Raw genomic sequence first — 103,030 nt, 5'->3', positions numbered from 1 at the left:
CGGTTCTGGGCTCACAGTTTGATGTCACAGAAGGTGACCCGACCTCACCATGCCCCTCTGAAGCCCCGCCCCCTCAAGCGGCCCCGCCCACTCCAGCCCCACCGAGCCCCGCCCCCAGCCGCCCGCCTCAGCGTGGAGGCTCCGGCGCGTCCCCGCCCCGCTGCCCGGCCACGCCCCTCCGCCCCGGCCACGCCCCCCGGATGCCATGACAACGAGTCTGCGCCCCGCGCACCGCTGCTTCTCGGGCGGGACCCAGGCTGGACCGCGGGCCCCGGCCTGGGGGCCACAGCTGCCACCGCCGCCTTCGTCTCCTCCCCGTCCCCGTCCCGCCCGGCGTCTCCTCGCCTCATTCGGGCCCGCGGCCGGGGTCCCTCCCCGCCGCCCCTCCCGCGCGGATGCCGAAGGTGAAGGCGCTGCAATGCGCCCTGGCGCTGGAGATCCGCTCCGTGAGTACCGGTGACCCCCTGAGCCCTCACCGCCTGGGTGCCAGTGAGCCGAGTCACCTCAAACCTCCTTCACTCTCCGAGCCATCCTTAGGTAGCCTAGACCCCTGGCCACCTCCGTCTTCCCACCTCCAACCTGAGCGCCCTCCCACTCCTGTCACGTAGCGGCCTGGCCCCCCTCAGCGCTCCTCTCTTCATCCCAACTTCCACTTGCAGTTTCTTCCAATCATTTCAATTATGTTTCCCCCACTCCTCCCTCCGCCAGCTCAGCTTTCCAGTGAGTTATTTGGGGGCCAGGCTTCTCTCTTTCTGCTCCTGTTCTAGAGAGTGTTATTGGCCCGGCTTGCTTCCCTCCTTTCTGGGAGTTGTGAGGGACGTAGGGGGGTAAGATGGACTTTTTCCAATTTCCAACTTCTGATTAGGGGCCTTTTATTCTCAGTATTTAAAGTCGAACTCTTACACCCAACAACTGAAGTATGCCATCCTTTTACAAAGCACCTTGCCACAGCATCCTCTCTCCTCCCGGAGCCAAGCCCCTCAGAGATCATTGCAGGCCCCTTCAATCCCCAGACCTTCCGGGCATTCAGAGGCAGCCTTTACTCCTTCCCGTTACTCCAAGAAAGACCTGTAGAGAGAAAACTACCTTTCTCTGAACGCCCTCCGGAGGACCTGCAAGTCCACGCAGTTCCTCCAGCTTTGCCAAAAAGGGACTCCATCCCCCCAACCTGCTGTGCAAATCCAGCCCGGTCCTCCCTCTAGTGCGGGGCTTGGACCTCTCCGTGCCATGAGAAAACTCCCTTCCCCGTTCTCTTTAGAGAACCCCCTCATTCTCTTCAGATGAGAGCTGCCCCTCTCCAAAGAGCTTTTCCATGCCCCAGTTTGAGACCTCCAAGCAGTTTGGAACCAAACATGCCTCCTTCGGTTTCTTTTCTCTCCTCCCACCTCTTTCAGTCTTCTTGTCTCTCCAATCACTCTTTTGATCTCATCAAAACTGGAGTGGGTGAGGAGGGCATTTCAATGTGCAACATCCTTCCCTGGGGTGCTGCACCGCGCAGCCCTCTCTCTTCCTGCACACCCTGCATGCAAGGTTTCTCTTTCCACTTAATCCAACCCCGGCAGCACCCCCCTGTCCTGACAGTCCCGCCCGAGGCTGCTGCAGCCTAGTCCCAGAAGCCTCCTGGGAAGTCTCGGGACTGTTTTGGGTCTTTTGTTAGGTCTTAAAGAAGGGAGGCTGGGTGGGGCAGCCTGTGAGGCAGGGGTGGAGGAGATCGGTTTCTGGCGCTCTCCGTTTGCCTTGAAGCCAGCAGGGATTTTTCCCTCTGCTGCGTTGGGAAACTCCATAGCCCTCGCCTCACATGCTTTCGTTCCCAGAGCTGCCAACATTTGGCAAATGTTTTGTAAAGTGAGATTAGTTCAGCAAAAAAATACACAAAGTTCCCTAAACCACTCTTTCAGGGCAGTTAGCAAAACTCTACAGGCTTTGTGACTGGCTGCTGCTTCTGCTTGCTAGCCAATGGAGTTTTGCAGCCTGATGAGAGCCGGGGCCTGACTGGCTGGCTGGCTCTGCTTCCCTGCCTTGGCTGATACAGACTTTCTAAAAGGAAGTGCTTGGTTGTGCTCAGACTCCTGGAGGAGTCTGAGAAACAAATGTTATTTCACTCTTCTTCCTCCTCAGTATTGGTTGCACTACACAAAGTGAGTGACTGTAAAATGGAACTTTGTTGTTCATGGAGGCTTAAGAAATTATGCAGGTGGAAACATTCCTGTTAAATTTTTTTCCCCCACCAAACTTTTGAGTCACAGGATTTTACATTTTTAAGAAATCTTAGCTATCATTGGATTTATTTCTTTTTACAGGTGAGAAAATCATTGAGGCATAGCAAGATTATTTTTCTAGAGTTGCACAGCTTTTAAGGGGCACATCTGCAACAATGTGTTAAGTTTTCTGACCTGTACAAGCCCTGTTGTTAAATGGCTCTGATGCTCAGAAGGAGCAAAAAAAGGGCCATTAATAACCATACAAATGTAACACTTTTGATTAACTTGGCTTTGGTTGAATAGAGGAATTATTGCATCTTTTCTATTTAGATGTTTCTTTTCAATTTAATTTAATTTTTGCATTTATATATAAGGCATAAAATGATATTCTTAGAGAAGTCCTGATGCCAGCCCTATTCAAACCTATTTCCCATCTTTACTAATCTGCTATTGATAACCATTTTTATTTGTTTTTCATTTATTATTCTAGTATTCCTTTTTGTAATAGAGTCAAGTAGATATACATACCTGTACAATAACCCAACCCATGTTCTTTTTAGTTTCATTTTTTGAACAATAGGTAATATGATACATACGCTATTCTGCACTTCTTTTTTTTACTTATTAAATCCTGAGGATCACTCTACAACTATAAAAGATGGCATTTTTTCTTTTTATTGACATTTTTAATAAACATACAGAATAGTTGGAAGAATAGTGAATAGCTATATCCCATGAGATATGCCCATTAATTTATTTGCACATACTGTAATGTGTATATATAATAAATATATTTTGCTGAAAAATTTCAAGTAAATTATTGATACCATGACATTTCACTTCTAAATACTTCAGTATACATCTTCTAAAAATAAGGAAAGTTTTCTACATAACCACAAGACCATTATCACACACCTAAGAACTTAGTGATGATTTTTTTAATATCTAGGCCATGCTCAAGTTTCCAGGTTGTCTCAAAAATGAATTGTGTAGTTAATTTTTTCATACCAGGGTGCAATCAAAGTTTACATGTTGCATTTCCTTATTAAATATTTTTAATCCATTTTAACATAAAGCAGTCCTACTTTTTCATTACCTAGACATTTCCTTTCTCCCCTCTCCAGACTCCCTCCCCAATGAATTTTGATAAATTCATATGCATGTAACCATTACTCACATCAAGATTTAAAACACCTCGATCACCCCAGAAAGTTCCCTAATACCCCTTTAAACCCCATGCAGAGGGAACTAATATTCTGATTTGTCTCTATAGTTTATTAGTACTTGAACTTCATATTCAATGGGGCCACTGTAGTGAGTCATATTTTGTAGCTTCTTTTGGTCAGCATATTCTTAAGATTCATCCATGTTTGTTGCTGTGTTTATCAGTGGTTTGTTCCTTTAGATTGTGGAGTAGTATTCTGTTGTATGCACATATCATAATATGCTTATCTGTTCTCTGTATTGATGATTATTTGGATTGTTAACAGATTGTGGTTGCCCGGGGTAAAGGTCCTATAAATAATCATTCTTGTAAAAATCTTTTTGTGTACATTACCTTTTGAAGAGATGGGGTTCAGATATAGAATAGTCTATGTTGTGTTATTATTTAAATTTTTTGTAGTGACATTTAATTTGCTCCCCAGTTCCTATAAACTAGATATTAGATGTTTTATCTCTCCTTGCCTGTTGAATGTATGGCACTCCATTCTTCTCTCCCCTTATCTGCTCCATGTTTATTTTTGCTGCAGTTTTATATTAGTGGTAATCTTGACGTTTTGCATTGCTCAACAGAGCCATCTAACTTGAGAGAAAATATATTGCTAGGAATCAAGTGTGGCTTTTCTCAATGAGTCTGGAGAATGATATGATATTCCAAGTAACTTTTTTTTTTAATTTAATTTATTTATAGGTAATTCTCATGATTCAAAAGTTTTTTATTTATTTATTTATTTATTTAAATAAATTTTTATTGTTCATATTATTACAAATGTTCCTCCACCCGCCCCCATTGCTCTCCTCCACCAGGTTCCCACCCCACCCTCTGCCCTTTCCCCACCCCCCATTGTCCTCATCCATAGGTGCACAGTTTATGTTCAGTCTCTTCCCACATCCCCCTCTCCCCTTTTCCCCAAGAATCATCAATTCACTCCGCTTCCATACCTCTGATTCTATTATATTCAACAGTTAATATTGTTCATCAGATTTTTTTTTTAATTTCCTTTGTTTTTAGGTTCACTTGTTGATAGTTACGTATTTGTTGTTCATAATTTTTATTTTTATTTACTTTCTCTTTTGAAAGAACCCCCTTCAGCAATTCATATAATTCTGGTTTGGTGATGATGAACTCCTTTAGCTTTTTTTTTTTATTAGTGAAACTCTTTATCTGACCTTCGATTCTGAGTGATAGCTTTGCTGGATAGATTATCTTTGGCTGTAGGTTCTTACTATTCATCACCTTGAATATTTCTTGCCATTCCCGTCTGGCCTGCATGGTTTCTGTTGAGAAATCAGCTGACAATCATATAGGTGCTCCTTTATAGGTAACTACCTGCTTTGCTCTTGCTGCTTTTAATATTTTCTCTTTGTCTTTTGCTCTTGGAATTTTAATTATGATTTGTCTTGGTGTGGTCCTCTTTGGATTCCTTTTGTTTGGAGTTCTGTGCGCTTCCTGGACTTGAAAGTCTAATTCTTTCACCAGGTGGGGGAAGTTTTCTGTCACTATTTCTTTCAGTATGTGTTCGATATCTTGCTCTCTCTCATCTTCTGGAATCCCCATAATTCTGATGTTGGTTCGCTTGAAGTTGTCCCAGAGGTTTCTTACATTATCTTCAATTTTCTGGATTCTCTTGCCTTCTTGCTTCTGTGGAGGAGTGTCTTCTGGCTCTTTATGTTCCAAATCTTTGACTTGATTCTTGTGATCTTCCATTCTGTTTTTAGGACTCTGTATAATATTTTTTATTTCAGACAATGTATTCTTTATTTCTTGTTGATCCCTTATCATTTCTTGTTGATTCCTTATTAATTCTAGTTGATCCCTTTTCATATCCTCATAGGCCTATGGACCTTTTTTAGGAAATTCTTGAAAAATCTTATAAGCGTAGATTTGAACTCTATATCCAGTTGCTTTTTGTCCTCCATTTCTTTCGTTTGTGATCTATTTCGTCTTGGCATTTTCGCAGCTTCCCTGATGGGGCGGGGTTTCAGGGTGGAGCCTACAGCTTTGGCTTCCGTCAGCCCCACCCTATGCGGCTCCTGAGTCTCAGGGTCCTTCAGTACTTGCTGCAAGCGCCTCTGAGAGAAAGGTGCCCTTGATTTTCGCCTGCTACCAAACAGTCTAGGCTCTCCCCCAATGAGCCCAGTATTGGGGTTCAGTTCAGTTGGAAGTGGAGTTGGAGGTGGCGTTCAGAGCAGTCTGGAGCCCCTGTCTCCTTCCTGCCAGGGCAATCCCGCGGCACAGCCAACCGTCTCTGTGCGCAATGTGCGCGCCTCTGGGACCTCCTTTCGCCACTCCCCCGGGATTCCGCCTTACAGCCCAGCTCCTTATGGATGAGCCTGGGTCCTCGGGGTCTGTCCTAGAACTGGGGTTCAGAGCAGTCGGAACTGGGGCCCAGCACAGTCAGAGCTTTTATCTCCTTCCTGCTAGGGAATGCCAGCCAGGCACTCAGCCTCCCTCCTCTCCGGCTCTGTCCTCTCCGCGCACGCCTTGTGTCTCTGTACCTTAGGCTTTTACAGCTCCTCCGCTCTTCCTTCTGGTTTTCTCCTTGCTTCTCGTTGTAGAATTTCCAGTCAGTCTACTTTCCTGTAGTTCTGGGTAATGTCCATTTTATATTTTAGTTGTATTTTATTGAAATTGTGTGCGGCTGCGGCTAGGTGTTTACCTGTGCAGCCATCTTGGATTCTCCTTCTCAAAAAGTTTTTTTTTTTTTCAAGTAACTTGTTTTTAAAGAGTAGCAAAATAATATTTCCCATCACACTTTTAATATTTGAAACATCTGTACCATGAAAAATACTTTTTCTTGGCATAGATGTTTTATTATTTGTTTTCTTGGTACAGATGTTTTATTATTCACCAGCTCAGTTTTCATGACATTATTTGGGAAAATGGAAAAAAAATTGGAGATATAAGTGTAAAGCCCAATGCCTGGGCAATGAAACAGACTAATTTGCTTTTCCTGAATAGTGCTAGTTTAGGGTTAGTTTATCTGTATAATTCCAACTTTTCCTTCTCAATACTCACTTTACCCCATTACCTCACTCAAATTATTGATAGCACTGGGGCAAACAGATCTGGGTCCTTTTCAGTCACTACTCAGCTGAATGTGGCCCTTGTCCACGTTTCTGTGGTGTGGTATCTCAGTTTCCCTGCAGTTGGTGGTAAATTTACCTGCAATATATAGACTTTAAAAAATGCTTTGTAAAATATTTCAAATTTACAGGGGAAAAAACATGGATAATGTGATCCCCCCCCCCCAGCCCTGCCCTGCTTCCCCTGCCCCCACCCCCCCCACCAATTTAACAAGTAGTAGTATGATTTACATGTTTGATACAGATCTTTGTTTTAAAGGCATACAATGTTACAGATCTATTTAAGGCCTCTTTGCACCTCTTCCAGATCTTGTTTTGCTAGATTTAAGGTAATCAGTATCCTGAAGTAGGAGTATGTTCTTTTCATTCAGGTTTTTGTATTTTTACTACATATTTATGTATGTCTAAGTATTACCTACACTATTGATTTGTTTTAAATTTTACACAAATGGTATCCTACCGTATGTATCCTCCTACAAACCTGTTTTTGCACTTCACTGTTTTTGAAATTTGTGTGTTGTTTCTTGCAGCCCATTTCCTTAATTGCTGTGTAATGCTGTTTGTTTATATGAGTGATTTAATTTTTATGCCCCTGTTGATGAACTTTTAAATGTCAGAATTTTCGGAATTTTTAATATTACAGTGCTGTAGTGAGTATATTTGTACATGTCTCCTGGTGTCCATGTGAAACAGCTCAATGGTATTATAGCTCAAAATGAAACAGCACAACGGTGGAACTGCATGGCTGTGGGGTGGTCTAGGGCGAGGCGAACTCAGGTATGGCCCCTCTCCTGCTAGACAGCTTCACCCTGCTTGGCTCTTTCCGCTCTGCTCTGGAAGCATGGGAGAAATGAAGACTTCCATCTTTGGAGGAAAGGGAAAGTGTCCTTTCTAAGCCAGAGGTAAGGTGACTTATATAGAGAAGTCCCCACCCCAGTCCCCGAGTGGTCAGTCCTCATGCATATAAGGACTGCAAATCCTCACGTTTTGATTGCTTCAAAATGTGCTGTCCCGATTGGTCAGAATGGAGCTGCTCTGATTGATGGATAAAGATGCTCTGATTGGATGGGGGAAATCTCAGTCCTGTTGGTTGAAATACAACTCCAGGAACTCCTTTGTAAGGGCTGGCTCAGACTGTAGGAACACATTGCAGGCGGCAGTTCAATGCAAGCTTCTCTCCAAAGTGCCACTTGTGGGAGAGGCCTCTTCTTAGAAATGGCTAGTGGGTTCTGTTCTTTATTTGATTTTATTTCGTTTTCAATTGGAAACAGTTAGCTCATTCATGGTAGGTACTTCCGCGCTCTTCCCCCTTCCCCGCAGGGTCCACAGCTGCAATATCATATCTTTGAGCCAGATCATTTACATGTAGAGAAATATGTTTCATTATAAATTATTTTTGTACTTTTTTAAGTTTGTATACTGCTGTGTACAAAGGGCATGAAGTCTTCGTTATTTATTAAATGCAGTAGTCTACTAATATTGCAGGTAATGGTTGTCAGTCTAATAATGGTAGTTATTACTGAATAAATGCCGTCAGGTACTATGCTAAGAACTTTGAATGTATTGTGTTGATTCCTTTACTGTGTGATTTTAAGTAATTCACCTGTTCTTTCTTAGGGCTTTTTTTGTTTTCATATATGTAAGAAATAAAGCGAGCCCCCAAACTCAAGGGTCCTGGTAGAAAACAAAACATACTCGGGAGCCAAGCAGCAAGGCAAATATCTTTACTGTGCAGAAGGGTGCATATGCACATGGTCTGGGAGCACGCGCACACTGAACAGGCTTCCTGCTGGGCTTTTTCATCTTGACCCATGTGACCTGTCTCTTACTCTTGATTGGAGCTCAGGTGCACAGTTTTTTACGATTGGCTAATTCAAAGGAGAGGTTGGCCTTTGCCATTTCAAGATGGCGGCCCCCAGAGGATCTGCCAAGTCACACAGTCCAAAATGGCCACTGTCTAAACTGTTCTTTGACAGAAAAGATGACTTTTTCATTCTCACAATATATAAAATATCAAAAGCCAAACAATCTTTGAGCTTCTTCTTAATAATGAAAGTTGGTGTTTTTAGGCACATTGATGAGCAAAATAAAATTTCTGTCTTCAGGGGATGTATAGTCAAATAAAAGAAGTGAGATGTACCTATTAAATTAAAATACCTGGTGACAATAATTAGGACCTTATGAGCACTACAAAATGCTAAATCTAAAACATTTACTTGCATATAGTAAATTAATAATCAATATCAGAATTAGATTGAATGAATAATGTTAACTTGTGAATCAAGAGAAGTTTCTCTTTTTGTAAGAAATGATAGTTGGTGCAAGCCTTGGAGTAAATTAGGAGATGGGATGAAGTAGTAAGGAATAATAATCCAGATAATGGAAGAAGGTGAGGCAAGAAAACAATGTGTGTGTTTAGAGAATAAATACACACATTGATCCTATTATGAGGGGGTGTTGATGACAGTACTATGTGGGTAGGTTAGATTCAAATTTTAGAGAGATTTTAGGATCCTCAGAGCATGTGTGATCACTGACACTGCCATAGGGTAGGGACTGCAGAGATCACACTGGATTTGTTAGAAACCCCACATTTTGTGCCTATACTTTCTGTCAACCACAAGGATAATTGAGTGCAATTTTATATTTAAAAACATTTTATTGGACTATAAATGAACAATTCCCTTGCTTTGATACTTGGTCATATTGCTTTTGATGAGGGTGTATATCAGCTGCTATTTAGGGTAAGACAAGTCAACTTCGTGCTTTTTAATGGTGTTTTGTGTGTGTGTTTTCAATAGGATAGAGCTTTATTTCTGCTGATTCTTAATCCTTGTGATTAAATGATGCTGAATAAGTTTATGTCAGCAGTCAGCATAGAGTGAGCTCCTAAGGCTGACTGTTTAGAATTATTAGTGTCTGTCCTAAGAATTACTGCATAAAACTTCAAATATGGCACAGATAACCAAATGGAAAATCATAGATTTCTCAGAGGGATGGAAATTATAAAGGCATTTCCTTTAACTCTGTCAATACTTAGAATCTCCATCTTTTTATTTGTGCATTTTTATTAGCTTAGCAGGCTAGTGTTTTTTTTGTTGTTGTTTTGTTTTGTTTTGTTTTGTTTTTTAAATATATTTTATTGATTTCTTTACAGAGAGGAAGGGAGAGAGATAGAGAGCTAGAAACGTCGATGAGAGAGAAACATCGACCAGCTGCCTCTTGCACACCCCCCACTGGGGACGTGCCCGCAACCAACGTACATGCCCCTGACCGGAATCGAACCCGGACCTTTCAGTCTGCAGACCGACGCTCTACCACTGAGCCAAACCGGTTTCGGCTAGGCTAGTGTTTTTATGTAATGTTTTGTAAGTCATTTAGGTAGGGCAGATCAGAAAATTTATAAAGCAGTTACATGCATCTACCTAATTTCTTTCAGGTAACTTGTCCAGGAGTAGTGCTGAAAGACAAGGAGGATATCTATCTTAGCATCTGTGTGTTTGGCCAATATAAAAAGACACAATGTGTCCCAGCCACTTTTCCATTGGTCTTCAATGCCAGAATGGTGTTTGAAAAGGTGAGTTCAAATCTCAGATCAAAATGAATGAACAAAAAGTGAAAGTAGTTCCACACTTTGAATAAAATCCCAGAACCCAAACTATTGTTGCTACCATGTACTTTGATTTAATTCAAAGGAAGATTTGTCACATGAATTTGGAGGCTTGAAAATAAATATGTATTATATTATACATGGAATCAATTACCTCTTTTTTCTAATGGATCAGTTCATTTCTAAAATTATCATAGTGATAAATATAGCATTCAAAATAATCATTTTAAAATAATCATTTTTATAAAAAAGAGAAAGGAAATGGTAAGAACAGATCATATTTTATTATGGCCGTCTTGTGATACTTCCTTCTAAAAGTCTCATTTCTTCCTTCTCCCCAAACTGCTGCTTTTGGTTATTATCAATCATATTTCTCATTTTAAAAATTTATTTATTTCTCTATTTCTCTCTTTCTGTTCTTCCTTCCCTTCCACCCTCTCTTCCCCTCCTTTCCCCTCCCCTCCCCTCTCTTTTCTTCCATTCCCTTCCCTTTTTTCCTTTTTCCTTTTCTTCACAATAATTACCCAGTACCTGCTCTGTTGCATGCACTTTTTAAAGCGCTGGGTAGACAACATCTTCCCCCTCTCGGAGTTTTAGCTTAATAGGAGAAATAGACAAAATTAAGTAAACACATAAATAATGTAATTTTAGATAGTGATAAGTGTCATGAAAAGAATAAAGACTAAGGGATTAAGGGGATTATCTACTTTAAACTGGTCACAGAAGGAATTACATTTAAGCTGAGCCTCAGTTATGGGACAGTGTCAGTTATTTGAAGGTCTAGGCAAGGGAAAACATTCTAGGCAGAGGAATCCTATATAATAAAAGCCTAATATGCAAATCGACCAAACAGCAGAATGATGAGTAAAACAACTGGTTGATTCACACTGACCACCAGGGGGCAGATACTCAAGGCAGGAGCTGCCCTAGCCCATAGGCCCCAGGCAAACGAAGGCAGGTGCGAGTGGGGGACCCCTTTATCACATAGCTGGTCGCCCTTCAGAGGGAGGTGACCAGTGGCAGCAGCAGCAGCGGGAGGTCGGGGATGGTGAGCAAGCAGCACCAGGCTGGCAAAGGTGGGTGCCAGCAGGTCCTCCGATTACCCCACCAGTTGCCCCACAGATTGGCCCTGATTGCCAGCAAGCCTAGGGACCCTACCTGTGCACAAATCTTGTGCATTGGGCCTCTAGTAGCAAATATAAAGGCTTCCTGTTGGAAATTAGCTTGATAAGTTGGAGGAACACCAAGAAGGCCAATATGATCACGGTAACAAAAGAAAGAGAAGAATGCTAGCAGATGAAGTGTGAGAGGTTGGCAGAGGCAGCGGTAATGTTTGTGAAATCTCCCACAGTGATCATGGAAGCAGAAAGGAAGTGATAGTTCTCTGTAATGTCAAAAGTTTTTTTTGTTTGTTTGTTTGCTTTTTTGGTTGGGAAAGGAATGTTGGGCATGGGAGGGAATAAGTAATAGATATGTGTCTTCATGTCCTTTTTTCCTCCCTGTTTCCTCTCCATTCTCTATTCTAGGTGTTCCCTGAAGCAGTAGACCCTGGAGATGTGGTTGCACAACTTGAATGTAAGTTTAATTTTTTAAATCTTGGTTCTAAGACATTTTAGAATCATGCTCTTTAATCCTGAATTGGATAAAAGTTAAAAAGGGTTTAATAAGAATTTTTTAAATTTTGAGCATTTTTTTTTTAATTTCAGAATATACCTGGAAATAATGGTTTAAAAAAAATACATGTACTACAGAGAGGCTGGGATTCCCCCCCCCCCCAACACTGCCCCCCTGTGTTTGATCTGTAGAAAACAAAAACAGTGGGTAGGAAGAGATCAACCAAAGAACTTATATGCACATATGCATAACCCTTGAACACAGACAGTAGGGTGGTGAAGGCCTCAGTGGAGTGGTGGGGGCAGGCTAGAAGAAGTCAATTAGAGAATAAAAGGAAAATATGTAATATTTTCAACAATAAAGATTAAAAAGAACACTTCTTGAGAACTATTTATTAAGATAATGCAGATTATGTAAGAACAGAGATTCATTTTAGGTAGAGCTTTTCCCTGAAGACAAAAATATATCTTTACTCTCAGTGTATTGCAAATCAAAAGAGTAAATAATAGAAAATTGATGTAATGATAGTTTAAAATACATATGATTTGCCCTAGCTGGTTTGGCTCAGTGGACAGAGCATCAGCCTTCGGACTGAAGGGTCTCAGGTTCAGTTCCAGCCAAGGGCACATGCCTGGGTTGTGGGCCCGATCCCCAATGGGGACATGCAGGAGGCAGCCAATCCATGATTCTCTCTCATCATTGATGTTTCTATCTCTCTCCCTCTCCTTCCTCTCTGAAATCAATAATAAAAAATAAAATACATATGTTTTACATTTTGAATTACATTTAAAGTTAATAAATTATTTGAAAGAGACATTTTCAAGGCTGTTGATAACAGTAAATTCTTCAAAGTACCAGGAATCAACTGTAAAATGGTATAGCTATTTGTGAGAGCAGCAATGCAAAGGTATACTCATGGGGATAAGTTATTTGAGCTCTGGGTATGAAATGAAAAGCTCTGATGTTTATTCCTATAGTTAGAAATGGATTAGAGATCACCAGATGGGTCTAATATGGAACTGTGGTCTAGTATGGAACTGTGGTATAGTATGGAACTGTGGTCTAATATGGACCGGTGGATAAAAAGGTAAAAAATATTGGGTATCATTAGTGTCAGTCATCTCCTCCACACCTTCTCCCATCCATACCCCACTGGGACTTTGACAATGTAGAAACATGGAACCTAGAACCATGCTAGAATCTGGGCGTATACAGAGGGATCAGGGGAGCTCATTGCCCTACATTCAGGGAATTTCTAATTTAGTGACTCTTCTCCAGAGAATTCACAACCTGAATCTTATTTTTTTTTAATAGCTGTTCTATCACTAGGTATTTTGTTTTTCACTGTGACAGACTAGCTAGGTGGAAATTTAGTGCCAGTGGGTATATGACTTTTAATATATCCTGAACATTTTACTCAGTATCTGGGAAATTGTGTATCTTAGAAAGTAAGGAGATAATTATTTTGTTATCCTGAAATTTTTCTGTTATAAAAATATTTATCAAAAATTGAATCTAAAAACTAAAACAAGCAAACAGAATAGAAACAGAATTTCCACTTATTCTCTACAGGAATTGTGAGTCACATATATCATTTCCCATTATGTAACATACAAAACTAATGTGTGCTGTTTGTCTGAAATTCAAAACCATTAATTATGTTATTAAATATGTTACCTGAAAGCAAGTTGAGTGTGGTCTAAAATGCTCAAGGAGATTCCAGTGTCCTCTTAATTGGACAGTTTGGTAAATAGTCTTTATCTGAGGTCTCAGATAAAGCACTTACAACAGTTCTTGGCATACAGTAAACACTTAAAAATGTACCTTATTATCAGAGGTATGTTATTATCATTATCGTCATTATTAGAGTATTTACCATTTCCATTTAACACCTATAAGGAAAATCCAGAGGCCCAGAATCACCTAACATACTGGGGAAGTATATGTTTATGATATAGAAAATGATATTAAGAGCTAATACTATTAAATACATAATAGGGACATTTTACATTCTTAGAGAGGCATTCTCCTTAAGGAGATGGTTTTAATCCTGTAATTTATCAGAATAAAATTAGTTATAGCTAAAACTATACACTGGAAACCATTTTTTTTCTTTTTTTTGTTTTGTTATTTTTTATGGGAACCATTTTTAGGCAAGAAAGAGAATGAGCCCTAACTGGTTTGGCTCAGTGGATAGAGCATCGGCCTGCGGACTCAAGGGTCCCGGGCTCGATTCCGGTCAAGGGCATGTACCTTGGTTGCGGGCACATCCCCGGTGGTAGGTGTGCAGGAGGTGGCTGATCGATGATTCTCTCTCATCGATGTTTCTAACTCTCTATCCCTCTCCCTTTCTCTCTGTAAAAAGTCAATAAAATATAAATAAATAAAAATAAATAAAAAAAAGAAAGAAAGAGAATGAAAAGTTTCTACATATTTGTTGAAACTGGATTTTCATCCTTTCTCACTGAAGGTTTAGATTCTGTTCTACACACACATACACACACACACACACACACACACACACACACACGGTATACTTCTACAAATACACTCCCTAAAAAAGCTGTTCATATGATAAACATAATGCTTGCTCCCTCACTTCTTTCCAGTCCCTGCTCTAATTTATTATCATAAAAGAAGGCCTTTTCTCACCAGTGTATCTAAAATAGCATCACCTTTTTGTCAATATCTCAGTCTCCATCTCATTCATTATCTTTAGGGTGTTCCTATTTTCTACACCAGGATATTTTGCAAGTAAAATAGCATGCTTTTATTTTTTATTTTATTTTTAATATATATTTTATTGACTTTTTACAGAGAGGAAGGGAGAGGGATAGAGAGTTAGAAACGTCAATGAGAGAGAATCATCGACCAGCTACCTCCTGCACACACACCCCCACCCCACTGGGGATGTGCCCTCAACCAATGTACATGCCCTTGACCAGAATCGAACCTGGGACCTTTCAGTCTGCAGGCCGACGCTCTATCCACTGAGCCAAACTGGTTTTGGCAAAATAGCATGCTTTTAAAATTTCCACCAAAACAATAAGAATAAAAGGGTACTGCTCAGGGCAAATAGTGAAGAGTGTTCCTCCTGAATTTCTTCTTACTGCTATGTTCTTTATTTTTTATTTTCTCTTTCTTTATAATGACAGTTTTATAAGACCAGAAAAATTTCCTGTTTTGTTTGCTATATTTCTAGTGTGTATGGCAGTGCATGGTATATGCTAGGTATTTGATATCCAGGGAGTTAAATAAAATTCATAATTAACTGCCTCTCACTATTATTTTTATGAGTGTTTGAACTATCCTATTGAGAGATACCATTTGTAGTGTCATAATTCTTTGGTTAGGAAATATATTTTGTATTTCAAAATTTATAATATAATAGCTGCTCTGGCTTCATTTCCTTCAACATTTGGATATAAAGGAGATATGATCTTTTTTTATATTGCAGTAGATTACTAGGTGTCCCTAGTAGTTTTTCTTCCCTGTAGGGAAAAATGTTGGTTTCATTAGAGCCCCTGCTTTTCAGCTTCTGGGAATGGGTACTTACCTGGTGTTTGGAATATTTAAAATGCTCTCAGGTGGAGAATAAATGCTTGCCTGGATCCTCAAGAGAACTTGTAGGACTTTGTATACATATTTTAAATTTACAATGGCAAGTGCACCCCAACCAATTCATCTTCACCTCTGTAGTTAGGGCAGGTAAATCGGTGTTTAGAAAAAATAATTATTGGTCTTGCTGACACTGAGGGTTAACAGCCTTCTGGTATTCTCTCAAGGTATTTCCTATAGCTTTTGGTTCACTCCATGTGACTAGGATTTCTGGATTATTGCAGTGAATTTACTTTTAACTCATACTGAAAGTACATGAAAATGAAAGTTCTACAGAGGAAGGAGAAAAATTGTCATTTCTTAGTTACAAGATGAAGGGCAACTATGAGGTTAATTACATTACATGTTCCAGTAGATGTAATTTACATTAATTTAGGGTTGGTTTTCAGCAGCATTATTTTTTTCTATAAAGCTTTTCCTTCAATAATTTAAGGTCTTTCTTCCTAAAGTATTTTTGCCAAAATATAGTTTTTAAATCAAAGGAATAAAATGTTTTTTTATAGAAACCAGGAAATAGTTTTTCTCAGAAGTTAATCTGTGTTCTTATGATAAAATGTAAACTGAACAAACTCAATTACTTTTCGGGCCTTTTCTTTACAGCCGAGATGTTTCAGTAACAATATAACCTACACTATTTATTCCATTAATTCACTTGTTTGGCAGTTAATCATTGTGTCCCTGGTAGATTCAGAAGGTATAGAGTATTTTTGTTGCCAGTGGAAATGGGGTCCTTGTGATGTTGGGAGAAAAGCATTTTGGAGACCGTGCATGAGAGGATGTAGGGTACTAGCAAGGTTTATTAAAGCTGGAGCAAACACAAAGCACTGCCCCAGGTTCAGCTCCGTCCTGCTGTAACGAAGTCTAGCCCTGTCTTCATTGAGCCCATAGGAAAGGTCAGGGTCCAGAAATTCTGTGCCATTGGTTCAGTTCAGTTCACTGCAGTCTCTGCCCTTATCCAGCTAGCTTAGCCTCTGCTCCTGGCTGTTCTTCCATGGTGCCATGTTACCATATCCAGTACTCCGGCTTGCACTTGGAGCCTGATTATAGTTCAAAATGGCTGTGAGGCCCTCATGGCTGCTACATAGAGAGGGGAGAAATAATGTGCAAAAAGATATATAGGTAGGTAGCTAGATAGATACGGATTTGTTGTTCCATTTATTTATGAATTCATTAGTTGATTCTGGTGTGTGCCTAGGATTAAACCTTCATCCTTGGCATCTCAGGACAATGCTCTAACTAGTAGAGATACCCAACTAGGACTGAAGAATGATCTTTCTAATTACTCTCTAATTTGTCTTTTGGTCATAGAGCATCCTGATTTTTATTTATTTTAACAGTGTATTTGTTTCATCTCTTTTAAAAAAGGATATTTTTCTAAATATTGGGATTATTGTCTTCCAGACTTCAGAAAATACCATTCCATTGTCTTTTTGTTTCCTTAGTTTCTATTGTGAAATCATCTATCAATGTTATTATTTCTTTCTCACAGGTATTCTGTCATTTTTCCAATGGTTCCTTTTAATAGCTCATGTCTTTCTTTTCCTATAGCTTTATTTTGATGTGTCCAACTGTATGTGTGTGTGTGTGTGTGTGTGTGTGTGCATTTTAAAATATATTCTGCTTTGTGTTTGTATCTTGATATCTTTCTTTGCATACATTTTTAGACATTACCTTTTTTAGTATTCCCTTGCCCCTTTCTCTGCTCTCCTTTGTAAATCCAATGATAGTGTTAGGCCCTCTTACTCTATCTCTTTTCTTCTCCTCTTTCTGTTCTTTAACTTTTGGCTTTCGGTGCTTCTCTCAAAAAAAATTTTTTTTTTGGTCTCCCAATTCTAAAAATCTCTCTTGGGTCATTTGTAATTTGTTGATAAAACCCATTCACTGTGTTTAATTTTGGGTTATTTTATTTTTGTTAAAATGTTTTCATTCTGTTTATAGTGGTCTCCAGTTAGCTGTTAAAAATTCTCAATCTTGTATTTTATTTTATTGAGCATATTAAGCATATTTTAAGTCTCAGTCTGATAAACTTTTTTTTCTGAATCTCCTGTTTATATGCTTTTATTTTCTGTGATCTCTTTGTTTTTTTATCTAAATGCTCATTTTTTCTACTGACTTAGTCAGTTTTCATTGAATGTCAGACTTTGAATATAAAAATTATGGAAATAATTTGAAACGGAGAATATTTTCCTTCCTGACCTTTACTTGTGGTAAAGACTTGTGATTGTTTTAGCAGATTACTAGGGGGCACAAGCATTTCTGGATTACCTTAATTCAGACAGGATTTTGTATGATTCAGATTTATGTCTCAGTTACTGTCTTAGTATGTTTGGCCTGCTACAACAAATACCTATCATAGACTGGTAGGCTTATTAAACAATAGAAATGCATTTCTCCCAGTTCTGAAGCTTGGAAAGTCCCAGATCAAGGCATCAGTAGTTTCCATGTCTAGTGAGGGTCCATTTTCTATTCATTGATGGCCATCTTCTCTCTGTGTTCTCATGTGGTGGAAGGAGCAGGAAAGCTCTCTAGGGTCTCTGTTATAAGGACACTAATTCCATTTATGACTTTACTCTAATTATCTCCCAATGGTCCGAACTCCAAATATTACATTGGGGTTTAGGATTTCAGTATATGAATTTTAGGGGCTACAAATATTCCGTGTATATCTATTTTTAGTTTATTATTTACTCTTGTGGTTTATATTTCCAAGATCCAGTTCTATAGTCTAGCTCAGTGGTCGGCAAACTCATTAGTCAAAATATCAACAGTACGACCATTGAAATTTCTTTTGAGAGCCAAATTTTTTAAACTTAAACTATGTAAGTAGATACATTGTTATTAACTTAATTAGGGTACTCCTAAGCTGGCCTTTGCTAAAAACTCAAAGGGCCAAAGAGCCTCATGTGGCTTGCGAACTGCAGTTTACTGACCACTAGTCTAGCTAGTTAATCAGGCCATTATCTCTGCTCTGTCTTCCCAAGGCCACGGTACTCCAATTTGTGTTCCTCTACTTCATGAGAATATTAAAAGCTAAGAGAGAACAGAGGATTTTTAAGGCAATGAAAATACTATGAATATTATTTATAATGATGGAAATATGTCATTATACATTTGTCCAAACCCACAAGGAGTAAACAATATGGCAAACTGTGGACTTTGGGCAATTATGATATGGCAGTGTAGGTTCATCCTTGGTAAAAAACAAAATGTAACATTCCCGTGAGTGATGTTGATAATGGGGAGGCTGTGCATGTGTGGGGGCTGGGAATACATGGGAAATCTCTGTAACTCCCTCTCAATTGTGTTGTAAAAGTAAGACTACACTAAAAAAAATAATAATAAAGTCTTAAAAAAATCAGAAAGAAAACCCCACCGAGGGTGGAGGGTTAATCTATATTATAGATTCGTAAAGTCACAAGAAACATATCAACAATATACATATCAACAAGTAGGTCCTCGGGTTATGTCAGAGATCCGTTCCTATGGTGCTATGTAATGTGATTTTCGCTCTAAGTCTGAACCCACCTACTTAAGCATCTACCTCACTCACATGGAGCACATACACAGCAGTAATGAAGTGACACAGTTAAAAAATTTAAAAGAAAGATAACAATTCCTGACCTTTACTTGCGGTAAATAAATAATAAAAAACATAAAGGACATATGTACATATGCCAAAATGACGGAACTTTTTTTTATAAATAAATGGGAGATGGTGACATAACCACAAAATGACATATGTTGAATATCATGTAATTCGAGGACTATCTGTATATGTGTACACACACACACACACACACACACACACACACGTAGTCTACCCAACAATTACTTTGACTTTTAGATACTTCTATAGTAAAGTAACTAACTTTTGTTTGTTTATTAATTTGTTAAACTTTCAGATGATACAGCATTGTTTGAGTTGATTCAACTAGTTCCACCAGGTACTGTATTATATTTGATAAGGTAATTGACATGTGAACCCATTTCAATGAAATGCTTTTTAAATATCTCATATTTTCCTCTTCTTCCCAAATTAAGAACAATGTTGAATTTCTAGTATTCTTCCACTATGTGTAAAATATCAATAGACCAAAATAATACATATAGAAAGATCAACATAAGTGGCATTTGAACATACTTTTCTAAAATTGAATCAGTAGTAATGATTGAAAGCAATATATATATTATTCTAATGTATTTTGTGACTTTCATAAAAATTGACAGGTTTTTGTGATTTTTCTAAAACTATATGCTTTTTTGATAGTTATCTGTTTTTGTTTATTGACTGCTATTGGGAATTGAGGGAAATAAAATCTTACCTATTTAGCAAACATTACAAATCCCTAGAATAGGTAGAGTTACAATATGGAGGATAGTTTTGTTTCTATTATTGATATCTTTGGTTATAGAAGAAATCTGTCTTAATCAAGTACTTATTTATGTGAAAAATAGAAAACTTCATTTATTGAAAACTAGTTATTTTTAAAAAAATTGAATATTAAATATATATCTAATTCAGATAATCACAAATTCCAGAAAATGTCTATATATTTTTTAAATATATAATCTAATAACTTATAGTGACAGGTAGAAAAGAATGGGAGATAGAAAAATTTATAGAGATTGTAATTAAATTTCAAATCTGTGAATGTCATAGCAACTTGATACATTTACAGAGCTTCTTTTTCTAAGGAACTCACAGGTACTCATTAAATTTAGATGAATATTCTCCCTTCTACAAAAGGAGGTAGGGATAATCAGTAATATGTGCTACATGTCTGAATAAGGAAATGTGTTAATCTATTGAACATAACTTTAATTTTCTTTTCATAGAAAAAAAAAAAAACTATGACCCTGAAGCAGGTATTATTTCAGTAAGGCATCAGGCATTTATATATTGTATCTGATAATTTGGTTTCTAAATAGAATATTTTGTTAAAATTTGAATCACAGGGTATCTTTCTTGTAGTGGGTGAAACACTGTCTACATATGATGAAAATACACGAGATTTTATGTTCCCGGGTCCAAACCAACTTTCTGGACACCATGATTCAAACCGCCAGGTTACCATGAGGAGGATTTCTGGCCTTCGAGTAAGTGCTTACTATTTTCTGAGTTAATTTGTGATGTAGGATCAATGTTAAAAACCACCACAGAGCCCTCAATACCTTTACCACTCCTCCCACCATTCCTGTCTGTCTCTCTGTCTCTCTTCTCTCTTTTGTCCCCTTAAAAGAAAGACCAATAAACATTTGGAAAGATGCTCAATTTCATTAATATTTAAGGAAATCTTAATTAAAATAACTATGTGACTTTATTTGTATAGCCATAAAATGGTAAATTTTAATAAATCTCACATCAAAAGTGTGAAAAAAGGAAACTCTAATGCTGCTATGCCACATAAATGGGAACAATCAATCACAATTCAGAATTATCTAGTAAAGACAAAGATTCTCATAGCCTATGATGTTCTAAATATATGTATTAGAGATATATTTTCACTGGTATACTAAGAGTCTTCTTAGAAATGTTCTTTAATCCACTGTTTATAATAGTGAAAAACTTAAGTGCTCATTAAGGAATTTAGATAGATTAATTACTACTATGTTCATGTAATGGAAATATCTACTCTAATAAAAGAGAAACATGCAAATTACCATCGCTCTGCTATGCTACCAGCCAATCAAAGTGAGTATGCAAATTAACCTGAAAATATGGTGGCAGCCCTCCCCCTGTCTGCTGCTCCAGGCCTGTGGGGGTCCAAGAAGTCAGGTGCCAGCGCCTGAGGCTGGCTACAGCCTGGGGGATGAAGAGGCCACCTGCCCCCTGATCCCAGGACGCAGACAGCAGCGGAAGCTTCACATCCACCTGCCCCACGTCCTGGGGGGAGACAGAGAAACCAGCCCCAGTGCCTAAGGCTGGCTGCAGCCTGGGAGATGAGAAGCCACCTGCCTGGTGAGCCAGCTGGAGAAGTCACCCACACTGCATCCCAGGGAAGATGGAGAAGCTGCCTGCCTGTGGTCCAGGCGCCAGCACCTGCACTGGCTATGGCCTGGTAGACAGAAAATTCGCCCACTCTGTGGCTGGCTGTGACCTGGGAGATGGAGAAGCCACCCACCCTGCATCCCGTGTGGCTGCAGCTGGCCGCGGGCTGACCAGAGGAAGGGAAGTCCAGATCCCAGGTGCCTGTGGTTGGCTGGAGGATGGAATCCTATGTCCCAAATGTGGGGCCCAGGCAAAGGTGGTTAGGGGCAATCAAGCCATCAGGGGAGCAGTTAAGAATATCAGGGTGGCAGGCAGAAGAAGTTAGGGACAATCAGGCAGGCAGGCCAGTGGTTAGGAGCCAGCAGTTCTGGATTGTGAGAGGGATGTCTGACTACCAGTTATCCCCTGAGGGGTCCCAGATTGGAGAGGGTACAGGCCGGGCTAAAGGACACTCTTCCCACTCTCCCCCACCCCCCATTCATGAATTTTGTGCACCGGCCACTAGTATATTTATATTTATAAGCTGCATTACGACAACAGACTCCCTATCCTTCTTCCAACTTCTTTCAGCTTTCATTGGATGATTTCAAAATATTTTCATCCCTGAAAATGTCTTTCTTTTAGAGAAAATGAGAAGAGCCCCTGCTGTTTCAAAGAAGAAAAAAGCAAAAGTTAGCTAGCTTGAAATAATTTGGATTTTTTTTTTTTTTACTAACTTTAAATATATACTAGAGTAATCTGAGAAAGGAGAGAGAGGTAATATATGAGTCAATATGTTGAATTAAGTAATTTCTCTTATAGGGGTGAGTTTATGATAGCTCTATCCTAGTAAATAACAATTTCAGCTTGCTGAAAGTATAAACATTGACTAACTAGCAAATCTATGGAAATATACCTCCTTTGGGATATTTTCAGAATCCATTAGACCTTCTTTACTAGGAAAATCTTCAAGAGTGTTTCAGGAACTGTCAAGAAACTTGCAATGAAAAAAGTACCTGATTTTAAATTATGATCTTTTAAAAATAATTTAAAGCGCTGTATTACACCGAACTGGCAATATAAACATAAGAGTGTGGACCATTAACAGTTATCTTTCTTAATTTAATTTGAATTATTTTTACATATATTCAGAAGATAATGCATTACTAAGGCAATATATAATATGAGCCTTCTGGTTAATGGTAGTATGAAGAGAAAGGTTGGCCAATTCCTCTCTCCACACAAAATAAATATAAAACTGGACAAAATTGTCACAAACAGCAGTTTAAGGATCCTGGAAGCTGACTGGCAAGGTAATTAAGACAAAATAGATCAAGAGTGTTTATGCTTGGTGTGGTGATGATGGTGATGGTGACGGGGGGTAGGGGGGTGGGAAGGGGGAATGGGCAGGGATTGCAGAGAGAGAAGAGGGCATAGAGGGGATAAAGGGTGATGGGGAAAAATAAAATAAGAGTGTTTATGCTTGAATAACTGCTAAAGTTTTGGGTTAAAATGGCGGGAGTATGTGGCTTTCTTGCCTGGGACTGCTCCCTCCCCCTATGTGGCCAGAGAGAATTGTGGCTTTACCAAACCTGGGTCTGGGCAGGAAAATCAGCTTTTTTCTTGCAGGAGTCAGAATTAATTTGGGGCAGAGAGACTGTGATATTGTGATTTATAGTAAATAAATATTTAATGTTCATCCCCTTTCTGCTACAGAGCTCCTAAAACCCTTAGAATTTCTAAGTCATTAGATCATTGTTAATTAGGTGATATTTTTTTATTAGAGGAAGGGAGAGGAATAGAGAGAGAAAGAAACTTCAATGTTGATGAGAGAATCATTGGTTAGCTGTCTCCTGCACACCCCTACTGGGGATTGGAGCCCACAACCCTGGGTATGTGCCCTGACAGGGATTGAACCCGAGACCTTCTGCTTCATAGGTCAACACAACCACTGAGCCACATTGGCTGGACTTAGGTGATTTCTAGAAAGCCCTAGGTAACTTAAGGAAGAGGGTTGGAACTTTCAGCTCCACCCTAGACTTCTAGGGTGGTTAGAGGGGCTGGAGATTGAGTTCAGTTACCAAAGGCCAATGATTTAGTCAATTGTGTCTATGTAATGAGGCTCCATAAATACCCAAAAGGCCTGGGTTCAGAGATCTTCCAGGTTGGTGAACATGTGGAGAGGAGCAGGAAGAGTGATGTGCCCAGTGAAGGCATGGGAGATCTGTATCCCCACATATTTTGCCCTGCAACTATCCACCTAGGTCAGTGGTCAGCAAACTCTTTAGTAAACAGAGCCAAATATCAACAGTACAACAATTGAAATTTCCTTTGAGAGCCAAAGTTTTAAACTTAAACTATATAGGTAGGTACATTGTTTTAACTTAATTAGGATACTCCTAAGCTGGCCTTTGCTAAAAACTTAAGGAGCCAAAGAGACCCATGTGGCTCACGAGCCACAGTTTGCTGACCACTGATCTAGGTGTTCATCTGTATACTCTATATGGTAACAGCAAACTGTTATTCTGAGTTCTGTGAGCAACTTCTAGCACAATACCTTGCCTGAAGTAGGTACATAAATGCCTCTTGATTGAATTGAATGAATGAATTGTATCTGATTTGTAGACTTCATAGAGTGACATTTGAGACGGTGTGATAACTTTATATATCAACTTGATTAGGTTATGGCACCCTGTTGTTTGATCAAACATTAGACTAAGTATTACTGTGAGGATATTTGTAGGTGTTATTAATATTTCCAATCAGTTTATATTAAAACTTTGTGACTGGATCACAAGAATTTGCCAACTTTGTTTGGTTCCACCTCATATTACACAGTGTCACAAAGTATCATATTTAAAAAAGATATTAGCTTGTAAGAACATGTAATAAATGACTTCAAAATGCCATGGGTACTTAATTTTAAAGCGTGCTTTTAGCATTTATGTAAAACGTTTTTTGTACTCATTCAATAGAAACTTATCTGGCCACTGGGTAAAGCTAGTAATAAAACTACTGGTCCACAATGTGTTAATTACAGGAGATTGCTCTTGATAATGTTGTTGAACTCATCCAAATAATTGAATGCCTGAAGAGCAAAAACAGAGGTTTTCTGGAGAATATGGAGTCTTGCCTCAAGTATAGAAACACTGCATGAGTGCCCAGCCTGCTGATTGGCTTGTGGTATCAACTTTAGCCTGAGTTTACAACGTGCCAGCCTGCCCTATGGATTTGGGACTTGTTTCTCTCTCTCTCTCTCTCTCTCTCTCTCTCTCTCTCTCTCTCTCTCTCTCTCTCTCTCTCTCTCTCTCTCTCTCTGGGTTTAGCTTACACATTAGAGGAATGCAAGTACTTTGTGGTAAGATGGTAGACTATAGTGATTTTAAAACATGTCCACATATTTTGGGTACTCCTCTATTGAAAGGTTAGCCTAACCCCTTTTATTTGTGCACTGTACTTAGTGAATCTAACAAATAGAATATGGCAGAAGCATGAGTGTTATACTTCTGAGACCACATCACAGAAGGATCGTGACTTCCTCCTTGCTTTGCTCTTGGATCACACTGTCTGCCATGTCATGAGGACACTCAGGCAGCCACATGGAGAGGTTAATTTGATGTGGAGCTGAGTCCTTGCTGAAAGTTAGGGAAGAACTGAGGCCTGCAGCTGTGAATGAGCCTTCTCTAGATGCAAACACTTCAGTCCCAGTAAAGCCTTCAGGTGACTGCAGCCCAAGAGACATCTTGATTGCAATCTTGAGAGATTTTGAGCCAGAATCACTCAGTTCAGCATCCTACAGCTTCCTGCCCCATAGAAACTGTGAAGTAATAAGTGCTTACTGATGTTTTAAAGTGCTAAGCAATACCTTATCAGTAATAGATAACAAAGAAACATAATGGATATTATTAATAGTAGATATGTTTGCAGAAAAACAATCGCTTAATTTTTAGGCAAGTCAGATTTGTTTTTCTGTAGCATGTGTGATGTTTGAAACTTTAAACTTAGTAGGTCAAAGGCTAGGTTTGTAGGGGACAAATGTAGGCACCTTTGGTCAATTTCTGCCTTCTATCTGTATTAGAGAGAAGCCTCACTGAGAACAGAAAATATCTTTAAATGTTTTGGTGAAGGCATAACTTGTGTGCTTCCAAGTATTTTCTCAGGTGCTTTGTGACTGTTCCTTTGAATTTCACCATTTGTCTTCACTTATCTCAAAAAAGTGAATAGATCTGAATGTAAGCTATATCATGGGAAAAAATGTTGGAGGAATCAGTACAGATTCCTCTTCTTATTTTTGACAACTGCATATCCAGGAGCTATGATTTTTTTTTTAACATGAAGAGACTATCCAAAGTATTTCTTGATTATGTAGTTAGATATGTTTTTAGTTGTAAAAGCAAAAAGAGCTAAAATCCATGAAGTATTTTCATGTATTTATGACTTTAATATTGCATCATAGTTTAAAAATCTTTAAAGAAATTTGACAGGGAAATACTTAAAAATTAAAAAGTGTATCATTTATTTGATAAAAGTAATATAATCAAATTGTAAGTGAATCACAAACAGTGAAACTGTTTCCAGCTAATATTTAGCATCATTATATTGTCTTTATCTTCAATATAGACTGTTTGGCTGTGGATAGAGGATCAGCCTGGACTGAAGGGTCTCAGATTCTATTCCAGTCAAGGGCACTTACCTAGGTTGCAGGTTCGATCCCTGGCTCTGGTCAGGGGATGTACAGGAGGCAACCAATCGATGTGTCTCTCTGACATCAATGTTTCTTTCTCTCTGTCTGCCTCCCTCCCTCCCATTCTCTCCAAAAATCAATGGAAAAATATTCTCAGGCCAGGATTCACAACAACGAAACAGTGAAATGTCTAAAAATGCCTCTTTCTCCCCTCAGGGAATTGCTCCAAAGCTGGAATTTTCTACAACCTCAGTGATTACTGAATGTCTGATAAGTTCAAGGAAGTGCCGCACTCAGGTTAGTCATTTAAAGTATTGAATGGTTTAATTTATCTGTTCATATTTATGGGCATTTGGCAAGCAGTATTATTATTAATTTACTGTAGCTGTTTTCACTTTTTTTTTTTTTTTTGGTCCATCTTTAGTTTAGGGATAATAATTATCATAGGTTTTAGCAGTTTGGTTATATATTTTTTTAAAACATTTTAAAACTTTATTTTTTGTTGTTGACATTATTATAGATGTCCCCATTCCTCTTCCCCCACTTGGCCCAACTCCACCCAGCCCCTGCCTCCCCTTCCCTCTTGCCATCACCACACTGTCATCTGTGTCCATGGGTTATGCATATATGTTACATATGTTCTTTGGCTAAATCTTAATAAATGTGAGAGTGAAAGGTCTGCTACACATGATAGATGGTGCCGGATGTTATTTTTTTAAAAACTGTATGGGCCTTTCTTTAATGCCAAGAAATGAGGCTGTCAGAAAGATGTTGAGATCAAGACATCCCCGAGAACTAGATTGGAAGCTTCTATAAATCTTACAGAGGCTACAGGTTACTGCAGAAAGTTCTAAGGATACCTTTTTAGCAAATATGACTGAGGTCTCAGGCTGGGATATTGGTTTAGTGAGTTATGTTTTCTTGAATGTGTCTAATTCCTTAAGGGACTATTCCTCAGTTTGGCGAGGTTACTGTTACTATCAGATCAAGTGAACCTCAGACACTCCAGCCTAAGTACCTTCTATATTTTTGAAAACTGCCTTTAGTGAACTGAGATATCTGGCTCTAATATTCCATTCTGGTCTCACTCCTTGAATCATCAGGGTCGTCTTGCTACCTTGTCCAGAGGTTATCTCTTAATGCTTAGGCATCACTCCTATGTGGATGCATAATGACCAGGTAACAATGACCAGCCTGTGACGAAGAGCCAGGGATATATAAAGCCCTGAGGGCCCAAGCAGGGCAGGACGGGGCCTACGATGGAAAGAGTGGAGTCTTAATTTACTGCTTTATCGGTTTTAGAGTAAATTTGCTGGAGATGATAACTCTGACTTAAACTAAGAAAGGTAAAACATAGTTATAAAATTATCAAAGGGATAGTATCTTATTGAGCAAGATATTTAATACATCAGAATTTGGCTATGGTTATTTGTCTTTTTTAAATGCAAGCTGAAACACAGCTGTTAGAGTTCTAGCAGTTTATACTTACTGAATGTCGAGATATGTTTTTGACTTGTTTTTGATATACACACTGCACACTTGTTAGAAGTTGTAAATTGTTAGAAATGTCTTACATGGACTCAGACAACATTTTTCTCTCCACATTAAGATGACATGCCAATTTAGAGCGTGGTTAAAGAAGTCTTTTTCTGTCTGGAGTATAGCATATACACAGAAAAGCACACATGTTCTAATAGTACAGCTTGGTGGAAGAGTCCTTTCGAAATGTAAAACTATCTCCAGAGTCTCCCCATTAGTACTTCATTTTCCTCATAAACATTTGGGAAGTCTTGTTTTAACATGCTATTTCATTTAAAAAATATATATTTTTTTATTGATTTTTTACAGAGAGGAAGAGAGAGGGATAGAGAGTTAGAAACATCGATGAGAGAGAGACATCGACCAGCTGCCTCTTGCACATCCCTTACTGGGGATGTGCCTGCAGCCAAGGTACATGCCGTTGACTGGAATCAAACCTGGGACCTTTCAATCTGAAGGCCGACGCTCTATCCACTGAGCCAAACCAGTTTCGGCTAACATGCTATTTCAATATTTATCATTTGTTCTTTATTAAACAGAGATGGAAGAGAATAGGTTTTGGTGTCAGACAGATCTGGGTTCAGGTTTTTCATAGGCTATTTTAAAGATTAAATTGGAGACTTTGCCTGGCACATGATATTTAATGAATTAATTTTGTGGCTGTTACCAGGTTATTTTAAAGATAATTGGGAGAGATCAGAAGATAATAATTGAAATATAAAATGGAAAACATTGTGTGATAGGCCCAAAGAGTATATACATTTACATTAAAATTATGAATGTTAACAGCCAGAATTATAATCTTATTTGAACTTATTTGAAAATGTAATAAATCTACTTTTTTAAAAAGTGAATATTACATTTAAAATGTTAACAGCTTTAAAGCATTTTCAGATTCAAATATAAGAATAAGACAAACCACTTTTATTGTTAGGAGAGGTGTCCATAAAATCATAAAAATTATTGAGATTATTGAGGTTTACAATGCTTATAATCTTTATTTCTTTTGGCACATTTCAAATTGAATGTTTTGTCACCAATTAGATTTACTGGAAAAAAAAGTAAGCATATTATTGTGATTTCCTGGAATAAACCTAGTTTTCAACTTTTTTTTTTTTAACCTACTGCAAAGTAGAATTCATTATTAGTTAAATATCAATATATGCTTTACTAATATGTTTGTTAGTCTGCCGTGTCACGTAGCTTTCGCTGTGTAAAAAGCCATACTGACTTAGTGGCTTAAAACAAAATGTTTCTCACGGTTCTGTGGATTGGCTGGTGATTCTTTTGGTCTGGACCGATTAGGCTAGGGCTAAATCATCTGGAATGGCTTCATTCACATCTTTCTCAGTTGGCTGCCTTTTTGGTCCAGGAAGGGACTTCACATTTCTGGCAATTGGCTTTATTTCAGCTGAGGCAATGGCCACAGACACTCATCATGTTGTAGGCTAACTCCACTCAGTTTGGCTCTACCACATAGTGGCAGGAAGGTTCTTAGGCGTAAAAGACAGCAAGTATTTTTCAAGTCTCTCTGAGTCTCATGTGCTATTATGCTGTTGGCCAAAGGAGCAAGCCATTATGTCAGCAGTATAAACAGCACTTGCTTTGCATTTTATTGGCATTAATAGGGTGCATTAAGGAGTGAGGAGAGTTAAGACAGCAGGTTTCTATTGTAGATATATTACTATTTGTAACTTCTAGTAGAACTTAACATTTAAAAAATGAAAAGAGAAGGTGGGGTTTATTACTTCAGCTTTGGTATAATCAGAGGTGGATAAGTAGGAACTTTACAGCTTTTCTAAAGTGGATGATCACGGGCTCATCTGGGTCTGGAGGTAAGAGATACTGAAATGTAGGAAGGTCTGGGGAATGAGGTCTAGGGACTAAAGGGCTGAGAGGGCCAGTAACAGATTCAGGGAGAATAAACGAAGTAGGTTAAGGAAAACGTTTTGGTGAGCAAGGGATTTCAGAGTTTGGGATGCCATGGGTCTGTATAATGATGAAATCTAAGAAAAGTACTAGAAGATAGTTAAAGTTGAGAAATAGAAAGCCTCAGTCCAAGGCCTTAGAGAAATTCATTGCTTGAACATTTTGTTAAACCTTAAAGTTCCTTTTATGTGCTGCCATCCCTGCCTTTGTGAATCAGTGTGATGTCATAGAGGCAGATGAAATGGGCTAAGGTAGGAAAATTCTGAATTACTTGTTGAAGTCACCGAACAAGGTGGGAGAAGGGCCAAGAGCCAAAAAAGATGAAGAAATATGTTGCTGATGGTTTGTATGAAACTCATGGACTTATTTTTCCAATTAGGAAAATATTTTTTTCCTTTTTATCTACTTTTAAAGAATATTTTATTTTTCTCCCTTTTATTTCACATTTTTATTTTCTTAGAATAGATGCCTTTAGCAAATAGGGAAGGGGATTAAGAAAGTAGAAAGTGGGGTAGGATTGATGGTTTTCTAAAGTGATTAAAGTTAGGAGGACATTGAAGATTCTAAACTGCCCTAATATTCTCATTTTTTTCTAATATTGGAAAGCTCATAATTCTAGAAAGTGAGTGAAGAGGTCTTATTTACTTACTAGAGGCCCAGTTCATGAAATTCATGCACTGGTAGGGTCCCTAACAGCTGCCGGCTGCCAGCTGGGTACTCCCTCCCTTCCCCCCATAGGCACAGCCAGATGACCTCTTGGTAGAGGGGACAATTTGCATACTATGCTTTTATTATATAGGATAACACATCTTTTAATGCATTTATAAGGCAGAGACTAAATAAAATGTTATCTTAATAATGCAAAAAATTTAGAATCACATTTAAAAAAATTCAGACTGATAACTTTTTTCTAGAAGATAGAATGCTAATCATTCCAGTTTATTACATGTCTTTTATACATTTTTACTTTTATAACAAATGTGGAACCAGAATTAAATTGGTATGGTTATCATCCTCCTCCTATATAATAAAAGGGTAATGTGCAAATTGACCAAACAGCAGAACGACCTGTCGCTATGACACGCACTGACCACCAGGGGGAAGACACTTAGCACAGGAGCTGGCCCCTGGTGGTCAGTGTGCTCTCACAGGGAGAGGGCCACTCAACCACAAGCCAGGCTGACAGCTAGGGAGCACAGCAGCGCTGTGCTAAGGATGTCCCACTGCTAAACGGCACAGGCCAGGCTGAGGGCCCCCCTCCCATCCTGGGACCCCCTCCCATTTCTCCCCGCGGACTCCCCGCCCCCCTCCCGTGCATGAATGTTATGCACCAGGCCTCTAGTAGAATTATAAATTTATAGTTTGGTGGAGATCTTAAAATCCTAATCACCTTTTATAATTCAAGTAATATATTTCATGAAAACATGTTCTTCAGATTTTCACATTTATACTTCTATATATTTATAATCATAGCATATGAATAAAACTTATTTTAATAGTTTTCTCAATGAAGATGTCATATCAATTAGACATGTGTATTTGTAATATTAATATAAATCCTCTTAAATTATATAATTACTTGAATACTTAATTATAAACAATAAATCAAGGTTAGCATTAACTTTTTTTAGTATACTGAAAAGTAACTTTTCTGACTTTGTTTCCTAGATTTTTCAAATGATTAAATATTGGGTTTTCTTTTTCATAAAGTATTTGTTAAACTTCGAAGGAAGGTTCACATAGTATTCTTAATTGACTTATAGACAGAGTTTTCTAGGAGAATTTGAGTTTGACTTCCCTTAGGATATGCACAAATAGGAAAGACTAATCTAATTGGCTTTGATAGATTACACTGCTATAAATTTATTTTAAAAATATATATCTATTTACATTTATCTATCTTTCTTCCACCCAAGTTCATTTTATTTTCTGTGTTTAGGATAAATATATTTACCATACGGCTCCAGTTGAAAAACCACACGGCAGACTGCAATTCAGAACATCAAGATCTCAAAAGAAAAAATCCAAGTCACCTGAGAGAAGTAAATATTGCGTAAATGCAAAAAGCTACGAACAGCCTACGATTTCTTCAAAATCACACTCTCCATCTCCCTACACAAAAAGACGCATGTGTGAGCTATCTGAAGACACCAGGCGGCGGCTGGCCCACTTAAATCTGGGACCCTATGAATTCAAAAAAGAAACAGATAAACCTCCATTTGTGATTAGACATGTACGTGTTCTCTTAAACATTTCCATTTAAAACTAAACTAATCTGCTCTTTCACAAAAATATTATTCTAAGACTTCTTTCAACTTCTAGCCTATGTTAATAATTTTCTTTCCTGAATTGTTAGCCTATCAATCTAAAATGGGAAGTTAACTGGGAATAAAAGAACATTCTTTTGTCAGTTTTTAAGCCTGACAAAGATACAGCTCCACTATGAATGTCATATTAAATTCTCTAAGTACCCATTTCCTTTTTTCTTATACTGTGTACAGCATAATAATTGTACTGATTGAACTTAGATGTAATTGATGTTAGTACAAAAATGGCAGAACAGAGTTTTAAAAGGGGTCTTAGTTATCTTTATGAAAAGGAAGACCCTCCCCCTAATTTTTCTCCAGCCTTTTAAAAAATTATAATGGAAAGTAAGTTTTCTTTAAAATTACATTTCCTGTGTAAACTTTAAATAATGAGTGGATCTTTGAAGCAGATTGTTATTTTGACAGTGATGGGAAGGCCTTTGAAAATGAAGAGCATTAACTTAAGGGTAGCATAGTTCTAATCTTTCTATGCAGAAACCTGCTTTTCATATGGTTTACGTATATATTACTGTGATTACTTTAGACTTATTTCTATAGAATTTATAAGTTCTGATAATATTATTTTTTGTGGTGGTTTGTATCAACAATATCCAGATAATTTGTACTTGCTTGTTTGATGGCAGTTTAGCATTCTTTTAATTTTATATTTGCCCTTAATTGTAAATTAAATTGAAAAGAAAGGACATACTAGGTGGCTATGCACAAAGACAACTGGGAATATTTTGGGGGTTAGCCACATAGAAGTTGTTTAGGAAAATAACTGTTCTTAACATGTTTATTATATTGTTGCTTTTCACATCAGTGTTCAAAATAGAATAATTCTAATATGGCTTGTATAAACCTTGACATTTTTATTAAAGTGATTTTCCTCAGCTTTCTAATGAAAAGAAATGCATACAGTTAGAAAATTGCTTGCCTTATTGTATAGGAAATTAGATTTTTCTAGTTGTATTTATAAATATAGGCATGTCTCTCCCCACCTCCCCTATAGTCATTAATGATTTTAAAAGCATTTAACAAATTGAAAACCAAACCAAATCTTAATTTGTTACATCCATATGCAAAATGTTAACACTTCTAGGAAAGACATTATAGTTTTACATATATTGTATGAAATATAGCCTAAAGAATATGGAGCAGTTTCAAGAAATCATTAGTATGCCCCCAAATAGACTGGCACACCATTCTAAAAAAGTTAAACAGCATTTTTTTCTTTTTCATTTATCAAGAATAGAATTTTATTTATGCAGAGTAAATTTGTTTTCCTATTGTGGTAAAACACATGCAGATTTACCATTTCAGTCCTTTTAAAGCATATAATTTAGTGGCAGTAAGTACATTCATATTGTTCTGCAGCTGTCACAACTGTCTATTTCCAGAGCTTCATTATCCTAAACCAAAACCCTGCACTCATTAAACATTCACTTCCCACTCCTCTTTCCCTCCAGTCCCTTGCCACCACTAATCTGACTTTTATCTGTCTGGCTTTTCCTATCCTGCCATTTCATATAAGTAGAAACATACAATATTGCCATTTTGTGCCTGGTTTTTTAATTTAGAACAATGTTACTGAATTTTCACCCTTGTTTTAGCATGTGTCAGTATTTGATTCTTTTTTGTATGAATACATAACAAATTTTCTTTATCATCTGTTGATTGGTATTTGGGTGGTGGTTTTTTGGGGTTGTTTTTGTTTTGTTTTTTGCCTTTTGGCTGTGTGAACGGTGATTTTTATGAACATTTGTACAGATGTTTTTGTTTGAATGCCTTTCTTAATTCCTAGTGGCTTTAATACCCAGGAGTGAAATTTCTGGGCCATTAGGTAATTCTACGTTTAACTTGTTGAAGAATTATCAAACTGTTTCCTGCAGTGGTTTTATATTTTCACCAGCAATCTATGAGAGTTCCAATTTAGCCACATTCTTAACAATACTTTTTATTTTCCATTTTGTTTTCTTTTTATTAGAACTATCCTAGGGGTTTGGTATGTCATTATGGTTTAGATCTTCATTTTCCTAAAGACTAATGATGTTAAGCATCTTCTCATGTGCTTGTTAGCCAATTGTGTATTTTCTTTGGAGAACTTTCCATTCAGATTTTTTGCCCATTTTCAAGTAGTAGGTTGTTTGTCTTTTTGTTGTTCAGTTGTAAGTTTTCTTTATATATTTAGGATTCTAGAACCTTATCAGATATGATTTGTAATTTTTTTTCTCATTCTGTGGCTTGTCTTTTTATCCTCATTTAAGTTTTAAAAAATTATGCTAAAATATAAACAATAAATAATGTACTATTTTAACCTTTTAAAATACATTTTTTATCGATTTCAGAGAGGAAGGGAGAGGAAGAGAGAGATAGTAACATCAATTATGAGAGAGAGAGATTCATTGATTGGCTGCTTCCTGCACACTCCACACTAGGGATCAAGCCCACAACCCAGGCATATTCCCTGACCAGGAATAGAACCGTGACCTCCGGTTCATAGGTCGACTTTCAACCACTGAGCCATGCTGGCAAGGATATTTTAACCATTTTTAAGTGTACAGTGTATGGCATTAACTACATTTATAATATTAGATAACCATCACCACCATCTGTCTCCAGAATTTTTTTCATCTTGCTACATTGAAACTCTGTACCCATTAAACAATGACTCCCCACTCCCCTTTCCATTTAGCCTCTGGCAATTACCATTTCTGCTTTCAGTCTTTTATGAATTTTTTTACTTTGGGTGTCTCATATAAGCGGCTATTGTGAATAATATTGCTGTGTACATAGTGTCAAGATATCTGTTCAATCCCATGGTTTCATATCTTTTGGATAGATACTCAGAAGTGGAATTGCTGGATCATATTACAGTTTTATTTTGAAAATTTTGAAATATCTCCATACTATTATATTTTCTATAGTAGCTACACCAATTTATATTCTCACCAAATATGCAAATGGGTTTTAATTTTCTCTCATTATTATAAACCCTTACTATTGTCTGTGGGTTGTTTTTTTTGTTTTGTTTTGTTTTTGCTTTATTTTTGTGTGTGTGTATGTTTGTTTGTTTTCTAATGGTAACCCTAATGGGTATGAAGTACTATCTCATAGTGGTTTGAATTTGCGATCCCCTAACAATTAGTGCTGTTGAACATTTTTTTCATATGCTTATTGTTCATTTTTATATTTTTTGGAAAAATGTCTAAGTCCTTTGCCCACTTTTTTCCCCCCAATATATTTTTTTATTCTCTCCTCCCCATCCCCATGCTTGTCTCCAAGACCTGAAACTGACAGCCACCATCAGTGAGGCAGTCAGGGTCTGGCTGTCACACGGGAATGGAACCCGTCAGCCACAGCAACCTTTGCCCACTTTTAATTGAGTTTTTAAATTAAGTTGTAGAAGTTTACATATTCTGCATATTAATGCCTACATTTTAATATATCACATAATTTGCAAATATTTTCTCCTACGGGTTGTCTTCTTACACTCTTGTTATTGTTCTTTGAAAACTTTAATTCAAAGTTTTTAATATTCTTGAGTAAAGCTGTCTTTTTATACACAGATTTATATCACTGACTTTTTATTTTTGGTTAGAAAATTTGATTGACTGTTACTATTTCTAAGCTATAAAGCACTCAGCATGCTGGGCTCTGAACACAGCCAACTAAAGACTGAATTCAAAATCTATATGCTAAGGAGATAAGTAGCAAATGACTAAACTTGCTTTATAAATGTGGCAAAGTAGATTCCTGTTTTTTAAACTTGGTAATGGAAAGCAAATTAAGCAATGGAGTAATGAATGTATTTCAAATGCATATCTTCATTTCTAAATAGGCTCAAATATATAATATAATTAAAAATTTCTGGAACTTAATATCAGTTTTGTTTACAAATGAACAACAAAATACCCATCTATGCTCTGACTTTGAAACATGCCGACACTGCCACATTAACCTGAAGATATGTGGTCTGTGTACTTTAGTTGATTTTCTGGTGTTATAGATTGAAAGAAGATTCAAGCTGATGTGGTTTTGTTTTTTTATTTTACATTGAATTCCTTCTTCTAGGTCGATCCCCCAAGTCCCAGGGCTGATACTTTATTTGGGTCTTCTAGCAGAGACTGTGAAAGGGATGGATGGTCCAGGATGCACAATGGTAAGCTACAGGTTCTCTCTCTTCATTGCTTTATTGCCTTGACTACAGTCAAGCCTTTCACTTGGCATCAGTTAACAAAAAAAAAACACACACAACAACAACAACAACAAAAAATATTTGCTGTATTGTTGGATGATATGGCATAGTGTTATTTTTTTATAACTATGGGACACTCATATTGGTACTCTCTAAAATTAATAGAATTTCTGTCTTGCTATAAACCATTCTCCCTCTTTAAGATACAAAATATGTATTAACATTAAAGACTGATCCTTCTAGTAAAAAACAATAACTTGATTTTGTTTTGCTCAACAATTTCTAAATTTATTTAACTATGGAACTCTTCTCACCTTAACATGTATTACTAACCTTGGGGAATACCATAGTAAAGAGTTCATTATAAGTTTTAGACAGACATTTACACATATATTTGAATATTTGTTCTATCACTTATTTACAAAATGGAAGTTCTTTAATACATTCTTAACTACTTTGATAATCAGTTTAGTTATTAAAGAATGAAGATAACATGGTAAATGTTGCCATGTAAACTGCCTTAACACACTGGAATTAAAAGATCAGCTCTTATATAACCTAATAATAGACAAACCTGACTGAACCTCCGCTATGCTCACAGCCAATCAGGAGTGATATGCAATTAACTCAACAAAGAGGATGGTTAATTTGCATACATAGGCGTGCTGAGTGAGGGGGGCTGGCGTTCCATCCCACCCCTGATCTCTCAGGACCTTTGGGCAGCCTGGGAAGGAGGGGCAGGAGCAGAAAGAGGCAGTTTTTGGGGCAGAAAGGAAGCTCTGGGATGGAGCAAAAGGGGCTGGGTCAGAGTAGAAAGGCGATGCTTGCAGCCAGGGAAAGGAAAGCACGTTCTAGCACAAATCTTCCTGCATCTGGCTTCTAGTTATAATATATAAATAATACTTATTATTTATGTTTCTGAAAAGATAACATTCTTTAGGTTTAGTCTATAAGAATATATCCTTAATCTTTAGCCCTAGTCCAAATGGTTAGATAAGTATTTTCTTAAGTTTAGTATGAAGATGATTTTTATGAAGGTTAAATAGTATTGAATAATTAGGGATATTTAAGTGTTAATATCTATAGACATTGTCTAGTCAGCTCAACAAGTATTCATCAGCAGCCCTTAAGTTAATTTACTACATATCAACAAAGGCATAGAGAAAGAAAAATGAGAGAGTGAATAAAATATAATCATGACATGCAGTGAGCTCTATCTCTTTCTCTTTCTAAACTGTAGTGTATAATCTTTTTATTAAGTGGGAAAATGAAACATTCTTCTCTAAGAACATTCAGAGTTTTTGCTCATTTACTTTGCTTTATTTTTTTAGCACTAACGGAGATATATGTGGTAATAAGTCTTTTATACCTATAATGTCAGATTATATGAATTTGGGAACAGATGTTATTATAATATGTTTCTCCTCTTAGAAGAATTTTATGGGCATGGAAAAATAAGCTTTAAGAACAAGAAAATAAAAAGTAATTTCAATATAGATGTTTATTTGGAAGATGTTTTTGGAAAGCACTTAAATGTCTAATTTTTTTTTTTTACAGTCATATATTTGCCAAATTTCAGACTTAAAGAAAAGTTGAAGGAGTACAAAGACTTCTAATATACCTTTCAGAATCCACACACATTAATATTTGATTTTCTCTCTTCCTCTCTTTATATCTCTTTCTTCCTGCCTTCGTGTGTGCGAGTGTCTGTACGCGCGCGCGTGCGCATGCGTGCACGCCTATGTATAAAATTTTGACAAGGACATCACTATGGAATAAATTGTGTCCCTTCAGAATTTATATGTTGAAGCTCTAACCCCATTGTCATGGTATTTGGACACGGAGCCTTTGGGAGGTAATGAGGTTTAGATGAGGTTATGAGGATGGGGCCCTCTTGTTAGCATTAGTGCCCTATAACAAGAGGCACCAAAGATCTTGATCTTCATCTCCGCCATGTGAAGACACCGCTATAAGGCAGCCATCTTTGAGGCAGAACAAGAACACTTACAGAACCTGGCTGTGCTGACACCTGGATCTCAGACCTGCAGCCTCCAGAACTATGAGAAAGAAATATCTGTTGTGTAAGCCACCCAGTCTGTGATGTTTTGTTATGGAAGCCTGAAGAGACCAAAACAGATATTCAGTTCTGTGGTGTAATTCTCAGAGCAGGAAATTAACAGTGATATAAGAAAAGCAACTAACCTATGAACCTAAATCAGATTTTGCTACTAGTCTCAATATCCTTATAGCCATAGAAATGCCTCATCCTATATAGTTCTCAGGTGCCATGTCTCTTTAGTTTTCTTTACATAGATCAGTTCCTGAGACTTTCTTTGTATTTGACATTGATAATTTTGATAGGAACAATGAACTGTTACAGAGTTTCTGAGTTTTAGATTAAAGCTCTAAGTCCTTCCTGCTAAAAGCCAGGATTGGTCCTTTAGGACTGAGTCACATCTACACCTGTTGGGTGAAGGTCAACTATGGAGAATGGATGGATGCAGAGGTTCTCACTTATCGGACTGCTCCCAGTGTGAACAATAACTTTATACAAAGTGGGTTTTCATTTCTATTTTAGATAGTTGTTAAGGAAATGTTTTGATGACTGCCACATGTTTATTTTAACCTGCACTGTTAGTCACTACTTGATATTTGATTAAATTGATTATATATTACATCCATTTGGTTAAGGAATTCACATCTGGTGTATTTTTGACACGAAGTCACTTCTATTCTATGTGTTCTTCTTTTATAATATAGAAATCTAATATTCTTCTATTTGTGCAAGTAGCAACTGGACTAATCCAAGACCTCAGTCCCATTACTTTCAGCTACACAGGCAGTCAGCCTCCTGAAATGTAGAGTAGAAATAATAGTTCTGTACTGTATTAGTCTGCTTAAACTGCCCTAACAAAATACCGTGGACAGGGGCTTAACTAATAGAAATTTATTTTGTCACAGTTCTGGAGGCTGGAAAGTCTTAATTTCAAAGTGCTGGCAAGATAGGTTTCATTCCAAGATCTCTTCTCTAGGCTTGTGGGAAGCTGCTATCTCACTGTATGCTCACGTGACCACTCTTCCTGTGTGCATGGAGGAAGAAATGGAGAGAAAGATCACACAGAACATGTGCGAGAGCCAGCTCTCTGATGTCTTGTTTATAAGGCCATTCTTTCTATCCTACAATGCCTTTCTGCCTCATAATCATAGAAACAGAGGGATAGATAGTAGCAGAAAGCCAAGATGACACCAACTTTTCTTATTTTTGATATGAAATATTTATAATTTTAATTTGTACATCTTTTTTCAGATCATTTTCATCACGGCGGCTACCGACCCAAGGATTATAAGGTATGTGGTATAACTTACAGGATGATGATAATTACTCTTGTTTTCAGGTAAAGCATATAAGTTGAAAATTATCTTAGTAAAAAAAATGCACTAACAATAATTGTCATATCATGAATGGCATACTGTAAGATACTTCACTAAACAAACTATGGGAAAATCAATATATTAGCTATTATTAACCCTTCTTTACAAATTAGGAAATAGCCAAAACCAGTTTGGCTCAGTGGTAGAGCGTCGGTCTGCGGACTGAAGGGTCCCGGGTTCGATTCCAGTCAAGGGCATGTACGTTGGCTGCGAGCACATCCCCAGTGGGGGATGTGCAGGAGGCGGCTGGTCGATGTTTCTCTCTCATCGACGTTTCTGGCTCTCTGTCTCTCTCTTCCTCTCTGTAAAAAATCAATAAAATATACTAAAAAAAAAAAAAAGAATTTTTAAAAAATTAAAAAAAATGCAAATGAGGAAATGCATTTGTGATAGATTAGGTAACTTTCTTAAAGGTCAAACTGGTCTTCTTAAAGGTCAAACAAATATTTAGTAAATAATACTGCTAGAATATAAGCTGCTGTAATAGTCCTAACACTTAGTGCAATGACTAGAAGTTAACTGTTAATAAATGTAATTCCTCCTCTCATTCAATTTTGAACTCAACTCCAGATTATCACTTACCTCACTTCTTCAAAGCTATGCTTGTTAATATTACTGATGACCTTCCTATTGCTAAAATCCGAAGGTTCATTCCCAGTCTTTTCTAATTTGGCATATCAGCAATATTTGACCCAGTTACTTCCCTTCCTTGAAATATATTCTTTAATTGACTTCCAGAATGACACATCCTCCTATTTCCCCCGCTTCTTTTCTGGTCACTCTTTTGTCTGTTTCCTTTCTGTCTTCCCAGCCTCTCAGTAATGGAGTATTCCCAAAGCGCGGTCTTCAGATGTTTTCTTCTATTACTCTCACTTCCTTGGTGATATCACCTAGTGTCATATCTTTAAATACTATTTATAACTTTATCCTGGACTCTTCTGCTGAACGCCACTTTAATATGTTAGCTGGTTAATAGGTTAATAGATATGTGAAAGTAAACAAAACCAGTCTCTTAATATTTCACTCTTCTACCCTTCCTGTTGGAATATTATAACTAATTCATACAAACTCAACTCTTCTAGTTGATTAGGCCAAAACCTTTGGTGCTATATTTGACATCCAGTCCATTAGCAAATCCTGTTGGCTCTCTCTTCTAATGCTCTCTACATCTGATTACTTTCCACCTCCATTGTTATCACTTTGGTCCAAGTCAGCATCCTTTCCTTTATTTAGTTGTGATAGTTTTCTAGCTGAATTCCCTGTCATTGCCTTTGGTCCCTCTATTTACTGTTCTTAACACAGTGGCCAAGGGGATCTTATTAAATTTAACAAAAGAAAAAGGGGCATTTTTCCTGCTCAGAATAGAAGCCTAAATCCTTAAAAATCTACATTTCTGAACTCATCTCATACTGTTTTGTCCAGCCCTGCCGTCTTTCTTGCTGTTTCTACTATATCAGGCATGCCCCCTTGCACTTATTTTTCTCTTTTTTGAGTGTTCTTCCCAAGGACATCTTGTGGTCTTCACTAATGTCTTCAGGCTTTACTCCCTAGGTCTTTACTAAGACGTTCTCTCTATGCAGTCCCCATTTTCTCTCCTACTTGAAATTAACAGCTCCTTCCCTACCTACCCCTCCCATAGCAATAATCAGGAGTTCTTATCTCCTTTCCTGCTTTATTTTCTTGCCATGCTATTTGTCATCCTATGACAATACTGTATGTTTTTATCTATTTGTTTTGATGTGTGTGTTTTTTAATCTATTTCTCTTTATTCAAATGTAAATTTTACTACTTGGGCAAGAATTTATGAATTTGTTTATCCTGGTTCATTCATTTGTCTCCCAGAACAAATGAAGCAATGAATGAGTATTAGGGTTAGAATTCTGTTCTGTTTGACCTCATAGCTTAAACTAGGTTACTATTTATGTATATTTATCTTTTGTTATATATATATACCCTATCTAACAAAGAGGGAATATGCAAATGGACCATCACACCATCACAAAATATGGTGGCATCCAGTCCCCTCAGCCTCCCCAGAGTTCCACAGTCCTTTCAGCCCAACCAGGGGGGTGGCAGGCACATGGTGTGGCCAGACCTGCCTTCAACCCCTCAGCTGCCCAGCTGCCCAGGGCTGGCCCAAGATGCAGGAAAGCCTCAGATGGTGGCTGCTCATCCACCCAGGGCCACCTGAGGCTCAGGTAACTAGGGCCAGGCAAGGCTTGTGCTAACGGCAGTGGTAGCAGCAGAAGTGTGATGGGGGTGCCACCTTCCCCTGATTGCTGGGTCATTTCCTGTCCCTAAGGGCTCCCAGACAGTGAGAAGGGGCAGGCTGGGCTGAGGCACTCCCCTTACAGTGCATGAATTTTCATGTCCCAGGCCAGGCCTCTAATATATATATATATATATATATATATATATATATATATATATATATATACACATATACACATACACATACACACACACATATATATATGTGTGTGTATGTATATGTATATATGTGTGTATGTATATGTATATATGTATGTGTATGTATATGTATATATGTATGTGTATGTATATGTATATATGTGTGTATATGTATATATGTATATGTGTGTATGTATTTTGTGTGTATATATATATATATACATACATACATACATATATATATATATGGATATATTTATATATATCCCTACCTGTACCTCACCCTTCCTCAAAAGCCCTTATAGTAATAACATTTTATAAATTTTAGACATGTGGAATGAACAATCCAGATGCAGTTAATGTTGGTTCTTATAATAAGAATGATTGCTATATTCTGAAATTTACCTTTTAAATATAGCAGTGGCATTTTAATTTTTACAAAGGATGTGTGTGTGTGTGCGTGTGTGTGTGTGTGTGTGTGTTTGTATAATGTTACTATATATATTCTGTATACATATTTATATGCAGGTGATCAGGACACCCCATGGCATGGACTTCGATGACTCTTTGGAAAGGTGTGATGAGTATTTGAGCCCAAGATCATGTAGCAAGTCCCGGCATTCAGCAAGGACCTTACTCGTCCATTCAGCACCCTCGACGACGATGCAGCATCCTCCAAGCCCTGTGTTAAACCGAGCTTCCCTCAGGGAAAGGTAATGCTTAGTCTCTATTTCTGGACTACTTTTTTGAATAATCATTACTAGAAGAGAAGGTAGCAATAATATATGTGAAGTGATTATTTGTAAAAGTATAATTTGATTTTCAGAGCCTTGAATTGTTTTTATTTAGAACATATTGTATATTGTAATAGTGTGAGATACTCCTCCCCAACCCAGTGCTCTTGAAGTGAGTTTATTATTAGTGAGTTTAGTAATTAGGATGACTTTAATCCTAATTAAATACTATCCTATATAATAAAAGAGGAATATGTTAATTATGCCCTGAGGCCTGACGATCAACCTAGTAAGGATTAGATCATGGATCTGCAGGAGGGTGGGGCAGAAAACTACAATCGGGTGGTGAAATGCTGTAGGATGGGGCTGGGCAGCAAGCAAGTGGGAGGTGGAGAGTTACAGGAGTGGGTAGGGCAGCGAATTCTGATGGGGAGGTGGGGGGAGCTACAGGAGGGCGGCAGTGACCTAGTGGGGCACAGATTCATGAGCAGGGCTACTAGTAGTTCATAAAAGTGAAAAATAGAGTGTGTGATAGTTTGCTTTTAGTAGATTCATATGTATATAAATATGTATAAAAATAGCATACATTATATTTTTCTTTGGTGATAATAATGATGTATATATTGCTGGTATATGGTAACTAATTTCCTCAAATAACCTCCCTCCAACTCCCCAAGAGAATCTTAATCATGTAAAAATTCTAGCACTTCCTCTAAAAAAAAACAAAAACCTTTGCAACCAAAGTTAGCTGCTAGTTATAATTTTAATGTGAAAGAAATAATTTCTCCTCATCTGTTTTTTGTTATTATTGTTGTTGAATCCAAGTTGGGAATTGCTTGCCTCTCTCACCAATAGTAACATAGAAAACAATAGCTGTCACATTAAAAAACAACAACCCAACCCTTAGTTTAGTGGAACTTCATTCTCAAACTTAATTAGTTTCAGAAGGCTGTTGGAGAAGCTATTTGCTCAAAAATCAAATCGGTTTTCCCATTAGAAATAATGTAAATTGAATTAATCCATTCCAGACCCACAAATGATTCCCTCCTTTGACTTTTCTTAGACACAATGCATTCCTTCCTAATGCACTGTTTAATCTACAAATAAATACCCCTTTTCTTAAATTTATCAAACCACCTCCTACTAGCCTTAAACATTTCAGCACTTGTTCCAGGGGTGTCTTTCAGGTCAGCATGCAGCATCTTTGCTTGTTCACATATCACTGCTTCTGAAATTCTGTCACTGTATGCTGGATAGAGGTTCTAGAAGGAAATGAGTGAGTCTAATATTAAACATTACTTAACTATGACTTGAGGAAGGTTGAGGTTAGTTTTGAATTTATCTAAAACAGTAAAAAATTTTTGGGGATTGACTTTCACTGAGGTTATACACCTGTGCTTTGAGTGTATTTTCTAAAAAATATATAGATTTAGTCTTTTATTCTTTAGTGCACTCAGTACCACATCTTTAAATATGAGACATTTCTGATCTGGCTTTTCAGGTCATTCAGCAGGATATTTATGGATGTTTATACAATCCATTGGAATTTAAACTGCTATAAATGTAGGTTATATATATCCCAGAGAAAAAATTGGGAGTATGACAAAACATACAGCTATAGGAATTTGGGTAAACAGCCATTAAAATTAATTAAGTTTTCTCTAACATTGCTGTAAAATGCTGACTCCTTAATCATGTATATGAATAAACAGATGTTTAAAACGGTTATCAGTGACTCTAAGCAAATTAATTTTTTATTTATTGTGAAAGGTTTTTTGTTTTGTTTGTGTTTTGTTTTTGTTTTTTTGTTTTTTGCCTTAAGCACATTTTAAAAACACCTCCAATAGAGTTTCACACCATAAAATGGTTTTAATTTGATGTGTTACAGTTCAGAAGCAGCCTTTGTATTAGGATGTAGAATTATTACTAAAATCAGATGGAAATACTAGCAAATCTAATTTAAGAGGAACTGATTTTCTTTTACATCATGCTTGCAGTTTTGATTTTTGTAAGTGGAACAAAATATTGTTAGACAATCATTCCTTGTACCACAGCACAGACTAGTGGATCCTCTCATGGTATCTTTGGAGGTACCATGGGGTCCTGTTGGAGCTACATATGGATCTCAGATTTTCAAAATGCATACATATGTAGCAAGTAAGGTCTGCCAGGATATTTGTAGAGATGCAGTAATACTTCCTTTTTAATGTGCAGGAGGTTAAAATTTAGATGTAGTTGATCATCCATTGTAGATTACATTCTTTACAACAGTTTATGAAAATCATTTATCTTGCATAATAGTCTATACTCTGAGTAAATATATAAAATTGTAACTTTAAGAACAAACTGGGAGATTAAAAAGCAAAATTTCAAGCAACCAATTAACATTTTAGTATTCATTCCTTTATAAAGGATTTACCAATGGCATTTTATGCACATGTACTATAATCAGATCGAGAAATTTTTATTGTTACTTATACAGCTTAAATATTAATGCCAGTTTTGAGTTTGGTCAGGGATATAAGAAAGAGGAATGGTTGCTTTATTTCTTCAACATTTTCAATTTCAACATTCAGACTCTAATAAAAGATACTTTTGTCTTCCTTATTTTTCAATATTTACTTTTTCAAAAATACGTTTACATCATAGTGGAGACTAGACACATGATACCATCTGTATTGGGATGGGATCATTCAATTTTTATGTTCCCCTGTATTTTTTATTTATTTGTTTATTGCAGCATAACTGACACACAACATTATATTGCTTTCAGATGTATAACATGATGATTCAATATTTGAAATGTTCCCCTGTGGTCTGAAGGAGTAAGAACATGATCGGATTATAAACAACATTTTTAATCTATTGTAAATATTTTGTTTCATTTCATAAGATGTTTTATTCTGTATGCAGAAAGGAATTTCTTCCAAATAGTTTGAGTATGATTCAATTACTAGAAAATAAGAACCAATTTTAAATGCACTCTACATTGAATTATTGTTCTAACATGAAAATTTATATTCTTTATGTAGAGACAAAGCTTTAAAGAATTAAGTATGTAAATTATTAGAATGGTCAGATATATGGGTATGTTACTACAAGGCGAGTCAAAGTTTATTATTAAGTCTATTGAATATATTGTGAGTGCTTAATACTATAGCTGAGAATTAACCTGAGTTTATATCTGCCTCTTATGCTTGGTTGAAAGAAAAAAAAATGTTACTTAATCTTTATATAATATATTATCACATAGGGATAAGAAAAAAATGACTTCCTCTGTCTGTCATTTGGAAAGATTTTTTTTCTCATCTTCTGACTACAAGTCACCTTTGTTTTTTATGCCTACAGATTCCATTCTGATTGGTGTTCACCTTCAAACTGCGATGAGATCCATGACCGGGTAAAAAATGTCTTGAAATCACATCAGGCTCATCAAAGACATTTTTATGTTAGTTTCTAAAATATTCCCTTGAAGGCTTTTTATAACTGGGCATATAAACCACAACAGAAAGCTAAAGTTTGCAATATTTCATCGTTGGGAAGGAAAATATACAACCTCCATAACTAACTTCCTGCCTGACCTGAGTCATGCAAAGTGTTTGACACAAATCATCTGCACTACAAACAAAAATCAGGGATTATTATCTCATAAAGAGTCAGTAAATAGTGACTTTATGATAATTTTTTTCACATCCTTCAAAATACAGAAACTCTTCTTTTTTGGGCTAGTTCAAAACAATTCCATGTCCTACCAATAGATTTGATTCTATATGGTAAATTAAGGAGAGGGTAAGAAAAAACATAATTTGAAGAAGCCACCCATCTAATTTTTATGCTAATTAAACGTTTAAAAGAGGAAAAGAGCAGAGCAGATCTACCAAGTTTGATATTAGGGAACATCAAATGAGAATATTTTTTGAGATAAGGCAAAAATGTATACATGAATGACAGTATTGAAATAATTACTATATATTCTTTTTGTGTTTGATTCCTTTTCCATTTATTAGTTTTAAAAACAATCATCATGAGTGTTATGTAGGGCATTAAACTCAGTCCTGGAGATATAACTGGATTATGTGATATTTTACATATTTGGAGGCTATGTCATTGGTTGGATATAGATTTTAGACTGTGATGAGAGCATTTTGTTGTGCAATGTCCCTCTTTATCTCTAGAATTATTTTAATGTGTTTTATCTGATGTTAGTGTGTTTTATCTGATGTTAGTCTAGTTATAGCGACATTAATTTTTGGCTAATGTATGCAAAGTCCATATTTTTCCATCCTTTGCTTTTTATCATTAAAGTACATATCTTATAAAAGCACATAAAATCTTTCCCAAGAATGAAAATCCAGAATTTTTATGTCAATTGATGGGGCTTTCATTTGGATTAACAAGTGTTTTTTGCCATTCTTTTTTTTTTTTTTTTTTTTTTTATCAACTTGTTATTTATTTTTTTACTATTCTGTCATTGGTTGCCCTAAAGATTTCAACATGCATACTGACAAATTATTTTGTTGTTGACTTCCCCAATCATAGTAGGGCCTAAAAATATTAACTCTTTTTAATCCATCTCCTTTTTGTATGTTTATTACTATGTTTTTTAAATTCTACATATATGAAAGAGACAAATTTTGTTTATTCATTTAAGCTTATATTTACCATTTCTATTATTCTTCATTCTTGTCAGTAATTTCATGTTCCCATCTAGATTCTAGAATCATTTCCCTTTTGCTTGAAGAATTCCCTATATGACTCTTATGTTTATGTCATTTTCCTGGCTAAGTTCTGTTTTCGTTTGTTTGAAAACATCTTGGTTTTTATTTTATGTAATATAGTTTAATTGGATATAAAAATCTAAATTAGTAGTTTTCTTTGGTTTGTTAAAGAAGCCATCCCATTATCTTCTGGCTTCTTCTGTCTCTGTTGAAAACTCAGTTGTTATTGAAATAATGTGATGTTTTCCCACCCTCTGCTGCATTTAAGATTTGGCCTTCAACTTTGTGTTTAGTAAGCTTACCATTATATACCTAGGTGTGGTTTTGTTGGATTAATTCTGTGTTAAGTTTTTAGAGCTTCTCAAACTTGCAGGTTACCTTTCATCAGTTTAAGGTGCAAGAACAAAATTAGCACAAATCTCTTTATTCTTCTTCACAATTTCACAGACGGAAGATGGTTCTTACTATAGATCTTAACAATCTCAGCATATGATTTTTCTTCTTTCCTTATTAAGTCAAGAGTTACACCTTTTCACTTAAAGGAAGCACTTGACAGCTTCTCTATGGTATATCCACATTGCCAGCATCACAGGGTTACTTGAACACAAGCACTGTGATACTGCACTGCCATCTGATAACCTAGACAGCTACTAGGCTACTAGCAGGCTAGTAGCATAGACAGTTTAGGTGCACTGGACAAAGGAGTGATTCACATTCTGAATGGAATGGAGTAGATGGCATGAGATTTCAACATGCTACTCAGAATGATATGTAATTTAAAACTCATGAATTGTTTTTTTCTGGAATTTTCCATTCTGCAGTCTTGTACTGCTATTATCCAAGGATAATTAAAACTATGGAAATTCTGGACTATACTCTTCTAGCATACCTTCATAAAAAATTTAACTAGATATCAGCTTGAAAGAATTTGGGTCTAATTTTCATATAGGACAGTGATCAGCAAACTCATTAGTCAACAGAGTCAAATATTAACAGTACGACAAATGAAATTTCTTTTGAGAGCCAAATTTTTAAAACTTAAACTTCTTCTAATACCACTTCTTAAAAATAGACTTGCCCAGGCTATGGTATTTTGTGGAAGAGCCACACTCAAGGGGCCAAAGAGCTGCATGTGGCTCCCGAGCTGCAGTTTGCTGACCACATATATAGGAGAATGATCTAATGGCCTGGGATAGAGGTTTTGATTTCATAGTCAAGTTTATTTGCATTCTAGGAGGCAGTATAATGTGAATCAAGTTAGATCTGGATTTAAGTTTCAGTTCTGCCTCTTAGTTTGTGTCTTTGGCAATTTTTAAAGTTTTTTTTTTTTTTTAGTTTCAATATATTTGATGTGGTTACTGACGGTTTAAATGACATCCATATAAAAAGTACCTCAGTCCTAGATGCAACAAATATTGCTGCTGTCCATCTTTTTCTGTATTTGCATGTTGGTAAGTGGGAATGTGGATGAGGAATAAGGGGTGAATCACTTCTCTATGTCCTGGGAATGTATTTTCTGACACTGACAAGAATGATACATCTCTTTAAATGTTTGCTTGATCCATAGTCAGTAAGCTATAATAAGATGTGATGTTTTGGCCTCTTTATTTTTATATAACCTGACCTTTTAACAAACAGACTATACAAGGACTCTTATAAGAGATGTGTATGTGCTGAATATATATATCTCCTATCTAATAAAGAAGGAATATGCTAATTGACCCTCATGCTGTCACAAAAGATGGCAGTGCCCACAGCCAATAAGGAGTAAATATGCTAATTGACTGTTCCACCCTCAAAGATGGTGGCACCCACAGCCAATAAGGAGGGAATATGCTAATTGATTGCCCCACCCTCAAAGTTGGAAGCACCCACAGCCACAAGATGGTGGTGCACAGTCCCCTCAGTCCTCCAGCTTCCCAGGGCTGGCCAGAGGCACAGGCAAGCCTTGGATGGTGGATGCCCAGCTACCCAGGGCCACCCAAGGCTCAGGTAATCAGGGCCAGCCAAAACTTGTGATGCTGGCAATGGCAGCAGCCAAGGTGTGATGGGGCATCTCCTTCCCCTGATCACCAGGTTGCCTTCTACTCTGAGGGCTCCCAGACTATGAGGGGTGTAGGTAAGGCTGAGGGACCCCCATCCAGTGCATGAATTTTCATGCATTGGGCCTCTAGTGTGTGTGTGTGTGTGTGTGTGTGTGTGTGTGTGTGTGTGTGTGTGTTTATATGTATATGTATAAATACACACACACACATACACATACATATACAATGTCACAAAATTGAATCTTAAACTCAGATGGGAATAACTATGAAGATCATCTAGTCTTTTTTGTTTCTCAGGGCAGAATTCCCCTCCATGAAATCCTTGATCTAAATGGGTATCAGTGCTATGCAGTAATTTTACTTCCTCTTAAGATAGTCATTCTATTCTTAGAATGCTTCATTAATTAGAAAGTTTTCCCTTATTTTCTTTATTTTGTCTTTTATTATGTCTCCTAATAATTCTTTGGTCCTTTCTATCCATAGAGTTTCATGGAATAGCAGTGTTGTTCCACACGTATGCAGGAATCCTGTCTTAGTTATCTTTCTGTCCTCAGAGTCTAGACTAGTAACTACCCAGCTAAAAATATGGGTCTTATTTAATAAATAATCAGATTTTTTAAAAGGTACTTTTTGTATGTTTTTTTTTCATATATAAACATTTAAAATTTAGTCAATGTTTTTATTACAATGTTGTCAAAAATTAATTTTTCAACTAGTATTTATAAAATTAAAGAGTATTGTCATTCATTAGAATTTTTAAATTAATATTTAATTACTTAGTTCTTGCAACATATTTCTTGAGATTGAAAACATTACTTTTTTTTAATTTCGTTCACTCTTTTGTAGTGTCTTTTGTATTCATGATAGCCAATTACATTTCCTGTGATAATAGAGTGAATGCCTCACTTTGTTGATTTATCAAACTGGGCAAAAATAAGTAACATCTAGTAGATATATGCTATCTAAGAAAAAAGATCTAAAAACTAGTAATAAGGAAAGGTTGAAAATAAAAGGACAAATATATACCATCCAAGCACTAACTAAAAGAAAGACATTGTAGCTATATGAATAATAAACAAAAAATAAGGAGGGGGGCATTAATAGAATTAAATGAGTTAATTGAAAGGATAAAAGGTTTTAATTCACCTAGAAGCTTTAATAACTCTAAATATATTCACATTTTCTGCTATTCTTTTTTATTTTTTAAATATATTTTATTGATTTTTTACAGAGAGGAAAGGGGAGGGATAGAGAGTTAGAAACATCAGATGAGAGATGTTTAGCTGCCTCCTGCATACCCCCCACTGGAGATGTGCCCGCAACCAAGGCACATGTTCCTGACGCGAATCGGACCCAGGACCCTTCAGTCCAGAGGCTGACACTAACCACTAAGCCAAACCAGTTAGGGTTTCTGTTATTCTTTTTATTTGTTGTTTACATTTTTACCAGAATGCTTTCTTCACAATTTCATATTCTCAGCAAAATTTAAAAATTATTTTCTTCATAATCTATTTTCAGTTGATTTCTTACATAAAGTGAATTCCTTATTAACACTAATTTTTATAGCAATCTATTTATGCTTACAAGTTCCTTTTGTTATCAGTTTTCTCTATTTTTTTCTAGTTTGAGTAGGTAATAGGGTATTGGCCAGTCAGTGAGAAAGATATTTGATACTAAATTATGTAAATGCCATACATTAAGATAATAATTACTATAAAGGATATACTTTACAAAGCTATCTCTCTATGATCCTACTAGAAGCCTGCTACACAGATTTGTGCACCAGTGGGGTCCCCCTGCCTGGCCTGTGCCCTCTCACAATCCAGGACCCCTCAAAGGATGTTGAACTGCCAGTTTTGGCCCCATCCCTTCAGGCCAGGCTGAGGGACCCCACCATGCACAAATCCATGCATTGGACCTCTAGTATGCATATATCTTTGGTTAATCTCATCCCATCCTCCTTATCCCCCCTTCCTCCTGAGATTCATCAATTTGTTCCATGTTTCCATGCCTGTGTGTTGAGCATCTGCCCCGGGTGGTCAGTGTGCACCATAGCTACTAGTCGAACAGTAGAACAGTTGCTTAGGCTTTTATATGTGTATATATATATATATATATATATATATATATATATATATATATATATTTCTTGTGCTCTTGAATGTGTCTGAACAAGCTACTTATACAAGGAGGAGTTGCCATGTATCTTGATTCCACATAACAATGTGTAAGATATTACTACACATCTTAGTTCATATCTTCATACACAGTATCCTTTCACTTGTTGATTCAAGAAACATCTACTAGGTGTCCAGTCTTTGATAAATAGTATTAGCAAAAATATAATAAAATTATGTTAGTCTTACAGAACAGAAAATAAATTCTGACTTACCCTTTTATTTCTTTCCTAAGATGTCCAAACATTTAATTCAATTTCTTAGAATGGGAGAGGAGGAGAGCATTTCCCAAAGAGATGTGTGTCATTTTAGTTATAAAATGAATTAATGAAAATCTTTATACTTTTCAGGATGAGAGAGAACTAGAGAAGGAAGACGAACTGGAAATGAAAAGAGGTCTTTACTACAGAGACTATGCCTATGACAGTGATCCCGAGTACAGGTATGAACTTGGTTACTTCTCTATAGAGAGTTCTTTCTCATAATTGGTACAAAAATAGCCTGCTTCTTAATCTTCTAGATTTGTGGGAAATTTAGACTCAAATTAGCAATTATTAATTAATTATTTTTATATATTTAAAATATTTAACTATGAAAAATCCCATTGAAATATTTTAATGTTTGCATTAAGGAAACTTTTCAATGAAAACAAATACAGTCAATGAATGGTGATGCTCTCATCCTACTTAAAGTTTTAGTTTATTTGGCTTCTCTGCAAATCCGCATATCCAGGGTTTATTTTAGGCTTTATTATATATCCATGCTTAACTGTATGTCTTCCATCACCTTTGAGTATGAAATTAATTAGGAAGAAATCTTTTACTTCCAATATTATGGGATTTGGGGGTTAGTATGGGGGAAAATCTACTCCCCATGTAGACTTCCTTCTCAATTTCATATCTCCTCTCTTTTACAAAGTTTTAGATAGCTGTGGTAGCCTTACCCATTTCCATGGCCCTGGGATCTCTTTCCTCCTTTTAGCACCTCCTATGTCTGTCTCAGTTCTCTTCAGAGCTTCTGGCAGCATCATCCTGTTTGAGCATAGTCCTAATTAAAGACCAGACATAAGGTGATGCTTCAAATAGATGGGAGATGGCCATAAAAAGAGAGAAGGATAAAAGCAATTTGAACTTCATGTTTAGAATAAAATTTGGCCTTTTATACCTGTCAATTAAAATTGTAGCTATGTTGTTCTTTTAAGAAATTAGCTATTGATATAAACTGTTTTCTGTTTGCTTATGCATCTTTTTCCATTTACTAACAGTAGGAATATGCTCAATATAAATGCTTTAAGTATGAAATTATTTATAACAGAATTTCAATCTGAGTAATTTAAATTTTACAAATATGTTTTTAGGTATCACAGGGTTGAGTATAGTTTTTATTTTTTCTCCATTGGTCACTATCTGATTAATAAGATGTGACAAATAGTCAAAAAGCTACCTTCAGTATTAACAAATGGAAGAAAAAAAATCTAATACATAGACTTAAAATGTCCTGCATAACTAAGAATAAAGATAAAGAATGCTATTATGAACATTTCGTACATGGTCCACTTGTGCAAGAATTTGGCTGGGGAATCTAGCAGTTGAATTACTGGGTTGAAGTTGCATATTTAAGCTTACTGGATCATGCCAAACTGTTTTCCAAAGAGAGTGTGTACATGTTTTCACTGCATCATCACTGACACTACCAAGCTCTGAAATGGTAATACAGCCACTTCATGCCCCTTTTCATGGTCCTTTATACAGTGTTCAGGTGGGAAGATTGACTTCAGGCAAAATAGCAAATACATCTTTAGACAACTCCAAGAGTTCCTATTTCACAGTTGACAATGGAGGTAACATCATGGAACTGATAAGTTAGGGAAGAAATTGTTTGTGTGAAATGTGATTGTAGATACATATATGAAGAAAATATTTATAGAATTTAATAGTCAGGACATATCGTTTTATATGGTACAAACTTCATGATCTCTAGCATGCCTAAGAGGTCTTACCTATAACAAGTACTTAATCTATTGAAGTAGGTCAGTGCCAAAAAACTTAGTCTTTGAAAAAGCCAGCATTTTATTTCTAGCAGATACTGTGGTGATCCCAAAACTTAATTTTTCTGATATTAAAATTATAACTTAGGTATGTTTTTTAAAAAATACTTTTGAGACTTCAGAAAAACTTGCCTTTTCCCTACAACTATTTTATAGCTTTCTATCTGTTATTTTTTTTTTCCTTCAAAACTCTTAAATTGACAGTAAGTCCTATCACTTCAAATACTCCCTCTTCTGTTTCCAAAAGTGGTTCATGTTGAGTCTAATTTTCTGCTCCCCACTGAGGACAGCAGCAGCCTGGCACAGTAAAAAGGGCTCAGAGCCACTGACATACCACCCCTTCCATTCCACCACCTGCTAGCTGAGTGGTCATAGGAAGTCACTGCATTTCACTGAGTCTCAGTTTCTAGTTACTAACTTCAGAGGATGTCAGTTAATATGTAAATACATATAAAATACTTAGTAGTCCCATGCCTCATAATTAATAACTTCTGTGTGTCAGTTAAAAACTACGCTATGCACCTTACATACACTCTCTTTCGTTTTTAAAGCAGTAACTGCAAAAATAGTGTCAAGGAAGATGAGACTCTGGATGATTAAATAAGTGGTCCAAGGTCCCCAGCCTCTAATGCACATGTGTCAAACACAAGGCCCGCGGGCCAAATCCAGCCCGCCAGGCCTTGCAATGTGGCCCGCACCGCGCTGTCATCACTGCACTCCGCTGTCAGTTTATGACATTGTCAGTTTATGACTGTTCAGTAAACCATTCGGCCCACGATTTAGGCTGGATTTTAGATTTTGGCCCCTTCTCTGATTGAGTTCGACACCCCTACTCTAATGGATTAAATGTGAGTCAGCGACAGGTCTGTCTGACTCTCGTAACTGGCCCTTGCGCACCCTCTGCGCTCTGCTTCACCACACCTCACTTACCTCTCTTCTCTGAATTCCTTTCAAACCCTGTCTCTCCGACACTATTTTCATTTTAGTGTTCAGTAATTTGTTTTCAAGCAAACAGTGTCACTCTTTAAAGGCACAGGCCTTATTGTCTTTAATTTTCTAGCCCAGAGTATACACACCTGTGAAGTACTTCATCAACATTTGATTTAGACAGTTGTGCCTCTGGTCTAGTCTCACTATTATAATCCCATGTATTCTTTTTTATAGCTCATGTCAGCGGCCACGTGGCACTCTCCAAATGGATGATGGTGAATACTGGTCCAACAGGGCAGCCTCTTACAAAGGAAAGTCCCACCGACCCATCTTTGAGAACAGCATGGACAAGATATACAGGAACTTATACAAAAAGGCCTGTGGTTCTGTTTCTCATACACAGGAAAGCTTCTGAGATCATCCACGATGAACTGTATGAGTGTCCATGTCAACTTCAATGAAAGCGTTTGATGTGATCAATATCTGTATTCCTTTCTTTTTTACACAGGTGGCTCTCATTGAGTGCAGTAGTTAGACTCGAATACGTCCATTTCTTCAAACGGTACATTCTCATAGGCAAGCCTTTTTTTAATCACAGAAATGAGTGCTGTGTTCCAGAAGCCAGAGCTCTGCAACACAATCACAAAGCCCAGTGTGACTGGAGGAGGACAGTCACATGTCATCTCAGTGACAATCTGAAAACCCAAGACTGCATTCGCTCTAAAAATGTTTTGCCTTAATCACCTTGTAATTTTCATGTACTTAACTGGTTATCTTGTCTGAGCAAGATTTAATTAATATTAACTCCCTTTTCTTACTAATGAGCAAAAAGATATCCTGTGTAGAAATGAATTTCCCAGGAGTTTTAACCAGCATTTTCTACTTTTTCTCCTTCGAAAAGTTTATTTATATTTCTTAACTCACAAGAAATCACTTTCTTTTAAAAGATTTTATAATCACTCTCTTCTCTAAAAGAAGTTTCTAAGTTGCCTAAAATGCAGAACAGTTACCTAGGAAGCAGAGCCCATGTGTGACCCACAATCTGAATAACTTATTTTTAAAGATATAATTCTTTGTCTGATTTTCTCCTAGAGCCATGTCTTTGGTACAAACTGAATCAGAAAATAGCCTCTGTTAGCAAACATGTAGAGACTCATGGATTATATTGTAAACTAATTTATTTAAAGTTTTCATAGGTATCAAATGACCCAAGAAAGTAGTAGTATCCATATTTTAAAGGCCACTTGGAACCAAAATGAAAGTAAAATATTACAGCAGAACTCTTTGTAGTAGGCACTGGAAAGTCTGTTGGTTGATAAAATTAGCTCCTTCTCCAACCCCCAAACACACACTTGTGAGGCCAGCGACTCTCTGAGGATAGGAAGAACTCAGTTACCTCTCCTTCACAAGAGTGAATGGAACAGAGTTTTAGGGGATTGAAGCTGTAACCTAGTTATGTGCCCTGACCAAGAGAAAGATGGACTTGTCTTACAAGCTTGCAATTGACTCCAAGGTAGTGTTTTCTCATTGACTCTGACTCTTGTTAATTCTACAGCTATGATTTAAAAAGAGAAAAATTGACTTAAGCTTCATTTAAATTTAAATTAACTTGTAAAAGTGGGTGACTTATTTTTGTATTAAGATAAAATATAATGTTGGCAATCTAATAATAGGACTTTTTAATTTCATGTTAAGAATTTTTTAGTATGACTAGAACTTCATGCTAAGAATGTTAATATCATGTTAAGAATGTTTTACTAGTAGTACAGCAGTGTGATATGTCAGAAAATGCATCAGAGATAGGAGCCAGGAGTCCTCGGCTCTCGTCCTTTCTGCAATTTTCTAGTGGAATCTCTTTAATTCCCTGGTCCTTAGTTTCCATCAGCTATCAAGTGAAGAGAATGCAATAGATAAGCATTTTCTGAGCCAGGTCCTGTGGACCACAGTTTTAGGAAATGGTTGTAGAAATGTAAATACCAGTATTGCGTTCGTCATATTAGTTTAGGAAATTTTGTGCACTGTATTTATCCTCCCCCAAACATACAGAGTCACGGGTAGGATGACAGGAGTGGAAGCGGAGGCAGTTAATGCTGAATCAGCCATTGCAGGCTGGGGCTGTCCTGCTAAAACTTGGACATGTGTTCATCATAGTCATAGGAAACACTAGTGTATTAGAGGTGCTAAGAAATGCTGGCATAAACCTCTTTTGCTCTAACATCAAGTTACTTATTGGTGTTCACTAACTATTTATTGCAGTAATCCAGAATTTTCTCAACAAAGTTAGGCATGTAATAGTATCTGTTGTCATGGCCATTTCCCCCCTCGTATTCTGTCTTCCTTAACCTCTCCCACACCCTCTCAATGTCACCCACAGGTGCATGTGGACACTAGCGGAGGAAATGCTGGACTAGGTACCCCTGGTATCAGGTTATATAATGACATTTTGTACAATAACATTTTTATAGTCAACATTGAATAATGCTTTTAAAAAATTATATCCTCAGTGAAATTTAGGTCTGTTTTTTTCTTTTTTGTGTGTGTGTGTGGAAACAAATGAAAAACTTGCCCATTTAAAAGTTGCTGCTTGTTAAAAAGAACAAATAAGAACTTCAAAGAAAATGTTTGCTACCATAGAATCTCTCTCAAGTGAATAAGTACTACAGAAATTACTTATTGTACCTGTAGCTGCCATCGACTTTGACAAAGGCCACAAAACGTGGTCTTGGGGGAGCTTCGGGAAGTGATGTTCTGAAAGCCACATCCTCTCATATTTAGATATGTGGCATCTGTGCTAAGTGTCTGATTACTTCTGTCAATTTAACTAAAAAAAATGAATGGTAGTAAAGTGAGTCTTCCACTTTACTGGTTCCACTAGTTTTTATATAACTTCGTTAAATCATTTATCCTTCTTAGACCTCAGTTTCCTTAACTATAAGTTGCTGAAGGAGTTACTTAGAGTGATCTTTAAATGTTCCAACATTTCTATAATTGTATAATCGATTACTGTGAAAGATAAGGAAGTGCTAGGAAACAGTAGTGTTAAATATTTGTGTGCAAGTTTTGGGGAGGAGACAGATATTCAAAAAGTGAATTTTGCTGTATTTCTATGGATCACCTCCGCAAAGGTACTGAACGTGAGTTAGTGTGACAAGTCAGGGTTCTTGGACTCTAAGAGCTTACCTTGACTACTCACAGAGGTCAGGCAAATAAACAATTGTGGTATAATATCTTGGATTTCCTCATTTTTACTGTATCATATTCTTTGTAGGTTCTTATAGACAAATATTTTTTCATTTTGTATCATTTTGTAGCCCTAGCACCACAATCTGGACATATCTTTATTATAACAACTGATAAACAAAAACTGAATTATCAATGACTTTCTCATGTGTCCTTTCTTATTGTTCTAGGTTTGCCTCTGCATTTGTGTCACATAGTAGGTATACAGTGTTTGCTGAGTAACTGCATGAAAAAAATACAGGAAGGCCCACTAAAAACAATACAAAGCCTAACTCTATCTGGATATGAAAAATAAGATGTCCCACCCTGGCCAGGTGGCTCGGTTGGTTGCAGCAGCATCCCATACACCAAAAGGTTGCAGGGTCAATTCTTGGTCAGGGCACATAACTAGGTTACAGTTTCAATCCCCAATCAGGGTGCACATGAGAGGCAACCCACTGATGTTTCTATCTCACATTGACATTCATCTATGTCTGTCTGTCTGTCTCTCTCTGTTCCTCTTTCTCTCATTAATTAAAAACATATCCTCGGTGAGGAAGGAAGGAAGGAAGGAAGGAAGGAAGGAAGGAAGGAAGGAAGGAAGGAAGGAAGGAAGGAAGGAAGCCATGACAATACCGTTGCTAGCAACTAGTTTATACTTGTAGCCAAGGAGATAAAAATGCTAAAGATAAGACAAAATCTTAGTTGTGCCTTGGTCATCAAGTTCCTCAGGTAAGAGAGTTTGTGTTTCTGTGTGAAATCTATTTTTTAGAAGAGTACTCTTAAGATAAAAAGAAGTCGATATATCAACCTGCCTTTTTGTTTATGTTACTTGGCTAACCCACTAAGGTATAAGGCATCCAGGTGACCAGGGCCAGCTCTTAAACTGCTGCTCAGAGGGTGATAAGTACAGGGTTAGGCAATAGACCAAGAAAGCAATTGCTTGTAATTGTTCCTAGAACCTTATGTTCCAATGGAGTCTAAATCCCTTCTATGAAATGCAAATGTCTTGGTTCCCAAATGAGCCTTAAACATTTTTTTCCCAGTGTCTTATCTTCTGTCACTCACAAAGCCATACATCTTTGACTGAGCAAATGAATCCTCTATCTTCCAGCATTCAGATGTAAACAACTTACTTAATCTAGAAACTGTTGCTCTCGATTAATTAAGAATTAGTAGGATAAATAAGGTATTTATATGAATATGTAAGCAAAACTGTCTCGATGAAATGCAGGGTTTTTTTTTTTTCTCCACTTTTACAAATATCTTAATTTTAATCTCAGTAGGTTGCATTCAAGCTCTGAAAAATGACATAAATGAGCCTGGTGTGAGAGAATGTATCCTGCTCTAATTTGTATCGAATATGAATGTATGCAGCATTTTTGAAGCCATGACAATACCGTTGCTAGCAACTAGTTTATACTTGTAACCAAGGAGAGTAACTGCATGACATTTTTTAAAGGGCATTTTTTTCACTTCCTATCCCCACCTTCATGTCATCTTTAATTTTTAAAACAAGAGAATTAAAAGTAACATTTATTAAAGATCACCATTTGTGCTTGGTGATTTACATACATTATCTTATTGATCTTCACAACCACTCTGAGTAATCTCAGTGTTATAGACTCAGTAACGAAGGATCAAACTGGTGTGGTTGGCCAGTCAATGGTAAACTTGGATTTGAATCTCACCCCAACTTGCCTCTCAACCAGATAAGTGGTTAAAAATACTCAGCTTGTGATAGTTCATAGGTTTGTAAATGATGAAGCTAGCTAGTATCTCTTCAGAGAGAACCTCAGACTACAATGCAAACTGAAATCACATTAATGCTGTAAAACCTGGGGCAGATTTCCAACATTCTAACACTAAAAATAAATAAAGAGATCATTTTGTGAACTAGGTTGGAAATTGGTGGAAGGGTATGAAAGGAATATCACTGAAAATGTGTCTGACTCATGATTTCATGGTTACCAGAGTGGATGTATGGGGTAGTGGCAGGTGAAGGATTCATGATGCCCTTTCTGTGGAGCCCTAGTTATTCTCTTTGAGTAACTGCACATTCCTATAGAACAAATTTTTAAAAAATATATACATTTTTAATCCTCACCTGAGGATATGCCTTCACTGATGACAGAGAGAGATGTGACAGAGAAGCATCAATAGGTTGCCTCCAAAACTCACCCCCACAGGGTATCTACAGGAAATGAAGCCTGAAACCTAGGTGTGTCCTGATCAGGAATCAAACCCATAACTTATTGATGTACGGAATGATGCTCCAACCAATAGCCACGTGGTTGGGGCAGCACTACATTTTTTAACAGCTTTATTGGGAGTATAATTGATATACAAATAATTGTATAAACTTAATATGTACATTTTGATGAATTTGGACACTTGCAAACTCCTGTGATACCATCATCACAATCAAGGTAATTGAGTGCCTCCCAGAGTTTCCTTGTGTTCCATTTTTGTTTGTGAATTATAAGCACCATGCTGTAAAGTATTCCATAGGATTTACTCAACTTACGTAACTGAAACTGTGCTATTATTAACACACTAGAGGCCCGGTGCATGAAATTCATGCACTCAGGGAGAGGGGTTCCTGGCCTGCCCCTTCTCGCAGTCTGAGAACCCTCGGGGGATGTCCAAATGATGGCTTAGGCTGGTGGGGAGTGGGCCTAAGCTGTCAGTCGGACATCCTTAGCACTGCTGTGGAGACAGGAGAGGCTCCTGCCACTGCACTCCACTCACCAGCCATGAGCCTGACTTCTGGCTGAGCAGTGCTCCCCCTGTGGGAGTGCACTGACCACCAGGGGGCAGCTCCTGCATTCTGTGTCGGTGGTCAGTGTGCATCATAGTGACTGGTCGTTCCACTGTTTGGTCGATTTGCATATTAGCTTTTTATTATGTGCATGAGCTTTTTAATTTAATATGATTCCCCTTATCTATCTTTGCTTTTGTTGCTTGTGCTTTTGGTGTCATACCCAATAAATCATTGCCTAGTGTCAAGAAACCTTTCCCTAAGTTTTCTTTCAGGAGTTTTATAGTTTCAGGTCTTACATTAATCTTCAATTTCTTAGAGTTGATTTTTGTGTATGGTGTAAGTAAAGGTCCAATTTCTTTTCTTTTCTTCTTCTTCTTTTTTTTTTAATGTGGCTATCCAGTTTTACTTATACCATTTATTTATTTATTTATTTATTTATTTATTTATTTATTTATTTTAATTTACTGATTTTATACAGAGAGGAAGGGAGAGAGATAGAGAGCTAGAAACATCGATGAGAGAGAGTCATCGATCAGCTGCCTCTTGCACTTCCCCTACTGGGGATATGCCTGCAACCAAGGTACATGCCCTTGACCGGAATCGAACTCGGGACCCTTCAGTCCCCAAACCGACGCTCTATCCATTGAGCCAAACCGGTCCCGGCTATACCATTTTTTTTTTGAAGAGATTATCCTTTCTTAGCATCCTTGTCAAAGATCATTTGATTGTATATATATGCTGCTTTTTTCCTGGGTTTTCTATTCTGTTTCATTGCTCTATGTCAATCTTTTTGTTTTATTACTATGGCTTTGTAATTTAGTTTGAAAATAGGAGTAATACCTCCAATAGTGTTCCTCTTTCTTAAGATCACTTTGGCTATTCTGGATTTTTTTTAGCTATACATGAACTTTATGATTTTTTTCTATTTCTATAAAAATTGTCATTAGGATTGTGATAGGCATAGCAATGAAGTGATGGGGATAGTGATCTATAGATCACTTTGAGTATTATGTACATTTTAACAAGCCACATGGTAGCTACAAAAGAAAACATATAGAAGATATAAAAAAGAAAATGAATCAATGAATATCACTACAAAAGAAAAAAATCTACCAAACGCAAAGTAAAGAGAGCAATAGAAGATTTACAGGAACGAAGAATTAAAAAACAGAAAAACAAAATGGCTAAAGTAAGCCCTCTTCTATCAATAATTACCTTAAGTGTGAATGATTTAAACTCCAAAAGACATAGAATGGCTGAAGGGATAATAACCAAGACCCAACTATATACTATCTATAAGACTAACTTTATATATCCTGTTTCCCTGAAAATAAGACAGTGTCTTATATTAATTTTTTCTCCCAAAGTTGTGGTAGGTCTTATTTTCAGCGGATGTCTTATCTTTCCATGCACTAGGTCTTATTTTCGGAGCATGTCTTATTTTCGGGGAAACACGGTATAAGGACACATAGAAGCTCAAAGTGAATAAATGGCAAAATGGTATTCCATGCAAATAGTAAATGTTATGGGGTCGAACCCTGGGTTCAAAATAAGACCACCGGAGGCTAATAATTTATTTTAAAAAAGCAAACAAGAATTTATTGAACTGGCCAGGGCAGCCACAAGAGTACCACACGCAGGCGGACCCTACACGACTGCGCCGCTTTAGGGGCAGGTAGTTATTTTTAAAGGTTCTGAGAAGGAAAACCCCCATTCTGTAACAAACTGTTGTTTGGAATTTTCTGCTGTTCTTCCCAGACAAAATGTTGCTTTCTAGTTTGCTTTAGCCCGTTTGAAGAATGATGAAGATAAACTTAGCTGTCTGACCTTGTAGGCCAGAGATCAGATATGCCCACAATCTCAATACCATGCCAGGTGCATTTTTTTTTTAATTGGATAGAACAGCATTGTTTTCAAGGCCAGCATCGAGACTTGAAGTAAAAAACTGCCTCAACATCACTATATTTCTGTTGCAGTAAAAGTTTAAAGTTTAGCTTTCTGATTTTATGATCTAGTTCAGAAATAAGATGCAAGAAAACCTTTAATGTCTTTTGAACATACATAATAGAATTGAGAATAAGCATATTCTATTAGAAGCTTCCTTTTATCAATAAAACTCATTCTTCACCTGAGCTTTTGTTTGTGTAATTGATTTTTAATAAAATTAGTGATATATGCAAACAAAATAGTGAGAAAGTGTGCCATGCTAGCACAGCCATGGGTTCAGCAAGCCTAAGGGAGGGCCAGCGAAGGATGAAGGAAAGATAGACAAAGAGAATAAGCTGGTTCTAGGTCCATGGTCCACAAACTTCAGCTCGGGAGCCACATGCGGCTCTTTGGCCCCTTGAGTGTGGCTCTTCCACAAAACACCATAGCCTGGGAAAGTCTATTTGGAAGAAGTGGCATTAGAAGAAGTTTAAGTTTAAAAAATTTGGCTCTTAAAAGAAATTTCAATCATTGTACTGTTGATATTGGCTCTGTTGACTAATGAGTTTGCTGACCACTGGTCTAGGCGGATTTTCTGTGCCTGGCTGAGATCACAGAACAGATCCAAACTGCAAACTAATTCTTTATTTTATAGTCAGAGGTAAACAAGATAGTGGTCACCATAGTTACAATGTTCTTGTAAGTTTCACTTGTTTGGCAGCACTTGCTGCACCTCCCACAACCCATTAGGTACCCAGGAAGGATCTAGGGAGTGTCATAAGGTCAAACTTAATTATGCTAAGAGGGTTGTGCTATCTTAAGTTGGGACTAGTTTTCGGCTCTGCCAGCAGGTCAGTCTGAGGCTTAACCCTATAACCTCTCCCTAAGAATTTTTATATATGTGTTTTCAGAAATTCTATTTCTCACAACATTGTGCAGTAGAAAAAGCACCTCTTCACAACTTTTCTGAACCTCATTTTTTACTACCTGTGAAATAGGGTGTTAATAAACATTGCCCTCCACTCCTCAGAGAAGTATTAGAATTGAGTAGGAAAATAAATTTGTGGACACTCTTTGACATACATTAGTTACTATTGTAATTGCTTTTTGGAACTGATCTGGGAAAATGAATTTGCAATGTGAAAGGTATTCCATCTGGTTCTAGAGTTGACCAGACCTTAGATTTATTTCCTTATATTTGTTATCTCTGTGTTACTTAACCTTTCTGATCTTATTTTTTCACTTGAAAAATGAAAATTATTTTCATAGTGTTGTGATCATTTAGAGTCAATGCATGTGGAGCACCTTGTACAATGCATGGCATTCAATAAAGAGTAACTAAAATTAACATTCTAAGTCAATATAGAGGGAATATTCTGAAAGACCAGAGGATCTTATTGAGGGAAAATGGAAGATGAGCTGTGAATAAATGTAAAAATATTCAAAATTATTTTAAAACATGAGACCAAGTTAGTTAGATTTTTGGTATAGCTTTTAAATTTACTAGTTATTTAATGTATGTAGGTTGTATAGAATTATGGGGATATATCTGTGTTTGAATTCTGTACTGTGGTGGTATCTGAAGGTATGAAATTTTAATTTTATCATTCATGAAATGGGAATGATACCTACCTAGGATTGTTACTATAAAACATATAATAGGTAAATGAACCAAGTGACTAGCATTGTACCTGACAAGAAGTATATGCTTAAAGATGATTTAGTACCCTTCCCCTGTCATTGTTTTGTGCCTAAACCTACCCAGGCAGAGACACTGCTCAGCCCCTACCCTGTATCTCTCTGGAAGTGGTTTCTGTAGAGTTTACAACTGACATTAAGTCATGATTTCAGTCTCTGAGAATGTTATCCTTTTAAATCTTGCATGTGATGTCTCTCACTTGTGAAGGTATTATATTAAAAATAAAACTGAATTTAATTTGAGGGTATATCCTGTCAAATCAGTTTTGACATAGAAAGTTTATTTTGAACTCTTTATCATATTTTACAACACATATTCTTTTGATTTGGGGGATGTGAGAGACGGAAGTTAGTAGATCATTCTATGTCAATGGAGGTAATCTTAGAATATGTTGGCCAGAGGAACAGCCCTGTAGCTCCTAAGAATTTGGCATGACTGTGACTGAGCAATCACCACCTTTTTCAGAAGAGTATACTGTTTGACACCAGTCACAGAGATCTGCGTACAGCTGTGCTGCTAAAATGGGGATATGTTTTGAGGAATTCATCTTTAGGCACTTTCATTCTTATGTGACTGTAGAGTGCATTTACACAAACCTAGATGGTGCAGCCCAAGGCACACCTAGGTTATTTGATATAAGCCTGAATAGCATGTGAAGAACAACATGAGATTAAGTCAAGCACAGGCTAAAATTATGCCATTGAGAGGTGAAACATGGAATGTGTGAGGCTGCTGCTGGTGTAACATGGCATACTGTTTTATAGCCAACTTTTTATTGTGAGTAGAAAGAGTCCAGTCTAAAATAACGATAAATAGTATTATAGTAAATACATTTACCAATAACATAGTCATTCCTGTAATCACCTAGTATTAGTTACTGTGCATCATTGCATGTGCTGTACTTTTTTTAAAGTAGACCCATCTCATGTTTACTAGGTGATTCTTTAGAAGTTTTAGATGAAAGATTTTTAAATTACATAATTTTTCTCTAGAGATCTCAACCTAAGATATAAAGTAAAAATACATAAATAAAATGAAATTTAAAATACATTTATATACTTTCTGGAAACTGGTAGCTAATCCTATATAATAAAAGCCTAACATACTATGTGTCTGGTCATCCAGTTGGCCATTCAATCAATCAAAGTGTAATATGCTAATGATATGCTAAGGCTGCTCAACTGATTGCTATGATGTGCACTGACCACCAAGGGCAGTCAGTCAACTGGTCAACCAGTGGCTATAATGTGCACTGACCACCAGGGGAAAGACACTCTGACTGGTAAGTTAGCTTGTTGCTGGGTTCTGGCCAATCAAGACTGAGCTAGATGGGCCATACATCCCCTGGAGCCCTCCCATGGTCTCTTGTCCTTCCCTGGCCCCAGTAGTGTACTAGTGGGGTCCCTTGGTCTTGTCTGTGCCCTCACATAATCCGGGACCCTATGCGGGATGTCAGATAGCCTGTTTTGGCTTGACAGCAGAATGACTGGTCGCTGTGACACGCACTGACCACCAGGAGATAGACGCTCAATGCAGGAGCTAGAAGCTAGGCTCAGCCAGAAGCTAGGCTCATGGCTGGCGAGTGCAGCGGCTTCCGCCTCTGCAACAGTGCTAAGGATGTCTGACTGCTGGCTTAGGTCCATTGCCCACAGGCCTAAGCTATCAGTTGGGCTCCCAGACTGCGAGATGGTGTGGGCTGGGCTGAGGGGACCCATCCCTGAGTGCAGGAATTTCATGCACCAGGCATCTAGTAAGTATTATATTTTATCTATTGCATCTTACTGTACATAAATTATTCATTGCCCAGAAAATAGCCTACTGATTAAATACATGGCTTCTGAAACCACATGCCAGATTCAAATCCCACTTTAACCACTTAGCAACTGTGTGACCTTTTCTCACCTATAAAATTGAAATAATGGTGCCAATCCTATGGGATCAATATGAAGTTTAAATTACTTATCAAACGCAAAATACTTAAAACAATGCTCAGCACATGGTAAGGGCTCCATGAATGATAATATTTACAATGACGATGATGATGATGTATCTGGCATGTTATCTATTGGACTCATCTGAAATGTATGTTTTCTGAAACAATTGTACATCCCTTTGTATCCCATTTTTAATAATATTCTATTGTTAATAATATGCTGTTTTAATATTCTGTTATACTGAAGAAGAATCTACCACTCTACTCAGCAAGAACATGTTAAAAACATTTTGCATTTTCCTAAAGGATAGAAACAATATGCTCTCCTGCTTCTCCTTTGTGGCCCAGCAGTTGTTCGCATATGATATTTCTGCAACTGTGCTGCATAAAGAATGTGTTTTGGCATAGAAGCTGCATAATTTGGAGAGCTTTTTGTTGATAATCTTAAACAAAAACAGTCAAACTCATTTCGGTTCCACTGGAAACCCAAGGAGGGGAATTGTTTTTGCCAAATGAGAGAAAAGGTGCCAGTTTTTGAATTAGGAAGTGTTTTCAAGTGTTTATGTTGAGAAAATGGAAAGAAAAGAACATTTGACTTTAGTGATTTTTTGTCTAGTAAACATTAAAGCCTTGGAGACAATTCCTTTTAATTTTTATGATAAATAGTATTTTGTATTTCGCATAGGCCTTAACATTTCCAAGCATTTTTACATAAGTTATTGTCTTTCTCCTTAGCATGTTTGTGAATTATTTATTGCAGGAAAATGTAATCTGATTTTTTACAAATGAGAAAATTAAAGTTTTGAGTGTCTCTTGCAGGTGACATGGTGGACGTGTAAGTGGCTGAACTAGGACTTAAACCTAAATATTAGTATTTTTTTATTACACTCTAGAACTTCTTCCTACTTTTGTTTGATTTTCTTTAGGTATTAGATTTTAAGAGGTGATACTTGATTCTCAGTGATAAAGTCACTTCTGTTTTTGGAGGCAGCTTGTTTTCTATAATTCACAATTTTCATATGTTTGTGAATACCTCCAACCATTTGCTTTTCTGCTCCCGGCTCTGTCCTACCTGTTGACCAGTTTGCCTACTTATTAACACTTCCCTGCTCCACTGATACTCACCATCCTGTGACTTGTCTGCAGCTCTCCCAGCAAGGCTTAATCATGAACTTCCATGGGATTGAAAGAACTCAGGGATCTGGTTACCACAAATGATTGGACTCAGGTGCGAAGCTTTGGTTGTGCTCCAGGTCAGTGGTTCCGAATCCTGACTGGTCAGAGTCACTCACGTGAAAAATGGCTTCCTCACTCAACCTGCAAAGATCCTGCCTGAGGAAGACCATTTACCTATGTTTTAAGTCTCTCTTCAGGTGATTGTGATGTTGGTCCATGTTGGGGAACCCAGAGTCTGCTCCTATATGGCTTCCTCTGTAGTAAGGGAACATAAAGAGCGTGTAGGGTTTTTTGTGTTTTCCTGATTTAAATTTCTCCTTTTAAAATATTTTTACCTCCTTAACTTCTTCATCTTATTTTTTTAGATTATATTTTAGGTGCAAAATATCTTGATCTCCAAGGAGGATGATGACTGGTTCTTGATTTCCATATGAATTATATATCTTCTTGGTGGTTCATGGTTAACCTTTAAATGCCAGGGTTTTATCTTTCTCTTTTCTTCTCAACAGTTTTCAGGTCATTTATGAATGCATTCATTAAACAAGCCTACTATGAACCAAACATGGCTAGTGGCATTGGGCAAATATAAAATAAGACAAAACCTGGACCTCACACTTTATAATACAGTGTGTTGTAAAGCGGGAAGTGTATTGTGGATGTATACAACAAAGTAAGTATACAGAGATGTTTGGGTGAGCGCAGAGAGAGCATGAAAGAGGAAGCAATCACCTAGTGACGGAAGGAAGACTTCACAAAGGAATCAGCCTTTCATCTTAAGGGATGATTTTGCCAGGAGAAGAGAGCCGGGCATCAGAGTTTGTTTGTGCAAGCAGCACGGTGAACTCAAGGAACCGCGGGAAGTCTGGGATATTTCCAGTAGGAAGGTGAGCGGTGAAGTTGGCCTAAAATGAGGGTGGAATGTATGTTGAAATCACATTTCAACAGAAGGTCCTCCTTCAGACTCCTTAATTATAGGATTGAATTGTATCATCATGTCTAAAGAACTACATTATCAATAGTGCCACTTCATTCGCATAGTATAGCTGATGTTCCGAAGGTCGTATTAAGACAAAGGATAAGGGTTTTGTATTCTGTTTCTCATATTTGAGCATATTTCTTTGAGCACTTGTGTGTCCAACACTGTAGATGACATTAAAAAAAATGACTCTTAAATGTTCTCACTGACTTTTCAGTTCAGTTTAGCAAGTGACATAAGTACTTGAAAAGACCACAGAAGAGATACAACATAGGCATTCATTCCTAAGTGCTGGAGTCCATGAGTAATAAGAATTCAAAAGTTGGGGAGAACCAAAGCCATTTATAAGAAAAGATTTCCTGTATACAGAGGAGGGATGAGGTCAATCTGAAGAATGGGTTGGATTGGAATAGGTGGGTAAGGAGAAAAGTACTTTAATTGAGGGAAATTGAGCAATGGCCTACAGGTGTGAAATGACAGGCTGACATGTGCTTGAGGGCACCACTGCCTGGAGCCAGAGTCTCCTGAAGGCGAGAATATAAGTGAGTACTGGCCATAAATATAGCTTCTAAATGAAATGAAACCTTTGAAAAGCCTCTCAAGAAAGGTTGTTCCTGAATTTATTTTGATCCACCTTAAAGATCTCACATAAAACTCAGAGCTCAACTGAACTTTACAAAGTAAATATTTTGTGCTAGAAGAGTATTTCCTGGCATTAAGATACTTTCAAACACTAAAATCCTCGCCAGAGATTTTCCAGCTTAAACTCGTGCTGTTTAAATGCATTGGAAAAAGCTTCAGATGGTTTGGACATTTTTACCCCAAGGAAAAGATAGAGAAGTATAGCCTTTGGCCCTGTGTGCACAGAGCACAACTGTCTCATTTCATCTGCTGGACGCAGTGTTTCCTCCTTCATTGTCCGCCTACTCCAGGAACCTCAGGGAGAATTCCTTCTGGCCTCGGGTGAGAATAAAGTTACATACATAGGGCCACTATAACTCAGACCTGAAAGACTTAATATAAAAACGTTTTCTGATAAACTTAAAATCACTGTTATTTTATATCAGCTTCTCTAGGTAAATATTTCAGCTTTAACTGGACTTTTCAAGTGTTATTTTCTTATGTTAAAAAGCAATAGTGCATAAAGATAAAAAGACAAAAAAGCAATAGTACGCCACAACATTGGAAGATTTATACGTAGAAGTAGTACTCATATAAAAGTAAAAACGTAACTTGGTAATATGTGTGTATATTTTATTGCGATTTTCTATTCATTTCTACAACATTGTTAGTTTTTTTACAAATTGGTTATCTTACTACTTTAATGTTAATATAAACACATTTGCTTTTCTAAAAGGATGCATAAATGTATTTTTAAGGGTTATCTAATGTTGCATGGATATCCTGTGGAGTAATTTCTCTGTGGTTGGGCAATTAGGCTGTTTCCTAATTGTGTGTGTCTATTAATTCCTTAAGCTGAGGACAGCGTGTTCACTCCGAAGGTGGGTTCTGTGATCTGCTTTTGCAGCACGCAGGCAGAAAATGGGGGCAGAGGGGGCCTCCCCCTCCCTGTTTGTACCCGAACTCTCCACTGTTTACGCACGTTTTAGCCTCTATGCCATTTTCAGAAGCTTTATTTGCCTCACTTAGTACTTTTTTGGTTTGGATAAGGTTTAAATATAAAATCCATCTGCGGAGCATATTGTATATTCACATTGAAGGCTAAAACCCATTTTCAATTAAAACTTTGTTCAGCACTCATGGTTCACTTTGTCCTGTTTTTATTATGAAACACTTCAGTCTTCTTCCGAAAACCCATATGTCTTGTACGTTTCAAGATGTTCCTTGTTGCTCACGAGAACCAGTTTCTTTCTGCCATCGGCTCGCGGCCATATGCTCCGGCTGTTCATCTTGCCTCCCTGCCCGGCGTTGGTGTAGGCAGCATCTTGTACGCAGCGCAAGTCAGTTTATCCCTTCTCTTTAATAGGGTTTGTCAGAAGTCGAGTAGCACACTGGACACGTGGAATGGTCCTCGGGCTGGCGAGGTCATATGTGACTATAAAGGAGGTGGCCTGTCGAAGTTCCTAATGTTCATAAGACACAAGAGGGAAATGTGTCCAGGGAGACCTGAAGTCTTGCCAGATGTAAGGGAGTACAATGAAGGTACTATTGGTGCTGCTTGGCAAGCACACACGCTGTCAACTGCAGTTCTTCTGTATTGAACTATAAATCGGATGTGAAGATGGGGGAGGGAAAGGAGGTGTAAAAACCAGATTCTCTTAATTTCAGCAACACACCACCATGCTGGCATCCAAAAGCATTCTGCAGGATTGTCCACACCATGTGAGTGATTTTTGAGATAACATGTGCTGTACTTCATGTCAGAGATGAACTAATTGAAAAAATAATGATGTTTAAGTTGCATCTGAATCAGAAGAGGCAGTGCCCTCTGACGGCATTAGAAAGTTTTTGACTTTCCAAAATTAATAAAAATTGTCAGTCACAGTAGGCTTGACATTCGCACAGTATAAAGTCCCTCAAGAGTAAAACCATTCACCTTCCTGACCCTGAGTTCTGAATCCCTGAATTCCTCAAAAAATTGTTACACTTTGAACATTTGTTCTTTTAACTGAGCTCTAAGCGTCTCATATATTTCCTAACCTCCCCAGAACAGAAGACTCTGAGTTTATCTTAATGCCTGTTGGTGGCTCTGGTACCTGAATGAATGCCGTTCAATGCTTCAGCAGGTGTGAATAGGGCTGCTGAGGGGAGTGTGTGCCAGCCTGGCTGCCTTCGTGCCAATCTGGCTCTGTTTTGTTCTGTTTTTATTTAATTGTTTATTTATTTATTTATTTATTTACTTATTTATGTATTTTTAGCCTTTATGCTACTTTGCTGTTTGTTCTTCCCTTGCTGACAATGGACACATCTCATTATTTCAGAATTTCTTTTTCCTCTTAAAATTTTTGGTTTATGGTTTAGAGTAGGCTCAATCTAAATAACTGTGAGGGGCCTTGTAAGAACTGCTGTGATGCCGTCATCTGTGACTGTTAGGAGTTTTGTTTGCTGCTTCTTCCAGCTGGGGGGATGAACTCATCGTGTCCGCAGAGGATCAGTGTGGCTGTTTCTCCAAGGTCAGTTGTCAAACATTTAAGGGTAAAATGACTTCAGCCTATTGTTGTAATTTCATGTACGCTTTAATATGAGAGAATCGTAAGTCATTGGGACTGCATCGGGGTTGCTTTACATGAGAATTTGCTGTGTCATACAACTTCCACTCCGGATTGACTAGAATGGGGTCTTGGATATGGCGTCACATAACCTACGATGCAAGACGTACTATTACGCCAACACGGACATGAGGATTTACTTTATTTACACTCACAGTGTTTTCTCTCTAAAATGGAAACCATTCTTCTACCAACCACACCACAAATGAAAGATCTGAAATACAGGGCATTGTGTATTCTGTGAAGTCATTTTAAAATAGGCTACTGGTTTCTTATTCCTTTCTACTACGTCACCCTAATTTCAATCAATACAGGGAAGTTTCTACAAACATTTGAGCTGGGCCGCACAGGGATTTCAGCAGGCAGAGATGTATAGGATGGTGCAGGCAGAGAGCAGCCAGATCAAAGGTAGAAGATGTCCTGGAAGTAGAGACAACCTCTCGTACTATAATTAAGTCTTGTAACAGCAGAGGAGTGGACACAGTGCAGGGTAGTAAGAGCCCGCTGAGTCCAATCAGCCTGTTGGGGGAGTTGTGCACCACTGTGTGAGGTCATGGCAAGGTGTTGAATCAGACTATGCTTCCATCTCCTTCTCTGAGAAAGAGAAAATAACACCCAGCCCCAGGGTGTCATTCACATTGTACACACCACCTGTCTCAGGTGGGTGGGGAGGGTTAATCAAGGTAATGCATAGAAACACTCAGCATGATGGCCGGCACAGTGCTCAAGACCATCAGCTACTGTTATTCATGCAGCCACATTTTAAAGACTGAATCCATTTGAAATCCCTCTGATTTGTAAAGGTTTATGCATCTCTACCCTCATTAAGCAATCCATGTTCTGAGAGTAATTTGAGTACAAAGCAAGATGCACTTTGCCTAATGTACCGGGCTTCAAATTTGTTGTGAAAGAAGTATACAAAGACAGAAACAAATAAACCAAAGCAAAAGAAAGCAAGCAAAAAATTAAATTCCTTCTAAAGGTTTTGAATGAGCAATTTAAAAAAAATTTTTTTTTTTTGGTCCCTGGTTTGGGGATCATTCAATCCGTGCCAATGCATAGAACTCTCAAATATATTTATTTTTATTAGTAAAACCTGTCTTCTGTGGCCATCCAGTGTTTTCATGGGGAACTTTTTCTAGCACTGTTTTTGTGACCTTGAAGTTTATAGAGGTTTATTTTTCTTACCCCTTTGTATCCAGAAGCTGGGAAGTTGAGAATGGATTGGCTGATTAGAACAACAGACCTCAACATAGGACAGCCATAAATTTGCCTGAAGGGGGAGAAACATGGCTAGGGGACAGTGATTATTACCAGACTCCCAATGTCAGCAAACCCTTCAAGGGTGTGGCAGAGAGAGAATAAGACACACAAGGCTTAATGGTTTCTACTCTGAGGGTCTTTGGGCAGCTGGGATGGAATTATTTGCTGAATGCACAGACATTATTTTGTTTGTGTGTTGTTGTGTTTTTTTTTGTTTTGTTTTGTTTTGTTTTTTGTTACTTGTCCAACTGGATTGATTGGAGCCTGTTAACACTCTATTTTGTAAAACAAAAAATAGCTATCAGCCACTCACCAGTCCATGGGAGAAGACAAAGGCTTGTGGTTTGGTTAGGAGCTGTCTGTGGAGATCCAGTCAGCAGACTGGGGATGACAGTGAGTGCTATAACTAGCCAAGGTCAGAGGAGCGTGGCTGGCCACTTAGACCCCTCACAGGTGGGATTGGAACTCTGAGATGGAGTCGAGTGTGCATGCTGTTTATTAGGGAGGGCCCTGCATCCATCCCAGTGGGAGGAAGGACACAGGATTGGGCGGAAGGAGAAGGTGAGCTGTGACATAGGCCTGATGGCAGCCTGGGCCAGGCCCTCAGGGCCTCGAGCTAAAATGGCCCACCAACATCGTCTCACATTAGATGAAAGAGCCTCCTCTTTATACTTACTAGTCACCGGATATGGGCTGCCCTTGGAGGGGTGAGACCTCGGGAAGGTGGCAGTGCAGCCGCGGGAATCCCCGACGGGCTGAAGGCTGAAGGCTGAAGGCTGAAGGCTGCCTCCCCACAGAACTGCCTGCAGCTGAGACAGGTCCTCTGTCCTCCCTTCTTCTCCTGCAAGTTCTGTTATAACCCAGGATCCAAGCCAGTTCCCGGAAGCCTGCCTGGACAAAGAGCTTCGCCCTTTCCTTTTCCCTTTCCCTGTTCCCCACAAAATAAAGTCCTAGGTAACTCACTACCCAAAATTACTTACCCTCGGGGCAACACCATCACCTCTAACAAAAACATAGATCTAAGGCTAGTTCCCCTAGTTCCGTGAGGCAGGCTGTTGCCTCAAGCAAGGATTATAAGGCTGTGTATACAGCCCTGACCTCTTCACCAAGCAGAAGACAGAAATCATGCCTGTCAGAGAGGCTGTTGAGAGAAATCCTGACCTGGACCAGGAGGAAAAAGAGGCGAACTAGCTGACTCCTGAGACTCCCTCCCATTTTGGATGCATATAATTCTAAAATGTACAGTGGTGCCTCACACAACGAACTTAATTCGTTCCAGGAGCAAGTTTGTTATGCGAAAAGTTCGTTATGTGAAACGCGTTTTCCCATAACAATACATGTTAAAAAAAATAATTCGTTCTGTAGCATAAAATATGCTAAGATGACATAAAAAAGATAAATTTTTTGTTATTATTTTTATTTAGATACATCTAAAAACATAATTTTTTTAAAAAAAACACACACATTTTTTTAATTTTAAGACAGACTAAGTAGAGTCTACCGAATCTTGCACATCTTCATCCATTTTCTGCTTTTTGGCCGATGGTTTCATGAAAAACCTGTCCAAAGTCGTTTGTTTTTCTCTTTTCTCCAACATCTGCCGGAAATAATGGACAAGAGTATCGGAGTAAAGATCGTTGATCCTGTTTGCTTCAGCTGAATCCGGATAGTGGGCATTGGTAAACTCCTGAACTGCTTTCCATTTGACCAGGATGTTCTTGATGTCAGCAGTTGGGATTGGTTGATTGTTTGATTGTTGCTCCTCGTTATCAGATGACGCTTCCCTTTGAGCATTCTCCTGTTGCTGGACCAGAAGTGCTTGGAGCTCTTCAGTTGTCAGCTCTTCTTCGTGTTCCTCAATAAGCTCCTCTACATCCTCTTCCTCTACCTCTAATTCCAACCTTTGGGCCACTGTGATGATGTCCTTCACCACTTCTGTGTCATCAACTACTGCTTCTTCCTGGGTCCACGAAGGCACAAGCACCTTCCTGCTTTTTTTAGAAGCCATGATATAAAAAAAATATTGAGTTTAACTTAAAAGGACGACTGCCATGATACGTGCGTGATTTAATTCATAATGAAGAACGATTGCCGCGATACGTGCTTAAGTTAAGCGCAGTGACTAACGACTGCCTGCAGTGCCTGCGCGGAAGGATGCAATACATCGGCAGCGATCGTGGAAGCTCGGGCGAAGCAGTCGTGGAAGCTCGGGCGACTTCGTTGTGTGAAACGAAGTTCGTTGTATGAATCATGAAATGAAGTTCGTTGTGTGCAGCGTTCGCTGTGCGAGGCGTTCTTTATGCGAGGCACCACTATGTGCAAATCATACTAAGAGGTGGGCCAGGGAGGGCGTTTGTATTCCAGTCAGGGGATGGAGAACACTGGTGGTTTTTTTTTTTTTTTCTTTTTCAAGTGAAGCTTGTAGATTTTATGTAAGATCACACACAGTAAAAATCTGACATTTCTGCTTTGTGAGTCCGGGCTAAAGCTGAGATTTGATTTTGAAATATGAAAGTAAACTGTAACCAGCTCCATTTAAGTACCTGGGACTTATGTTTATATAGAACCTTTAAAGTGCTCCCGGCTTCTCACTCGGGAGAAAGAAGAAATTACAGCAATCTCACCGAGGGCTGGACGTCTGGAGAGGCAGCTCTTCTAGGTTAATGGGAAACTGACACTCCTGCCCTGGCTTCGGAGCGGTGTCCACCCCTTCCAACCACTGTGAACTCTTACACCCGGGGACACAGTCCCGGGCCTCACAGATTAAACTGAGTGCTCTGTGCCCCAGCTCAGTTGCAAATCACTTTCAAAGTTATTTCTTTGCAGTCTTTTTAAGAGCACCATTTGTTTTTAAACCTTGCCCTTGCACAGTCCAAAGCTTCTACTTCTTAATGTTATTATTGCTCCTGGCAAACCCATTTCAATTCTCTAAAAACATCTTTGCAGTGTTTTTCTATTTGCACTGTTTCCACTCAAGCTGGCGGGCATGTGTCTGGCTTTCCCTGCACCCCTCCACTCCCACCCACCCCCAGCCCCAAGGGGACAGATGTAGAAATGAATCAGCACATGGTGTCAGCATTGGAAGGCTTCTTGGATTTCATCTAATAGAATTTAAACCTTGCACTCTCTTATTAAGGATGCCGAAATTGAGTTATGAATGGGAGGGTGGGGGAAGGGTGTCAAAGAGCAACTTAGAGCAAAATTAAGCTAGGACACGAGCATCCTCAAGTTATAATAGACTCTCTTATTTGGTTTCCTCAGAAGCAGTACATAAAACCAGATGCCAGTTTGCAGTTTATTTGGAAGGGGATGGAGGAGACAACGCAGGAGAGAGGGGTATGAGACAGGGAAGAGAGGCCACTATTTGGATGTGGTCATGAGCAGGCTAACTGGGCAGCTAGGGCTCTGTCCCCCGAGAACTTCTGGACATGGCTTAGATCAAGCCTCTGAGTTGTCCCTCTTGATGGGCCGGGACTGGCAGTGCTCATCAACGGACTCCCTCCCATTCGCCACTGTTGGAGGGCTGCTCCCAGGCTCTGAATCCCCAGCGTTTCCAGACTGTTCTCTGCAGGCAGCCAGGTTTGTCTCCAGCCAGAGAAAGCCCTCAGGGGAGAGTTGCAAGGGCTTCAGCAGGAAGTTGCCAACACAGGATTGGTGAGTGCCCCGGGGACATAAGTGGGGCGGCCACAGCCGCTGCTACAGTGGTCAATGCCCATTCTTTCCTGCCCTGGGTGGTAAAGCTCACTGTCTCAGAGATGAGGGGCATGATGTATATGAGAACAGTAAATGGATAAGGTAGGTATTTGCAAATGAGTAAATATCCCTATTTTGTGGGAACCCTGCATGCACTTTTGCACGCCCTGTCCTTCTACCTTGTATGACTCCTGCTAGAAAACTCCTAGTCATCTTCCAAAGTCCAGTTCCAATCTGACCTTTCCTGATTCCCCAGGAAAAACCAGTGCCCCTCCCCTTTGCTCTGACAGCATGCTGTGCTCGCTCGAAAATATCACATCTATGCGTGTCGGGCCTCCTGTGTGTCCCTCACCTGCTACTTACTAACGGTAGTAATAACAGCTGCTGTTCATTGAGCACTTTAATTATGTCCCAGGTGCTTTTTAAAGAACTTTCTGTGAATTAAGCTATTTGAGTCTCTCCACTCTATGAAGTTAACTGCAATTGCAGAGAGAGAGGCTAAGCTACTTTGCCAATATGGATATAGTTAGCAAGTGGCAGAGCTAAGATTTAGGTCCAGAAGTCTAGGTTTCCAAGTCCCTGCTCTTAACCATGGCAGAGAACAGGCTGCCTTTGACTCAGGTAAAGCAGAGAGCCCAAGGACTGAACCCTGGGCATCTAGCTAGCAAGGCCTCAGGCCTAAGTGAGGAAACCTCACTTATGGGAACCTGAAACAGGAACATGACACAAGCTGTGCTTTCACAAAAATCACTCTCTTATAGGGCATCTGGTGACTTGGGAGATAAGAGATTGAGAACAGAGATAACAGTTAAGAGACTAGTGAGGCAATCCAGGGAAGAGGTGAGGAAATCCCAAATTTAGCAGAGAACCTTGTCCCTGAGCGAGCCCCTGCTGACCTCCCAGCCACAGCCACTCCCAGCACGGCAGGGCTGCCGCTCTCGGGTGTGCAGGTGGGGCCCTGCACAGATGCACCTGGGCAAGAGGTCATGGAGGGGCAGGCATGCAGCCCAAGCTCTGGGTGCCTCGTGTGAACCCCTGGTGAGGAGTCACGTGCACCCAGAAGGAATAGCACCATTGCTCTCGCACACAGAGAGGACAGATGGCGCAGCCATGGTCCAGCCCAGGGACCCTCCAATCCAGACATTTTCCACTACTTTTTGCTTCCTGTCTGTGGCATGATTTTCCCTCAGATCCTCAAGGCCATGGAGATGACCACATGTTTGGAGGTGAGAGCGGGAAGAGGCAGATTGGAGTAGTTAGTGACAAGGAGAGTTCCTTACCCCAGGTGCCCTGCCCCAAGCACCACCTGTCATCATGCTTACACCCCACCCGGCCCTCACTCCTGCGGGCCTGACGCCACCACAGTAGAAGTGGAAGGTCCTGTTCTGAGTACATGCCTGCCAGGAATAGCTGATGGGGATTGGGAACCAGTGATGTAAGGGAAGGAGAAGGGGGAAAAGGAAGGGATATGGGTGAGCAAAGATGCATGTGAATTTTTGCAACTTGCTCGCTATTTCTTTTCTCGTATCCTCCCATTTCTCAGCTCAAGACACATGTTGAGTAAATGCCTCTGAGAAGACTCACCAAGAAGGCGACACAGCGTTTTGGAGGTAAGACTTTAAGGCAATGCAAGGGTGAGAGAGCTGGAGCCAGGAGACCAGGAGGATCCCGCTGTGTGGCCCCAGGCAGACCCAGCCCTCTCTCTGGGCCTCCATGTCACCGCCGGCCTCACACAGAGGTTGGGTCAGGGGCTCTCCAGGAGTCCTGCAGTCTCAGCCTGGGTAGTCTGCAGTATGGACAGCAAGGTGGGCGGCGGGCCTGTCTGTGACTGGCCAGGCTGGGCTGTGTTTCATGTCTCGGGTGAAGCCAGGTCCGAGAAGTCAGGCAAAGTAGCCCCAGAGGAAGACGTTGATGGCCAGCAGGAGGACAGCATTGATGTCGCAGACACGTCTCCAGAGCGGCTCCTCCTCAATGCTCGTCAGCTTCAGCTCTAGCGCGGCCTTCTCTGCGGGGCTCAGGGCCGGCTGCGGGGCCCCAGAGAGCCCACAGAACCAGCCCCAGAGCAGCTTTCCCCAGGACCTGCGAGGGGCTGAGGGACCAAGGCCAGAGGGGGAGGGAAGCAGGAGGGAGCAGCAAGGCCAGGTCAAAAAGGAGAGTGATGAGAGAGCAGGGGAGAGAAAGAGGGGAGAAACAAACAAACAAAGAAGGGTGAGGTGCACAGAAAGGGGAGCCATGGAACAATCACCTTAGTCCTTTCTACTAGTCACAGCCTGGTGCTGAGCTGGGACTTCACTGAGCTCTGACGCTGGCCAGGCACCATTACGGGGAGTTTTTAAAAATAGTTGATAAATTGGTCAAGAAGTTTGGATCTTGAAAATACAAAAAGCAGCCCTAAACGTTTTTGGCTCAGTGGATAGAGCGTCGGCCTGAGAACTGAAGGGTCCCAGGTTTGATTCCCCTCAAGGGCATGTACCTTGGTTGCGGGCACATCCCCAGTAGGGGGTGTGCAAGAGGTAGCTGATCGATATTTCTCTCTCATTGATGTTTCTAATTCTCTATTCTTCTCCCTTCCTCTCTGAAAAAATCAATAAAATATATATTTTTTTTTTAAAAGAAAATACAAAAAGCAGTTTTGATCTTAGGTGTCAGGAGAACTCGTATCCTGGAGCTTATGATGTCATAACCTCTAGGCAAGTGGCTGTTTCTGTAGAGTCAGGGTCCTAAGCAAAGCTGAAGAGTGGAGGCTTCTCAGGCCTCAGGGAAGCTCAGGACTCCGAGAACCCGGCAAAGACCTGGGAGCCAAGTGGTGTAGCTGCCAGCTGTGTGGGGCCAACAACCGGGGCTTGGATAACGCTATCTATGCTTTAAACTTGCTGGAATTATTAAAAGTTTGTCACATCGGCAGCTGGGGATAGAATGAAGATGCTTTTTGAAGCCCCGATGGAGCTCTTGCCTACCCTGATGGGCGAGGGCAGCCTCTGAAGGCACCCCAACCCCAGCCAGCACTGGGCTCCTCTATCTGAGGCAGGAGGTACATTGAGGACTTAAAGTTCATTAACATTTTAACTCATCAGGGAAAGAGAAATTGACTTGGGGCTTTAAATTGAAAACTAATTTATCACTTCTGGCATTAGTTTTTCTGTGGGAATTTTACACTTTGGAAAATCTCTCTGGTGTCACTAAATCAGAATACCTTAACATTGGTATTCAAGAGCACTGCAGGGAGGTCATAGTCACATTGCATCTAAACCAGCTGCAGTATGTCCTATGTCAACTTCTAATTTAGACACTGTGTGGTCTTAGAGTACACTGAACTCATATATATCCTATCACTTTTAGGAATAGACTGTCGAACCTCAGAGGGAAGGCAGGGGTGGATGGGAAGAGATCAACCAATGAACTTGTATGCATATATGCATAACCCATGTACAAAGACAATGGGGTGATGAGGGCCTGGGGTGGGGGTTAAGAGTAGGCTGGAAGAGGTCAATGAGGGACAAAGGGGGACATACGCAATGCTTTCAACAATAAAGATTTAAAAAATTAAAAATTAAAAATAATAGAATCTCCAGGAGGCAGTATTTGTGGGCCCATCAGCAGCTCAGGAGGACACAGTGCGGACCCATCTGCTCTCTTCCTGTGAAGATGACCATGGTTTTGTGTGATTCTAGGCAGATTATTAAGCCCAATAGGAAATAAATAATAAAATGGGTGTGTGGGGGGAGGAGGGGTGCTGTTTCTTTGCCAAACCTAAGGCTTTCTTCCAAGTGGATGGAACTCAATTAATATCACACCCTCTTTTTTGATTTTCTACCCATAGATTCGTTCAGCTCGGGAGAGGAGACGGGAACTTCCTGTTGGCAGGCTTGGGGAGGATAACAAGGGCTCACTTGGTTCCTTCCCACCCTACTCCTGGGCAGAGCAGTGCTCATGGGTAGGTGATGGATGGGCCCTCTGTCTAATGCTAGGGTTCAGTGTCAGGAAGTGCACCTCCCCATGGATAGAAACCAGATTTTTCCACCTGCACTTTATCAGTAATGAGGGCAATACTTTAGCTCCCATCTGCCTTACTTGTCTTATTCTTCACATTGTTTTATAGCCATGTGGGAAGGGAGGAAAGATAGTGTATGGCGTCTTAGGGCACCTGTGACCCAGGATCTGTCCCCATCACTCCTCTGTGATAGCACCCAGCACACCCTCAGCCTACCTCCGTGCTGCTCCGGGCCCTGGCTGGGGTTCTGGGTCCCTCCATGTCCTGCAGGATGCACATCAGGTGGCATTTCCATCTCCGATGTTCCTGGTGTGTCCCCATGGGCTTCCTTCTCCAGCTCAGGGCAGGGGCGGTTCCGTGTCCACCACGTCAGGTGAGCGAGCTGGAGGCAAGGGAAACGCTGTCTTGACTCAGTTCCCTCTGAAGGGAAGTCACGATGTAAAATTAGAGGGGCCTCCCCTGGAGGAACCTCAGAGCAGTGAGTGGTGCCAGGAGCAAACACAGAGCTGGGAGGCGAGGCTTGGCTATTAGCGTGGCCTCTACTTCCTTTGGAAACCTGCTCTGCCTGAGCCATGCCAGGTATTGAAAACACACCACGTCAGGTGCAGGGAGGCAGGCACCCCATGACAAAAGGCTTCCAAGGTCAGGCTAGGAGTTGATTTCTCTTAAAAGCACAATGCAATGGAGAGTCACTGCAGACACAGGGAAGAGACGCAGAGTCCTGGGATTCAGGAAGAATTGAAGGGATCCAGTTAGAGCCTGTTGCAAAAGTGAAGCAAGAAATAAAGCAACTGCCCTCCCTCTCCCCTGCCTGGCTCACCTGTGAATGACCCACTTATTTGTAGAAATTAGTGCTACTAGGGTAAATCAGCATTAACACCCCTTACCTACTAAGGCACCGCACAGGTAAGGGGTGTTAATGCTGATTTCCACTTAATGTTTCAGGGCCCAGCTTCTGGTATGGGCTCTGTTATGGGCTAAATTATGTCTCTCTGCCCAAATGCCATGTTTAAGTACTTCAGAATGAGACATGCTTGAAGATAGGGTCTTTAAAGAGGTAATTAAGGTTAAGTGAGCTGTTTAGAGTGGCCCCAATCCAATAAGACTGGTGTCATTATGAGAAGAGATTAGGATACAGACAGGCACAGGGAAGGCCATTGAAGACAGAGCGGGAGGAGGCCAAGGAGGGAGGCCTCAGAGGAAATGACCCTATAACACCTGCATCTCAGGCTTCTGGCCTCCAGAACTGTGATAAAAGACATTTCTGTTGTGTAAGCCACCCAGGCTTGTGTGGTACCTTGTTATGGCAGCTGGAGCTAATGAATGCTCTTTTGCTCAAAAAAAAGAAAAAAAAAGAAAAAAGATTTCAGAACTGAAGCCTGGGCCTCATGTCCAAGGACAGGTAGTTAAATGGTCAGCATGGGAGAGGGGAGAACTCCCAGTTAAGCTCTTACTCCGGTGGACTCTGTTTCTTTTCTCACATATTGTTTCTTGACTCTTCAACCAATCCCTACCCATTCTTCTAGATCCAACTCAAAGTGGCCTATGTCAGGAGCTCTCCCAGGGGTGACTGCCTCTCCTCTGTGCTCAGCCTTGAGACTGGTCCTTCTGCTTTTCTTCTTGGTAGAGCAACTGTTTATGTGGCTGTCTGTGCCCCCTGTACACCCCACTGTGGACAGATGCCATGGGAAACCATTCATCGTTGTAACGCTAACACAGGCTTGGCACGTACTAGATGCTCACTGAGTGATTTTTCAATTGAACGAATTACTTTTCAGTTGGGAATGAATAACCCAATGAGCTCCCTGTCCCTGGGACATCTGTATGGCAACAGGTAGGATCATCACCCAATGGGGTGAAACTCGGCGGTGGGCATGGGGAGGCGTTTGGGGGGAAGGGAGTTGGCATGAGCGCTCCACTTGCCTCTTCCTCGGGGATGGGGGTTGTACAGAGGCTGACGACGACCATGACGATGGCAGTGAGGCCGCAGAGGAGGAGGGCAAAGTAGAGGTAGTGGAAGTCCTTGAGCACAGTCGGCCTCTGGTCCACCTCCCCGCAGGCTGGGGCTGGGTAGGAGAACTCCAGGATCATGCGCAGGAACCCCACCACCAGGCCAAACATGAGGCCCCAGAAGGCTCCCTGTGGAGAGAGGGCAGACCAGGGAGGGGTGAGATCCAGATGGGAGGCCCTAGGAAGTTTAAAACCACTCTCCCCCCAAACCTCTCCCCAACTGGTTGTCACTGTGTTCGCAAGTCCATAGGTGTGATTTAATGCTAAAGCTTTGTCCTGATGTTAAGGCAGATAGAGTGGGGTATAAGGAAATAACACGGGTTTCTGAGTCAGATGGACCAGGATTTGGACCCTGGCTCCATTCCAGAATAATGGATGCAGTGATTCAGCCTCTCTGACTCAGAGTTTTCTCATGTGCAATGATAGGAGAAATGAATAAGTACTACATGTAAGTGCTTAATCTTCAAGCAGAATGGGATATGATTTTGTAATAAGCAAGGAATAACTTTCTGTTATGGTAAGTCAGAAATCAGTGTTGCTTCTATTTTTTCCATGTCTTTTGATATATATATATATATATATATATATATATATATATATATATATATATATATGAAAGCTCTGGTATCTCCCATGTCTTTTTTATAACACTATTCAACCCTAACCTCTGCTTCCTTATGTTCGAGTTGTATTTTTAAAATTGAGATGTCAATCTGGATTTCAAAAATTCTGCAATGAGCAGAAGCATCCATAGTTCAATTGAGTTTTGCTGTGTACCACGACTATCAGCAGGGAGCTCAGACCTCTGCCAACAGAAGGCATCAGTGGACACCTTCCTTCATAGTCCATTGGGAGAGACATTCCTATGATCTCCTTGTCCTTGACCTTGGGTTCTCACGTGGCTCCTGTGGAGTCCTGTCTGTGACGTCCTTTTCTTTCTGACCCCAGATCTGGTTAGCCAGCAGATCTGTTGTTTTTGTTGTTGTTGTTGTTGTTGTTGTTGTTGTTGTTGTTTGTTTTTTCTAAACTGTTCTGAGGAGTAATCAGGGTTATAGTCCTCCTACCTCGAGCTCCTCCCAGGCTTCTGTTAGATTTCAGTGCAGTTTCATGAATAACACACGTGTAATACCCCTGCAAGTTCAAACTTCATTTCATCATCATTGCTATCTTTTTGCCTACATATAAACCTTATTAATGTTAGGGATGAAACAGAGCCTAGAGATCTCCTAGTCTGTCTTGAGCTTCCACATACTGTTTCTCATATCTGAAATACTCTTCCCAGTTGGTTCCATTGTGTAATGGTTAGCACTCTGGACTCTGAAATACTCTTCCCCCTCCTATTAATCCCTCATGTCTCAGCTCAGATGTGCTTCCTCCAGGAAGGCTTCCCGGACCACCTCCAAGGTATCATAAGTTAGGTCAGTGGTTGGCAAACCGTGGCTCATGAGCCACATGCGGCTCTTTGGCCCCTTGAGTGTGGCTCTTCCACAAAATATCACTTGCGGGTGCCCACATACAGTGCGATTGAAACTTCCCAGCACATGCACAGAAGTCGGTTTTTGGTCTGGGCAAGTCTATTTTGAAGAAGTGGCATTAGAACACTCAAGGGGTCAAAGAGTTGCATGTGGCTCTAGAGCTGCGGTTTGCCGACCACTGGGTTAGGTGTTCCTATTCTTAATATCCTAGCAGCCACTATTCTTTTTTCTTATTGTTTATTGAGTTATATTTCCTCCTGTCTGGCATAGTGATGGCACATCTATATGAACCTTGTAAATATAGCATCCAGATTGATAATTTTTTCCCCCTTGTACTAGGGTGCTGTTATCAGAATGTCCACAAGAGAGCATTATTGCAACTAATCCTTCCTATGATGCTGTTCTCAGAATATCCACAAGAGGGCACCATTGAACCTAATCCCTTACTAGGGTGTTGTTCTCAGAATGTCCACAAGAGGGTACTGGGATTAAAAATGGCATCAGCGTAGTAAGTAGATGCTACACAGACATGCTCCCAGGACCAAATTGGAATTGCAACTAAAATGCGAAAATAAATCCTGAATAATCAACTGAAGATTAGCTTTAGAGAACCAAGGATGGAAAGTGGAGATCAAATAGAAACTGATAGAAAGGGCAGAGGTGTGAAAGGGCTGGACTGGCTCCCACAGACAGCAGCTGAAGTTCTGGAGAGATATCTCAGTGAGGGGTTGCCACTGAGAATCTGGGGTCTAATCCACAAACTGTGTCCCCCATCAGAGAGCACCAGAACTGAGAAAGGTGCCCACAAAACACCTGCTGTGAAAAGCAGCAGGGTTGCTGTCTACCAGGGAGTGATGACTGGATATGCAGGCATCCTCTTAAAGGGCCAATGCACAAAGTTTCACATGAAGCCACTCTTTTTGTGCTCCAGCAGAGGAAGGGCAGAGTAGACTAAAGCTGTGTAAGCAGAAGCCAGGATTGGGGGCTCTGGGGTTAGAGCTCAGAAGGTAGGCACTCTGGTTTCCTGTGCTGAATCATTCCCTCATGCTGAGGAGATCATCTTTCTCAGGCAAACCTTTTCTATCTAGGCATTTTTTGCCCGGGGGGTAAGGCAGTTGACTTATTCTATTGGAAAGCCTCTTGCCCCACAGTGTGGAATTTCTGGGGCCCTTTAAGAGACTGAGAATAACAAGTAGCCTCCAGGCAGAAGCAATTGTTCCATACTATTGGAAAACCCCTTTCCACATCTGTGGATGATTGCCTGAGGGCTACTCAAAACCAAATGCAATCAGTCTGCAGACAGAGGCGGGTCTCTGGAGGTGTTGAGTCTTTACCTGATCTAAGTCATCAGAAACAGTGTTTGATACTATCCTGCACTAGAGATTGAGAGCAGATCTACCTAATACACAGCCACAAGCCCAAACAGGCAGCCAAAATGGGGAGACAAAAAAACAACAACCCTCAAATAAAAGAAAATGAGAATTCTTCAGAAGAGAAAATAAATGAAATAGAGATAAGAAATTCATCTGACATAGAGTTCAGAATAATTATGGTAACGATGCTCAATAGCATGAGAAAAGATATAGTAACTATGAAAAAAGAACAGTTGGCAATAAAGAATGATATATTACTAATAAATAATACATTGGAAGGACTACACAGAAGATTAGAGGAGGCTGAGGATCAGATCAGTGAATTAGAAGAAAGGGTAGGAAAAAAAAAATCACTCAATCAGAGAACCAAAAAGAAAAAATAATAAAAAACCAGGAGAACAGTTTAAGAGAGCTGTGAATCATAACAATATTCACATAATAGTTGTACCAGAAGATAAAAAAAAAGGGATCAAGGGGTAGAAAACTTCCCTAACCTGGTGAAGGAAAACTCACACAAGTTCAGGAGAGTCCTAAACAAGAAGAACCCAAATAGGCCCACACCCAGATACATCATAATTAAAATGCCAAAAATGAAAGACAATGAGAAAATCTTAAAGACAACAAGAGAAACAAAATTTGTTACCTACAAAGGAGCTCCCATAAGGCTGTCAGCTTATTTCTCATCAGAAACTCTACAGGCCAGAAGGGAGTGGCATGAAGTTCTCAAGGTAATGGAAAGCAATGATCTGAAATCAAGATTACTCTATCCAGCAAGGCTATCATTCAAAATAGATGGTGAAATAAAGAGCTTCCCAGACAAAAAAAAAAAAAAAAAAAGGGGGGGGGGGGGAGAGCTGGGAGGCCTAAATGAGTTCATCACCACCAAGCCAGCATTACAAGAAATGCTAAAGGGGCGGCTGTAATGAGAAGAAATAGAGAAACCTCAAGATTGATCAATGTTTATGCATGAATGAATCTAGACCAGATGCTATGGATGGGAAGGGGGCAGTTGGTTGTGCAAGGTCACAGAGAGGCCAGCTTATGTGAACTGCTGTACTCACAGGCTCTGTGACCCTCTTGCAGAAGATGGCCAGCAGGAAGAGGGCAGTGACGGGTGGGGCCAGGTAGCTGGTGACAGACTGGATGTAGTCGAAGAGCTGGCCACTGTTGGAGCTTTGGATGATGGGGATCCAGAGGATGCTGATGACGACCAGGAACACCACAAACACTCTGCCAGGAGGGCATGGGGTGCTGTGAGGAGCCCTCGAGGCGGCAGAGTGTGGGGTGGGGTGAAGGTGATGCTTGGAAACCAGGAAGAGAGATAGGGGTGGGAGTGGAATGTATGCTTGTTGAATAAGATAATGTTAGGAGATTAGAATCCCAAAGGATGAGAGTCCAGAAATTTAGACTCTTAAAATTCCAGAATATCAGAATTCCAGACCTAAGAGATCAAGGCTTTTTAAATAGACTGCTCTTCAGAGAGGAATCCATACCTTTCACCCCACCACCCACCTCAGCAAATGGCCTCTGGATCTTTGCTGAGGACGCCTTTCCTTCTCTTTTTCACCCAAATGCTGAGCATAGCAGCCCACTTCTCCAGGGTGGCTCCAGTGACTTCTTCCTTCTCTAAGCTTCTCCAACTCCAAGTGTCTCCTCCTTACGCTGCCAGTTAGCTCAGAAAAGAGACTCCACTTTCCTGTCCTGACTCCTCCACAACTGATCCGGGCTCAGGCCCAGGTCCTCAACATGTCCTCCCTGTGTCCCCACACAAAGGCATGTATGATTTTGCAGCCATGTGGCCAGGTTGATGAAAAACTTTTCTTGGATGTGCTGCAAGCAATAATGTATATGGCCAGCAGATGGTACCAGAACCCCACTGGTTGATGAAAGAAGTATCTAAAACCTGGCAGTTTAGTGTGCAAGTTATAAAAGGACACTCTTTTAGAAGTCCCTCAGCACACCAGTCCTTTCCTCTTCTTTCTTCTCATTTTCTCTTTCTCAGGCCCCCACTAAAGCAGCAGTTACTCAATAACCTCCCTCCCTCAGCCTCGCCTCTGCACCCTCTGTCCTGCATCCAGCGCCTATGAGCAAGCAGGCAGTGGGACTCTATGGGGCAGCTGTGGGCAGAAGGCACTGTGGTGGAAGAAATAGTGCATAGAAAGGCAGGGAGGTGGGGAAAAAGCAAGTTATATAAACTCAGAGACCATCTACCCAAAGCGGAGAATGAACACATGAGTCCAGAAACCTGAGTGATTTGTGGAGCCTTAAGTTATGAAGCAACGATTTCAGAAAGGGCCCCTTAACTCTATGTAAACTACAAGTTCCCAGCCTGGAGTGAAAAAGAAAAATTAGCCACCACTGTGCTCTGAAAAGCATGAAGCTGATCCCAACAAGGTAAATGCAAACTCTTTAGCCTGGTGTTTGAGGCTCTGCCTTCTTTGGAGACAAACTTCGTACAAATGTCTTCATTGATGCAGGCCCCTCACATTGCCTGCATTGCTCGTGTTTGGGCCTTTCTCCTTAAACGCTTCCACCCTGAGGGCAGGGCCATACAAGTCCTCCCTGTGTCCCCACACAAAGGCATGACCCAAGGGGGACGCTCTGGGTGAGACTGGTGGAGTAAGTGAAAGCCTTTCTGATATCCTGGGATAGCAGCTGGTCCGAAAGACCTGAAGGGCGAGCCGCTTGCTAGCTGCCTCCCATTTATGCAGTTATACGTTTAACTCTGTCAGCTTCTCTCATTGACCCCGATGACCAATTGCAAGAGAAAGCTGAACAGGCAGGGAAGAGGGTCTTTTTTTCTTCTTGTTCTGGACCGGGAGGACGCGCCCAGAGCAGGGAAGGAAGTACCTGAGGTCTTGGCGGAAGCTGGTGCTAGAACTAGATGCTCTGACTGCCAGTCCGGGGCCCAACCCAGCCACCCTTCCCAGGGCAACCCAGGCAGGGAGCAGAGGGGAGAGGGTCTGCCTGCCGGAAGGGGCGCCCGAGGCCGGGCCAGCACACCTGCCCACCACCATCAGCTCCTGCTCCGTTGCCTTCTTGCGGAAGCGCTGCCACACGTCAATGGCGAACAGTGTGCTGCTACTGTTGAAGATGGAGGTGAGCGAGCTCATGAGGGCGGCCATGATCACGGCGATCATCAGGCCCCGCAGACCTGGGGAGAGATGTGGACAACTGGCCATGAAGGCCCTGCCGGGCACTGTGGAGGCTGCAGCGCCCGCAGAGCCAGGAGTCTGGGTGGGAATGAGATGGGGAAGGTGCTGGCTGAGGTTCTCACCCAGCAGGTAAGGAATCCAGGGCTGGACACTGGGCTCCTGCCACGCCCTGCTGCCTGCTCTGTGGCTTTGGGGGAGCCATGGCCCTCCCCGAACCTCCCCAGGAAGGGGTGTGACAGCCCTGGCATCTCCTGTAGGTGTCAGAGCTGGCCGACACTTGCTAGTGGTCGCTGGTGGGGAGGAGGTGACTGTTACTAAATGTTTTCAGTGTTTTCCTTTTTCATTGAATTGATGCCCTGGCCTGGGAAGCAGAAGCACAGGCTTGTTTCCTGGTTCTGCAGGCAACCAGCTGCGTGACCTTTGAACTGAGTCCTTCATGTTAGGGCCAGTTTTTCCTCCTGCAGCAAGAGGTCTGCTCCACTGATCCCCGAAGTCTCTGCGTCTCATGACCAAGCCTCACCCCAGGGAGGGATCCCCCACCTGAGCTCACCTCCAGCCTCTACTGCCCTCAGTTCAAATCTTTAGCCACAGCCTGCATGTATCCCTGGAAGACAAAGGTGTCCCACACTGAGGCCAGCAACTGCCTCTGGGGCCTCTGGTTCTTCCTTTTATTCATAATGTCTTTCTAGCCAAAACCGTTTTGGCTCAATGGATAGAGCATCGGCCTGTCACTGAGAGGTCCCAGGTACTATTCCGGTCAAAGGCATGGGGACTGAGGGGTCCCGGGTTCGATTCCGGTCAAGGGCATGTACATTGGTTGCGGGCACATCCCCAGTGAGAGATGTGCAGGAGGCAGCTGGTCGATGTTTCTCTCTCATCGATGTTTCTAGCTCTCTATCCCTCTCCCTTCCTCACTGTAAAAAATCAATGAAATATATATTTAAAAAAATAATAATAATGTCTTTCTAGTCTCCACACCAGACACCTCAGAGGTATCCCAGGCCCCTCCTGGACTCCCCTCCCACCCACCTCCCTCTGTGGCTGCTCTGTCATCACTGGGCCTCCCCCCTTCCTCCTCTATTTCTTGATTCATTTCTTATTCTACTGGTGATGAGGGGAGGGAGTAACTCACCTTACTTCCCTCATTGACCTGCCTTTCTCCCATGTACCCTTTGGTCCCTCAAATACAATCAGTCATCAATCAAGTTCTGCCAATTCTGCCTCCTGTTTATCTTTTAAACCTCTTTTCTCCATCTCTAAAGACACCAACCTGGTCCTAGCCACCATAACCCCTCACCAGGACCACTGAAGGACCTTGTGAATCATCCCCTTGCTGCCCTAAGCTGAACCCCAGGCAGAGTGGTCCCTCAGAGCACAAATGCAATGGTGGATGCTGGCCTAACCCATACCCCCTGTCCCCTGACCTCCATTGCTCTAGGTGAGGCCACCAACTCTTCTCCACTATGCTTGTCTCCAGTCCTCCTGCCTCTGAGCCCATAGGAGCCACCTTCAGCCCAGACTTCATGCTCTCTCCCAGCCTCAGGCCTTTGCCCGTGCAGCCCCTCAGTCTGGATGACATCTGCCTTGCCCTTCAGCTGTGTCTGCCTAAGGTGCTCCTCAGACCTCAGTTCCATGTCCTCTCCTCTGAGAAACCTGCCCCTCACTCCCCCAAAGTGAGCCAGGTGCTCCAGAGGGCTCCCCCAGCCCCACTGTGTCCCCGCACTGCTCACTGTATTGTGGCCTCTGACTCCCTGAGTACCTTGGAGACTGCGTGGAGCCGGAGAGCAGGGCCCGCCCTTTATCCTGCATCTCAGGGACCAGGGCACAGAGCACTGCCTCATGGATGCCTGTGTGTGTGTGTGTGTGTGTGTGTGTGTGTGTGTGTGTGTAGGGGGGGGGTGCATGTGTGTACTGGGAGGGGATGGGGATATGAATGTTGTTATTCCCTCTCCCTGCCCATGTCCATCCTTATTGCAACCCCTCCTGGGCAGTGGGGATTGGAGGCGGCTGTATGAGGAAGTGACTGGTGGCCAGAGGAAGCAGGACTCACCAATGGGCATGAGAGCTATGACCAGCTTGGGGTAGGCGATGTTGGAGCATCCCACTCGGGCCCCGCAGACTCTTTGGCAGACGTCAGGGTCCACACAGCCCACCTCATCTGCAGAAGAGGTGATGGCAGGGCAGTTAGAGACAAATGATCTAGGGCCTTCTCAGGACAGCCCCATATTTGCCTTCTAACCCCACCAGGAAGGGTTCACTGGGGACTGTGCTGGGCCTGAGGTGGCTGACTGGGTACCGGGATTTACTATGGAACATTTCTCTGCCATATACTGCCCACAAAGCTGGTAGACTCGTTAGCTTTAGGCCTTCTATCCTGATAAAAGGCAACTATCCTTGGAAGGCACCAAGAATTCTATACTGGCCTTTCCCTTATAAAAGCAAGGCAGGATTAAAAATGACATTTGGATGCAAATTTTCTACTTCGTAGTTTGGAACACAAATGTTAACATATTACTATATTAAGGTGACCAGACGTCCCGCTTTTTAACAATTAAAATACCCCCGTCCTGCAGCATTTTAAAAAAATCAGAAAGAATCTTTCCAAAAATTGGGACTTTTTTTTTTTTTTTAAACACCTTGGGACACGGGGCAAATTGTTAAAAATCGGGACTGTCCTGCCAAAAGCGGGATGTCCGATCACCTTATACTATATGTTCTTTTTGTTTGTTTTCATCCATCTATCAGTTGCCTTCTGTATGTGGCCCAATAGGGGCTTGAACCCACAAACCAGGTATATGTTCTGCCCTGGAATCCAATCGGCAACCTTTTGGTGCACAGGACAATGTTCAACCAACTGAGCCACCTTGGCCGGGCAGGACTCCGTATTCTTATTAAGGGCTGTGCAGCCCCTTCCCACCCCAGCTCTCACCTGGGTACAGGGCCCGGCTGATCATGCCGGGCATGACGATGAAGAACATGGGCAGGATCTTCAGGTAGCCGCCCAGCACGGAGCCCCCCTTGGCGTGGGACAGACTTTTGGCGGAGAGAGATCGCTGTACGATGACCTGAAAGGCACAGCGGAGGCCACAGGTGGGCTCTGACGTGGTCACCGCCTGTGCCCCTGCGTGGTCCCAGAACAAGTCCCAACCCTCTGCATTCCCGCAGGGAGCCATCCCCATTCCAGTGGGCGGGGCCTGCAGGCTGGGGCATCACCTGGTCCGTGCACCAGCACCAGGTGGCCAGCACTGTGAGCCCGAAAATGAGGCCTGGCCAAGGGATGTCCCCGCTCACAGGGTCCCGGAGCATGTGGAAGGCGTCAGGCCGGGGGAGGTGGCAGCTGGTGTTGGGGACCGTGGCATTGGGGATGGCCAGCCTGTACCGCTGCTCCAGGCCTGAGTACCAGCCTACCTCCTTAAAGCCTGTGGGGGGAGACCTCAGTGAGTGAAGCGGCCCTGGGCCCCAAGAGCCTGTCACAGGCCCCCCAGCTCCCAGTCCAGCGTGGAGTCCCTGGGCTTGGAACTGGCACGAGACGTGGAAATGCGGGAGGGCTGTGGGGTGCCGCTGGTTTGGCTCTGAGGGGGGTGTGGCTCTGTGCCCCAAGAAGTCCTGATCAAACCACGGAGGTGACAGGAGCCACACTGGCTGAGGGAGGGAATTAGGGACAAGGTGGGGTGTAATCAGTTCTCCTCCTTACCCAGGAACATGAGGACCAGGGCTCCCCCCACCATGATGACTGTCTGCAGTGCGTCCGTGTAGATCACAGCCGTGAGGCCCCCTGGGGACCCAAGGAGAGGGCTCATTAGTCAGCACCAAGGTATCCTCTCTGTGCCGGCCCTGAGCGTGCCACGCTGGGGAGGCCAGAGAGGACAGGGTGCCCTCCCAGCAGGTGGGCTTCCTCCGCCCCATCTGCCTGGTGGAGGCCAGTCAGTCACGGGTGCTTGGGCCCAGCTCTTCCCACCAAAAGCCTCTGCCCAGGCTGCCTGGCCAGAGCCTGTTTAATACCCCGAGTCTATCCCTCTGTGAGCTGGTAGCTCTGCCAGGATGCCCTCCCCCATCTGGACGCCCACTTAAATTCCCTCCCACCCAGGCCCACTTGGCCCCCCGAGTCCCAGGAGCCAGGCTGGCGCTCTGCAGGAATAGCTTTGTGGCCTCAGTCTGAGCAGCCTACGGTCTGGCCCAGGTGACAGTGCCCTGCTCCTGGGTACGGCAGGTCTCCCAGGATCTCTCAGGGCCTCTCCTTCCCTGCCTCTGAGGCTGGCTCTTGACTCGTGTCCCTGCCCTTGTGTGTCCCCTTTTTCTGGTCACTGTGCCTCCCATCATTTCCTCTGTGTTTCCTTTGAGCTTACCTCTCTGTCTGTCTCTGTCTTGGCTCTTCCCGTTTCTGGTCCTCTAGCCCTCCCTCTGACATCTCTCTCCTCCAGCCCTTCCCACTGTGTCCGGGTGGCCTGGGCTTCCCTCTCTGCCTCTCCCCGCCTCTATGTCTCCACTCCAGCCCTAAACCCCGAGGTGACCTTCCCTGGCCCTACCTGCGATGGTGTAGACGGCCGTCACCACCAGCAAGACCACCGTGGAGAGGTACAGGTTCCAGCCCAAGGCCATCTGGATGAAGAGGGCTCCGGAGAAGATGTCAGTCTGCAGATACACGACCGGGAGGTCACTAGGTCCCAGGGTGTCCCCTTCCCGCTCAGCAGTGCCAGCTGCAGTCAGCCCTCCTCACACCATGAGGGCGAGCCTTCAGCGCCATGCATGACTTTTATGAACCCGCTCCAGGGATACAACATAGCGGAGGGCAGCACACATGGAGGGTCACAGGACCCCAGCCTCAAGTCAGTCCCAGAGCTGGCTCTCTGGGAAAATCATGTGATGCAATTTTGTTTTCTAAGTTTAGGTCGATGGAAAAAGAATAAGGACCTTTAAACTGTACCATTCTAGGCAATTAATGCTGGTACTGAATGAAGAGTCAGGGATAGAAAGATGAAAGAAGGAATGGATTGTGAGGTCTTTTATTGGAGGGACTGTCATTCACTCAACAAACATCATCCATCTCTGACTACCTACCACCGAGGGAGAGCATGCACTGAAGGCACATGGATTCATTCTTCCTTTCTCCCATCCTTCCTTCCTTCCATCCATCAATCCATCCATCTATTCACCCAGCAATAAGCCGTGCCCTGTACTCAGCATTTTCGGAGACAGGGTGGCCACACTGCAGTGTACTCACTGAAATCTTGGTGAAGATGTAGAGGATGAGGGACAGCACAGACATGTACACCTGGATCCTCTGGCCCCCAAATCGCTTCTTCAGGTACTGCGGCATCGTGACCACGCCGGCTGCGATGTACACAGGGACGAAGACCCAGCCGAGGGCCAGCAGCAGCCAGGTTGCCTGGGAGAGTGGAGAGAAGTTGGAGTTCATGTCCTGGATGCAAATGGATGGGTGTCCCCTCGGAGAGGCAATGCCATGTGGAGGCCAGCCCTGAGCAGGAGGTAAGGTACCCGGGGCCTGATCTCAGTCCCATGTGACTGCCAACGGTCCCTCTATCTCCTCCGGGTCTTGGTTTCTCCATCCATAGAATGGGTTCTCCCCAAGCACATCTGAGGGTCCTCTCAGGGCTAATGCCAGGGGTGGGATGGTGTACAGACCCTCAGTATCCCTGAGAAGCCTCCGGGCCAGCTTCCTTACGTTCCATTCGAAGCCGCCCACAGCCAAACCTCCGGCAGCACCTGTCCCAGCCAGGCCGATGAACAGGCCGCTGCCCACATTGCTGGACATCAGAGATGCTCCGATCTGCAAGGCACAAGCGGGTCAAGAATCAGGGACCAGTTCTCATATGATTCTACCTGCAGTCTACCATGAGCTTCTGGAGCTGAGACGTGGCAGGGAGAGGGGACCTGGACTCAGGGAATCTGAGATCAGGGGGAGGAGGAAATGGGGGAGCAAAGAGAAAGAAGGATGGGACTGACAACTAGTGGGTGCCTGCTGTATTGCAGGCACCGTATGTGGATGTTATGTGTGCTAATACACTTGATTCCACAAAGATTTGGAGGGACGAGTATTAATCTTTCCAAAGAAAGAAAATAATGTTAGGAAAAATAGACAGTGGCTCCAGGCCACCCAGTGAGAGTAGCTAAGTGGGAAAGAAGGAAGCCATGGGGAGCAGGTCCACGCAGGGAGAAGTGCTGATGCAGGCCATGGATCTAAGGGCCCCCAGTGAGGATGAAGGAGAAACGGAGGAGAGAGGATAAACGGTCAGCTGATGGGGAGCCTAGGTCATAAGGGTGTCAGGATCAGCTCCTGGAGGCTACTGGGGGATTTACGTCTATGATTTCCCTCATTTAACTGCTTTTTAGTAGTTGATGTGTCACCTTCTCAAGAAAGTCTTTGCTGGCCCCACTCCCACTGTCTGGAGGTCGCAGGCTTCCTGTGAGCCCTCTCGAGGCCCCCCCCCCGCCCTTTGCCCCCCATCCCTCCAGCTCAGCAGTTATGCTGTGATTCTGTCTGCTCAGTGCCACCCAGCTTCCTAGGACAACATTGTGTACCATCATCCTGTAGGTCCACCCTGCGGCCATGAGAGGGCGCCAGTGGACGCTTGTCAGTGGGAGGTGTCCAGAACAAGATGACTCAGGTGTCAGATGCATTTGGACAGGAGAGAAGGAGCTCAGAGCCAGGAAACCCACCTGGGGCTGTTTCCTGGGTCCAGGTGGGAGATGCAAAGGGGACTTGGATGTGGGAGAAGGGGAGAGAAGAAGGTCAACTCACTGGCCACCATGTCATGGACCGCCCCGCCAGAAAGTAGCCACCAATGGTGCCTCGGCTTGCTCGAATGGATGACTGGAAAGGAAATGGCCAGAGGTGAGGGTTTCCCTAGATTCTCCAGCCTCTGTCCTCACCCAGATTCCCCGTCCTTGGCCCAGGCTCTGTGGATGCAGAGGGGGGGACTGAGGCAGCGTTTTCATCATCTTTATTCTACGTGCCCTTGAGGTGGCCTGAGCCTCTCTCTGAGCCTCCGTGCATGTCTCCCAGAACCAGAACCAGAATCAGTGTGAAGACCAAGGAGCCAGTGGAGGGTACGCAGCCCCCATCATGGCACAGAGCTGCAGGAGCATACAGCTGATTGCTATCGTGCACTGTGGTCCCCTCCATCATCCAAGCTGTGCTTCAGAAATTGAACTGGTGCTTCCGTCTCAGGCGTCCATAGCTACAGGGAGACAGACCTGTCCCCTTCTTCCCACAGGACTCCTCACCGGGGAGGATAAGTGCAAAGCTGTTATTAAGATGCCGCCAGGCCTCTGACTGGGTCTGGAGGGAAAAGCACTGGAGGAGAGGCAGGAAAAGGCAGGAAAAGGGAGGAAATGTAACTGATCCGTCACAGGGCAGCGATGGGCTGTGCAGGGCTGGGGATTGTCCCACCCTTCCTTAGACGTTCCAGTGTCACCTCTGGTCCTCAGGCGGCCAGATGAGCAGACAAATTAATTTCACACATCAATCACGAGGCCCAAGATAGGGAGTGACCTGCCCAGCCTCCAAGGAGCGGTGCTTCTCCCTGCTGACCCCTCCCAGAGCCAGGGGTCATCTGTGTGGCCTGGCCTTCCTCCCACCAGCGCTGTTCACCACTTTGCAGATGAGGAAACCAAGGCCCAGAGAGGGATCCTCGCTGCCACAGCCTCGTCAGTGACCACTGAAGCTCCAGGCACCGTCGGCCTCGCAGCAGAGTCTAAAGGTGCTGGCATTTCTCTCGAGTGCTTCCGTGATGACAGCAGCCCTTTATGGCTGCCCTGTGTGCCGGGCACTGAGCCAGATGTCACGGAAGGGTCCTGCCTGCTCTGTGCTGTGGTCCTTATTCTCCTTGTCCAACTGAGAAACTGAGGCTCGGAGAAGCCTTGGATGTTCCCAGGGCACGCGGGGATGCTAGTGTGATGTGAGCTCAGGGCTCGCTGACCTCAGAGGCTGCCTCCCTGTGGCACTGAGGCTTAGGGGAACAATGGACACAGAAGGACCGTGGGGTCCGCCTGGCTCCCTCCCCGTGCACACAGGAGCCCGGCTCCTTTAGAAAGCGCTGCTCCCTGCCAAAGCACTAACTAGTGGAGGGTGGGGCAGGCTAGGAGTCAAGCTTCTGAGCTTCCGGGGAGCTGGGAATCTCAGCTCAGTGAAGGGGGAAGGAATAAGGATCAGGGTGGCCAGGGGAGGGTGGGGCAAAGGCAGCAGGTGCAAGGAGACGGTGGTCAGGAGAGGGGCTCAGGCCTGGCCTGCCGCTGGCTCCCTGAGTGATTCCAGGCAAGTCACACCCCTCTCTGGCTTCAGGCTGCCTGCCTCCACCCCAACCCTGTGCTTCCCTGGCCCTCCTTCCCCTGCCCACCCCTGCTCCCAGCCAGAGATGAGTGTGTGGTTCTGCCTCTCCTGCCGGCTCCCAACCTCCACAGCTACTCACCCAGACCCCCACGGCCACAACGAAGACGAAGTAGACGACCAGGACCCCGGTGTCGTAGGCGTGCAGGCCGGCCCCGGGGCCCGGTGTGGAGCTCCGAGCTGCCGCAGTCCTCATCCCACTTCCTGAAGCTCCGGGCCCCGGCGCTGCCAGCTCCATGCTCCTCCGTGACAGCCCTCACCACCCGGCTGGACTTTGAGGCGCTCCTGGCTTCATTCCTTTCCTTTAATGATTAAACAGCCCAGTGCCATCGCTGCTGAGAAAGCTCAGCCCCATGGCAGGTAAGTCCTGGCACCTTTTCCCTATCAGCCTCCCTCCACCTCTGTGGGCTCTTTCCCTCTCCATCTCCCCCTCCTCCTTCTTCTCCCCTGCCCCTCCCCTCCCTCTCCTCCCTCTCTCTTTCCTTCCTCTCCCCCTCTCTCTCTCCTACCTCTACCTCTTCCTGCCCCACTACACACACACACACACACACACACACACACACACACGCAACATACAAGCATAGACAGGCACACACATACACACACAGAGAGACACATGTAACAAGGCACATACACTCTCTCTCACCACCACCCCCTCAATGTGGAGAAGAGAAGGAGGAGGAGAAGAAGGAGGGGAGGAAGAGAAAGAGGAGGAGGAGGAGAGGAGCAGCGTCTTGGAACCCTGCAGCTGGGAGGACCTTCAGAAGTCAAGTGTCCTAGCTCTTGCTTGTGTGGAGGGGAAACTGAGGCCCAGGGAGGGGCGGGTCACTCAGGGACATAAAGGCAGACAGAGCTGGACCTTGATCCAGGTTTCTTGGTCACCTGTATGCAACTTTCCTTCTGCCCAGCGAGAGACCAGAGAGGAAGGAGCCTGCTCTGACCCTTGCAAAGCATCCCCCTCACCTGCCCCTGCCTCCAGCCCACCCAGGGTCACCTTCCCTTCTGTTTCCGTGCAGGACCCCGAAGCCAGGAGTGCGGCCAGAATGCACACCTTGGCCCACACTCCTGCCTGCGCTGGGACAAAGGAGCTCTCCCGGAAAGAACACAGAGCACCCTGTGCCCTGTCGAGACCATCTGCCCATGACCCAGGCGGCCGCTTTCCAGTCCCAGCAGCGGGGCTCAGTGACCTTCAGGGTGATGGAGGGCCGGTTGCTAAGAGACTCTGAGCTTATGTCCTTGGTCAGCATGGCCTGCGCCCTCCCCACCTCTCAGTGTCAGTGAGTGACTTCCTCCTATGCTGCGCTCCCTCTCTCCTCCCTCCCCCCCCCCACACACACCAAGGAAGGGCCATCCTGGCCCTCAGGGTTCCACTACCCACGTACAATGTCCCCCAACCCCATTCTCCAGATGCCTGAGGCTGAGACCACCCACTGCACTTCCCTCCCCTAGGCCAGCAGGTTTGGATCCACAGCAGCCACGAATCTGTCAGCTAACCAGGCAGTTTAGTATCCAGAGCCCAGGAAGTGCCAGGAGTCAGCAGAAAGGCATTGACATAGTAGGACTAGATATTGCGATGCCTATGCCCAGAGCCCAAGGCCTTGCTTTATCAGCGAGCCAGGAGCCCCCACTTGAGGCCTCCTGTTGTTGCAAACTAGCAACACTCAGCAGCAGAAAGGGGCTGCCAGAGGCGGGCAGACCTGGAGGGACAGCACGAGAGTGGCTGTGATGGCCAACGGTGTGTAAAAGCATATTAAAACTGGGAACACAGGAAGAATGATGCAAAAGTCAGGCCAAATGGGGCTGGCAGACCTATAAATTAGGCTCCATCAACTCTCAGCAAAGGGCCTTCATGGAAAGCAGCTGAGGATTCAGATGCATTGGCCCTGAGTCACCGAGGAAACATTAGTACGACCACCAGGGACTTCTATTGAGAAGGCACACACTGTGAAATCCAGGCGGCAGCATTTCATTCCACATGGTCAATATTTAGGCAGGTGTTGGCAGTTAGCAATTTATGTTATCCAGGAGCCCCTCTTAGAGAGCTCCTGAGATTTAAGGGTTGATCACATTGTCATTCCTACCTTGGTTGAGCCCCTGTGGGCCCTGCTCTGTGAGGCAGAGGTGCCAACATGAGCAAGGCCCAGCCCAGTGGGGAGCCAGATGGCACATGGACTGGCACCTTCAGCACGTTCACCCACCCCTGTTTTTAGCTGGGAGCTCAGAGGAGGAGGAGGCAACAGTCCATGTGAGGAGGTTAGGTAGGGCTTAGAGGGATGGGGGTCTTTTGAGCCAGGCCTTAGAAAAGAGTACAACAGATTTGGAAACAGCCCAAGTGCCCATCAGCAGATGAGTGGATAAAAAAGCCGAGGTACATTTACACCAGGGAATACTATGCAGCTGTAAAAAGGAGAGATCTCTTACCCTTTGGGACAGCATGGAGGGACCTGAGAGGGCACCATGCTAAGTGAAATAAGTCAGTCAGAGAGAGACAAATATCACATGATCTCACTTATTTGTGGAATCTAATGAACAAAATGAAGTGACCAACAAAATAAGACCTGAAGCATGGAGGTATGGAACAGACTGACATACCTCGATGTGGGGTTGGGGGGATGAAAAGAGATAAACCAAAGAACTTATATACTTATGTGCATAGTCTATGGACAAGGGCAACAGGGTAATGAAGGCCTGGGGTAGAGGGTGGGAGGAGAGGCATAAAGGTGAGGGGGATGGATGTGAGCTATCTGTAATACTATCAACAATAAAAAATACATTTTAAAAAAGAGTGTAACAGCAGTGTAACAGGTCCGTAAATGGAAGTTTCTGCCAAGATACAATAACATAAAAATTGAAAAGTGAGCAACAAATCTGCCCAGGAAGTGCTAAGAACTAGACTAACAATTATAGAGGCTCTGTAAGGAAGATGTGGAAAGCTTTTGTAAACATTTATTTGGATAAAATTCGTATGTTTTCCCAATGGGAAAGGGAGAGAGTGTGAGGGCTGGTTGCCCCGGATAGTTTTTTGGAGAGCTTGGTGAGCATCCCGCTCAGCTGGGGTCACTGAGGATGGGGGTGACTCCGCCTGGAGCAGGTAGTGGGACTGACTCGCTGCTTCCAACTGGAGTCGGTGCTTTGGGATTGGGGTGCACCTGGGTTGGGCAAAGAATGTGTGGATGTTTTTTCCGGAGGGAGATGTGTGGACTAGATGTGAGCCACATGCATGGAAAAGATGGGGTGAGGTTCTTAGATCCTGTCCTACGGGCTATCCAGTAGGGGTCTTGGGCCTCAGCTGGCAGAACCTGGCCCTGAGCTGCTGGATTCCTGGGGGCTGTGGGAGAATGGGCGGGGCTTCAGTGCTGGGGCGGGGCTTCAGTGCTGAGGCGTGGCTGGGCTGGGCTGGGGGCGGGCTCTCCTGGATGAGGAGTCCTGACTGGTTCACCAGAGAGACCACAGGGAAGGTCAGCCTGAGGGTGGGAGACCCACACACCAGAGCCATCTGAGGACCGGCCTCAGCCTCGTCTAGTAGGCACATTCCTACCCTTGACTTCTCCTTGCTCAGCACCACAGCGCCCACCCGGGGTCAGCCTGACCAGGTGAGAGAGAAAGGAAACAAGCTGACAGCGTCTCCTCCTCCCATGGCAGCCAGTCCACCTGCGGGTGGGAACTACAGGAGGAGAAATCGTAACCATAAACGACGATAGAAGAGTTGAATAATGTATGGCACTGGGATTTATACATTTGGGATCACATCTGAGTTGACCGTTTTCAGACAGAATGAAGCCCTAAGGGCGAGGCTTCCTGGGCCCGGAGGTATGAAACGCTGATGATGGAGTGGGCCTCAGCCCCCGAGCTAGAGGAATCCTCACAGTGGATCTGAGTTTTCCACACGAAAGGAATCCCCCTCCGACGAGGCACCTGGGCATCTGGCGGCCTCCTCCGGCCTCATGGGCCCAGGAAGAATCCTGGGCAGGCTCAGCTGTACCTGTGGCTACTTGCAAGTTCTTCCTGAAAAACCACTCTACCAACAGCCGCCTCTGAGCACCTCCTCTTCCAGAACAATGAAGGGCAGGGCTAACGTTCACCGCCGTGTGCCAGGAGGAGCAGGTAGGTCAGACCCCACATATAATCGCAGTCACACTGATTGCGTGATTGGCCTCAATCTTCCCATCCTGTAGGCGAGGAAGCTCGGGCTCATGGGGGATGTCCCAGAACTATGGGCCTTTAGGTTTGGAATTCAGGCCCGATTCACACTAAAAGCTGTGCTGTCCCACCTACCCTTTTTCCTTAGCCCAATGTCCATGGGAGACAGTGCGCACAGCGCATCCTTCTGGAGGTTAGGGTAGAAATGGGCTGTTTTGCTCCTTCCAGTGGGGGCTCTGAGCAGGGCACAGAGCTGGTGGGGGGCTGTGGTAGGAACCTGTGAGCCCTCTCTCCTGCCGCCCCAGCCCCCAGCCACGGCTCCTTTGCTGGCCATGACTCTAGCTCTCAGCCTACGTCCAGGTGACACTATTTCTATTTTGTTTTGTGTTTTGTTTGTTTTTTTCTACCTGTCTGCCTATGCTTCTCTCAGTTTAAAACGAATGCTTCCATGGTCAAATCACATAGTGGGGAAGGACAGAAGGACAGAAGCTCCACATGGACAGGCTGGACGCTCAGTGCCAGAGGAAAGGATTATTCCATAGCAGAAGGAGGCTGAGAGAGATGGCAGCAGAGACCTAAGGATGGAGAAAAGAGGGGAAGGAAAAGGAAGAGAGCTGCAGGCTCTTATTACTAAAGCTATGCCTGCCAGGCACGTGACCCCTACCTGTGCAGCCTGGCGCCCGGCCTGGGCAAACCTCCTGGGTCCAGTGCTCAGCAGCTCCCAGCCTGGTGTGGCGCAGGCCTGGCCTCTGAGGGCTCAAGTGGAGGCTTAGTCCAGCCCTGGCCCCTCCTCCAAGGGAGCTGGAGAGAGGCCCCGAGCTCCCACTCCAGCTCTTGGGCCTTGGGTCCTGCGGGACAACCTCGTTCTTTCACGAGTCCTGTCCTGGGGAAAAGAGAACTGGCTCTGGGCTCAGCGTTCCAGGAACCCCTGGAGGGGTTGGGTGAAGACCAAGCTCAGAGTGGGCTGTGGTGGCTGCGGTGGCTGCGGTGGCAGCCCTTGTCCCCAGAGACCTGGGCAAACAGGTTTCTCAAGACAGAGGGGCAGGGCTGACACCAGAAACTTGGCCAATGTCTGCAACTTAGAAGAAGCCTTGGCATCGGGCCGCAGCTCATGCACAGTGTGACTGGCACCCGTGTGCACACACATGCTCACACATATGACTGGAAACTAGTCTAGGAAAAGCTGTGGGCAGGGGTGAACACATAGAATTTCGAATCCAACCAGGCTCATGTAGGTGGCTCTGCTCACGGCATCTGAGGGCGTGGGGCTGCCATCTTCCCTGTGGACGACACTTCATGCAGAAGCAGAGCGAGTCCAAGAGGAACAGCGAGCTGGGGCAGCTGTAGGTCCGGCCGAGGAGCCAGGGGAGCTGTGTGCCTCCAGCACCTCCGTGATCCCTGACCAGGGGTCCCTGGGTCTCCCTGTCACTGTGGGCCCCTTTCCTCTCTGGGAAATGGATGCCTGGAATTGTTCCTACGGTGCTGGGAACTAAACCATGCCACAGCCTCCCTCTGCCCCCAGCCTTTGGTCCTGAGGGTCAGGGTGGGAGTGGGATCCAGCTGGAGCTGTGATTGAAAAGCAGAAGAAAGTGGGGGCTCAGAATCCACATGCCTGGCACACTGCAGACCCCCACACTCATCAAATAAATGAATGATGCAGCTTACGTCAGTTTCCTCTTTCCCTCTTAAAATAGCTCAAATGCATCCAAATTGTCATCGGCAGAGCCACATACCTTAGCTGAGATGATGATACACACCTAAGTTAAAAGTAGCTTAAACAGCAGATTTTGTTCACATCGAAGTATGAAGTTGAACAGAACAGGACCTCAACTCCTTTACCTCACTGCTCCACCATCTTCCCCCTCTGTGTTTAAAAAGGCTGCTCAGACTCCAGCCATTGCCTCTGTATTCCAGTGTACATTTCCTAGAAATTGTACTTAGTCACATGGTCACTTCTAGCTGCAAGGAAGGATGGGAAATGCCGTCATTATTTTGGGTGATCTCTACTCTGTCAAGAATCCGAATTTTATTTTTGTTGATTAATGGAAAAGAATGGATGCTGGGGAATGCCAGCCATGCTACGCTTTATAGTCCAAATGCCAAACTGTTTTCTTACTGTCATCACCCATTAGCCCTGATTTAAAAATAAATACCCCAAGCTAAAAGCTGGACATTCTGAATGATTGGCTTTTT

General features: G+C 41.4%; 2 protein-coding genes across 3 annotated transcripts; one reads left to right on the top strand and one right to left on the bottom strand.

Moving 5' to 3' along the window:
* The first annotated feature begins 211 nt into the window (after positions 1 to 211).
* On the top strand, positions 212 to 55,011 carry SPATA6 (spermatogenesis associated 6). Of its 2 annotated transcripts, none has more exons than XM_084873514.1 (13): positions 212 to 446; positions 9,949 to 10,086; positions 11,646 to 11,694; positions 19,254 to 19,295; positions 20,324 to 20,448; positions 26,220 to 26,300; positions 31,411 to 31,704; positions 35,852 to 35,939; positions 39,283 to 39,323; positions 42,345 to 42,529; positions 45,899 to 45,950; positions 51,841 to 51,932; positions 54,702 to 55,011. In XM_084873514.1, the coding sequence occupies exons 1-13, from the start codon at positions 396 to 398 to the stop codon at positions 54,880 to 54,882; spliced, it is 1,419 nt and encodes a 472-aa protein (XP_084729640.1). In that variant the 5' UTR covers positions 212 to 395; the 3' UTR covers positions 54,883 to 55,011. The 2 variants fall into 2 exon arrangements, with proteins under 2 accessions (XP_084729640.1, XP_084729639.1); XM_084873513.1 differs by having other exon boundaries at positions 381 to 446; positions 45,899 to 45,998.
* Positions 55,012 to 77,945: 22,934 nt separating this feature from the next.
* On the bottom strand, positions 77,946 to 96,935 carry SLC5A9 (solute carrier family 5 member 9; the record flags this gene model as incomplete). Its single annotated transcript, XM_084873889.1, has 14 exons — positions 77,946 to 78,435; positions 80,554 to 80,719; positions 82,261 to 82,476; positions 86,257 to 86,425; positions 88,199 to 88,349; positions 90,401 to 90,508; positions 91,280 to 91,415; positions 91,564 to 91,769; positions 92,045 to 92,125; positions 92,877 to 92,982; positions 93,572 to 93,736; positions 94,034 to 94,138; positions 95,111 to 95,182; positions 96,780 to 96,935. 14 exons carry the CDS (start codon positions 96,933 to 96,935, stop codon positions 78,227 to 78,229), a joined length of 2,046 nt encoding a protein of 681 aa, XP_084730015.1. The 3' UTR covers positions 77,946 to 78,226.
* Positions 96,936 to 103,030: the final 6,095 nt, after the last annotated feature.

Source organism: Pipistrellus hanaki (genome assembly GCF_964339955.1).
Source record: "Pipistrellus hanaki genome assembly, chromosome: 2".
Taxonomy (NCBI): domain Eukaryota; kingdom Metazoa; phylum Chordata; class Mammalia; order Chiroptera; family Vespertilionidae; genus Pipistrellus; species Pipistrellus hanaki.
The sequence above is the reverse complement of the archived record's forward strand: the minus strand, read 5'-3'. Positions and strand labels throughout refer to the sequence as shown.

Coding starts and splice junctions, on each gene's coding strand:
- SPATA6 (XM_084873513.1), top strand. CDS start 396: ATGCCGAAGGTGAAGGCGCTGCAATGCGCCCTGGCGCTGGAGATCCGC. Junction 10,087..11,645: donor CCAGAATGGTGTTTGAAAAG/GTGAGTTCAAAT, acceptor TCTCTATTCTAG/GTGTTCCCTGAAGCAGTAGA. Junction 51,933..54,701: donor GACAGTGATCCCGAGTACAG/GTATGAACTTGG, acceptor TCTTTTTTATAG/CTCATGTCAGCGGCCACGTG.